The following is a 144,179-nucleotide window of genomic DNA, read 5'->3' on the forward strand; positions in this document are numbered from 1 at the left end:
CCTGAACAACTGGCAGGATGTATTAGGTTGAACCAAATGAAGTGGCCGATATTTGACTGTTCTTAACTTTGGAAAGGCAGTTCTTTATATTTCAACTTAATAGCTGCCATTCACTGACTGGGGAAAACTATGTGAGAAAGAGGTGGGGATGGCGTCAGAAGTTTAGTCTGGGACTTGAGGAGATGTCGAAGAGTACCAGTATGCATGTGTCTGGAGTCCACGGGCAAGGCTCCATCGGAAATGTGCACTGGGGTGTCAGGGCATGTGTGGCAATGTAAGCTGAGACTGGATGGGGTCGCCCAGGGATTAAATGTCGATAAAGAACAGGAACTGAGGGCTGAGTGTGGGGCCTCCCGCGTTTCCAGATCAGGGACATAAGGAAGCAGTAAAGGAATCACAGGAGGTACAGCTGACAGAACAAAGTCTCCACACGGGGCAGCTGGCCCGGGTGAGTGCTCCCTGCATGGAGGTGTCAGTAATTTCCAATCTTGCTCCCTCCTTGGGCCTTGGCATTAGGGTGCATGTGTTTGTGTGTATGGGGGGGGCATGATCATATTTTACATATGATTAGCACTTTATTTTTAAAATTTTTTTAATAATAATTTTTTATTATGTTAGTCACCATACAGTATATCCTTAGTTTTTGATGTAAAGTTCCATGATTCATTACTTGCATATAACACCCAGTGCGCCATGCAATATGTGCCCTCCTTAACACCCATCACCAGTCTATCCCAATCCCCCAGCCCCCTCCCCTCTGAAGCCCTCAGTTTGTTTCTCAGAGTCCATAGTCTCTCATGCTTCATTCCCCCTTCTGATTACCCCCCTTTCTTTATCCCTTTCTTCCCCTACCAATCTTCCTAGTTCTTATGTTCCATAGATGAGAGAAACCATATGATAATTGTCTTTCTCTGCTTGACTTATTTCGCTTAGCATTATCTCCTCCAGTCCCGCCCATGTTGCTGCAAATGTTGTGAAACCGTTCTTTTTGATGGCTGAGTAATATTCCATTGTATATATGGACCACATCTTCTTAATCCAGTAAGACTAGCACTTTAGAGGAGGCAACATCTCTTCTATTTGATCGAGAAAAGGGCAGTGCCAGTACTATCATCGCATTCTACAGGTGAGTAAACTGAAGCACAAAGGTTAGGTTACTTGCCCAAATGATATCAGTGACAGGCAGCAGACCTGGGACTGGAAGGGGTTGTCTGTCTCTTAAGTTCCATGCTCTCTCTGAGTCATGCCACTTTTGGGCGATTGCTATTTGTCCAGCGAGCCTGTTGCCACAGGTAGCAAGCCAAACAACATATGCAGGAGATGAAATCTTCTGTCCTTGCTGCCGTCTGTCCTGCATGTGCCTGAACTCCCCCTGACTGCTTCTGTGGGGACAAATTGTAACAGGGTTACATGGAAATGGCTTGAGATGACTTTCTCTTTCTTTCTTTCTTTCTTTCTTTCTTTCTTTCTTTCTTTCTTTCTTTCTTTCTTTCTTTCTTTCTTTCTTTCTTTCTTTCTTTTCTTTCCTTTCTTGTAATCTCCACGCCCAGTGTGGGGCTCAGACTCACCATCCTGAGGTCAAGAGACTTAGCCAGCCCGGAACACCTTAAGGTGATTCTTAAGCTTTTATTTCCATAGCAGCAAGGAAACTGCTGTTATTTGGCTTCTAGAGGGGTCTGGGCCTGTGATCCAGATGCCGAGAGTACCTGCTCAAAACGAACCCATTTCCCAGTAGAAATGGTCAAATGGAATCAAGAGGCTTCATTTGAAGAATCTTCAAATTTGGTGGGAACAGTGATAAATTCACTTTGGCTTCAGAGCTCTTGTGTTAACAGGTGCCTTCAGAGAAAGAGAGAGAGCTAGCTCAGTTTTTAGGCTGTTTGGGCAGTGGTCTTCCACTCACTCCATCAAATGATGGCTTTCCTCTTGCTCCCTCTCAGTGTCTTGCTCAAAGCATTATATTCTCTCCAAACTTGTTTGCTTGCCTTTGGGAAGCAGCTCCTGAGATCGGAGGCTCCATTGGTCCAGCTTGGCCCTGCCCTGGGAAGAGATAAACAGGCCCAAATACATTTCCCAGATTGCAACACGGGTGACTCAGGCAGGGTGGACAGCTGTTCCCTCAACGGCACCCTGGTTGTACCTGATAAGGAAAAACATGGTTCATTCCAGCGCATTGCCATGTGTGGGCACACATATAAACAGACACTCCCAGGCCCCAGTGTTGTCTTAGAGTAAATTATTGACATTCTGAATGGCTAAAACATTGGGTAAAAAAAGTGAGTGAAAAAAAAAAAAAAGGTGAGCCCAAACTTACATTGTTCGAGAGGAACTCCTGGTTTTGTAAGCCAACAAAATTAGTCAAACAAAGGCTGCCATTTGCCACCACTTTGGAGCCCCTTTTGAACCTACCTGGTCAAGGGCAGATTCAGGAGTCTCCCGAGGCTCTGGAAAGATGAGGAGAGGGGTTGCAATGGAGGAAAGGGGACAAAGTCAGAATAGAGGAAACGGATTTATAAAGGAGCAAATGGCAAAGCGCCCAGAGAAAAAAGGCGTGTCATAAAAACGTGAACATACTTTTTACCACAAAGAGAAAGAATTGACACTATGACATCTTAAAAAAAAAAAAAAACAAACCCACCTGAAGGTCTTTCTCCTTAAATGATAGAGAGTGCATACGGAGTGGGGCAAATGGGGGTTTGAGATTAATAATAATACTACCCCCAGTAATATATTGCATCTTATAATCAACACTTCATGTTACCTTTATGAAAAGCAATTTATAGTTTACAACGGGCTTTCGCATTCATCCTTTCCATTTATTCCATCAACCCACTCAAGTGGCAGGGCATTAGGGGCCCCATTTCACAGATGAGAACACTGAGGCTCTTGGAGGCTATCTGCAATTAGCTGAGGCAAAATTCAGGGCTGGTGAAGGGTAGGTTTGTCCTGAGTAACCCAGAGCTAAGATGCTTACTAGACAATAACACTTCTCTAAGTGATTGTTTTTCAGTGACTTCTCAGAGGGCTAAATCTGCATTGCATTTCTAGGTAGGGCAGCCCCACCTTGTCCAGTGTTGTCTGGAACACATTTCTCTAAACACCTCTCTAATTATTTTTGCTTAGTGCTTAGATCACAGCAGCGTCACATCTGTAAAAATTAAAACCCACCAGGGATAATTTCTAGATCCACCCCATGCCCTTTTTTCTCAAGAGTCCCATCCTTGACCTGTTCTTTCTGTTCTGGAAAAAACACCTTTAGGTCCTCTGAGCCAGCCACCTTGCTCTCAGGTGGGGAGGAAACATCCTTATTTGCACTGGATATTACGGAAGAACAGGATTCACCTGGAGGGGTCAGGCAGGTGTTTGGAAAGTGCTGATGCCTATTGGAATCTTCACATGGTGGTTCTCAAACTTTGGCCTGCATCAGAATCATCTGGGGAACTTGTTAAAGACATGGACGTCCAAGCCTCACCCCAGACCTTCTGAATCAAAATCTCCAGTGGCGGGGCTTGGACACCTGTGAGCTTAACAAGCTCCCCAGATAATTCTGAAGTACACAGAAGGTTGAGAATCACTGTCTTAGCACGAGAATGGGGGTTACTCAGGTGAAGGAGAGTGAGCAGCAGTGTTGGGAGAGGAGGTCGTAGCAACAGGAGTCTGGAAAGCCTAGAAGAGACAGGAACAATTTTCTGCTCCATCCTTATCTCCCTCTAACAAAGTGATCACATAAAAGGGGTTAGAAATCTCCTCAGGTCCTCCTTCTGACAGAATTGCTAAGTGCAGTGGGAAAGACCAATGTACCCCTTTTAGAAGCAGTTAAAATAGTCTTTTTTAGAAAGTGAGTAGAGGGTCGCCTGGGTGGCGCAGTCGTTAAACGTCTGCGTTTGGCTCAGGGTGTGATCCCACAGTCCTGGGATTGAGCCCCACATCAGGCTCCTCCACTGGGAGCCTGCTTCTTCCTCTCCCACTTCCCCTGCCTGTGTTCCCTCTCTTGCTGGCTGCCTCTCTCTCTGTCAAATAAATAATAAACAAAATCTTAAAAAAAAAAAAAAGAAAGTGGAGTAGAGGTTATCAGCACCTTGGGGTGGGAAGAGTGGAGAATGAATGAGGAATTATTGTCTAACGGGTATGGGGTTTCTGCCTGGGATGATGAAAAAGTTCTGGAAATGGAGAGTAGTGATGGCTGTACAACATTATGAATGTATTTCATACACTGAATTGTGCACTTAAAATGGTTGCAATAGCAAATTTTATTTTATGTGTATTAATCACTCACACAAATAACGAGACCTTTGGAGGGATGGAATGATAGGAGTAAAGAAGGTTCAATTTTAGTTGATTGCTGCCGCCCCAGGTATGTGTGTGTGTGTCTGTGTGTCTATGGGAGGTTATATAGGGGACCTGTCTCACAGCACATGGTCTGACAAAGTACAAGTGTATTCATAGGAACAAGGGAATAGATAAAAATTTTGGCAGCAAAAATGTGGTATAAACATCAGGAGTTGCCTAGATTACTCTTTCCTGCCCCCTTTTCCTGGTTGACTCCTGGGTCCCATACCACTTCTTATGGAGCGCTCTGCAGAGCAGGGACTCTCAAACTTCACTGAGCGGAAGAACCACCTGGGGACCTTGTTAAACTGCAAATTCTAATGCAGTAGTTCTGGGGTGAAGCTCTAGCCTGCATTTCTATCAAGGTCCCAGGTGATGCTGACAGTCTAGAGCCACAGACCATATGTGGCAGGCTGTGTAAATTTGAGGTCTTCGTTCACCATGATAGCCTCATGCCCGGCAGAGTGATTCACACACAGTAGGTGCTCGATAGATATTTATGGAATTAATGTCGGAGTATATAGCTTTGGGACAGGGGTGTGGAGGGCAGAACAATCTTTGTCCTTCGAACTACAGCATACTTGGGGTGTTTCTGCTTCTATCAGTCATTCACTTTGTGAAATTACCTCATACTCTGTGGGGTAAGGACGCTAGTACCAAATTATTTCTGGTCTTGCCAATTTGCTGCCTCAAGTCTAATCCTTGAACTAGTGGCCCTCTCTACATGGAGGGTAATGAACCCTGGTTTGCAAGCTCTGAGGAAGCCTTGCTGTAGTCCACAATCGCTGCAAACAGATTCTCTCCATTCAAGGAGGAGGCAAGGTGCAGGGAACCTGCTGGTGTGGGAATTTCCAGATTTTCGTGCCTATCCTAGTAATTGCCACCTCAAATCAAATAAACAGCATTTTTAACAGTGTATGTGAGAAGGAGGTTCATTACCCTAAAGCACACAAATGTAATAATATTGCCATTATTTACTATTATCGTTTATGATGATGATAACGACACTGGCAGTTGAGCGATTAAGTGTGTGGAGGAGTTGGGGGAGGGGGCACAGGGCTGTGAGGGCAAGAGAAAGAGGAACTACATCTCCCAGAACCACCCGGGAAAGTCCACGCCGCGGCGGCGGCGCCCCACCCCTTTCGCCAGCTGGGCCCGCCCCGCCGATGACGTCACAGAGGTGACGTCACGGCGCCCAGAGCGAGGCTGGGGTAGAGAGGCCGACTGAGCAGGAGTCGTCCGCTTGTCGTGGAGGCTGCTAGGGAGCCGGCGAGAGGGTGAGCGGGCGAGCAGACGAGCGAGCTAGAGCAGGCAGGAGGGAGCGACGCGCGGCGCAGAGTAGCGCCGGGACCAGGCCGCGGAGGAACCCACAGCCGGAGAGGGGCAGCCCGAGCCCGGCGCCGCGGGGTCCCCACCCCCACTCGGCCGGACAGTGCCCGGTGTTCCCCCGTGCGGGGGGCGGCGGCGGCGGCGGCTGACGGGACCGGACAGGACCGCGGGGGTGTTGCCACCTCCACCGAGGAGCCGGCGCGGCCGCGGGCTCTTCAGAGCCGGGGCCTGGGGCCCGTGATAGCCGGGCCGAGGAAAGGAGAGAGGCGGCGGCGCAGGCGACGGGGAGGCAGCGGCGACACCATGTCATCCCCCAGTCCGGGCAAGAGGCGGATGGACACGGACGTGGTCAAGCTGTATCCTTCGTGGAGGGGGGATTCGGGCTGTCGAGTGGGGGCGGTGTGGGGATGCCCAGGGCACCCCTGAAACCCAAGCAGGGGCCCTGGGGCACTCCAGGCCACTGTCCGAGGCTCCCTTCCTCTCCTCCCTCCCCCCAGTGCCTACGGCGGCTCCTTGGCACCTCCCAGGAGCCAAGAGCCTTTTCAGCTCCCCCTTTATCTGCAGCACCCCGAAATGTGCGTTGTTCCTCGCTCTTCTGCACCCCCATTGCCCGTGACTTCCCTTCACGACGTTTGGGTTCCCAAGACGGCCTTTTTTTTTTTTTTTTTTTTTTTTTTGCAGGACCATCCACCTCTCTTGACCGTCGTGCCCACCTCAGGGTCTCTCCTGTTTGCTCGTTCTGGATTTAGGGACTCATGATAGAAATTCCCGAGAGTGAAGCCTTTCTTCCTTTCTTGAGATGCCTCCATTCCTTCCACTCACTATGCTTCTTGAACTGGGGTAACTCAAGTGACCTCCTTTATCCCTAATTCCTTTCTATATTAGGAAGAGTAGTCTGCTCAGTGCCCCCTGTTGTAATAAAGAGCTCTGAGTGTTTTAAATCAGAGACCCTTGTTAAGCTTTCTGGTCCCTAAAAGAACCCCACCGTTTTTGTTTTCACTGACAAAGCCTGTCCCACCCATAGTTGGATGTGGTGAGGACCCCCAGCCCTCCAGCAAGCCACCCTCCATATTGTGGATGTGACAGCTGGGGGAGGGAGAGAAAGAGGATCTCTCCTTGACAAAATAGCCTCTCTACTAGCCACTTAAGCAAACTCCCTGTATGAGGATAAGGTTCTTGGGGAATAACTGCCCTGATTTTACCAAGTGACACCCTTTATTTCCACCCCCCTCCCCCAACTTTATGTACTCTGGAGGTAGCAGTGGGAAAGCTGTAACTGATAAAGGCCCTTCAGGCAGTGGTTTTGGTTGGAGTCCAGACTGATTATTTCATGACCAGCTAGCGAAATTCGCGAAGGTTCCTGTGACAAATCTAGAAGAATTTTTAGGGGTAATTTAGATGGTGGGTGGGGGGGAGAGGAAATGAGCCCAGTGTTCTGAACAACTAATCCCTGGGGAGAAGGGGAACCGGGGATGGGGAGTGGTGGTGTGTGAAACGCAGTTAAAAAGTCCTGTCTCCTGCTTCTCTTTCTCCCTCACCCCCATCCCCCCACCATTTCCCCCTGTTGCAGGGTTTTGTTTATATAACTCAAGTTGTTTGGCTAGATTCTTCAGGTGAATTCCTTCTTTCTTCCTTTTATTTGTTACTGTTTTTGACTGGATGTTTTTCTTCTTTTTAGAGCTTGATGATTATTGTTAAATACTCAGTTATGGAATTCTCCGAAGTTTTAAAAAAAGTAGTTTTTGTATTTGGTTTGGAAGTGGGGGATGGGAGGGAAGTTGCCTGGGCAAGAGATTTTTTTTTTTCATAATCTTTTCAGGAATAAGGTGTTTTTCTCGTCACTCAGGAAAACTTAGCTAGAAATTAGGAACAGTAGGTAGACTTCTAAGTTTTAGGGTTTTGAAGTTTACAGTTTTTGGGTGGGAGGGGGGATTACAGAGAGGAGCAAATAATAAAATATATGTTCCAAATATATGTCTAGGCACAAGTGAAATTGACTCTTTATGAGCTGTTTGTGGCTGTGACTGAGTTTTGTAAATGTGTGAATGATACCAGTAATGTTGGCTTTTCATAAGGTTTCAGGAAAACTTGTAACTATGGCTGTGTGTACATTTTACACAAAGCAGTTTCGGGTTTTATTTTTGTTTAGAAACTAGGAAATGACATGGTGGCAGAATCTGAGTTATTTTTATCCTGAATTGAGAGTTACTGTCACACCTAATGCAAATTTCTACCTAATGTTTAATTGGGATGGAGGTGGAGAGAGAATTCCAGCTGTTTTTGATCAATGTTAGAGTCTCAAATTTTATACATATATATTTTTAGAAGATTGGGGATAAAGGGTGAGGCCTAACTTGACCTGATGCCTTTTCCATATAGTGCCTTTTGTTCATTTAGTAGTTGTGGCATCTAGAATGATTACCGCATTTAGGAGTCGGGGTGTGGGGGGTGGAGAGGGAGAGGAAAACAGACAAAGAACAGCAGGGTGTCTTTCTCTTTTTTCTTCCCCTAAGTGGCTTATTTCATAGCTTATTTTTAGTAGAAGATGAAGAAAGGCAAAGATGCATTGGCCTTCTGTTCTTTCCCCACCTTCCTCCTTTCTGACAAAAGAAAGCAGAGGCGCTTTAAAATCATAGATCTCTGAGATAGGAGGACAACAGTCTCGGAACTTAAAAGCCAGAGGTTATCTTTGTTTCGTATTTATTTTCTGGTCTCACGTAGTTTGGAAGTTAAAATTTTTGTATTTCCTTTTGTGTGTGCATGTGTGTTGTGGGGATGAGAGATTTTGTGGCCCCTTTTCTCTGTTGAATTCATATTAGTAGGCCCAAATGGAGCCAATAATTTTCGAGCAAGGTATATTTAGCAAAAAATTGAAGGTAAAATTTTCCAACCCACTATTAAAATTAGTACAATTGTGTGAAAGGGCCGGGGGTTGAAAATGAAAGATGGTGGAGAGGAAGTAAAGAAGGTCTGAAGGAATGTACTTGCTTTTTGCCCCTCGGTGCCCCTTGATGATTTCTTTGGTTTGGAGGCCGATAGCTGGTTTCATTGCAATCTCCTGTTTCAGCCCATTTTGGGATGTCTCCTGAGTGTAATTATGCCACCACGATTTACAGCTTGGCAGGGAACCTATATAGTAGGAGAGTAGCGGTGTGGGGGTAGGGAGAGAAGGGGATGTGTAACTAATTGGCCACTGCTTTCCACCAGCTCGCTGTGTTCTTTCGGAGACAGTCCCTGGTTGTTGTTTGGAGTCGGTGATATTTCTTTTGTGACGGGTTGGTAGGAGGAGAGCTGACTCTCAAGTTATGCAGGGAGTGAGTGTTTTGCACCGATGCACTTAATAATCTGCTGGGCGATTATGTTCTGAAACTCTGACTCATTCATTGTTTCTGTTCTGATCCTTTGCTGAGGGTTGTGCAAACCTCTCCAGGAGCCTAGAGACTGATGTACTGACTTTTGGGCCCTGTAGGAATGTGTCCCAGTCAGAAAACTTAACAGTCAGCCCAAATCCTGTGGAACGGTCTTGAATAGTGTGGCCATTTGTTTGCAAAGTCAGGTAGATTGGTTATACTGTGCTGTTCCCAGCCTGGCAAGCTTTGAGGTTTCCATCTCTGATTATTTAGATTGTCTGAGAACTGGGACTCTGGTGACCTTAAAGCGTGATTTGCCCTAAAGGAATATCGGTTTAAATTCTCCCTGGTGGAGGAACAAACAGCTCAGATTACACGGGTTTCCTTGTTGGTGGGGGTTGCTCGTCTCACCCTGTTGCACAGCCTGGTGATCCTTTTATCTGTGAACCAGTGGCCCCTGCTGAAGGCTGGAGCTGCTTGTTTTGGAAAAGCATATGCAGGCAAAAGGCCTCAGGCATAGCTCCTCACAGCTCATTGGTTGCTCTGTTACTACCCGGAAAAGGAGGAGGGGCGGAGCTACAAAACAGCTGATGGAGTGTGTGACCAGAGTGTGTTTATATACAAAAGAAGTAGGGGCTGGGGAGGCCTTGTGAGAAGTGTTAACAGGTTCAATTGTATTTTCAGGGGGTAAAAAGAGGAAAACCTGACTTTTTAGAGTACAAGAAATAACTGTTCAAGGTTAAATCAGAGAAGTGAACCTGATAATGGGACTTGGCATATACTATATTTGTTATTGGTGAGATTTTGGAACTTACTTTATAATACTAAGTTTTCAGAGATTCCCATTTTCAGAGGGAGTTGCAGTAACTTAAAATGGGGTATGCTGCCACTTTAAATGTACTTATATGACTCACGCAGGGATTCAGAAGTATGGTAGAAATGTAAATTTTCCCGTCAAAAGCTTGAAGAGTGCTAGAAAGGGTCAGTGACTTTAAATTCATTAACAGCATTAGTGAAGTCTTACAGAATCCTGGGTGTCTGCTTTAGGGTTTCAGAAGCTTTCAATAACAAGTTCATCCCCCTAAAACATTTGAGCACCCTCTTTATGCCAGGCTTGGTGCTAGGTGCTAGGTGCTGGGGGTTTAGTAGTGAAAAATTTAAGTGTGGGTGGTCATGGTGCTTATGTAACCAGTTAAACAATTAAAAAAAAAATCAAAGTAGAAGCTGTTTATAGTAGGTCAACACTCTATGTAGCAGCTTTTTGAATAACTTGTATTTACTTTCAGAATTGACTTTTCAAGGAGTAGAAAGGTTAAAAAGTGAATTTTATGCGATGGGATGTATGGGGATCTGTATTCCTAGTATTTTAAAGATAGATGTTAAAAAATGGAAACAAAAACATTAAAATGCTTAGCTGTTTGTCTTTCACCTCAACTTTGGTATTTTGTTGTTAATCAGTAGTTATTCTATCCCTAAATCAGTAGTCTTTGTTACTCTTTAATTTGTGCTCAAAGTGTAGACAATTCTGTAATCTTTTAACTAGCTCCAGTGTCAGTTGAGAGAACCTGTGTTTTGCTTTTATTTCCTGTGGCCTCTGTTTTTGTGAGATGATGAGGTGGAAGGTGGGACAGTTTTATGGTCTTCAAGCTAGAAGTTAAAGCTTTGGCAACTCCCAGTGTTCTGAATTTGTCTTCTCTGCCTAGATTTTGGTGACAAATATAACACACTGGTACTTATTTTTGTTAAGCAGGAACCTACATGAGTAAGCATTCACAGCTTCAGAACATCAGAGTCCTGCAGTGCAGTTCTAGTAAATTACACACAAGCCTAAAAATTCAGCTTATAGGGGAAAAAATCTTTTGCAAATGTGACCCATAAAAGTCACTTAACCCTATTGGTGTGCATGTGTTAGAAAAACCTGGATTGGTTGGTTTCCCAGTGTTGTGCAATTTCCCTAGCACCTTGACCTGTTTTATATGTGTGTATACACGTGGATTTGTGTGTGTGTATGTGTATACACACAAGTATATATGAAACTTAGTATCTTGTTCACCCCCCCCTTTTTTTAAGATTTTATTTATTTGATAGAGAACCAGAGAGCACAAGCAGGGGGAGCAGGAGCAGATGAAGCAGGCTCCCCGCTGAGCAGGGAGCCAAGAGGGGGCTGATCCCAGGGCCCTAGGATCATGATCTGAGAGGAGGGCAGATGCCTAACCGACTGAGCCACCCAGGCACCCCTATCTTGTTCTCTCTTAGTAAATTTGATGATTCCAAGATCATTGAATTTTTATCCATTGCAGTTCAGATGCGTGAAAGTACTTATGGTATGATAGCTTCTTGACTGTAGACCCACAGTATATGTTTTAATAAAATACTTTAATGAAAATCCTTGATTGGATTATGCAGGTAGTAAGGTAATTGAGGAAAGTATCGGTTACAAAAGGTAAAGAAAACAGCCCCCCATAATCCTATCCTTTAAACAGTGGTTCTCAAACTTTAGTGTGATCTTAATTACTTGCAGGGTTTGGGTTGCTGGGGTACCAACTCTGGAGTTGTCTGATTCAGTGAGTTTAGGGAACTTGTATTTCTGACAGGTTCCCAGATGATATTGATAGTGTTGGTCCAGGGACTACAGTTTAAGAAGCACTGTCCTCAAATATTAACGTTATAATGTTTTTTCTTGTAAGTCTCCTACCCCCGTACATTATTTTCAACCTGTTGATCATACTATATGTGCACTGTTTTTGCTTACTGCTTCTTGCAGCTTATTTTCCTGATTAAAAGTATGAAACATAATGAAGAGGTCACGTAATATGTGATTCCATGCCCATGCCATTGATTTAATTCTTTGCCATTTTTCTGTGATAAGATTGAAATTAACATCTTGTGCATAAGGCTTTTCTTGTGTTTTTGGATTATTTCTGTTTTCTACTAGATCAAAGAGTAACCATTTGAATTAAAATATTTAATTAAAGATCGTGGGGCCCCACACTCCGTGTGCTCTCATTTTGTTCTGTTGTGTTTTAGTGTGATTTCAGCAGTGAAGCAATCAACCTGTCGTAGTGATGACAAATGGGTTCTGATCTCTTTGTTTCAAACTTTGTGTGCGTGAGATAATGGCGCTCTTCAAATTAAGGACACTTTTGTACTTCTCTAAGTGCCTACTGTGAGTTGATGGGTTAAATATATTACATTCGTGATTAGGTGTGACTGGCAAGAGCTATAGAATTAGTTTTGGTATCTGGAATTTTTTTTCCTTTTGTTTTTTACTGAGGTATAATTGACATAACTATATATATTGAAGGTGATAAATTAGATAAGTTTTGAGATAAATATCACCCATGAAGCCTATCAGCACAACCATTGATCTAATTTCTGTCTCTATAGATTATTTTGCATTTTCTAGAATTTTATATAAATGTAATTATACAGTATGTACTTTTATGTGAATTCTTTCATATTTTGAGGTTCATCGTGTTTTTCGTTTTTGCTTTTGTTTTTTTTTTTTTTTTACTACTGAGTAGTATGTCATTGTATAGCTATACCACAATTTGTTTATGCATTTACTTCTTTATGGGCGTTGGGTTATTTCTAGTTTGGAGCTATTACAAATGAAGCTGCTTGGATGGGTGTCGTCTTTTCTCTTGAGTAAATATATAGGAATGGAATAGCTGAATCATGGGGTAGATATAAGCTTAACTTTTTAACAGGTAGCCTGAATTTAATTTTGACTGATGATTGTATTTCACATAGACTTAAGTTGTGACATTAAACTATTGTTTCTGTTTTGTATTTTAAAGGAATCCCATTAAATAACATTCTAAAGTACTGATTTCTAATCTAAGTCTGTCCAAGCTAGTTTGGTAACTGTTTTTCCCTCTCCTCCATTCAAAATTAGTTAAATTTTCATTGTAAAATATTTTTGTTTTGCGGCCCTTTGACATGGTACTTCAGGAATTATGATCACAAATAACTTTTATTTTTGCATTTGTTAGTAACACTATCCTTTTCTGAAAAGATACACTTGTTGGTGATTCCCTTTTTTTTTTTTCATAAAATACTGATAATTTTTTTTTTACATTTGTTTTACTTAGCACCTCCAAGTGCATTTACGGCAGTTGACAAATACTGATGGAGGACTCTGTTGAGGTCTGAATATATCTTCAGTTTTCATATGGACTAAATTCAGGAACAATGGCGACTCTGCAGAACCGGAAACAGATTATATGTTTCCTTAATATGTTTTCCCAGAATTTTTTTAAAGTTAATTTTTAACAAAATAGGATTTTTTTGGTGTTTTTTTGTTTATTTGTTTTTTTACTTTCTGGCATTCTATGTAAGTTACTTGATAGATTGATAGACATTTGCCATATAAAAAAAAGACATTGCTTTGTAGTCGCTGGTATTGTTACGTTCTTACAAATGACAAGCATTTGAATTTATAGGTAGGTGTTTGCGTGCATGTTGCTTTAACAATTAACATATTAATGGCAGCTGGAACTTCTAACTTGGCTAACAAGAAAGAAGACAACCTCCTGGTTTATTATGCCTGTTTCAGTTTGCAGTCAGTGACAATTTATTTGGTGGGGAGACTTCGGGTTAAGTCGTCAGACACAAGGGTGGTGCTCAGAGCATGTTTATTAAGAGTTTGTTATTTTCAGATTGCCAAAATGTAATTAAAGTGCAATATAGAAACCTTCTGAAAACGCAGAAAAGTCAGTTTGTACTTTTGAGAGACTGTTGTTACATTAGCGATTCTCAGGGGTGGGGCTATGGTGGTTTAGAAGAACTGCTGTATTTTTATGTGCAGGTACCATCGTAGTTTCTTCTCTGTACCTCACCAGATGCTTGCAGAGGGTGTCTGGTTGTTTGCAGGCCGGTGCTTGTGCAGGCTACTATGCCTGGCAGAACCCAAATCCTTAAGAGCCGCGTGGTGGAAAGCCCCACAGGACAGCTATATGCGGACGAAGGATCCTTTTTGCCTTCCCCTGCTTTTTAGGCATCTAGGGTGTAAGGTAGGTTTGTAAGGGTGCTGCTGATCTTTTGACCTGGCCCCTGCAAAGAAGTCAGGGAGGAGTAGGAAACCCATGTGCAGGGGAGAGGCTTGGCTGGACTTTGCCATCCTCTGCAAGACAGACGTGGTTGGTGGGTCTGTCTCCGGGCCCACAACAGGTACCACTTGTAGGGACCATATTTTGGGATTTAGAATATTGCTTAGTTGATTGGGAATGGAATCTTACATCTTTTGTTCAACTTCTTGGTCTGTTTTAGACACTTTTAGGGAGGCATTATGTATAAAAGAGAGATTCCCTACCTGTGAAATTGTTATTAATGTTGTAAGTTATGAGTTTTCTTCTTTTTCCATGTATCATGTTTTTATCATGTACACTTTTCAAGGTTTCTTGGATTATAAAATCTTAGTTGAGGTAATATAAATAGAAGAGTAAATACAGCGTGTGCCTGGTTCGTGTTACCTCAGAAGCAATTGGGTTACTACTCAGCTTAGTGAAAATAAATTTAGTTGTTTTGTCCAAGTGGTGCCAGTATAACTTTGGTTATCTGGATATTGCTCTTTAATCAGTGGACTTGATGTTGTATAATTTCAGAAGGGGTGATTAATTAAAAAATTCATAAATTTGGTAAGCCTTTCCATGTGGTGACCTATAGAAAGTTGATTCAGTTAGAACTGTGTTCGTAAGAGATCACTGGATGTAATATAGTTGGTTATATTGTTTTGTGATCTTAAAGACTACTGAATGTTTAGTACCCCTTTGCTAATCTATTTATGTAAATCTGTATATAAATTAGTTAAGTCTCCTTGGCAGCACAGCCTGAAACTACATAACCCTTTTTGTTTCACTCCAAAGGAAGGAAATGATTTACTTTTTTCCCCATTAACAGTCACTTTTATATGGCTTTTATATATGGTCCCACAGCTGTGAATTAGTAAGTACTTGGTCAGACCGCTAAACTAAGGCTTTTATAATGAAATCATCCCATGATGTAGATCTTGGAGATTTGGGGGTTTTATTACACATTATATTCACATTCATATAGTCAAAGTACGTTAAAATGTAGAACATGATACATGTTTGATAACAGAAATGATTGATCTTGGCAACAGAATTTGACATTATTAACATCTCTTAATTTTACCAACTAATTCATTCAATTCGCTACAGCCACCGTCTTCATAATGAATGAAATGAAAAAAAAAAAAACTGTTTCTTGCCCCTTTATTCATTTGTATCCTTAGAGATTAGAAACAAAAACAAAAAACAAAATACTTTTAAGTCAGATTTGTTTTATGGGTAGAAGAAAGAGAGAAAGTAGACCTTTGAGTGTGTTCTTTAGTCTCATTGTCTGGATTGCTGCCCATTTCTCCTGGCAGTTAAGAAAGGCAGGTCTTGAATGCGGTCTTTGATGATCAAGTGACATATATTTGAGTATACCTGTATTGAATCATTTGTATACTGAGAACACTTACTTGCTTTTGTCCTGTCTTTCTATAAGCTCTTGGGTTAGAATAGTTAGGTACCAGATTCTATCTTTGAGTAATTAATGTGGCGTTTCCTTTGAAATTTAGCTGAGTTTTATAACCTATAAACCATGATACATCAGGAAAACTATTGGTGGCTCATCAAGACTGTCATTTCATTTCGTGTATTTCCATTTGTATATCTGTTTTCTTTTTCTGTTGGTGTTCCTAACTCACACTTTGATTAATTTCTAGAAATCAAGCAAAAGTTAAATACACTGGCAGCAAAGTACACAAATAAACCTTTGAGGAGAAGTTCTTTCCAGATCCTTTACGGTATCTTATGTTCAGTCTTAACCAGAAGTAGTAGTGAAGCCAGGTCCTTTTTTCTAGGAGTTTGGAAATCAGATACACTAGACTTAGTTCACTTTGTGTGGTTTGGCAATTATTTATCAAACTAGAACTTATGCTAAAAATACATAGTAGTTTACAACTTTGCTATGTGTCCTCTGAATATAAAAATAGGCTATGCCTTAGATTTGCCTTAACTCCGTTCAGTGAAGTCAGACACAATGGAACTTGACACCTGAATTTTGTGTTCTTATACTTTAAAGGTCCTGGTGTCTCCTTGCCTCTGAAGAATTTGGTGTTTCTCACCTGGTTTTATGTAATCTGGTCAGTGTTTCCGAGATTCAGAAACTGCTGACTCTGCCTTCTTTTAATAAGTCCTCAAGGTAGTAAGTCTGGAGGTCTTTATCATCCAGCATCCTCCTGTGTTCTTAAAGCAGGGTAAATGGGAACAGTCCCTTACTCCTGTGGGAACGTATTCCCAGGAGTAAGTTCTAGCCCCTTTGCCTCTTGTACTTCAAAGAGTGACTAATGAAATAACCGTGTTTACTTGGGCTTATTGCTTGTTTTGGGGGGTGACCTGGTACGTATGCACAAGCCTTTGAACTGGATTATCTTAATTGACAGAGATACATGTCTTATCTTTCCATTTGCTTAGTGGGTAATAGAATTAGAAATTCTGTTTTTTTATAGAATCGGAAATTAGCGTATGATTTGTATGCTTTTAAATTGGGGCTTATTACTCATTTGAATGAATTGGTAAAACATAAGGATTTTAGTCTGTTAATTCTGGCTGTTTTATTTCTTAAATGTCATTCCTGCGGTGTTTTGTCAGCTTTGATGAAGTTCTGATGACATTTTATTATTTAAAGTTAAATTTTAGTAGATATTACACTTACATAGATCTTAGCATGTTTTTCCTACTTGGAGAAAACCTGGAATGCAAATAATAGTATTACAAAGCAATAGTTGCTTTCTAAATTTAAGAGCTCTTTGAGTTGAGATTAATAATTGTATTATTTCTAGGCAAGATCCTTGGTGGTTTTGTTTTGTTTTAAGATTTTATTTATTTATTTGAGAGCCCACACAAGCAGGGAGAGGGGGAGAGGGAGAGGGAGAAGCAGACTCCCTGCTGAGCAGGAAGCCCAATGCCGGCACTCCATCCCAGGACCCTGGGATCATGACCTGAGCCAAAGGCAGATGCTTAACCGACTGAGCCATCCAGGCACTCTCCACTTTGTGGCTTTAAGTAGTAGCTTGAGAAATACTAATTCGTGGCTGTACTGCTTCAGATTAGGAGAGTAAACTCTGGTAACTTTGTTTTTATTATTGATACCAAAAATAGAAGCCAGAGTTGAAATTAGGAGTCTGTTTTTCATTCCTGACTTATAAAATCAGTTTTACTATTTAGTAGTCACAGTTGCTATATGAAAAATAGAATTAAAACAGTATAACCTAATGCCTTAGGTAATGCTATTTATAAGAGTGTAAGAGTCCTAGAGAATGAAAGATGACACTAAGTAGGTTTTAATATAAATGTTCTGGTGTCTCTTTATAATAATAGATGGCACTGCTTTTATATTTTTGAGGTTTCTGAATTGTATGTGACCTGTCAATAATTAAAAAAAAATAATATAAGCCCTGTAATGGTGCCTGACTTACAGAGTTTTTATCAGCATAGAATGACAGCATGCTGTTCCTTTCAAAACTTTGTATTTAATTACCTAAATCATACTTTGGTTTTTAAAAGGTAAATTTAGGGAATGGGAATACAGGTGAGTAAAAGGATACATCCAGAGCCAGAATAGGATCCCATCAGAGTTTAAAACAGTTCAGTAGTTAATATTTTACTTTTAATACTCTTTAGGTATTTTGAAGATATCTTTTGTAAAAAATTTATTTGCTAACATTTTTTTTTTTAAGTAATCTCTACATCCAACATGGGGGTCAAACTCATGACCCCAAGACTCATGCTGTATGGACTGAGCCAACCAGGCACCCCAGTTGCCAACATTTTTTTTTTAATTGTTTTTAAAGATTTTATTTATTCATTTGACAGAGATAGAGACAGCCAGCGAGAGAGGGAACACAAGCAGGGGGAGTGGGAGAGGAAGAAGCAGGCTCCCAGCGGAGTAGCCCAATGTGGGGCTGGATCCCGAGACCGGGATCACGCCCTGAGCCGAAGGCAGACGCTTAACGACTGCGCTACCCAGGCGCCCCCAACATTTTCATGGATATTTAAACTCTGGGTGTCTATAATGGATCAGTTTTGTTCCATGTTATAGTAATTTCAGTTATTAGTCTCAAGACAGCTAAGCATGTATAAAAACTTTGGATGCTTACTTTTTTATTTATCTTTAAATTTTTTTATTTCTTAAGCAGGCTTCACACCCAATGTGGGGCTTGAAGTCACGACCCTGAGATCAAGAGTTGCATGCTCTACCAGCTGAGCCAGCCAGGTACCCCTGGATGCTTAATTTTTTTTTAAGTTGGGATGAAAGAAAGCTTGGGAAGTAAGCAGCCTCATTTTCTGCTGTTTTGCTTTAATGTTTGATAGCTTTTTACTCTTCTTAGATAAGCTTTTAATCTTGGATTTACAGAAAAGTTGCAAAGATCCTACAGAGAGTTCCTGTACCTCACCCAGTTCTGATTACCCCTATGTTATTTTATGTTACAGAGACACACTGGTCAAAACTAAGAACCAACAGTGTGGTTGGTATGTTACCATAAACTAAACTTCAGGCTTTATTCAGATCTCACCAGTTTTTCCATGACTATTCTTTTCAGTTCCAGGATTGAATCCAGGATACCACATTACATGTAGTGGTCATGTCTCCTTGGTATTCTCTAGTCTGTGACAGTTGTTCAGTTCTTTCTTGTTTCATAGAACGTTGACAGTTCTGGAGTACTGGTCAGGTGTTCTTTGGAGTATTCCTCAATTTCAGTTTATCTGATTTTTTTCCACTCATGATTAGACTTTGTAATAGTAAAGGTATTAAGATTGGCCAAACTCATTATGAGGTTTTGGAAAGAATACCACAGGGGTGAAGTGCCCTTCTCATCGCAAACGGGCTGTGTGAGGGGCATACCTATGTGCTTAGGACATCACAGGCCTTAGTGGTGCTCGCCAGGTTTTTCCTGTAAAGTTACTATTCTTCCTTCAGTATTCTGTTCTTTGGAAGGTAGTCACTAAGTGTAGCTGACATTCAAGAAGCCCCGGGGGAATTAGGTTCTGCTCCTGGAAGGAGTTACTGTTTGACTTGTGTGTGTGTGTGCGAATGTTTTGGTTTTTTTGTTGTTGTGTTGTTCTTGACTCAAAAAAATTTTTTTCTATTTAAATTTCTTCTTGTGGCCTCTTCTCTCCCTTTCATTGTAGAGTTTGTTCTGTCAGTCTTCAGGTCCATTTCTAGGGGTTTTGAGGATGATTTGATAGTTACTAATTGTTTTGGTGGGCGGAGATGAACTTGTGGTCCTTCTACTCTGCCACCATCTTCCTGCTCCTTGTTTTTGACCCTTGATTGTAATATATTAGTGCATTAATCTAAGTTATTAGCTTTTGTTCAGAAGTTATATTTGACTTTGAATGAAGTATAAATTGGTACGGCCTTAGGGAAATGAAATGGGAAGTAAATATATGAGGATGTGGTCTGGGAGCTCACAGATTTGTAGGATTTGTTTATTTAGCAATTTGCAAGTGGCAAGTTGAACTTTCTACATTTGGCTGTTTTTAGGTCTATAATAACATTTATATGTGAAAATGAAGGTAAACTTAGAATGAGCTGCGAAGGTGTTAGTTAAAAGCTTCATAACTCAAGGAATTCTAAAATCTTAGCGTTTTAGGGTGGGGTACTGATAAAATGCTATTACATTCTGTGTGGCATCTGTTATTAACCAGTTATATAATCAACTCGTAAGAGAGAAGAATATATTCTCATCAGCTGCTAGTTTGAGCAGAGGATCATTATTTTGGCCCACAAAAGCATTTTATTCTATCTTAAAGGAATGCATTTTTTACCATTTTGATACCTTTTTCTTTTTAGCAGGTCTATTTGTAGTTTCACTGAAAATCTTGACATAAGTGTAGTTGTCAGTTTTAACCAGAAATTCAATTTTTTTTTTAAAAGATTTTTATTTATTTGACAGAGCACGGGAGCATGTGTGCACACGCAAGTGAGCACAAGCAGGGGGAATGGCAGGGAGAGGGAGCCCAGTGCGGGCTTGATCCCAGGACCCTGGGATTATGACCTGAGCTGAAGGCAGACGCTTAACCGACTGAGCCACCCAGGTGCCCCCAGAAATTCAGTTACTATGGGAAGATTAACTGTGTGGAACTTCACTTTTTCTTCAGAATTTTGTAAGCATTTGAAGCTTATTTTTTTAAAGGAGAAAACTCATTTTACTTTGACAACCCCAGTGTATTTTTATTTTGGCTGATGTTTTTGCCATTTTCTCCTTTCTCCCTAGGAATAACACTGATGATGAAAGTCCTAAAAGTATATACGATACATTGTTTTCTTTTTAAGATTTTGTTTGTTTTTAAGATTTTATTTATTTGTCAGAGAGCACAAGCATGAGGAGCGGCAGGCAGAGGGAGAAGCAGGCTCCCCGCTGAGTAAGGAGCCCCATGCAGTACTTGATCCCGGGACCCTGGGGTCATGGCCTGAGCCAAAGACAGACACTTAACTGACTGAGTCACCCAGGTGTCCCAGATTTTATTTATTTTAGAGAGAAAGAGCGAGTGTAAGTGGCCGGGGTGGGGGGGAGGGGAGCAGGTGGCAGTGATAGGGGGAGAGGGAGAGAGACTCTGAAGCAGACTGCACTGAATGCAGAGCTGGACACCGGGCTTATCTCACAACTGTGAGATCATGACCTGAGCCAAAACCAAGAGTCGGATGCTTAACTGACTGAGCCACCCAGGTGCCCCAGTACATTGTTTTCTTGAACAGAGTGTATTTATAGTTGAGGATATTAGGTAAGTGACCTCTGGAAAAATGTTGGCCAAACCCATTTGGTTTCTAGGCTAAGGTGTTAAGCTAAACTATCTCTCTTAGGAACTTCCTTGAAAATAGTGAGGAAGAAAGGTAGAAGTTGAATATTAATGGTAAATATCTTGCTAGTTATAAACATAGTAGTAATAAATAGTAATACAGTCTTTGAAATTGTAGAGGACAGTTTGGAATTTGTATACTAGTTCATGGGGACACCTGAGCTTTTGTGTGGTATATAGGTCAGAAGTGTTCATAACCAGCTATTTATTGGCTTAGTAACCCCAGTGGTGCACTTTTAGAGCTTTGGCCTTAATACTAACACCTGGAGGTCATGTAGACGCTGAGAGTCAGTAGTGCGGCACTTAGGGCCATCTTACTGGCTTGGTGACTCTGTGCCAGTTTTGAACTGGTTCTTTGCTCACTTTAAGTCCTTTGAAAGAAAAGAAACAAGGCTTAAGTTTTAAAGAGCAGTTTTAGGCTCATAGCAAAATTGAGGAGAATGTACAGAAAATGTCTCCTATCCTTCTGGCCCCACTCATGCACAGCCTCCTCCATTATTAGCATCCCCCACCAGAGTGGTGCATTTGTTACAACTGATGAATCTGCATTGACACATCATTATCACCCAAAGGCTGTAGTTTGCATTAGAGTTCATTCTTAGTGTTGTGTATCTGTGTGTCTGGACATATATATAATGACATACATCCATCATTATGGTATCCTACACAGTATTTTCACAGCTCTAAAAATTCTCTGTACTCCTCCTGTTCATTCCCCACTTCCCCAACCCCTGGCAACCAGTTATCTTTTTATTGCCTTCATAATTTTGCCTTTTCTAGAATGTCCTATAGTTGGAGTCATATAGGCTATAGCCTTTTCAGATTGGCTTCTTTCAGTTAGTAATATGGACTTAAGTTCTATTATGACATTGCGTGGCTTGATAGCTCATTTCTTTTTAGTGCCAAATAATGCTGGATTGTCTGGATGTACCACAGTTAGTTTGTCCATTCACCTTGGTGAGCTGTTTTTAGTGAACAGAGCTAATATTTTTCTAATGGTTCTTCATTTTTCCAGATTCACCTTTGTACTTAAAAAAAAAAAAAAATCTCTTAGTAACAAGTGGTTCCATTTTATACTGCTGGCCCATTCTATTCTTAGTTCTGCCTTTCTTGACCCCTAATACTTGCTCTATAATGTGCTGCTTCTCATTCTGGTATATTTCAGTTTATTCTTGTAGCATCTTTGCTTTGAAGTGTTATGGCCCACTTTTTATGGATTAAAAACCTGGCTGCACAGATTGGCTGAAAGTGCTGAGATCGTAGAGGAAGTCCTTTATGAGAGGAAGTCCTTTATGGGAGGAAGCTGAAGCCAATGAGAGTTTGTCATGCTTTTGTCCCTTTGGCACACATTTAACTTTGCATATGAAGTAGGTGCTCAGAAAACACCTGTTAAGTGAATTTTGATACATAATATACTATAGGTTTTTGCCAAGTCCTTAGGTCAGTTTTAGACCAAACTTGGCACCTGTATGGAAAATCAGAAACCTGTGACAGGTTTCTGTATACAGAAATTATGCTGGGGAGAGGCACATCCTCCTCAAATGAAGAGGACTGCAGTTCTTTTTCGTTCGTTCGTTCGTTCGTTCTTTTTTTTTTTTTTTTTTTTAACAATTTAATTTATTTATTTGACAGAGACAGAAAGAGAACACAAGAAGGGGGAGCGGGAGAAGCAGGCTCCCAGGGAGCCCAGTGCAGGGCTGACCCCAGGACCCTGGGATCATGACCTGAGCTGAAGGCAGACGCTTAACCAGCAGAGCCACCCAGGTGACCCAGGACCTCAGTTCTTTATGTGCAGATTCCATTTGCCATTTCACATACACTGCTCATTTTCCCACGTGTGATGTGAGCATTTGTGTTCTGAAATTGTCCTAAATGCTAATACTTTATCTTAATGTTTTATTTATTTGACAGAGAACACAAGGAGGGGGAGCAGTAGGCCGAGGGAGAGGGAGGAGCAGACTCCTCCCTGAGCAGGGGCTCAGTCCCAGGACCCTGAGATCATAACCTGAGCCCAAGGCAGACGCTTAACTGACTGAGCCACCCAGGCGCCCCACTTTAGTTTATTAATAGTCATTTTCAGATGAGTTCCCTTTTAAGATTCTTTGATTGCTGGTTTTATTTAAGATCAAAAAAGCTATTAGGATTGTGGATTGGGGAAAGAAACAGTTGGCACTTTTGGTACTTTGTGAAGTAGGATACCTTAGACTCACCAAGTCATATAGCTTATTAATATCTCTGTACTTCGTAAAGTGTCTCAAGTTATTCTTTACAAATTAATGGTTCTCAAGGTATATTTTACTAACTTAAGTTTTGATACAATCAATTTTTTTGTCTGCTCAAGACCTGACTGAGGAGTTTATTCTTTGTTTTTTGTTGTTGTTACCTTTCACCCATACTCTGAGGAAAGAGAAGATTTTAAGAAATGCTGTAATAGCTCACACCTTTTATAAAAATTATATGTGGCCTGTTTTTAGTTACTCAAAATAATGGGGAAAATATAATAGCAAGGTGTTTAAAATCTCATAGGGACAAAACTTGAAGTTCAGTGATATAGTTAAACTACGTACACATAAATACAGCTTTTTTCTTTGTGTCTGCATGGGCTGTTAGGAAAAGACTTTTACTCAGATTATTGGTAAATTCTTTAATAACTTGAATTCTCAACACTGATTCCGAAGTATTGCCTACAGACTCCTTGGGATCCTGGAGACACTTTCTGGGGGATTGTAAGATCAAAACTTGTTTTCAGGGCACCTGGGTGGCTCAGTCATTAAGTATCTGCCTTCGGCTCAGGTCATGATCCCTGGGTCCTGGGATTGAGCCCCGCATCGGGCTCCCTGCTCAGCAGGGAGTCTGCTCCTCCCTCTGCCTCTGCCTGCTGCTTTCCCTACTTGGGCTCTCTCTGTCAAATAAAATCTTAAAAAAAAAAAAAAAAAAGATTTAAAAAAACTTGTTTCATAGCTACCTTTTTTTTTTTTTTTTATCTTGCCTTTTTTTGCTGACATTCGCTCTGATGGTGCAAAACCAGTGGTGGATAAAACTGTTGATGCCATAGCCCACCAAAACAGTGGTCATAGTAGAAATACTCTCCCCCCCCCCCCACATACCTACAGTTAAAAAAGGGCAGCTTCATTTGAGCATGGCTTTGATGAGATGTAAAGATACTTATTAAATTTTGGCCTTCAATTATGTGTGATTCCAATATTCTAATATTCTGTGTGATGAAAGAGGAAACACCTTTCCTGCAAGTCGCAAGTATGGTGGAGTTTTCTAGAAGAAACAACACAGGTGATTTTGAGTTGCCAACTGAACTAGCTGTTTTTCTGTGGAATGCCGTTTGTACTTGAAAGGATGTAGTTGAAGCAATTGTAGTTGTTTAGAGTTGGATGTTTGGCAGACATTTTCTCCAAATAAAGCGAGGCCACCATTTCAAGGAAAACTGCTAGTATATAAAATGCTAGTATATAAAATGATACTTTACTTTACTTTAAAGTAAAAATTGGAATTTTGGGTAACTTGTTTTCTGCCACCACATGGTTGACAGTCGTCTAATACATTTTGATGGGATTAGTGGTGATATTAACTAACATGATCTTTCAATATTGTGTAATGAAATGTATCAGCATTAGGAAGATCCATATGAGTCTGTGAACCGGTATTTTCCAAATAGCCAGCACATGATAGAAAATCATGCTTGGATGGTGCCTGGGAGGCTCAGTCGGTTAAGCGTCTGCCTTTGGCTCAGGTCATGATCTCAGGGTCCTGGGATCCCTGAGATTGAGGCCCTTATTGGGCTCCCTGCTCGGTGGGGAGTCTACTTCTCCCTCTGCCCTTCCCCCTGCTTATGCTTTCTCCCTCCCCCACCTCTCAAATAAAATCTTAAAAAAAAAAAAAATCGTGCTTGGGTAAAAGACCCATTAAAAAAATGCAAGGTAGACTAGTGGACTTTAACAATATGAAAAATTCATTGGTACCATTCCAGATTCAACATTGCAGCTGGCCTTTAGGAAACTACCACTTGTCAAGTGTTGGTGTAATATCAATGGAGAATGTCCAGAATGATCTGAAAAGTCTATTAAACTACTCTTCTTTTTCTAACTGCATTCAAAACATAATGTACCAGATTTAATACAGAAGCGTATATGAGAATCCAGCCCATTTCTGTTAAGCCAGACATTAAAGAAATTTGCTAAATTTTTTTTTTGTTTTGGGAATTATTTTTCTTAAAAATGATATATGTTAACATGCATAAGATTTATTACTTTAAAATGAGCTGATGTTTTAAATTTCACAATGGTAAATGTCAGTAAAAGCTCTTTGGAGTCATCAGTTTTTAAGTGTAAAGGGTGCTAAGACCAGAAAGTTTGAGAACCACCACTTCAACAAATGTATGTTGGAAGAGAAGTTGTGTTGTACAAAGTCTAGGACGTGCTTTATTTGTACCTAATGCATAGTGTTGGCAAAATAGTAGATTTTTTTTTTCAAATTTTTATTTAAATTCTATTTAGTTGACATAGTGTGATACTGGTTTCAGGAGTAGAATTCGGTGATTCATCACTTAACATATAACACTCGGTGCTCATTACATCAAGTGCCCTCCTTAATACGCTTCCACCAGCTAGCCCATCCCCATCCCCTTCCTCCATCAACCCTCAGTTCCCTATGGTTAGGAGTAGATTTTTTTTTTTTTTTAAGATTTATTTATTTTAGAAAGTGTGTATGAGCAGGGGAAGGGGGGGAGAGAGAGAATCTCAAGCAGACTCCTTGCGGAGCGTGGAGCCCAACTTAGGGCTCAATCCTACTACTGTGAGATCATGACCTGAGCTAAAATCAAGATTTGAATACTTAACTGACTGAGCCACCCAGGTGCCCCAAGAGTAGATTCTTTAATATAAAGTATTTGAATCAGGTTGAATTGAATTATACAGTAAACAAGGTAAATACACATTTAGCCATGAAGGGAAATTGGTGTAATGTGAAGATGGGAAGTATTTTCATGTCAGTAAAGAGTGTTAGAGTTTATACTGTGTTTTATAGATTCTAACACCTTTTTTTCCATATCTCAACATCTTTCAAATTGAGATGTCTTAGAGTTGGTGGTGAATCAGGTTGTCAGCCTCTTTGTTTCTTGACGTTCTGAAATAATGTAGATATGATGAAATAAGGTGGCACTTTTTTGTGTGTGTGTGCATGTTTTTGTTTGAAGCTGAGGAGGAAACGTTGAATAGCAGTTTACTTTTTGGGCTACAGGATATGTTACATTAAATTTTATTTAATCAGGCCCTGAGTTGACTCTGGGCAGTTGACAATGGGTCCATTGTTAGATTATCCCATTCATAAAACATACATCTTCATTCTAAGAAAGAAGACTAGATTCTACTGCCAGAATTCAGGCTCTTAAAATAAAATGTAAAATGTGATGTAAAAATTTTATATACATAGGAAAAACTTTGTTTTCCTATGTAATCATATTGTTGGGAACATAATGGTGAGTATTGAGTTATTCTCATTTCTGTTGTAAAGCAGGCCATGGGAGGTTTTACCATGTAGCTCTTAGGAAATGAATAACAGTGGGATGCCTGGGTGACTCAGTTGGTTAAGCATCTGCCTTTGGCTCAGGTCATGATGTTAGGGTTCTGGGATCGAGTCCCTTGTCCCGTTCCCTGCTCAGTGGGGAGTCTGCTTCTCCCTGTCCCCCTGCCTATCCCCTTGCTTGTGCACACGCTTTCTCTCAAATAAATAAAATCTTTAAAAAAAATTGAAGAGTAGCAGAATTGAAAGACTTAAAAAATTTTCTTTTAACGATTTATTTTTGACAGCATATGCACACAAGCGGGGGAGGGGCAGAAGGAGAGGAAGAGAATCCTCAAGCAGACTCCCAACTGAGCATGGAGCCCAATGCAGGGCTCCATCCCATGACTCTGAGATAATGATCTGAGCTACTCAGGTGCCCCTAAAATTTTCTTTAATTGAAGAAATCAATATTTATTAATACTGCACTGAAGCTTGAAGAAGTTGTAAGTTTACTTTTGGTTATTGTTATTCTGAACTTGAGTACTGTTAATATTTATTCTGTGTGGTCTTATGAGGACCTGGGAGATACAGATGCTCATTTGTGTAACTTCAGAGCAATTTCTGTTCTCTTGAAGAGGTCTATTAAAAGATGAGTTATTGGGGGCGCCTGGGTGGCTCAGTCGTTAAGCGTCTGCCTTCAGCTCAGGGTGTGATCGTAGAGTCCTGGGATCGAGCCCCACATCAGGCTCTTCTGCTGGGAGTCTGCTTCTTCCTCTCCTACTCCCCCTGCCTGTGTTCCCTCTCTCGCTGGCTGTCTTTCTCTCTCTGTCAAATAAATAAAGTCTTAAAAAAAAAAAGAAGATACTGTATTCTGTTATTAACCTCCTGCCTCTATTTAATTCTGTATAAAAACAAAAAGGACCATAACATGGAGATATAAAGATGTTATACAAGTAAATAGCATAGGCACCCTTAATAATAAATTTAAAAAGAGGATAGGACCTTGGAAAAGTACGGAGTCAAGTCTGTGAGAGGAGGCTTCCTGGAGGAAGCTGACTGTCCTAGAGACAGGAGGTAAATAAGAGGGCACATGTGGGGATGTGAGGTGGCTGGTGGCTTAACTCGAGTAAAAGATCAGAGGTTGTAAATAAGTCACTGTAAGTATGTATGTGCTGAGCACATTATGTGACCAAGATTATGTGGGTTGCTGTAAAAGCGATAGGCTGAGCTTTTTTTGCCTTTTATGATCTAATAGACACTCTGGAACTAGTAGAACCACACCTGATACTTTGCTGGAGGTATGGTTTCTCATCTGTCAACTGAAGGAGGGTTCTTGATAAAGAATTTACCCATAGAAATTGAAATCTGATCATGGGTTGGCAGGGTTTTACTAATGGTGTTAATAGAAGAGAATGCAGGGGCTTGTGGCGCATTATATGAGAATGATTCACATTCTGAAACGCGTATACCTTTGTAGGCGTATACTGCATTGGAAAAGTGAGATATTTGGAATGACCATAGGCTTTAGTCATATAATGGATTTGCAGCTGCATTTGGTTTCTTCATCCAAAAAAATGAAGAAAATACCATATCATAGGATTGCTGGAAGGATGACACAAAGTCATATATGTGACTGCGTTTAGTACGTAGTTGCTTAGTGAATACCTGAGGAATTGTAGCTGGCTGTTATTAAAAGATCTGTAATAATGTAGCTGTAACGTGGAGTTCACAGATCAGCAGGTAAGGGCAAGATTGAGGTGGTCAAGGACCCAGGTTCCTTCTGTTTTCTCATACCCAGCCATCTTTACTGTCCTGTAGGAGTTGCTCCTGCTATCACATTAATGTTACATGCAGGAGGAGGAAGAAAGGGGTGATTAAGACAAACTAGCTAAGACTCCTCCCCCAACCCCCAACTTTTAAGGAATTTTTTGAGTGTCCCTCCCTACAAATGGCACTTACATTCTGGGCCAGAAATACCAGCTGACCAACCCTAACTGCAAGAGAGGCCAGGAAACGTCACTTTTTGACTGCCCTTAATAAAATTAGTTATATTAGTAAGGGGAGGGGCGGCTGGCTGACTCAATTGGAAGAGCATGCGCCTCTTGATCTCAGGGTCATGAGTTTGAGCCCCACGTTGGGTGCAGAAATTACTAAAAAAAATGAAAAGAGAATAGATACTGGGTTGGGTAACCAGCAGTGTTTGTCACAATTTTTTTTTTCTTTCATTTACATATTGGGGGGTATTATCATTCAGGCTTGGCTTCCCATGCTTTGAATTTTGGTTTATAAATTTTGTTTCTTGCTTTTATCCCATCTCTTCCAGATTCTGCTTTGCTGGAAGACTGGGTTTTCGTGATGACATATTTACTCTGAGGCATTGAGGGAGAAGACAAAGCATTAACTTGTCTCTTTTCACTTCTAGTTTATCTTCAGACTTTAACTCGGGACCTAATTTGGGAGGTTGGTAGAGGAGGGGCAGCATGTCAGTATGAAAGAAGACTGCCTGACAGACCATCCAGCGTTCTTGTCCTTGACTCTGCCACTCAGTGCTGCGAGACCTTGTGCCTTTCACTTCCTTCTTGGGTATCCCTTTCTTTATATATCGAATAAGGAATTGGCTTAAATGATCCTAAATCTTTGCAACTTGAATGCTGTGATTTTTATCTGCAGATACTTTGCATATACCTCTTATTGTGGGTGTATATATATGTAAATTGTGAAAGATCTTCAAAGCCATGCATATACCTGGAATTGCCTTCTAGGGAATAGAAAATTGAAAATAGCTTTATGACAAATTTTAAATCTTACTTTGGATCTTATTATCTTTGCAGATATGTATTGTAAAAATTAAGTTCTTCAACTTAGAACTTTCTTGGTTTGAATTTTTCCTAAGGCTTTTTAGAGGCCCTTGACATCTTTATTTCTGACTTCCTGAGATAAAATTTTGCTTCATGTTTAGAAATCTGTGTTAATGTTAAGTTTGAGTAGGAAAAGCCTCTGTCTTGGGCCAGTAACAGTTGTTGCACTTTCATTTCTAGAAATGGATCCCTGGAGGGGCACCTGGGTGGCTCAGTCGGTTAAGTGTCAGGTTTTGGGTCAGGTCATGATCTCAGGGTCCTGAGATCGAGCCCTGCGTTGGGCTCCGTGCTCAGCCCTTTCCTTCTTCCTCTGCCCCTCCCCCTACTCTCTCTGTCTCTGTCTCTCTCAAATAAAATCTTTTAAAAAAATTAAAAAAGTAAAAAAATGTAATTAAAAAGAATGAATCTCTGGAATTAGTTGAAGTATTATGAAAGTACAGTTATTAAAATACTGTTCAGTGTTAACTGATCACCAGCTCACCTCAGAATTCAAATGCTTTGTTTACCATGTTTAAGTCAGACTTTGACTATGAATAAATCGGTTGTTACCATTATTACAGATGGTGGAATTAAAGCAAGATGTTACAGTCCTTGTCTGGTAATGGGGAGCTGCCAAGTTAAGAATGCCTTCTGATTTTGTCCGGTGGGGTGAGTGTATCTGTTCCCTGTATGTTTTAGGAGAGGGGGACTTGCTGTTCACCCATGTTGTGTTTCAGTTTTGTTTTGCATGTAGAGTATGTCCTGAGAGGCAGTATGGTTTAATAAGTGGGACAAGGCCCTTGTTAGAATTCTCTGAAACAGCCCCCCCCGCCGGCTTAGTCGGTTGAGCATCTGACTCTTAATTTCAGCTCAGGTCATGATCTCAGGGTCCTGAGATTGAGCCCTGCGTGGGGCTCCCCACTCAGTGGGGAAGTCTGCTTCTTTCCTTCTCCCTCTTCCTCAGCCCCTGCCCCTGCTTTCCCTCTCTCTCAAAAAATAAATCCTTTAAAAAAAAAAAAAAAGGAATTCTCTGAAACAATGTAATTTCACACTAGTACATTTCTCTTTCATCTTTGTTCCCTGATCCCTGGTGTTATGAATGAACAGTAGATTTCAGATTGCTTCCATGTTTTGTTTAATTAATTTATTTTTAAGATTTTAAAAACTTTATTAGAGCAGAATGGGCAAGAGAGAGCAGGAGGGCAGGGAGGGGAGAAGTAGGCTCCCCGCTGAGCAGGGAGACTGATGTGGATGCGATCCCAGGACCTCCATATGTATTTGTATTTATATTTATATTTATTTTATTTTATTTTTAAAGTTTTAATTTGAAAGCACGAGTGAGAAAGAGAGAGCATGGTGGGGGAGGGGCAGAGGGAGAAACAGACTCCCTGCTGAGCAGGGAGCCCAACGGAGGGCTGGATCCCAGGACTCCAGGACCATGACCTGCACGGAAGGCACACCCTTAACCGATTGAGCCACCCAGGCACCCCAGTTACAGATCCTTTTACTGAAGTTCGGGTTATTAGTTGGAAATGCTATGATTGAGGACATTCGTATCAGTTTTATGATTTTCCTAAATTACTACATAACTTCTAATCACATAAAAAGAGTCTAAGCTTGTCCAAGCGACTTTAAGTTATGATTAATAATGCAGAACCAATTTTAGGTTGGTAGTAATATTTACTGGTTAAAATGTAGTGGTAGGCCTTTAACTTGGCCTTATTATAGATCTTTTTCTTTCAGCTGCCACATTTTTATGAGTAAAACTACAAAAGCAGAGAAAACTTCATTTTCTGGAAGTTGGTTGATGAGGGTAATTTGGATAGAATTGCATAATGTTGGCATTATTAAGTTTTTGTTCAACAGATATTGACTGGAAATTTTTCTTTATTAAGTTTACTATGAAAAATCTCAGATACATAAAAGTGGAAAGAGTAAAATAAATGAATACCTATCTTTCCACCATGTAGACTCAATAAATATTTTGCTATATTTGCTTTATCATACATATTTTTAGTTGAGCCTTTTCCAAGTAAGTTGCAAATATAATATTTCTGCCTAAATCCTTCAGCATACATCTTTGAAGAGTCCGGACTTCTTCTGTGTAAGCACAGTACCATTATCATACTTGAGGATATTAACAATAATTCTATTGGTTATTATGTAATTTTTCTGTAGAGGAAGTATTCAAGTGATGAGATTGTTAATTTATCCGTTTTCAGAGTAAGTAAAGCATATACTCTTCCTCTAAACAGTATTAGAAAGGCAAAGTTAGGCCGAAAAGATTGCTTTAACTCATGTTATCCTAGTGGGGAAAGTATTTTTTACACATTCTGGTAAATTATAAACTAAGCTTTTAGACCTTAAAAATAACTGTTACAGCTGCCCATTTTATTTGAAGATTTATTTATTAGAGCACGTGGCATCTGCTTGAGCAGGCATGCCTGAGGTGGGGTGAGGAGGGGCAGAGGGAGAGAGAGAATCTCAAGCAGATTCCCTGCTGAGCATTGAGCCTGGTAGTGGTGGGGGCTTGATCTCACAACCCTCAGATCATGACCTGAGCTGAAATCAAGAGTCAGATGCTTAACCACCTGGGCCACCCCAGTGCCCTAATAGCTTCCCCTTTAAAAACAAGAAAAAGGAAATTAGTAATTTATGTAGAATGTATTTGAAGTGGACCCATATTCATTGAGTTTTTTTTTTTTTTTAAAGCAAAGTGGAGGCTTGATTAGCTTTTGTTGTATATGTATAAATTTTACACAAACTGAAGGGTAGGGTACATTTAATAAAATTTCATTTGTGTGAAACTTTGGAGTAGATTCTTCGGTTTCACAGAGTTCAGCAGAAGAAACTCTTTTGATTTGAATCCACGTTAAAATCTTTTAGAAATAGATTACTCCATTTTTCTGCCATCAGAAAATGTGGACCCTCAGGATTAAAGACCAGAGACAGAGGTGCAGTCAGCCTAATAGAAAAATAATAGTACACATTGTACCAGTGACGTGAGATTGTGTACCTAGGGCTTAGCACAAGGTCTGACACTGAAATGTTAGCTCAAAAAAAAAAAAGACATGGAATACGTATTGATTTAGAACCATGGACACCAGGACATTTTCAAGATTGCGTTTTATTTTATTTATTTATTTTTGTTGTGTTCTAGTTCTTTGCTCATTTAAAAATATTTTTTAAATGATGAAATATTTTGAGCACCACAACAAATACGATGAGGAAATAAGGTGAGGATAATAGAAGAGACTCCATTATTCACTTTTGTCAGATCTTAACATTTTGCCATATCTGCTTCAGAAATTATATTTTTTAGAGAGAGAGAAGACCTGTAGTTACATTGAAGCCCCGTGTGTAGTCCTCTCTGATTCTACTCTCCTCCCTCTCTTCATGAAATGCAAGTAGCCACTTTCTGGAATTCTCTTTCTGGTTTTGTGGTTTTTTTTTTTTTTTTTTTTTACTTTCTTTATATATGTGTGCGTATCCATAAGTAACCGGTATCGTTGTTTTTCATGTTTAAATAAATGGTATCCTATGTTTTAGGTCAGTACTACTGAGATTTATCGATACTGATAGAAGTAGCTCTACTTCATTTATGCTCATTTATAAAAGTTACACACAATACCATATTTTACTTATTCATCTTGCTAATGTACATTTAGGTTACTTCCAGTTTTTTACCATTATATATAGTACTGTAAAGAACATTTATGAATGTCATTTTGAGCACAAATGTATTTCTGTAGAGCAGTGTTTTTCAGGCTTTTTGGTTCATTAGACACCATAAGAAATGTATTTTACATTGAGACCCAGCATGTACACACACACACACACACACACACACACACACACACACACACGTGTGTGTGTGTATATATATGCATAATGGAAACTATAGCTTTATAAAAATAACTTAATTAAAACAATATTTAGCTGAAAAAATTAGCCATAAAATGTGAGAGGTGCATCCTCGAGGTATGTATCTAGCCACTCATTTTTTAAAAAGTGCTAATTGGGACCCACTTTTAACAAATAAAGACCTAATGGGATGCCCTGATGCAGAATTGCTGGTCTTAATGGTGCACATCTTTGCTTTGCTTGAGATAAAAAAAAATTACTCTTCAAAGTGGTTATACCAAAAAGCTACGTTTCTTTGAGACCTCCTGTTTATTCGCATCCACACCAACGCTTACTTGTCTAGCTTTTTAATATTTGCTAATCTGATGGATGTGAAATGGTGTCCCAATGTTTCAGTCTGTTTTCTGATCAAATATTTTGAGTGCCTTTTCTCTGTTGGACCCTTGCAACGCATTAAAGATGCCACCAAGAAGAGCAAGACATGGCTCTTGTTCTCTAGGACAGAGAGGTGAACTTTGTCAGCTTGTGAGTGGCAGAGGGACACACAAGAGGGAGTGATGTGCAGCCCACTTGGAAACGTGGCTCTTGTGAGAGATGAAAGTTGACCTTGGTCCTGAAAGATGAGTAGGCATTTTCAACAGCACACAAAGTTGCAGGACATTCCAGGTGAAGAGGAAGGAACTAGGCAAAAGCATGGAGCTGTAAAACCACATCATTCAAAGAACTGTGTGTTACTGACTGTGCGTAGAGTCCCTGGATTGGCAAGGCCAGGGGAGAGGCAGAGGAGAGTCTGCGGACGTGTGGGCAGGCTGAGGGAATTTGGTTCTGCAGGCACTGAGTCACTGGTGAGGGTTTTAAGCAGGGTATTAACAGGAAAAAAATTTTTAAGTCTAGAAATGGATTTTGGTATTTTAAAGATTATGTTCAGTCAGGCTTTTGTTTTAATTTCAGTTTCAAATTCCTTAGTTTGGCTCTTATTTATTATTGTCCTTTTGAAACAAGTAGATAATAGAAATCGATATGTTTCTTTTGAGCTGGAGTTGATCATTTGCTTCCAAAGTAGAAATAACTGTAGCCTAGCACATGATGCGTTTGCTGTCATCTACACTCCTTGGTTTGAGGTGGGACAGTCTTCTTGGTTATTTTGTGTTTATCGTCAAATTGGCATAGTTGTGTGTAGGTTTGGTAATTTTAAGAATTTGTTTTTTTGGACATCATCTTTCATGAGGGTATTTTTGATCTTTGCGTCTCTTGCTGTACATCATAGCAAGTATGAATGTAATTGTAAGAAATTCCCGTAGAAAGGTTGATTGCCTCTTGTTTGTCAGCTGTGTGTGTGTATAAATGATGATATGAGCTGTCTCTTTGGGGTCCTTGCTGCTTTTGGCATTCCCAAGCTGCCAGTCCTTTTTTTCTTTTTTCAAGTAATCGCTGTGCCCAGTGTGGGGCTTGAACTCACGACCCTGAGATCAAGAGTTGCATGGTCTGTGGACTGAGCCAGCCAGGCATCCGTCTGCCAGTCCTTTTTAATAGGAGCATTTGTCTTGCTTTAAGGCATGAAAGTTGAGGCCTACCAGCACCTAATTTAAATAGAAGCAGTTTTTGATTCCAAGTTGGAGGTAATTGTAGGATTTTGAAACTCTCAGTGCCTTAAGAGAGTAAATGTTAATAAGTACAGCGCAGAACAGTAAATAGCTTTAGCTCTTGGTAATGAATCTCACACTTGGGTTTGTTCTAAGGAGAGATTCAAATGGCGTGTTTATTGAGATGCTGAGGCAACATTGAGTACTATACAGATTTGTTATTTATATTTTATTTTTTAAAAGATTTACTTAGCTCGAGAGAGAGAACGAGCGAGCATGAGTGGGGTGAGGGGCAGAGGCAGAGGGAGAGGAAGAAGCAGACTCCCTGCTCAGCAGGGCTCGGATGCAGGGCTCGATCCCAGGACTCCAAGATGAAGACCTGAGCTGAAGGCAGATGCCTAAATTACCTGAGCCACCGAGGCGCCCGATGTTATTTTTAATTTAGGAAAATCATATGCAAGTAGATTTTTAAAAAGAACTCTTCTAAACCTTACTGTTCAGAGTTGTAGTGTCTTTCCTAGTTACTTGATGCTTTAAAAATACCCACATCCCTCCCTGATAATCTCTAAAAGGCATTTTATTAGTTTAGGACTTAATCCAGGGAGAACACTTTTTGAGAGTCCATGACTGGGATTAAAAGAATTGGATTAAAAGTTTGTATTGCCCAATATTCCTGCCTGTGCCCTTTCCTCTCAGAACCCCCCTTCCCCCTGCCCCCACCATCGTGTTGGTTCTCTCAGCCTTGTCATCTCTTGTCACGCACCCAGCCCCCGACACACACAGTTCAGCAGGTGAGGAAGGAATTAGGGATATGAAGGATCTGTCCTCAGGGTAGGGGCTGAAACTGTTGTATTTACTTCCTGCCTTTAGCAAATGGAATACGTGTTAACACCTTGGCAGCCGAAGTGGGCTGGATCAGTTGGATACAAGGTGACTGTTCTAAAATAAACAAAATGAAACAGCATAAGCTTGAATTTGTGGGCACCGTGTGGGACTGAGCAAATGAGACTTCTGCAGGTGGTTTGGCCATTAGCTGTGAGCACGCTAGCAGTGTGCTAGGCAAGTGGACAGGATGTTCTCGGCGTGCACGGTATAACCTTGAAGACTTGCATCTATTTCCATTTCCCCAGGAATGAAAGCTAAAACAGAAAAGCTACGTTCCTTCCTCTTAGCTTTCAAAACAAAAGTAAGGCTTGAAAATCTGAACCTGGACTGTTGGATAGTGCTGGAGAGGATGGTTCTTGTCCTGAATTTGATTTTTGGTGGGGCTTGCTTGCTTTTTTTTAGGAAAAAGTTCTGTTAGAACTTGAGCATAAATGTATTTTAAAAAGTGAGAAGCACAGAACATTAATCACTTGTGATTCTGTAGCAAATGACTGAGAAATTTAAAATTGCTAACCTAAAGCTGAGGACGTTGATTTCTGTTAGGTAAAGCCAGTGCTGTATCAGAAGACTTCTCCTATTTTTCTTATATCCCCCTTTAACTGGATATGTTTAATGGCAGAGAACTTCTATGTTAAGCCCGCTATAGTGCCTGTTAAAAGTTTGTTTAGAGTCTTAGAGTCCTGGACTAAATAAATGTGATTATCTGCCTGTAAAAAAAAAAAAAAAAAAGAAAGAAAGAAAGAAAGAAAAAGATGAAGTCATTTGAAGGAAAAAACAGGTGCAGGAATACAGACTGAAAACATGCTTCTGAGAAAACCTTCTGTGAGTCAGAGGCTTTTATGAATTTCTTCTGTCATGACATTAATAATTGAATTTGATGTGAAAGGGACCTTTTAGCTGGATGGACTTAGGAGGCTGGCAAAGGATGAGGAATTTTTTATTACGGATTGTCTTTGCATTGCCTTTGATCTGTTTCTAAATCCAGAACTAATGATTGAAAGAAAACTCTGGAACTCAATATTTTTATGGTTTTGGAAGTGGGGGGGGTGAGGCTCAAAGGTGACTGTATGTTGGGGATTGGGGAGTTCTTTTGAAAGACAGGCAGACTGGGGTTTGGGCCTCTTAGCCTGTTGGCTTGGGTTGTGGCCACAGGTGCAGCCAGGCTGTTTTACAAAGAGTAAAGTTCTACTTCCCAGCAGATGCCTTTCCAGTGTTTCTTCCTGGTGCTCTGAAAACCATATGTGGGGAAAAATAGTGTTGTTCTGTTTGGAGGCTTATTAAGGGCGTTGCCTGCCTGAAAGCACCAGTAGCATTATTTAATATTTAAAGTTAGAGTTGAAGAAAACTTCCCACCATTGAACAAAATAGAGCCAAGCCACCGTTTTTTGTTTTTGTTTTTTTGAAATGTGTTTCTGCCACTTTAAAGCTTAAAGCTATAAAAGTTAATTTCATAGCCTCAGGGAAAGATGCTGCTTCCCCTAAAGATCAGTTCTAGGAGGGTTGGAGGTTGAGTTGTCATTCGGTCTAAAACTTAAACTGATAATAAGCCTCTTTGAGTGCTTCCTGTGTGTGCCAGGCACTGTGCTTTTTTAGCACTTCAGGGATCTTCTCAGTCCTCAAAATAACCCTGAGAGGGAGATTCTGTGGTCAGTGTTCCTGTTCTACAGATGAGAAACCCGAGGCTTAGGCCTCAGTCTCATGCCAAGTAAGTTGCAGGGCTGGGTGGTAAACCTGGGGTGTCTGACTCTCACCCACTGAAGTACACCACGGTACTGATAGCTCCCCAGACCGTGTGGAAAGGAGGGTGGTCTTGTTTCCCCAAGGGAGAGGGCTCCCAGAAGATAAGTTACTGTCATAGGCTGGTGTTGAAACCAGAATGCAAACCTGGGTCAGTTCGAAGTGAAAGCCTGTGTTCTTTCCACTGAGTGGGTGTATTGTATTACCTCTTAGAGTACATTACTGTAATATCTGATTTACTAAGATCCTTTTATTTCTGGTGCTGGCTGCTCTCAGTTTATAGCCAGGGTTGTCAGAAAGTTCATTTGTGAGGTCGTTTGGAAGCCAGAACACATTGTCTGCTGGCAGCAGGTGCTCGTACCTGGTCATGGTTCTGAGGCCAGAGCCCGCTGGGACACTTGATGTGCTTCCCCTTCTCACGCCGGTGATACCAAAACCAGTTCTGAGCCCTCCTCTGAGTTCTGAGTAACAAGTAACAGCCAATAAAGTATGGGGTTGAGGGTGAGCACAGAGCCTCTGAGGTCAGATTTGGTTTGACTGTGGCTGGACCAGCTGTCGGTTCTGCCATTCACTCTCTACTGGGTGATGGGAGATGAGGCTTTTAACTTTTCGAAGGCTCAGTTTCCTCATCTGTTAAATGTGTGGGTGCCCTCATTGTAGGGCTTAAATGAGACAAATGGGCATTAGGGGCTCAGCATAGTTATCTGGACATGGTAGGTGTTCAAGAAATGATGGCAGTGGTAGTGGAGATGGCAGTGATTTAATCTGCTTTATGGTCCAGCTCTTCTATTATCAAGTCTTTGTAGAGGTGAATGCTTACTGGGAATAGACTGTGGTACATAACATTCTGAATCGGATTTAAGGGATTTCCTTTATTTTGTAATCACATGTGAATCAGTAAATTGCCTTGTAATTTAAATACCGTAATTTAAATACTCCTCAAAGTATATGTTGTAAATTTTTATATACTTCAAAACCTTGACTTTAATTGGAACTACAGTTGGTTGTATCACACAACATTTTTTAAGGGTTGAACATAAATTTCCATGAATGACTTTGATGTTAACAGTCTTCATGAGCCTTCTAATTTCTTGCTGCATTTATTCATTTGTTTGTTTTTAAAAGATTTTATTTATTTATTTGAGAGAGCGCATGAGTGGAGGGAAGAGGCAGAGAGAGAGGGAGAAGCAGGCTCCCTGCTGAGCAGGGGGCCCGATGGGGGGCTCAATCCCAGGACCCTGGGATCATGACCTGAGCTGAAGGCAGATGCTCAACTGACTGAGCCACCCAGGCGCCCCTTGCTGCATTTAAATATTGTGTACTTTTTGTTTCTCAAGTGAAGAAACTGAGGTAGGAATTGGGGATGGGCTTTGCCCGAGGGTTATTGATTAAAGGAGGAGTGGGCCAAAAATATTATATAAAGGGCCAAATAGGCAATATTTTAGGCTTTGTGGGCCATTATGGTCTTTTTTGCAACTACTCAACTCAGCTGTTGGCAGCATAGAAGCAGCTATCAATAATACGTAAATGGATGGGCTTGGCATGGTATGATAAAACTTTATTTACAAAAACCCACAGTGCCATAGTTGATGGACCCATAGGTTAGAGAAACATTCTCCATTCTGTTTCACTGGAAAGCCTTGCCTTGCTCCCACATCTCTCTCTGTTCTTCATGTGGTTCACCCAGGACTGACCTCTGGGATCCTTATCTGAGACTCACATCCCTCCTGAGCGTTCTTCCTTTTCAGAGCCTCTGTGGAGGGACTACCACTCTTTGGTTTTTCTCCAAAGCCCATTTCCCTAAAGCCCTGGCTGTACCTTGTATCCCTGTCACAGTCTTGAATCAGTGTGCAAAACATCTGACTGCCCCATCTGTATGTCGATGTATAGATTTATTAAAGGTTGGTTTTCCCATGGTCTTCATCCTCAGTCTTCTTTTCAGGTAACATGCTTTACCATAAAATGATCAGATGTTTACACCTTCATTTGAGTTGTTTCCCAAACTCTAGATTGGTATAGCTTCCTGTCTTTCAAACTTCTCTCCAGAAATATCCCAACTGGCCCCTAAAACTTTAACATGTCTGTTATTGATTTCTGTATTCTGTCCTCCAAAGTCAGACTGTGTGTGTGTGTGTGTGTGTGTGTGTGTGTGTGTGTGTGTGTTCACCCAAGTGGGAAATCTGAATGATCCTTTAACTCCTCCTTCATCCTGTTTATTCTGCCTCCTTGAGATCTCTGCCCTCCCCCCTTCTCTCCACCCCAGCCCCACTGCTTTATTCAGGCCCTTGTGATCTCCCTGGACTGTTGCAGGACATCTCACAGCTTCAGGGCTCCCTGTGGCTCGTTTCTGTCTCCTTCTAGGCTACCTTTCACTTTGCTGCTAGATTGATCCTGTGTTTAGTACACCCGGTCTGGCCACTTCCTCCTTAAAACCCCTTAGTTGCTGCTCTTCAGTGCCTGTGGTTTAAAGCCCCACATGGGTATCGAAGGTCCTTTTCATAGAGAGGGAGGGGCAGCGCCTTCCTATGGTGAAGGTCCAAGATGCGGAGCTGCACCCACCCTGCGGGGGACCAGCCTTCTCAGAGGACAGTGGCTGACTGTTCTGCATGGCCCCCTTTCTTCTTCTGGTTAACTTGCCTTTATTCTTTAGTATTCACCTCAAGCTTTGCATTTTCCTCAGCGCCTTCCTGGAACTCCCACGCCCATCTCCATATCTGCCATAGGTGCTTTTCCTGTCTTGTGTGTGCTCCGATAGCATTCTTGGTTTCCCCCATGAGCAGTTACACTTTATAATCAGCTGTGTGTTTGTGGCTTTATCTCCCTCCCACCCCCGTTGTCAGGCTGCTCCTCGGAGGGTAGATCCTGTGTCTTATATACCTTTGTCCCCCCAGCTCTTAGAACTGTACATTGTACATCCGAGCTTGGACATTTTGAAGAATGGTAAATATTAGTAAAGAGTTAGGGCCACAGGTATATTTTTCTTCCCTTTTGGGGGGTTCTAATTTCTACTCTTCCAGGGGAATTAAAAGCCTAAGGAAAGCGGCAAAAGGAAAAGATCCTTGGGCCAGGGTCTGTGGTGCAAAAAATGCTCAGTGGACAGGCCTGGGGCTTGGAGCTGACCCTTGTATGCTCTTCATGGCCTGGCAGCGCCCTCCTTAAAGCTGCAGCTCTTCATTTGGAATGTTGGTTGGAACTCGTGGGGTGCTTCATCAAAGTGTACATGTCTGATGAATACCTCCCACCCTCCCCACACCCCCAGTTGTCTGTGGGGCAGGGGATGTTAATACCTTGGTGATTCTTAAATATTTCTTCCCACATTTCCAGTCACTTCTCCACGTGCCACCCCCCCCACCCGACATTTTCTTCCTGCTCCTTATATTTCATAGTTCTTCATGATCATTCTTATGTCATCTTATTTCCCTTCTTCTGAGAAGGGGCTTTTTAGATGAAATGAAATCCACATGATGAAAATGTTAGCATCTCTGAACCCTGAACGCAGCAGCGCCTGGGTGGCTCAGCCGGTTAGGCATCTGCCTTCGGTTCAGGTCATGATCTCAGGGTCCTGGGATCGAGCCTCACGTCAGGCTCCCTGCTCAGCGGGGAGCCTGCTTCTCTCTCTCTCTCTGCTGTTCTCTCTTGCTTGCTCGCTCTCAAATAAATAAATAAATAAATAAAATCTTTTAAAAAATGCATACCTATGCATTTTCTAGTAGAAACTTGGTATAGATGGGGATTAGTGTTCCAAAGTAAAATAGTGTACTTCAGATACAAGTGAGTTAAATTGGCTTTTATTCAGGAGGAATTAAGTAATGGACTTAGCTTTTGAAACAAAACTTAAGTCTGTTAAGGGCGGACTCAGGAAATCAGACTTGCTGCAGCGATCAGCGTACTGTACCTCTTGATGTACCCGCCTCCTAGACCCTGATTTCTTACCTTTGCAGATAGACGCCAAGAGCTCTAAAAGGCAGCCTTTCTTGGGAGGAACCCCAGGTTGGCCCCTGGAAAGTGGGATGGAAAATAGGAAGGAGGTACATGTTTGTATTTCTCTGCAGTTAAATCACAAAGGTTCAAACAGTTATTTGCTGTCATATTTAGAAGCATACTTGGCTGATTTTGAGATGGAGCCTGTGCAGATAGTTAGCTGGAGCCTCTAAAGAAGAAACCTCTTTATTCTTAAGTGATTGCTTAGTAATCTACATAACAAATGAGCCATTTTGCTTCAGAGATGTGAAATAGGCATCTATAAGTGAATAGTTTTTGAAACTAAAGTTGTTAAGACAAAAGTTCATCTTTTCACAGTAGGGTTTCTCTAGAAAATGCTCTGTACTCTATTGAAATGCAACTGGTTTAAACTAGGAAAGCATATTCCGATAATAGGCCCATGCAATTAGCCTTTCCTATAATGGTGTGAATGCTGGAATTTTTTGTGCATTATCATCATCAATTGGTGTTAGTCCCAGGGGAACCACATAATAGCTAGAAAACCTTGATTGAGAGATGCAAACAAAGGTTTCTGTCTTAATTCATAGGCGTGCTTTAGTTCCACAAACTAATAAAATGTTAGGCTCTTAAACCTAATACTTTTTTGGTAAGCATCTGAGGATAAAAGTAAGAAATGGTGCTTCAGAACTATGTCATTATTTCGAATTAGAAGAAAATGTTGAGATACTCTGAGTTTAGTGCCATATTCATACTAGACCTTGTGTAGAAATGACACAGTGGTGTGCTGGTGAATGTTGAACAACTGCCCTGGGGGAATAAAGCCTTGATTTGTAGCATTTGCTGATTTCTGAAGTGTAAATACTCTGCCGTGGCTGGTTTCAGAGTACAGATGTGATGTCCCTGAACTTGAAGTTGGGAAGAAATACAGAGAGTCAGCTGGCTTCAGCACGTTGCTGAATTAACCTCAACTATCAGCTGTTCAGAATTTTATAGCCTATATATTTTTTACAGCCTGTATTTTTAAATACTTAATCTTATCCCTGTCTTTACCTTTGTTCTTTGTTTTTTTTTTAAATTGGCCTTACTGATGTATGATTTATGTGCTATAAAATTCAGCAATGTCAAGTGTACAGTTTGATGAGTTTTGACATGTGTGTACCCCTACCACAATCATATTACCTCTTCTACACAGTTGTCAGATTAATCTTCCCAGTATCTTGCTTTTCCAAAATCTTCCACCACCCACCTGTGTGTAAAACCATCACTGGCTGTATGCTGTCCATAGGATAAAGTACAAAACTTTGTGGCCTGGCTCTCTGCAGTCTTCTTCTGCAGCCTGCTTCTCTGGCCTTACTGACTGTTGCCTGGCTGCATGAATCTCTGATTCCAGAAAGACTGATCAGCTGGTTCCTGCATCTGTGCCTTCGCTCATATCTCTATCCTGCTTGCAATACTCCTGTTACCTCACATTGCTTATCTTGACTGTCCTGCCTTTCTTTAAAAGTCTGGTTCCCACCCCACTTTCTTCTTACGCAATCCAGTCTTTAGTAATGACTCCCTCATTTGACCTATCTTACCACTATTTTTATTTACTTATTAAGACAGAGTGAGTGAACACATGAGCAGGGGGAATGGGCAGAAGCAGGCTTCCTGCTGAGCAAGACCCTGAGATCATGACCTGAGCCAAAGGCAGCTGCTTAACCAACTGAGCCACCCAGGCACCTGCATTTCCAACCACTATTTGGCACTTAACTTTGCAACTTGTATTGAAATCCCAGGTGTTTTCTGAAGTAGTTTGGTCTTCTCCAGCAAAACTGTCAACTATGATAGGTTAGGAAGTGTGGTACAGTTCACTTTTTAGCACTTGGCATTGCCATAAATAAATAAAATAGTTCTTGATGACAAAGTTTTCAACTCAGTGAGTCAACAAACCCAGTGACACTGTTCGGGAGAATAATACTGTGCCATATCCTGGACCTCGTAGAGCCTGAAGGTTTGGCTTGTTCTAGAGTGTAAGTGGGTAGTTACGTCTCTCAAAACCAATGTTAGTCATTAAAATACACATTGGAACTTTTATCTCCACCTTGGAAATTCATCCAAAGGTGGTTAGCATCATGGACTTTGAACTCTTGGCAAGGTTTTAACATTTTAAAGTAGGTCCCAAAAGAACAACGTTCTTTGTTCCTTTCAACAAGCTTTATTTAACTTTTTGAAGTACTGGTAAGTCAGGAGGGTGTATCTCATTGATTTCCTTCCTGTCCCAGGAAGCCATATTATGGTGTTCTGAAAGAACTTCTGTGTCTTTTTCAGTAACTTTAAGCAAATTGTTTTTGTTTTAAAACTTGTACTTTCTCTGTAAAAAAAAAAGTTGTAGATGTAATTGTTGAAACCTGATATTGAATTTCCACCTAACAAGTGTTTGAAAACAATTTTAGGTGCGTGTCTCTGTTTCACGGGCTACCCTGCAGATTCCTCTTCTCTGTCCTTTAATTCCTGGGTTTGCGCAGGTTCCCCAGTTGGTCTTCATCTCTTGTTAGTTGATGCACTGGGTGAATTTATCTATTGCCCTAATACAAGTGTCTCCAAAATTTAAAAATTCCTTATCTTTTGAGTTCCAGTCTTGGGTGGCCAAATGCCTACTGGACATCTCCACTGAGCTGTCCTTAGGAGACTGCAGATTTAACATATCCTAAATAGGGCATCTCTGTAAGTCTTTGTGTCCCTCTGATTGTTCTTGCTCTCTTGCTGAATGGTATTGCCATCCCCAGATAATTCCGTTCTAAAATATTAGAATTATCCTTGGCTTGGCCGTCTTCGTTCACCCTCTGTATCTGTCAGATACACCTCAGCTGTTTTTCTTAAATCCTAAACATTTTTCTTCTCTGTTTGAAATCAGGCTAACCTCTTCCTTTGTTGGGAGAGAGACTCCCCACCTCCAGGTATGTAATTGGTAAAATAAGGGCAGATCCACTTCCCTGGCCTCAGACTAACCAAGCTCATGAGTCTGAAAGGTAAAATTGGAAAGCCTGTGTTATTATTTACAGCGTGCACCAGTGGGCTGTCTCCTTACAGGCGGACATCGCTAGCAGCCCATACCATAACTAGAAGGTTATCTGAGAAGAAATCAGAACAAAACCAATGAGATGAATCAGATGTTTAATGGCTTGTCATAATCTGATGATGCCATCATCTTGTAATGGAGAGATCGCTTGTGACCAGAAAACTCCTGTTCGTGAGCAAAAGCTCCTACCCAGCTCAGTTTCTTGAGTGGCCCCTGCCAAACTTTTTCTCTGATTTTTCCCTCAGTTCTTGCAGGGCTGCACTTCCTGTTGGTACCTTTTTCTTTACATATATAAATATGTTCAGTTTGGCTCCTTTAGGTGGCTTGCACACTTTTCTTCTTGGTTATTATGTGCCGATATTGAGTTGAGCTTTGGGGGTCATCTTATTTCATGTGTTTGGAGCAAACTTCCTGTAGCTGCCATGTAAGAACAAAGGGTTAATCTCCCCTTAGGTTTAGCTGGCATCACTGCCTCCTGAAAATACCCTTTCCCTTCCCACTCTCCAAGATTAGGAGCACCTTTGTTAAGCCTCCTTCGCTCCCTCGGGGTAACTTTTTTTTTTTTTTTTTTTTTAAAGATCCTGTCCATTTATTAGAGCATGAGCAGGGGGAGAGGGACAAGCAGGCTCCCCGCTGAGGAGGACGCAGGGCTCATGACCTGAGTGGCAGGTAGACACCCAACGCGACTGCTTGTCATTTTCCCACTAGAACCTGAGCTGTATGAGGGCAGGTACTCTCTTATTTCCAGATCTCACTGTCTAGCATAGTGATCGGCACCCGTTCACATTATTAATTTATTTTTATTTTTCACATTATTCATGTAGCAGTCTTTGTTGAGCACTCATTATAATCCAGGCAAAGAACAAGTCAGATAAGGTTCCTGCCCTCTTGGGACTTGAATTTTGTTGGAGGTGAAGGAGGACGTAAACAGAATAGTACTTCTGGTAAGACCTACACAGAAACGGATGTAGGTAGAGAATAACTGGGGGTCGGTTGGGGCATGTACTTCAGGTGATCAGAAAGGTATCTGAGGAAGTGGCATTTGAGACACACCATAAAGGATAAGAGGAAGCCAGCTATCTGTAGAAACAGGGAAGTCAGGGCTAGCCAGAAGAAGTAGCCATTGCAAAGGCCCTGAGGAGGGTGAGAGCTTGTTGTGTTTCAGGAAATGAAAGAAGACCAGTGTGGCTGGAAAGGCAGAGAGGAAGAATGTGGTAGAAATGTGTCTTTGTAATAGTAATTTGTCTCCCTGGCTGATATGAGGGTTTAGAGTACAAAAGGCCTAGTACAAAAGGCTTGGAACAGTACTCAGCCGATTTGAGTGCTAAAAGGGATAGCTGTTAATATTTGTGACTAAACAGGGTAAATAGCAATTTAAAAAATTGGAAAGGGACTTCACCAGCATAGAAGTTGGGCAGAATGCCATTTTGGGAACAAGTTATAGGTTAATAGTCCCCTCGTTAGTAATTGCTAACATCACTATAATAAGGATCGGAGCAGGGGTGCCTGGGTGGCTCAGTCGGTGAAACATCCAACTCCTGATTTCGGTTTGGGTCATGATCTCAGGATTATGGGATTGAGCCCCACGTTGGGCTCCATGCTGGGTGTGGAACCTGCTTGAGGTTCTCTCTGTCCCTCTTCTTCTGCAACCCCCCCCTTAGAAAAATCTACGCATATTAAAAGTAAAAAGTCATCCATGTATATAACTCTTAAGATTTAAGATACGTAATTTCAGTTCTATATGTTAGTAACCAAGACAGACTAGAATGATAGATATACCCTGTTAAAGCTGCAGATACGGTTTTTGGAGTATTAATAATAGCAAATACTGAGTCTTTCCTTAATCTTGTATTTACTGTACTCCTTTTTTACATTGAAAAAAACAAAGGCACACACAGGTTTAAGTGACTGCCCACGACCGTATGGCAAGCAGATGATCAAGCTGAGATTCACATTAATGAGTCCACCCCTCTAACCATTAGAATTCTGAACTCATTTTCTTATAAAGTCTGTGTTCTTGGAAAAAAAGCCCTCTTTTGAAGTAGGGAAACTCTGAAAGCGGGTGAGTTTGTGAAACTGAGTGGCACAGAGGTGACTAGGCATTTGGACTTCTTGGTGTCCTGTCAGTCTCTAACATGTGACTCTGCAGTCCTGGGTTTTATCATCTAGGTAGTACGGATGTTGAATATTTTCTATTTAAAGTGATGTTAGTGGTTCCTTTTCAAGAGAGAAATTCTTAATTACTCCTGGGCATATTGCAGTCAGGGACCAGCCCCTTTCTGGCTTCCTTCTGCTGGCATATTCGTGAGTCCCCTTCCTTTGCCATCCAGCCAGTATATGCTTAGGGAGTGGAGTGCATGCTACCTGATCAAGCCAAAGATGAGAAAGGTAAATTTGTGAGGGAAAACACTCAAATACAAATACTCGCCTTGATGTGTTTAAACATGTTGAGACAGTTCTATCAGAGTTGAGGGACAGATTAATGACAGATGCATTGGTTTCTTGTTTGCTTAGTTTAAGGCAGTGATTATTTCCTTGGGGAAAAAATACTGAAAAGAAAAAACTTGGTCATATCTGTATGTCTCAGCAGTGACTAGTATTTACATAGTCATTAGGATTGTAATCTCTGAATATCAGTTTGACCAGCAGTGGTGTGTACCTGTGTTGCATGGATAGAGAGAGGGAATGGGGGGGGGGGGTAAGGTGAAAATCCTGATATTCCATGATGAGAAAGTCACTTGATGATATTTGTAACTAGAAAATCAAATAGTATATAAATATATAGATCCATGGAAGGTAAGTACCATTTTATATGTTTGAATTATTTCCTACGAGATCTCTTGTTTTTAGTACTCAAGAATAAACTACGGCTTTTAGTAAATTGGAGACTAACATTATTTCTTAAAAGGTTAAATATCTGTTAGGTGTTATGTGTAAATCTGAATAAATGTTGTGTGAGTATTCATTATTTTGTATGCTGTAATAGCAGAAGTAGTTTGGTATAAGGAACTATTTAAAATATCAGGTCTACCCAAGAAATAAGAAATTAACCTCACGTCCTCTTTGGGGCATAGATACAGAAGTTGCAAATACTTTACGTATTTAGAGAGGTAGGTAAAATACAGTTCCTGTCATTTAATTAAATGATGCCATGTCAGACTAAAGTCTTTCCTTTTTTTCACCGTTTTCTGCCCAGGTGCTGGAGTGAACCTATCTTTGAGGTTAAATGAGATTTAGAGATTTAGTTGGCTAGTCTTGTCTTTGAAGTAGCTGATAAAAGGTGCTTCATATCTTAGTGCGTTTTTGTCCATGAATCCTGAAGGGCCGTCTTCACATGCCGGTGCTGTGTTAGGGAGGCAAGAAGGAAGGTCAGTAGGGTGGATCCTGTTTCCTTGGGGGACCCAGCCAGGGCTGCAGTTGAATCGGTGAACAGCAATTTGAGGTACAGATGGCAGTTGCAGGAGTCTTTAAAGATGAACTTTGTTTCTCTGTAAAAGCTTTAATACCGGTATTGGTGAGGGTGTGAGGAACACAGATGTGGTGGTGGTTAGAAAGTAACTGGATGCAATCTTTTTGAAGGATGTTTATCAGAATTAGGTATATATCCCTTTGACCCAGAAGTTCCACTTCTGGAAATTGCAAACAGAAACTTGAAAAAGTATAGCAGCTGGCCTGTACTGGAGTGTTCGTTGTGACATTGCATAGCGAAGAAACTGACGATGAACTACCGTGTCACTAATGGCTGCTTAAGCTACAGTTCTTTGATACTGTGCAAGCTTTAAAAGGGGGAGGCGCTTAGATCTGTATGTCCAGATCAAGATGTCCTCCATGGGTTCCTTGGAGAAAGGTGTCTGCAGAACGCTTTACACTTGTGTGTCTGTGATGATGGGACTGTGTGCATGTATAAACATTTCTTTATAAAATTAACTGGTAATATCTGGGCAGTGAGACGAGAGGGTTAGGGGATGGGAAGGCCGCTTTAGGCCCCACTCACATTCTAAAAGATGGCTTAGGAAAAAGCCTAAAACTCTGTGCTTCACTGGCCGAGGTTATTTAGTCGTATTGAAAGGTGTTCTCAGAACAGCCCTCGGCCCTGTGGTAGTGACAGCAGCCCGCCGTTCTTTCACTTAGTGGCATCTGAACCTGTCAGTCCTGTTTGACCCCGTGGTACAAACAGGAGAGAAGGAAACCTAATAGTTTTGTCACCTTTTCGATGCCACATTTTCTTACTATATATACACCCGCTGTTGTGTGTGTCTAGGTTTGTTTTCTCTTGTTTTGCCAAAAAAAAATTTTTTTCCACATTAATTATTCAGGAAGCACTCCTTGTGAGAAACCTGATTTTTAATTTCCTTCCCATACCTCATAACAATACAGCCTTTATTTCTTACTGTTTTTTAAATCTCAGACTTTAAATTACTCAGCTAGCTTCCCTATCATTATTTATCACTTGCCTACTTCTTAGTTGTACCTGACAACCTGTTTCTTACTGCATGTTAATCATTTCTACGGGTCTTAAGTGACTGCTCGCATGGCGAGAAAGTGTCCCCTCGGCGCTGTCACCTGTTACTTGTATGATGCTTAAAACAGCTCCAGCCACGCTCGCTGTATCACATTGCATACCTAGTGTGCAGTCCCCCTTTTCACCTCCCATCTCTTGGCTTTCCAGGGTTTTCTGCTTATCTAATCATTTTGGGGTTATTTTCTTATGGTAGGGTGTTTTCTTTAAAAGCACCTCCCCCCCCATTTTAACATTTCACTTCTTTTGCTTATTTTCACTGTGGACTTTTTTGAAAAAAAGCAACATTCCAGTTTCTGTTGAAAGTTGTCATCCAAGTTCCTTCATCCTAATTACTCATGAAGATGTTAAAAATAGCTTATAATAGCTACTTGAACATACCAAAAAGCGTGTTTGCCTACTAACTACCCTTTCATAAAGTTTTTAGCAGAATTTCAATCAAGAAGACACTGCTATTTTCCATATGACATTAGATTACATTTTAATCCCTCCTCTTTTTTTTTTTTTTAACATTGTGTAGGCCTTTATTAAACTTCCAACACAGGACACCTGGGTGCCTCAGTCGGTTAAGCATCTGACTTTGGCTCAGGTCATAATCCCAGGGTCCTGGGATCAAGTCCCTCACTGGACTCCTTGCTCAGCAGAGAGCCTGCTTCTCCCTCTCCCTCTGCTGCTCTCCCTGCTTGTGCTCGCTCTCTCTCTGTCAAATAAATAAGATCTTTAAAAAATAAAAAATAAACTTCCAACACATAATTGCTGCTACCTCTTCCAGATGAGTAATAGAAACGAGGCTCAGTTGAATACAGACATATTCATGAGTTTTGGAATGCAGCGTTCTCTGCATTGGTGGACCGTGCTTTAACTCTGCATTCGATCCCCTGTATTCGTCTGTAGTTCTGCTTTATTCAGTATAAATCATGACAGTGATCTCGAACCTGTTACTTAGTCCTTTGCACATGTATTGCTTTAAAAAGCCTGAGTCTGTGCTACTCTCTTCTCTTGTTTAATTTTTATGAAATCGAGGTTAAGGTGTTAATATTTGGCATCTGCTATGCCTAATGAACGTGGAGTAGTAAAGGGAACAGCAGGTGTTGGTCCTTCGTGTTCTGGAAAAAACTAGGGAATGAAGAGGTACTTGTGACCAGAACTTTAGAGCAGTGATTTGTAAGGGCAAACTGATGGTTTGTATGTGCATGTGTGTTCTCTTTCCCCTTTCCTCTGGGTTTACAGGCATTTATATTGAATTTTAAAGAACTTGCTTTAAGAGATTCTTGAGATTATTGAAGTTATAAAATTACTCTGGGTAATTCTTAGTGTCTAGAGACACAAACTCATAATTAGACAGTATGGAGAAGGAAAGGAAAAAGAGTCATGGCCTGGGTTGTAGACCTGGATCTCTCCATAAGTAGCTCCATGACTTTGAGATTGTTGACTATTTTATAAAAAGAAACAGATAACCACATATCTAAGATCTCCTCTTGTTCACATTTTCTGTGATCCATTGTTTTTCACTTTACTGTAACCTCTATCTGTAGAATGGGTACCACTGCTTGTATTTATTAATTTTTACACAACACTTCGCAGTTGTAATACAATTTATGTCACTTGGAGAGTGGCAAAGAAAATATTTCCTTTAAAAATGTTACTGCTGGGCTGCCTGGCGGGCTCAGTCAGCAGAGCCTGGGACTCCCGATCTCAGGGTAATGAGTTCAAGCCCCATGTTGGGCGTAGAGCTTACTTTAAAAAAAAAAAAAAAGTCACTGCTTACTGTAAATGATTCACATATGCCTTGATTAGAATGTCTGTGGGTAGGGATTATTGAACACGTCACTTAACTGTTTTCATTGAGTGACATTGCAATCTACATGTCAGGTGTTACGGTGAAAACTGGTCTGTATTTAAAACAAAGGAAGTAAAGTCTTCAAAGATTATTAGAGAAGAGAAGAACATTGAAAGCATGGATACCAAATACATGATATAGATATTCCATAAGGCCATATTAAATTTTGCTTACTGAGAAGCTGTTTCATGATGCACTTTGTCCTGGAACTGTGGATGGCACAGTGAAGAAGCAGACAGCCCAGAAGGGGAGATAGGATGTATTTCAAATAGATGTTTCCATTAGGATTTTGCGGAGGGCCACTGGACTATTTGCATGTTTCTGTATCATTTATGGGGAAATCATATGTTGCCTTTGACTTCAAAGTTCTCAAGTTCAGGTGCTGTTGTCATCCTTAAGGTTGTGATTCATTTGTTTTTCTTCTCTAGCCTACTGTGATTAGGTAGTCTGCCTCTGGAATGACAGGGTTCTTTCTGTTTACTTCTCTGACATGTGGCCAGTGGTGTCATCTACCTCCATACTGAGAACAGGAAAACTGGAAGTTGTAATTAGGTAGCAGTATCTTTTAATGTGTCCTACGTCTAAAAATTGCCCCCCGCCAAAAAAAAAATTTTTTTAGAGAGTGGGAGAGGGGCAGAGGGCAAGGAACAGACAAAATTTTAGGAGCGCTCCACATTCAGCACAGAGCCCAGTGTGGGACTCGATCTTACGACCCTGAGATCATGACTTGAGCTGAAGTCAAGAGTCGGACTCTTAACCTACTGAACCACCCACGTGGGGCCCGCCGGCAAATTTTTTTGAACAATTTTTCTAGATCATTCGTTTAGATTTTCGTTGTGAGCTTGGTGTCTCTGGGGTGTCTTATGTCTTGAGAATCTTTTAAGTATTTTCTTCTCTGCAGTTCAAAGCTGTATTCTAAATCTGTAGGTTTTAAACTGGATGTTTGACTAGTTCTTGACAGTGAGTGTCACCTTCCATAGAAGCAGAGTGGAGTTGGATATATACAATCTTCTGATGAAAAAAAAGAAGACATGATAGATATTGGAAATAAAATAAAAGTAAATAATTGATTTTTATTATGAAATTTTTCAGCTCTACACAAAATTAAAGATAAGTTTAATAAAACTCTGTCAGTTAAAATTTTTCAATTATCAGGACTTTGCCACACATCTCTTTTTTTCCTCTCTGAACTATGGTAAGGCAAATCTCAGATGTTGTTGTTTAACAACTACATAAATCAGTTGGCCCCTCTTAAAAATAAGGACATTTATATACATAGCCGTAATGTCATTATGCTTAAGATTATAAGCAGGTCTTTTGGTAGATGATTTGTTTTTAACATAGTGTTTTTTAACCTTTGAATCAAGCTATAACAAATGAAATCATGAAAAGCTTTTTATTTTTTGTTTTTATTTTTTAAAAGATTTTATTTGTTCGACAGAGTGACAGCAAGAGAGAGAACACAGGCAGGGGGAATGGGAGAGGGAGAAGCAGGCTCCCTGCTGAGCAGGCAGCCTGATGTAGGGCTTGATTCCGGGACCCCAGGATCATGACCTGAGCCAAAGGCAGACGCTTAACTAACTGAGCCACCCAGGCACCCCTTAAGATTTTATTTTTAAGTATTTTTCTACACCCAATTAGGGGCTCAAACTTAACCCTGAGATCAAGAGTCACATGCTCTACTGACTAAGCCAGCAGCCACCCCTAAAATTAAGCTTTTGATTAACCTTTCATGAGTTAAGGAAGACTAATATCCTGTATAATTAATATACTGTTAACATATGTACATGGATTTGTACATTTTTAATGAAAAGTAAACAAAACACCCAGTTGCCATAAAATAGCAAAGCAGTGAAGCTTATTGAAGAGCTATTTATATTTAATTGATAACCTTCTAAATATTTAGAGGTGCTTAACTGGAATATTTAGAAAATATTACATTTTCTGGTTTGACTATATTTTTGGTCTCAAAATGGCATCATTTTTCAGTATTTCCCTTCACTTTTCTCTCACTAGTGTTTCTGCAACTGGGTCATCTCTGACTACTGGACTTTCTAAGTGCTTTATAAAACATTTTGTTGGTTGTGGAGTGGGGCTTAGATTTCCTATATATCTTTCTGATATACTTCCTTTTTCTAAAATCTATTGGAAAAATTATTTGCTGTGACTTACGACTCTTAATTTTTCTTTTGAATTTTTTACTTTATTATTTGGGAATCTGGTAACAGAATACATCTGAGAAGAGCTAAGTTATGAAGATTTTTGCCTTTAAAAAAAAATAAAATTTACTTAGATATTGCCAGTACTTACTTTTATTTCTGACATGGAAGGTTTAAATGAAACGTAACACTTGAGGGGGAAAAAAAAATGTCTTCTAGGTCTAGTGTGATTTATAACCTGTTGGGTGGTAATGAACATGGTTGCTGATTAACATTATTCTTCCCTGTTTAACTAAATTTTTTGACTATGTAAAACTTTAAAAATACATGCTACCTAAGAAAATGATAATACATGCTACCTTTTATCCCTTAGATAATGAGTCTAAGTGTTCAGTATATCATAGGAAGTTGTCAAGTTTTTTGCTTTACAGACTTCTGGACAAAATTATTTTGAAAAGACCTTTTTAAATAAGTGATACTTCCATCACTCAGGTTTTTGGCAGCTACAGCCAACTAATTTAGTTGTAAACCTGCAAACAGCTTAAAAAAATATTTTATTTATTGGAGAATGTCTTTTTTAGAATGTATTTATTCTTTTTCTTAATTAAATTTCATGAGCTTTGGTTATGTGATTTTTATAACCCATCACAGATACCATTTTATAGTTAAAGATTTATTTATTTATATGAGAAAGAGCAGGGGGAGGGGCAGAGGGAGAGAATCCCTATGCAGACTCCCCACTGAGTGTGGAGTCCCATGTGGGGCTCGTCCCCATGACCCATGAGATATGACCTGAGCTGAAACCAAGAGTTGGATGCTTAACCAGCTGAGCCACCCAGGTGCCCCCACAAATAATATTTTAAAGGATGGTAGCCCAGTGACAGCTCTCAAATCTGGCTAAAAAAAACAAAAAACAAACAAACCCCAACAACTTGGGGGAGGGGGAGCGCCAGGCTGGCTCAGTCGAAGGAGCATGGGACTCTTGATCTTGGGGTCATGAGTTTGAGCCCCATGTTATGTAGAGATTATTTTAAAAAAGTAATAGTAAACTTAAAAATCACCACCAACAACTAGGAAAAGAACCTTCCAGTGCCTTCAGCATACAGTATGGGAAGTTTCTATTTCAGAAAATTAGTGTATGCCTTGTTAGTTCCTCATGGCGTCATTGTATTTTGTGGTTCCATACAGTAACTCATGATTCATAATAATATCAAGAAAGGTTTTTTTGGGGGGGCTGGGTCTCAAGAATGTAGAAGAAAACTTAATTTTTTAGATATTAAAAAAATTGTTGCTTAAGTAAATTTTAGTCCTGTGGAAGCTAATTTAGTCAGCTTTGTATATTTTTTACATTAAAAAACAAATTTAATTCCTGTTGTGTCAGATGCTAGGCCAGATACTTTTCTTTGTAGGTGTTTCATCTTCAGTGTCCATGTGAATGAGGTGGTAATCCCTCCTCGGTCCCCTCCCCCCTCCTTTTTAGAGATTGGGAAACAAGCTGAGAGTTAAGTGATTTACAAGGTGACTCCTTTTAAATCACCAGTTTTCCAGCTGCTTATAGTATATCACCACTTGGTTTATCCATGTATACTTTAAATGTTTTTGTGTTCAAAACCTAACTTGGCATCTTCCATAAAAAAACTTGTTCCATCTGTCCAGTGTCCCACTTCGCTGTCAATAGTATCACCTTCCCTGTCTGACGAGGCTGAAACTGTCCTTAGATCTCAGACTGGCAGTTTCAGGCCGTGTCTGTCTCACAACTTCATTCATGTGCTCATTTAACGTGGTATTAATTGAGTGCCTACTATGTTCCAGGTACTCTTCTAGGCTCCAGGAATGCAGCAGTGAACAAACCCAATAAGCCTTGCCCTTATAAAGCTTGTATTGTAGTAGTACGAGACAGTGATAAAGTGGAAAGCATAGTATATTAGTTGGAGACAATGTAGCAGTGTGTGATTGTAAGTGGGATGGCCCCAGAAGGCTTCGCTGAGAGACATTGGAGCACATGTGCTCTGTTTGCGTTTAGGAATTAGGATATTGGCTTAGAAATCTAGTTTTTTAGTTTCTTGTGAAAATGAGGTATTCTAGCAACACTGGAGCTTTCTACTAGCTGTGCTATATCTAGTCAGTTGCAAAGCCTGTGAAGTCTCTCTAATCTCTCCCATCATTCCCATGGCTGTTACCGTAGTTGAGGCCTTGAACGTTTTGTTTTCGTTTCATTTTGTTTCTTTCGTTTCATTTCTTTTTCCTTTTTCTTTCTTTTCTTTTTTCTCTTCTTTTTTTTCTCTTTTCTCTTTTCAAGATTTTATTCGTTTATTTGTCAGCAAGAGAACGCAGAGCAGCAGGTTAGAGGGAGAAGCAGGCTCCCTGCTGAGCAGGGAGGCTCACACCGGTCTCCATCCCAGGACCCAGGGATCATGACCTGAGCCAAAGGCGTACCCTTCACTGACTGAGCCACCCAGGCGTTCTTTGGCCTTGAACGTTTCATTCTGCCATTTTGCTTTAAGTGTGTAATCACACCTTCACCTGGTCCTATACACCATGGCTCAGTTATCTTGTGTAAAGCACAGTTGTGTATCCTGTGCCTAGAAATAATCAACTGGCTCTCTGTTCACCAGATAAAATCCATGCTTTGGGGCGGTTTGTAATCTGGTCTTGACCTCCTTTCTAACACTCGTGTGGTCTGCTCATCAATGTAAAATTGTAGTCCTCATTTTGTAGACATACCTTGTGCTTTTCTGGTTTTGTTTTAAATGTCTCTCCCACCTCTACACATCCAAATCCCATGCTGTTCCTTTTTTTTTTTTTTTTTTTAAGATTTTATTTATTTACTTGACAGAGAGACAGCCGGTGAGAGAGGGAACACAAGCAGGGGGAGTGGGAGAGGAAGAAGCAGGCTCCCAGCAGAGGAGCCTGATGTGGGGCTCGATCCCAGAACCCTGGGATCACGCCTTGAGCCAAAGGCAGATGCTTAACGACTGAGCCACCCAGGGCCCCCCCCCTTTTTTAAAGATTTTATTTATGTATTTGAGAGAGAGGGAGAAGCAGACTCCCCGCTGAGCAGGGAGCCCGATATGGGGCTTGATCCCAGGACCCTGGGATCATGACCTGAGCCGAAGGCGGATGTTTAACTGACTGAGCCACCCCACGCCGTTCCCATGCTGTTCTTAAGGCCTGTGTAAATCCATCTCTCTCTATACACAAACTGAAAGAGCTATTCCTACTCCAAACCCTAGTAGCAAACTGTTTTTGCATTTGCTCTTTAATGTACAATCTCATGTTCCCCTGCTAAACTAGAAGCTTCTTGGAGCAGGCTCATTTAAAAGTTGTTTGCCTTACGGCTCTTGTGTGGGGGAGGTTTGTAGAATAGTTAGTAAACCAGCTTTTAATAGAAATAAATACTGTGATCTTTTGTGGATTTAATAGATGCTACCACTGTATTCTCCGTAGCTCAGCTTAATAGATTTCTATCACTTCATGTGGAAAGCTTTAAAATATTTTGTGGCGTGATATAGGGAATAAAATTGCTTGAGTTTAGGGGATATGACACCTGTATATTGTTCTGTTGATTGCTCTTGACATTGTATTATTTCCTCCCAGATTGAGATAAATGATAAAAATATGCTTTTATATTTTATTTCATCACTGGTGGAAGGCTTTTTTCTTCCCTCTTACTGCCTTGCATCCTTTTCCCCATGCTTATTTTTCTTGATAGCTTTTATTTCTGCTGTTTTCATTATTTGTCTTTTGTGTAAAAATCTTCCCCTCTCCTAATAATAAAGAATACAAACCTTTCAAAACTTTTTTTTTAAATTTAAACTGTCATCTCACCCAGGAGCCTCTGTTATTGTACATGACCATTTTTCTGTACAGATGTACTTTTGTTTAAATTATAATTATTGGGGCACCTGGCTGGCTCAGTTGGTAGAGTGTGCAACTCTTGATCTTGGGGTGGTGAGTTCGAGTCCCGTGTTGGGTGGTTGAAAATAAAATCTTAAAAAAAAAAAATATATATATATATATATATATATATATATATATATATATATATATGCATATGTAATTATTATTTTGCCCAGAGGGTATTTGTCATAGATATGCAAAAGCCATGCTTATCTTCCTTCCCGGCGGTTGGATTTTTCTTAGCTATCCTTTTGAATGCACTTAAATTTGATTCATTTAGAATGTCACTTGTTGATTTGCTATCTTGGCAGAGTATTCTTCTCTTTCAGTAAAGTCTTTGTTCTCTTACATATTGAATCACTTGCTATAGTTTTTCTTCCTCAGACTTAAGTATTGGACCTCAGGAAAAAAAATAAATGTTGGGTCGTTTCATAGGCTTTTATTTATTTTTTTAAAGATTTTATTCATTTATTAGAGAGAGAGCGTGAGTTGGGGGATAGAGGCAGAGGGAGAAGCAGAGGGGTGCCTGGGTGGCTCAGTCAGTTAAGTGTCTGCCTTGGCTCAGGTTGTGGAGTCCGCGGCAGGCTCCCTGCTCAGCAGGAAGTCTGCTTCTCCCTCTACCCTCTGCCCCTACCCCTGCTCATTCTCACTCTCTCTCTCTCAAATAAATAAATAAAGTCTTAAAAAACAAACAAACAAACAGAGCTGTGGGGTTCCTGGGTGTCTCAGTCGGTTGGGTGTCCAACTCTTGGTTTCGGCCCAGGTCATGATTTCGTGGGTTGTGGGGTCGAGCCTTGCGTGGGACTCCGCACTCAGTGGAGAGTCTGTTTGGATTCTCTCCCTCTGCCCCTCCCCACGTGCGCACGCTCTCTTTCTCTCTAAATCTATAAAAAAGAGCTATAGCAGCTTACTTCTTCTATACTGTAATGCTTGTTAAATGCTAAAAGTTCCAGTAACTGACTACATTCTTTTTTTTTTTTTTTTAGAACTTTTCTTATGGAAAATTTCAAGCATAAAAGAACAATGTGTTGACCCCCCCCAGGCACCCATCATTCAGATTTAGTAATTCCCACCTCAAGGCTTATACCATTTCTTCTGTACCTCTCTCCTAACTCCGCCCACACTGGTTTATTTTGAGGCAAATCCTAGACATCATATAGTTTAATAAGTAAATATTTCAATGTATGTCTCTAAAGGAGAAGGATTCCTTATAAACGTAACCCCAAAAGTATTGTTTTTGTGATATTTTGCACATTAATGCTTTTATAGACATGCCACGTTTTTATCCAGAATACTAGGTAGTAAGTAAAGGTTGGCAAGTTTCTTCAACTTCTGTAGTATGATTCATCTCAAGGCGAGTTGAAAACAGGCTGGTCTGAACATACATAGAGAAAGCCGCACGAATTGCCTCTACCTTCTGCACAGAAGCGCATTTTTCACCCCCAGTCCCTTACTTCCATGGACACAGCTCAGGGAGGCCACCTCATTTATTTTATAAGCTCATTATCAGTAAACTTAGGAAACAATGCTGATTCCTAGGTCTTTGACCTGTTAACGTCAATCCTGTGGCACAGGCTTTTAGCTCTTGGCTCCCTTTCTGGAAAATTCCAGAACTATATAAAAATCATTTCTAAAATCCCGATAGACACGTTTTGCCAAGAATGTCAGTTATCTCTTGATAGTTTGGCATTAACCTTTAAATATTAGATTGTGTAATCATAATGCCATTCAGGGAAAAAAAGGTGGTGGGTGGCTGGCATTTTACAAGTGAAACGAACTTGGGTTCCCGGGAATGTTAATCATTATTCTGCTGAAAATGCCGATAGTCCTTAATAGTGAAATGCTAAGTAAGTAAAAAGCAGTATTTTGCAAATAACTTAGATCATAGGTGAGTAAAATTTGTTTTAATGGGTTTATTTAACATCTGTTTACCAGAACAGTATCTGAAGGATATTTTCTGTGTTCAAGCTTTGAAACTGAGAAAGTAATGGAGAAACCTTCTAGTGAGTTCCCGCCAGTCTGCTAGCCTGACCAGCACGTCTCAGAAATAGATCATTATTTTTGTCATTGTAACCTGCCTTCTCATTTGCCTTCCTTGCCCTTGACTTGCAGCAGAGGGGAGAAAGAAACTCGTGGCCTCTACCATAAATACACATGGTAACAGCAGTCAAGTAATTTTATATTTTTTGTGGGCAAGTCATTCATTGGTGGTGATGAAATGGCTTATTTTTGGGGCGCCTGGGTGGCACAGCGGTTAAGCGTCTGCCTTCGGCTCAGGGCGTGATCCCGGCGTTATGGGATCGAGCCCCACGTCAGTCTCCTCCACTATGAGCCTGCTTCTTCCTCTCCCACTCCCCCTGCCTGTGTTCCCCCTCTCGCTGGCTGTCTCTATCCTGTCGAATAAATAAATAAAATTAAAAAAAAAAAAAAGAAATGGCTTATTTTTAATGCAGTGTTTTTCTTTCAACTAAACATACATCCTTTTTTTCCATCTGATTTAGTCGTCTGTACCATTTTGAGGCAGCATAAATTTAGTGTGGCTTCTTCGTCTTACCAACTTGGTAGGAGTTTTAAAGGTTTCATTCAGTTTACTTTTTAGCTTTTCATATGAAATGGACTATAGGAACTCTCTAATGTACAGGATAATGTGTAATTAAAGACAACCCAGGATATCTGACAGGAGAGTTGTACCAAGGATGGTGGGAAAGGGGAGGTTTGGAGCATTGACTTCTAATCTCATTTTAGCATGACTGCTGGGAAAGGAGAATTTTCTCTGGAAAGTGGGTGAAAGCATGGACTAACTCTCAGATCACAAAATGGAAGAAACCCAGGTTTACTGCGTCCATATAAAGAATAGAAATATCTTCAGTTTTCTGGAGGAGACATCCATGTGGATAACTCATAATTTTAAATGATTAACGAAGAGTAATTGCTGTCCGTCCATGCTGTTCATAGCAGATTAGTTCTGACTGATGGGGAGGGCTGCTTCTACAGAATTGTTAGATTATAAAGTTAGTTTATGACTTCTTTTGTTAAACTCTTTGAATCCTCTACCTTACTCTATCCTTTCATTATCCTTGTGAGTTTATTTGGTTTTGTTTAATGACTGGGATGTTTTTACCTGTATTACCTTATTCAGTTGCCTACTTCTGGGTATCTCAAGGTGAGCAGAAACTACATTGGAGCTCTGGGTGTGGAGAGGGCACCAGTAAACACTAGTGGACACAGTGGTGGCCTATTGTATAAGATAGCTTATAACCTATTTAATCCGTTCCTTTTGATAAATAAGTACTTAATTTCCATTTTTAAATTTCACATATTCCAGTAAACATACTTGGCACGTTTCAGATACACTTTATCTTTTTAGTAAACTTTTGCATATATATGAAATATATATGCATATATATATTTATAGCATATATATGAAAAGTCCACAAATCTTTGTAGCTCAGTGATAAATGGACCAATAAATGTTTAAACAGCACCCTAGAGGTCCCCCTCAAACCACTTCTCAGTGATCACAGGCCCCACTAGGGTAACTACTATCCTAATTTCTAACACCATGGATTCATTTAGCCTGTTTGAAATGTGTATAGATGGAATCATACCATGTGTGCTCTTTGGTATCTGGTTTCTTTCACTATAGTATCTGGGCGACTCATACACTTAAATGTCACAATTCATTTTTTATTGCTCTGCAATATTCTGTTGGGTGTGACAACCATAATTTATCCTTTTTATTGTTGATGAGCCTCTGGTTTGTAACCTGAATTTGGGATATTATAAATAGTGCTATGAGCATTCTTAAACCTGTGTTTCGGTGATGATAGCTATGCCTGTGTAGTGGGAGGAGTGCTCTTGGGCATAGCGTGTGCATATGTGTAGCTTTCCACACCAGCAGTTTTCCAAAGTGGTGAAACTGTATCACACTCCCACCAGCAGTGTCTGGTTATTTTAAAAAAAATAACTTCATAAGAGTGAAATTTGAATAAAAGAATACATTTATTTTGAGTTTTGGAACACAGTGCTAAATTTATCCCCAGGAATACGAATTTATACTCCACTGAACACTAGGTTTTCATCAGCTCTTTCATCTTTATCAATTTATAGTGAAAAATGTCTTATTTTTAAACTAATGAGTTGAACTTTTTTTTAGCTTAATTTTGCTCATTCAGTTTTCTTGGTTGTTCTGGTCTTTCCTTTGTCAAGGTGTTTCTAATTTTTCTTTTTCTTTTTCTTTTTTGTTTTCCAAGGGGGGGAGGAGCAGAGCAGGGAGAGAAAGGGGAGAGAGAGATTCAATTTTATCTTTTACAGTATAAAAGTTTTAAATGTGTGTGTGTGCTTGTATCTGCTAATCTTTTCCTCTCTGGTTTCTGGCTTTGGTGTCACTCTTAGGAAAGACTTTTCACCCCAAGATTATTTTTTAAATTCTGTTTTATTCAAGGGCTTTACTGTTTATGTTTAATTTTGTTTATTGTAACTAGATTTAACTTCTAACTCAAGGTGCTTTGTTTTCTGTTTTAAAACAGATTTTTAACCTGTTGTACTTTATTACATTAGAGTTAGCTTTGCAGTATTTTGCTGGGTGTCAGGGTGACCAGTCAAGAAGAATTCAGTACACCAGAGCATGCACGTGTGTGTCATTTGACCGAGTGAGAAATGAAGCCCATTTTCCAGTGTGGATACTATTTGAGTCATTTCAGTGTGTGTGCTGTTAAAACAGTTTTCATTTAGAAGAGAATGAGATCAAATTAGCATAGACTAAATTGTCTTACTAAATATCTCTAGTGAAAATTGTTCAAGGCTTTTGAGCAAGAACTTTGCCAAAAATACACCTAGCCCCTCTGTTCTGTGGCCTGTAGGACAGAGTATAAGAGAGCCAAATACGGGGGCGCCTGGGTGGCTCAGTCGTTAAGCATCTGCCTTTGGCTCAGGGCATGATCCTGGCGTTCTGGGATCGAGCCCCGCATCAGGCTCCTCCGCTGGGAGCCTGCCTCTTCCTCTCCCACTCCCCCTGCTTGTGTTCCCTCTCTCGCTGGCTGTCACTCTGTCAAATAAATAAATAAAATCTTTAAAAAAAAAAAAAGAGCCAAATACGTAATTTCGTATCTTTAAAAATACTGTTTTTCTCTATGTAAGAGAACATTTTAAAATTTCTTTGGCTTCTTTGTCTTTGGTATAATAGTACTTGTAATTAAAATGTGATTCGCACTGCTGATGGAGAAAGGTGAGACCAGTTTATTGTTTGGGGTTTTCTTGTTGTTTTAATTTCATTGTGATATTCGAGGGCCCCTTTATCATATCTGGTTGTTTGGGGATTTCTTGTTTAATTTCATTGTGAAGATTTGAGGGCCCCCCAAAGCCCAACACCTAAAATTCCCGAGTTATTATTTGTTTAGACCACAAAGAAGAAATATAAAACAGGTACGTATTAGACCAGTAGCCCTCTTCTCTACTGATATGGGTTGATTTGGTTTTTACAGTTGAATCTTAGTACTTAAAATAGTCTCAGGGACAGATAAGTTTCTGAGGAAGAGAACACATAAGTGTTACTCCTGGGATTAGAGCCCCAGAACACGCCAGAAACTAGAGGCCAATCTAAAGCAGGGGAGAGAGGTTTGGAAAGGAGGGAAAGAGTAGGTGAAAATAAATACTACATTTTGCTTCTCTTTTGCATTTAACAGTACCTGTAGCAAGGTGGTATTACTAATTATTTGATTATTCTCTAAGCCAGGGGGAAAACAAGTGGGGACTTTGCTTAAGTAAATCCATAATTTTGGATGTGTAGCATTTTTAGTTTAGGAGAATCAGTATTTTGCTAAGTTTTTGAGTTTGAATAAAGGGAATAATGGAGTTTATGTTAAAGGTTCACTAGGGCTAGTAGATTGGGGAGGAGAGACTACAGAGGGGAAAAAACTTAAAACTAAGTGCCTATTTTTGATTTACATTGATTTACAAAATGCGGTTTACATGTTTTACATACTTAACCCATTTAATCCTCACAGAAATCCTATGAAGTGATGTTTCCTGATTGACAAAGATAACAAAGGCTTGGGGAGTGAGCTTACATTGTGTTGTGTAGGCTCACAAACCCAATACGTGGCCGTCCCGGGCTCAGTCTCTGAATCTAAAGCTCATTCACATTCTTTTCGTAGGAGTGTATATTGCCTTCTAAATGACCAGAATGACTATGTATACTCTATATTTTATCAGTTTCATATCAAATGTTGGTAACACTTCACATAGCATACCTTGGGGATGTCATCTTTAGTTTTTCCAGGTAATACAAAGCCTGTGTACTTTCCTTTACCTTCCACCTTAGCATTGAGAGTAAGCATGAGGTTACGATCCTGGGAGGACTCAATGAATTTGTAGTGAAGTTTTATGGACCACAAGGAAGTAAGTACACGTATTCATATGTGTTCTTCTTTTTCAGTTTCTTTTTTTTCTCTACTCCTTAATAGGTAATGAGAATATCAATGGAGGTATGTGTAGTATTTGAAAGGTCAATTTAACAGAACTCTAGAATCAGTAAGGCAATCTTGCTCTTACCATAATTACTTTATATGCTTTTCTCTTTTATCTCTGTGTGACAGTATTAAACACAAATTGTGAGTACGGTTTTTTTGGTTTTTGTTTTATTAATGAGTGGCCACATAGATGGTTTTGGGGAAATGTTTCTTGTTTTTCCCTGTTTTTTTGTTTTTGATGGGGGTCAGCAGGGCAGATTGAAATAGGCTGTTACTTATCAAGTAATTGAGTAGTGTTTAATACTTAAAAAATCAGGTAAACATAGGGGAGAAATGAATCTTTGCTTATTTTCTAACTCTACATCTTTTAAAGGAAAATATTTTAATCTGAATATAGAATACCTACTGATTATGAGGTCCCTGACTCCTGAAGGAATTAATTTGCAAGGTTTTCAAAAGATAGTAGGATTTAATTGTTTCACTTACACAGTAGGATTTGTTTCACTTACACTCGGGTTTATTTTGTAATTTGGAGACACGATTCTGATGTTTAACATTTTTACTTTTATTTCAGCACCATATGAAGGCGGAGTATGGAAAGTTAGAGTGGATCTTCCCGATAAATACCCTTTCAAATCTCCATCTATAGGTATGTAACTACTCAGTTTCTCTCATTAGAGAGTTTTGAAAGCAAAGAGAAAAGAAAAAAAAAAAAAAGTCCTACATTTTGTGGGAGATAATTCCAGAAATGGTTACTTAACCAAAGCCTAAAAAAGGAAAAATTCATTTAATTAATCAGTGAGTTTTTGTGGGACTTCACTGTGTGATAGATGATTAAATATACCCTTTGCATGATTGTAATGCTTAAAACTAGATTTTTCTGTCAGGGTCAGATTAAACAATCTTAAGGCCCACCGTCTATTCAGGTTAAGCAGTAAAATAATAAACAAATCTTAAATCTCATTTTAATTGCTAGATTGTTGGAATTAATGTTACATAGTGTTTATTCTAATCCTGTCATTTAGAAATCCTGTCTAGATTTCCTCTGCTTTTGTTCACTTCAACTATGGTTGCCTAGCAGTGAAATCACCCTTCTCTGCTCTCTCTACTCCTCATCTTTTTAACCACCTGAACAGCTGAAGAAAGTAGAATAGGAGCCTTGTATAAAGAGGGATTTTTTTTTTCTCCTTCATCTTCTCTCTGCCCTAACTGGTGATGTTGTTAACGCATCACCCCCATTAAGGCACTCAGTGAAAGTTCAGGTGTTTTAGCATGGGATCCTGTAGAGGTGTATCTCATTGAAGGTTGATACCTTTTTAAAGGTTTTGAGATTGTGGAGTGGTAGTAACGCAGCTAACTTAAGCCAGCTTTTACAATTTTCACTCTAAAGATGAGTTTGAAATATTACAAAACATTGACCAATTTTAAGAAAGAAGAAAAAAATAAAATTGGAAAATATTATTCATTCTCAGACATCCCACTGACCCTCATGTTCAGAATTGCCCGGGTTCATACATCTTGCTCCTGCTCTGAGCTTGTCTTTGGAACAAATGCCAGGTCTCTTGGAGTTTAGACACCACACACTCCTACTCACCCTCCAACAAGAAGGTTTTTTGTTTTTTTGTTTTGTTTTTTAAAGAGGAGGACCGAAGACATCCTCCGCTTTGTATTTTGATTCTAGGCCTCCACTTCTGTCTAAGATAAGTAATGTGGAAAAGGTAGGATCATTGTAGACTAATTTTCAATCAAATGCAGCAGATTCTCCTACACTACCTAGCTACCCTACTGCTTTCAAGCTTTGCACTATAAAAATAATACAGAGCACCTATAATTCCTTCTTACACCAGGACCTCTTAGAGTTCATTTTAAGAATAAATTGGTGATTTCCTTTTGAAGTCCCTCGGATGCTTTTTCTAAAGCTCAGGAATGGAGAAGATACTTTATGAGTGATTGAATAGGAAATTTCCCCCTTGCTGCAAGGGTCTCTGAGTTGTAGGGTTATCAGATGGTAAAATAGGAAGGGAGCTGTGAGATAATCCCCAAGTATATCTGACTTAATACCTAGAGAGTTAGGACAGCAGTCCTTCTCAGTTCATTCCAGGGTGATAATATATGGTGCTGCTCAGCTGGGGGGGGGGGGGGGCTTTTCTGTCATATTGTGGTCACCTGTCCCCCCCATTGATCCATTCTTTCTATACAGGCATTTGAACTTTTGTGTAGTTGAGCGGTGTGATCTTTAAATCTTTACAAATGGAATGTATAAACCATACAAATTCGTTGAAATATATTTTGTATATGTCCATTTTCTTAAAGACTAAAAATTGGCATGCTGAATCTAGTTTTGAGCCCTAAATTCCTAGTCAGAAAACAATATAGCTGTTTAACAGTGAATTGTATAGAAAAGCAGTTGACATGTCCTGTAAAAATGCAGTTATTTCTCAAGCCTTATCTTAACATATTTTTCCAGATAATGTAATTACTTCATCATAACTTTAAAAGTAAACATGTCTAAACTTCAGGCATTGTTTACTTACTCACTAATGACACAACAGGTGCCTATGGACTTTCTTAAATTAATGATGTAATATGAAATTGCTTGGGACAAATGACTAGGCTGGTTTAACTTCTTCATAATTTTTCTTTTGCCTTTCTGTGTGCTTTCAGAACTTAGTAGTACCTACAGATGTGTACCATCTTCTCTTAGGGAAGTAGACCTAGTTGAAATATTTGTACAAGCTGTGCTTGTTTCCTCCAAAGGAACATTGCATAAGAGAGTTATAATCAGTTGTGGGGGGTGACCCATTTTCAGATCATCAACAATGTAATTACTGTTGAATTTACTTTAAACATTTTGAGGCATAGTGGCTCATTTAGAATAGGCAAGGTTTCCTTTTTGAGTTGTATAGGTAGTTGTAGAATTATATAGAAGGGCAAGGAGATGAGTGAGATAAACCCAACCTTAAGATTCTTTTTAAATTCTGACTCTGTAGTATCTAGGCATACCCTTCTTCTTGAGCCAAATTTTGAGCTCTTAAATATTAAGATGTTCAAATTTAGAGTAAGCTTCCTTACTGCTTAGATCTTGGAATGTTAATATGTTTGTGTGTGTGTGTGTGTGTATATATGTTTGAGCTTTACTTATTTATTGTATAAATGCTCCACATTCTTAGTAGGAATATAAAAAGGTCCAGGTGACCAAAAAAAAAAAAAAAATTAAAAAATTAAAAATGTCTGATAATCCTGTCCCTCAGTGGATATCATCATTCACATTCTGGTGTATATACTTTAAAACAATTTTCTATGCCTATTTCAGTATATATTCAGTGTTATTTGACATGCTCATCTCTTGGGGTATCCTCTAAATTTTAGAGAGTTTTCAGTAGTTACATGATTGCCTGAGTTATAACTAAAAATATCCTTAAAACAATTTATATCATTATACAAGTTCCCCCCCCCCAAATAGCAATAAAGCTATCTCAAATTATCTTTGGGAAGGGAAGGAATATAAACAAGTGATTTACAGAAGGAATATAAAGAGGTTATGAACTTCCTAAACGCCATCATTATTTCGAACATCTTAAGCTGATCTTCTGGAATGTTATATTCTCTTTGAGTATCATTAGTGATAATGTTTATGAAATCATTTTGGTGCTTTGAAGCTAGATGCAAGTTTTTGAAATGGCTAAAGGTCATTTAATTTCACAGAAAAAGATGAATGGAGGGGCGCCTGGGTGGCACAGTGGTTAGGCACCTGCCTTCCGCTCAGGGCGTGGTCCCGGCGTTATGGGATCAAGCCCCACATCAGGCTCCTCCGCTATGAGCCTGCTTCTTCCTCTCCCACTCCCCCTGCTTGTGTTCCCTCTCTCGCTGGCTGTCTCTATCTCTGTCGAATAAATAAATAAAATCTTTAAAAAAAAAAAAAAAGATGAATGGAAAAATTGAGTGACATCAGTTGGAGTATAAAATGATATAGGATTATGAAATTGGCTTAGGGGCACCTGGGTGGCTCAGTCGTTAAGTGTCTGCCTTCAGCTCAGGGCGGGATCCCGGGATCCTGGGATCGAGCCCCGCATCGGGCTCCTCCGCTGGGAGCCTGCTTCTTCCTTTCCCACTCCCCCTGCTTGTGTTCCCTCTTTCACTGGCTGTCTCTATCACTGTCAAATAAATAAATAAAAGCTTTAAAAAAAATTGGCTTAAGTTTAAGGATTATGATTTTGTGAACTGGCCCTAACAGCACTTTCGAAGAGAAATTATAAAACTCCTCTAATCAATTGTAACATCATTGAAATATTTTCATCGCTTTCCAGAGAGACTGCTTTGAAATAAATCATATTTGAATCTTTAAGTTCTGTTTTATTAGAAAGTTCAGACTTGTATATTTTTCATTCAGAAACATTCCTAGAATGCTGGTAGTGCTGGTGTCACCACTGTGTTGTTAGGAGAGAGTGCTTGATCAGTGGACTGGTTATCAGGAAAGAGTGCTTCTGGCCCTGGTTTTCCTTGACCAAGAGAATGATACTCATGTGAACCGTTGTTTCCTTTTCTAGAAAATGTGATATTAGAATTAAGCAAACTCTGCATGTTTGATATTGACCAAGGATAGACGGCATTCTTCCTAGTAATTAGGGAGGTCACATAAGGCTGTCTCACTAGTTAGGAGAGAAGACCAATATAAATAAAATACTGCATGGGCTTTAGTGACAACATTTCATGGCTTTTTAGGAGAGGCGTGAGTTAGTGCCTCAGCTGGGGAAGAGAGTGTTTGGAAGGAGGTAGGCTTTTACAAGAAAGATTTTGTTTCACGTGTTGAGAGTATAGTTTTTAGAAAGCTTCAGAGATGTGAAGATTCTCATAAGAACTTTAGAAATAATACTCTTTCAAAACCCCAAGTAATCCCCAGTCCATGAAGATTTTGTTTTATGCAGAGAAGTTGCTGTAGGGACTGCCGTATGCCCTACTTCTCCAGATTGTTGCCAGCATGTGCTCATCTATTAAGAGAACGCTTTTACCAGAAAACACAGACTTGCAGTTGCTGTGGGGCTGAAATAAAGATGAGTGATTCCATGTGCGAAGAGGGTAAAATAGAGCAGTTTTGAATAAAAATTTAAAAGCAACCAATAAGCATAGGATACAGAATGGGTTTATGTCTGTTCCGAAGAATGCATACTTTAAAGAGTGGGAGGTAATAGGACTTGTCAAATTGGCAGGTATGATGTAGCCGACTTAGCAGTATATGTTGATTGATGAAGATTTTGTATCCTTTTAGTGATTTTACTTAAATTATCGTAAGATTCAGAGATGGGCACTAAAATTAATGAGTATGCAAATTGCAGTGTTATTCTTAAAACTTCTGTTTTTAAAACTTTGAAACAACCTAAGTGACCCAGTAGATAATAGAGTAGTTAAATTATGGTATATCTTAATGGGCAAAATGCCTTACAGTCATGACTCATGTTTTAACCCCATCTTTAAAGGAACACACAGGGACTCCTGGGTGGCTCAGTCAGATGAGCCTCTGCCTTCAGCTCAGGTCATGATCCTGGGGTCTGGGGGTCCAGCCCCGCATTGGGCTCCTTGCTCAGTGGGAGCCTGCTTCTCCCTCTGCCTGCTGCTCCCCCTGCTTGTGCGCGTGCTCTTGCTCTCTCTCTCTCTCTCTCTGACAGATGAATAAATAAAAATCTTTAAAAAAATAAATAAGGGAACACACAGGAAAATGGTAACCTTCTATAGTGTAACTTGTAATTTTTTCCATGAAATTCCAAGTATGAATGCCAAAATACTGATACAGGTATCCATGGCTGTTAGGGGGATTAAAAACATTTTTCTGTAGTTTCTAAATACTCTACGATAATTTCCTTTATATTATAGAAGGATATATTTTTAAACATGGCAAATGCATAACTTTTGAATGTCCTGTCTATCTCTTTGTCTGGGTCTACACTTTTCCTGTCCTTTGTTCTAGAAAGCCATTAAGCTTATCCTTGGCCAGAATTCTCACCTGGTAGTTTGCTAAAGGCCTGCTGGCCCTCGTGTTTCCCACCAGTCTCCTTTCGTTTTTCCTTCAGTTTTAATGATGTGTGTGTGTAAGGGTACAGGCTGTTCTCTTTCCGTTGTTTTTCTGCTTGCGATTCAGTTTATTCCATCTTGGGCACTACCTTTACATCCTTACACATAACTGTTCTTCACTCCTTTTCTTTCTTCCCCTCCTGTCCCTTCTCTTGGGTTGCTGCCTCAAGCAGTTCTTACCTACTTCGCTTTTCAGTCTGACTCTTCCACTTGTGTTCCCCCTTGCTCCATTTTTTCTCTTCATATGAACCGGAAAAAGGTCCTTGTTCATAGCTAATAAATAATACTAATACTTTTGATAAACCTAAGCCTAGGGGGAAGAACTATGTCTTCTAATAAAATATAGAAATAAAATACTAGATTTAAGGCTCTCAGCCTCTGAAGGTCTTGAAAATACCTTGAAGTCCTCCTTCAGGATCGATAGTAGTCCTCGTCATACCATAAGGCCTTTACTTAAACACTAGCATTCAAGAGAAAATTAAGAAGTTGTCATTTTATCTTATTTTTTAAATGATTGCTGGGTAGTATATTAATAGAACTGCGTTTGACTAATTTCAGAACTAGAGAGTATTTTAGAATCTTTTGTAAATAACCTTAACCTTCCCTCAGTGTGGGAACTCTGTCACCATTTATACTTATTTTTTTCATTTATACTTCTTTAAAAAACTATGTTGTAAGATCCAGCTAACAAGTCTAGAAACTAGAAACTAACTTTTGAAATATTGCCTTTGTACACCCCCACATCAACAGTGAGGAGGACTCTGTTCCAGGAGCAGACTGCACGCATCGTTGTGTGTCTGGATTGAAATTTGATGATACCAGAGCAGAGTAAGAGCAATGGTTGGTTGAGAACAAGATTCTGGAGGGACTGCTTAATAGTTTGCTTAATGTTGATAAAATGGCCAGGGAAAAAACCATGCTCATTCTGCAGTGGAATTTGATGGCAAGGGCATATAGCAAGAGCTAGCCAAACCATATGAGTAGATGGAGACAAAATGGAAAGGTCGTAAGCAATAACAATAGCTGGATACTATACTGAGTTCTACCAGTGGCTTTTGTGGTTAGGTCAGCTATCCTCTAAATAAAATGGTCTAGATCTTCTTGTTTCAAGGAAACTAGATTAGATAACCTGTCAGAGTACCTTCTAAGTCTCCCAGTCTGCCATAGGTTCTTAATTAGAAGATACTCTGATAATCAGTGCACCTTATTATTTTTATTTGTGCCAGCAATTAAAGAAAGTGATTTAACCTTTTTCATTGTCAGAATAGCAGACACTTCTAGCATTATAAATTTTTAATTCACTATGGCCAGAAATTACCTCACAGTATTTTTGGAATGGAATTTTATGGTATGACTGAACTATGGAGTTGAGAATGTTTACCATTTTACTTTGTCTTCCTAGACGGAAACATTGTACAATTCCCTCCTCAGGTGTGTTGTCAGGGGTGGACCAGGATTTGGAGTAGAGTATGTCATTTGAAAGGTTTGGCGTTAGTCATTTAACAGAGGCCTGTTTGGACCATTATATTTCCACAAATAGAATGAGTTCTTAGACTGAGGAAGCAAAATTCCATTCGGATCACCTCTATACTTCTCTACTTTCATGACCTTGGTTTTGAATTTAGTTTCTGTCTCAGTTATATAATTGCTACTTTGTAGTGATCTGTGTCTTTTGAATTCCAGTAGAGAGAAACAAGGTTCTAGGAGGAAAGTTTTGTAAAAGTTTTGTTTTGTTTTAGATAATGCTATGAGAATGTAAGCACTGTTAAGCGCTCTCTTTTTACTGCTGTTCTGAAAATGACATTTTTCAGGATAGGTTTTTTTTTTTTTTTTTTTAAGAGTATGTCTGGCAGCTGCAGCAGAACCTACTTTCTCAGAATAGGGATACATTTTACACCACTTCTTCTAATCAGCTCCACAAATGTATTAGAAACCAGCTGTGTGCAGGGCATTATTCTAGGTGCTAGAGATACAGAGGCGAACAGCGTGCTCTCTTGACCCTTATATTCTTTGAGGAAAAAGATAAAGCAAAAATTGTAAATGTCTGATAACTTTGTAGAGAATTGATGTGATGAAATTGACATTATAGCTACCTTAGATTAGGTGTTCTGGAAGGCTTCTCTGACAAAGTAAATTTAAGCTTGAGGTTTAAATGAAAAGGGGACAATAAGCCAGCCCTGATCCTCCCAAGATCAGGGAGGAGAGCATTCCAAGCAGAAATTGTGAAGACAGAGGCCCTGAGGCAGATAGGAGCTTAGCGTGCGCAAGGAAGGAGGAAGGATGACTGAACAGTGAAATAGGAGAGAGGGTCCAAGTGGCAGGCAGGGTGAGGTCTTGTACGGCTTTGTAGGCCAGGTTAAAGGCTTGAGTTTTATTTTTCATGCAATGGAAAAATCATTGAAAGGTGTTAAGCAGGTTTTAATGATGACTCTCTTATTGTGGGAGAAAAGTAGAAATACTGGTGGTTTGGATCAGGGTGCCAACATTGAGAAACTCTGGTGTCTATAATACATTGCCTTGAAGAAGTTTGGCTGTATGAAGGAAAGCACACAAATGGGGGAAGATAAGAGGAAGGTTTTGTTCTTTACTTCGGAAAGGGGAGATTCTGAAGGATGTTGATGTGCTTGTCGTAGGGAGTTGTCTAGAAAAGAGGGAAATGATGGGGATGAGGAGGAGGATTGAAGGCACAGTGCGTTTGAGATGTTAGAAGGGACGAGATCAGAACACACATGGAGGACTTGTGTTTGAGGAGACTTTAAACATTTGGGTGAACTGTCGAGGCAGGAAAAATGAGCATGTGTCCTGGGAGGATTTTGATGGGAAAAATGAGGAATCCTGCCCATTGGCTCCCATTTTCTCAAAGAAAATGGGCAGGGCTTTTAAGTCAAATGAGAAGTGGAGGAGCAAAGGGAATGGGAGATTTGCAGAATTACGGTAAAATGCCCAAGTCATTGGAGAATGGGGAACAGGTCACTAATGACAGGAGAAAGGAAAATTACCAGTGATGTTGAATCCACAGAAGGTTATCGAGCATACTTTTTTGAAGTTGGATACGTACACTTATGTCTCTCCTCCCTGCCAGCCCAGGAGATATAAGCTCCATAAGGGCAGTCCCTGGGTCTGTTCTACTAACATTCTTTATCCCCACCTCAGGGTCTGATACACTGCCTGCTCTGTATTGAGGTGAGGGCGTGAACAAGTGAATGAATGTTTGGTGGCACCTTCAAGTCCAAGTACAGCGAATGTGAATGATGGGTTTCCTGCAGTTGCAGATGGGTGTTTCGGAGGGGAGAGGGCACGGGATTTGCAGAGGGTTGTTACAAGTGATGATGGCGATGGCTCTTAAATCTTAAACTAAGCCAGAAGAGGGGTGAAGATAGGAGGCCTGGTGGGTGGGAAGAAAAGGGAGGGTCAGTGGATTCGCATTCATAGGAGACTGTGGTGGGTGGGAGGTGTCTGTGATTTTGGAGCTGAAGCTGTTTGTAAGATGACAAAGTTCAAGGTAGTCCTTGCGGTGTGAATGAGGTGCGAAGGAGGAAAGGTCACTGAGGAGAAGCTTCAGGGACTGAGAGGACAGGGTGTCAGGAGTGTGGTCTGTATGGGTGATAGATAATGTCTCTAAAAATGACAGCAGACAGTCTTGGGGGTCAGGTGCTGACTTTCTCAGTGTTGGAAGAAGCTAGTGGTCAGATTGGCCCCATTAATGAAAAACCCCTGTTAGCAGTCTGTAATATCTAAATTCATTCACCCTCATCTTGCTATTAGCCAGAGTAAAAATAGTAGTGTGCTTTCCCTCCCCCAGGGCACCTCTGGAAGGAGAGCCTTGCCTCCATACAGGCTTGCTTCTGTCAGAAGATTTGTCCATTTCCTTCTCGAAGCTGGCTTATGTCAGTTTTAATTCTGCCTTTGGCGATTCATTATTATATAATCTTTCCATTTGCTATATAAAAATTCCACCTAACTTGCTCTTTAGATTAGTTCCTACTTTAATTATAGTAGGTGACCTCTGGCTTTTGAGCTGGTTATTAATTTTGACATCTTTTTGGCATTAACTCCATTCCTCCTTTTTTGGATTGTTATCATAATGAAAACATGTATTCTTGGCTTCCTCTTTCTTTAGTTAAACTGTGATTCTTCTAAAAACAAATAAGAGTGATGTCTTAGTTCCCTTTGAAAAGCTTGTTCACCACAATTTAAGATGTGTTTCATATTTCTGGTGTTGTGAAAACCATATTGCTAGAGGGAATGTCAGCGATTATATCACCCAGTTGCCGCATTTTAAGGATAGTAAAAATGAGGCTCAGGAAGGTGGAGATAAATCACTAACTAGTTGCAGAGTCTACCTTACGGTTTCCAGTCTAGTGTGTCCCCCCCCCCCCCCCCGCCAATCCCAAATGCAATTAGAATGGTCTTTTTAGTATTAAGTGATAGAGTAACTGTATTTGCTATTTCCAGTTTGACGGGGTTGTAGGAAGCCTAATATCCAGTAATCAACACAGCCTCTTGTGCTCTGGACAGTTGCTAACGGATTCAGAGAGGAGTAGGTAGGGGCAGATATTTCATTCTTAGGGCGAGGAAAGCGAGATGAAGTCACTTGCCTGAGCTTGTGAAGCTCATAGTAACGTTGAGGGCTAACTGCGGGCCGGCTGCCGGCCCAGTGCTGTGCATAGATTCATTTACTCTTCATAACAGCCCTGTGATGCGTAGATACCAATATTTAACCTAGCTTATGAAGAAAGAAGCAAAGGCAGAGAGATTCAGTAACTCTTAACTTGCCTGAGGCTCACAGAGTGGAACTTAGGCAGTCTGACCGGAGCCTGATTTTTTTTTTTTAAGACTTTATTTTATTTATTTGACAGAGACAGGCAGTGAGAGAGGGGACATAAGCAGGGGGAGTGGGAGAGGAAGAAGCAGGCTCCCAGCGGAGGAGCCCGATGTGGGGCTCGATCCCATAACGCTGGGATCACGCCCTGAGCCGAAGGCAGACGCTTAACGACTGAGCCACCCAGGCGCCCCTGGAGCCTGATCTTTTAACCACAATTTTGTTTACCAGGAGTGGCCACATGTGTTCTAGACTTTACTGCCTCTGACCATGAGAATAAATACTGCCTGATTGAGACTGTGGTTATAAGAATGGCCAGGAGAGTGAAAGATAAATTGTGGAGAAAGGAAAGAGATTATCATCTTCCAGAAATGAAACTACAGGAGAATAGATTGAAGGCTGCAGGTTTTGGTAATCTGCTAGGTTGGTAGCAGGGTTAGGCTGTTGAAGGATAACACTTCACCTTTTCTTAGTTATAAATGAACTTTTCTTATCCATCCAGCCCATTCCTCAGATTCCATATTATCAGAGAGAAAGGAAGAAACAGAAAAGAGGACCCCTTGTTGAGTTTAGATCTCCTGAGCACACACAGGATCAGTTCAGAAGTTCCCATGACACAGGGCATTGAGAGTGAGCTCCTTGCTTGGTTCCTCACCCAAGAAGAGACCGGCCCAGGTCCATCTCTCCTGAGTAGGAAAGGCTCAGCTCTCTGAAGAGACTTCTGCCTGGGTACGGGCTGCCACGGGCTGGGCCTGGCTGTCTGAGGTAAGACGAACATCTCTCTTGAGTGTGAAAATCTGCTCATGCGCAGAGCTGCCAGGATGGCTGTCGCTGGTGAAGCTAGCGGCAGCCCCTCCGCCTTTCTAGAAGAAACATCCCAACCCCGGTCCCCTCCTGCATGCTAGGAATGGATAGTCAAGTTATTACCCTTAAAAGAAACGTGTAGTCTGAGATACTACTGTTAGGGGTGATAAGATTCAATCTTCAATAAATATATTTTGAACAATTATATCTACTTTAAAAAGAATGAATCCGTTTGCTTCTGAATAGTCTACTTCATGTGGGCCTCTGTCGTGAAGACGGAATATCAGAGTAATTGAATGTATTCACTTACTGTGTTCTCACAGGAATTCGTAACTTAGATTCATAACTTATAATTAAGTTGCATCAACCACAGCTGCCTCAGCCATCTGCAGTCCAGGCTCATTTTATCCCTGGGACAGAGCTACCATTTTTGCCTTTGGTGCTTTTCACCTACTTAACCTTAGGGTGGATTTACCTTACCTTTCATGAGTCACTTTTTTGGCTTCTCATTTCTCAAGATTATTCTGAAGGAAATTTCTGTATTGATAACTGGCCCTAGGTATTTCATTCTGTCCACAAGTTTGATCACTAAAAGTACCCTCACAAGTAAAACAGAGGTGATGAATTTTTGCCACTTTTATTTGCATATTGGCCGCCATTTCAGAAGTTATTCGAAAGTGTGTACAATTTGGTACAGGTCCCCTCCTGGGATTAGACACAGAAACAGGCTGAAATAAAACCAGTTTTCGGCATGCCTCGGCATGATGTTATTTACTTTCTCTGCCTATTAGCCTATGGGTCAAAAGATGTGTTATTCTAGAACAGTTGAATATTGGAGTGTAACAAGCAAAAAGCATGGCATAATTTTCTATTTTAATCTGTTCTTTTATTTTTAAGATATGTAGGGGGTTTTTTTTGTTTGTTTTGTTTTTTTACCTCAACTAAGCATGATTTGGATTCCTCCTCCAGAGTTATAAATCACCTGATACCCTTCTGCCGAAAGATAGAGGACAGAGGTAGTGAGCTTTTCAGCTAAACCTTTGTTCCTAATGTCCACCCTTTTACAAGTGCTTGAGTCATGCCAGAGAATCACTGTCTAAAAGATTTGAAGGAGTTCTGAATTTTATCTGGTCAAATCACTGAAATATATATATGATTAGAAAATATCTGGTAGTGAATAAAATCTTAAATCATGTAGATTAAAAATGACTTGCTGCTTCTACTTATCGTGTTTTCATAAAAGCAGTTTTCAAAATATGTTTTCTTAAAATATCTTCAAAATAGTTCCTGGTTGAATGGAAACAAGTGTTGGGAAAATTCTCTTGTTGCAGACGTATTCATTAGTGTGGTGATAGCATTGCCAAAAGGAAGGAAAACATGCCAGGGCAAACACGCTCAGTCCTGAGAATGTTCCTTCCCTGAATTCCTAGCCTGTTCTTTCTCCGTCTCCTCCCCTCCTCGTCCAGAAGTGCCATTGTTGACATCATTATCCAGAATGTAAGTGGCTTTGCCAGAAACACTCCCCATAGTTTGTCCAAGAGCAAATGTAAAGGAGATATACTCCTTTCTGTTGATTTGCTTTGGGTATTTTTCTAACAGTTGAAAAAGCCTGATACAGGAAAAGATCATTGTAGTCTGGAGATTGTTTTTTGGATAGAATGGGTCTGGCTGAATTTGTTCCTCAAAGGCAAGGTCATAAACTCTGTTTCTGCCTACTTTGGAATAGTCCGTGGATTTTGTGTCTCTTTGTGGTATTTTAGCATGTTTTTAGCTTTGTATTATATGCTCCAGAGTATTTCTGTACCTAAAAATGTGCCTTGCAGAATTTCCTTTATGGACTTAACTATTAGACGTTTCCCCTCAAGTCCTCTGTTGTCAGAGCTCTGGCCATCGTTACTAAATCCTAGGTTGTTAGAGCTGATAGTCCCTTTATTAACAGAATAAGAGTGGAGATTTTGGAGATCATGCAGTCTGGCTATTTCATGTAAAGACACAGGCCCACAGAAGTGAAGCAATCTAGCCAAGGCCTGCAGTTAATAGCAGGGCTGGGACCAGAACTCGAGTCCCTGTTAATACTTTTCTCTTCCAGTCTGATTTTGCCCTCTGTCTCAGAGCTCAGATGATGTTTTATACTTACTTAGCAGGGGCACTGGGGACTGGGCTCCAACCCATTTATTACTAAGAGAGTGTTTACTAAGTCCTTTTCGGCGCTCCCTATTATGGACTCTTGGATTCAACCAAGCCAAAATCTTGACTTAATTGAAAACAGTGTGGAAACTATATTGATTCCAAATGTAATCTGCAGGCCTTGTACCAGGAGGGAGGCACCTTAATCTTTCAGAGACCGTTTTGGTAAACATTTAAAGCTCTTCTGACCCTGGCTGTTTTCTTGAGTTACACCTTGCAGGTTCCCTGTGACTTCAGATTGTTAAAGCTTCGTTCTTACTATAGGAGAGACAGACCACTCCATTTTGCTCAAGACCTTCGTTCTGTCCCCAGCACTGAGGTGCTGTGACCTGATTGAGCTTTTCCCTTATTCACCTTTTTTTTTTTTTTTTTAAGATTTTATTTATTTATTTGACAGAGAGACAGCCAGTGAGAGAGGGAACACAAGCATGGGGAGTGGGAGAGGAAGAAGCAGGCTCCCAGTGGAGCAGCCTGATGCGGGGCTCGATCCCAGAACACCGGGATCACGCCCTGAGCCAAAGGCAGACACTTAATGACTGAGCCACCCAGGCGCCCCTCACCTTTTTTTTTTTTTTTTAAGGGATTTAAGGCTTTTATTAAAAACAGAAATCTTAAAGAAGGATTGTGTATATCACTGCTCTAGCTAAGTCTCTGGCTTCCCACCCCAGAATGATTTAAAATCATATCCTTGAAAGGGCCCACAAATGCTCATCACCTCTGTGACCTCACTTCTAGGCTTCTCCCTGTTTGCTGTGCTTCAGCCTCACCATTCTCTCTGCTGATCTTCAAACACATCGGGCAAACAAACTCCTGATGCATTCTGCGTTGGCTGTTCATGTTGTATAGACACTCTTCCCCTAGATACTGAATGATTCCTCCCTTACCTCCTTCGAATTGACACCTCCATAAAGCCCTCCCTGACCATCCCATTTAAAACTGCAGCCCCCACCCCAGCATTCCTATCCCACGTCCCTTTTGCTGTGTTTTTCTCCATAACACCTGGCACCTTCGAGCATAGCACTTCTGTTTTTAAAGAGCGCTCCAGGTGCTGCTTAACCTGTAGCATTGGGGACCTCTGCCATAGATGTTGCTTCACTTGATGTTACTCATGAGACATCTAGCTAGCAGAAGCAGGATTTAAGCATCAAGAACAAATTTTAAGTTCTTAATTGTGTCCTCAAGCCAAAATACTTTTCACATAATAGAATGAGTCTCTTGAATTAAACCATCTAGTGGCGAAACATTAATGTTTCCCACTCATCAGGAAGTTTCTTGGCAGTTGTGATAGCAGTGTATTTCTATATGTAACTGACCTTGAAGATGACATGCCTTATAACCTGAAGATCTTTTGTTTTTGTTTTTGGGTTTTTTTTTTAGTATTGAATTTGTAATACTTAAAACAAGAGTATGTAAGATTTGAGATCAAATCAAAAAGTTGATTTTCCTTAAAATGGTTCAGCATTAAATAACCTATGTATAATTAGGTCTGCTTTAGAATGTTTGCCACAGTTTATAATTTTTTAACTTGAAAGGGTTTTTTTTTTTCAACTGTTAAAATTACACAATGTAGGAATTTTGGAAAGTCAGGAGAGTAACATTAATGCGGAGTCTCTCAAAGTTGACTAGTGTTGACACTTGGTTGTCTCCTTCTAGCTTTTTCACATTGCTGTGATCCCACTTCTTTTATGGGATTAGGGAGCGGGGTGGTGATACGATTTGAAAAGTATAATGGAGAAAATATTCCCACCGTGAAGAATTAAGTACTGTTCACAGTTGTATATGTTTGCTTCTAGTGTCCTATCTATGAGCACACTTAAAGAAGAAAAAAAAAAAAAAACAGAGCAAAGAATATACAAGCACGTTACCTCTTTTTCAAAGGAATATAGTGTTATAGATAGATTCATCTGTAATCACCATTTCCATTCTGTTCCCCATTCCCACCTTGACCCTGTACCCTCACTGAAATAATTACTTGGGTGAGTTTGGTATATGTTGGTCCAGTACAGTTTTCTATAGTTACTACCATAGAGAGAGGTAGTGTTGCTTTGTTCAGTTTATCTAAATGGTATCATGCTATAAATATCATTCTGCAACTGTTTTTTTCTCCCCTCAGCTATGGGTCTATCCAAGTTGATACTGACCTAGTTCATTACCTTGGCTGTATAGGACTCCCAATATATGGATGTAGTACAGTTTCTCCAGTCCCTTTGATAGGATTGCATTTGGTTCTTGGCTTTTGTAAATAATGCTGGAACATATATCCTCCTGGTTCTTCCTGGATACATTTAGTAGTGTTTTTCTAAGGTCATATAGAATTGTTATCCTCCTAACATTGAGACGTGAACATTAGTATTGGCTTAGTTGAATCTCTTCAATAAACACATATTTCTTAAATCTAGACTTGGAAGCATCTATTTTCCTTAATGAAAAATTAATATGAAGTAGTAATTGGACACAAGGCAATTCTTTTTTGCATCAGAGTAATTTAAACATCGCATGGGCTCTCTTGATAGCAACCGAGAAAGCATGAAGCTATTTCTTTTTTTTTTTTTTTTTAAGATTTTATTTATTTATTTGACAGAGATAGAGACAGCCAGCGAGAGAGGGAACACAAGCAGGGGGAGTGGGAGAGGAAGAAGCAGGCTCATAGCGGAGGAGCCTGATGTGGGGCTCGATCCCATAACGCCGGGATCACACCCTGAGCCGAAGGCAGACGCTTAACCGCTGTGCCACCCAGGCGCCCCTACATGAAGCTATTTCAACACTAAAGATTAAGAAAGAAAAATTAGAAGCGTAGTTAGTATTGGAGTGACTAGACAAACGAAGACCGGAATACCTAGGGTTTTGTATTCTTACATCTGTTTCCTAAGTCGAGAGAAGTTTCTTAGATTTTCCAAGGTGACCGATGTTGAAACTCGTCCTTGAGGTTCAGATGCCACTTCTCTGCATCTTTCCTGGCAGCGTCCTCTTCCCCTTATCATGCCTCACCTGTGTCAGTTCTTTGTACGCGCTGCACTTCCTGCCTTGTATCCTGTCCCGCTGCCACACCGACCTCCTGGAGGACAGTGTACAGGGCCTGACAAAAAGCTGTTGACCAAACATATTTTGAATGAAGGAAAGAGAAATGTGAGGTGGGGGTGGGGGGTGAGAGAGGGTAGGATCGGGAGGGACATAGTGATGGTCACTTTAGTAGGGAGCTTCAATTTATTGAAATGTGAAACGGAATAAGGAAGTCTTGAAATGAGAGAAGGATGATAAAATGACAGCTTCGACAGTGGACCTCTGCTTTAGCGTATTGTCATTTGCATATATACAAACTGATTAAATCACTGATTCTAATTAGAGAAAAATTAGTTTCTCCTTTGAATTTAAATGTCAATATATTTGTTAAAGTCTAGGGATGCCTGGCTGGCAAAGTCAGTATAGCATGTGATTCTTGATCTCAGGGTTGTGAGTTTGAGCCCCGCGTTAGGTGTGGAGATTACTTAAAAATAAAATCTTAAAAAAAAATTAATTATATGTGTGTGTGTGTGTGTGTGTGTGTGTGTGTGTGTGTATATATAAATTCATTAATTTGTTAAAGTCTCTACTTGTTTTTCTAGGAATAAATCAAGAAATTTGAATCCCTGACAAATATAGCCATCTGACAGATTTTTTTTAAACTCCTTGCCTCATTTCTTGGTTGCCCCAATTTTAATCAAAACTGGGTTTCCTGGAATGAGTAGACTAAAGTTAAAGGAAATATTTTGGTCACTGTTCTTATGAAATCCTTTGTGGTTTGGAAGCGGTGCTCCTTTAGTGTTTCAACAGCTTCATTCATGTTCCGCACACAGTGTAGCAGTATGATACCCGTAACCGAGCTTCAGAAGGAGAAGTTCAAATGCAGAACCTCTAAATTTAGAGATTGAACAATAAAACCTTTGGGAGGGAAGTCAGAGTAGCCTTCTTAACTTTCTGGTTAAAGTAATTGGCACTAGTTATAACCTATTTAGTACTACAAATTTCCTTGGCAAGTTACCTTCATAGCTCAGAAAACAGTTTCCCTTAGTGATTATTTTGTATGTAAGAAGCTGCACTGCTGTCAAAGTCTGCTCATTTTTTAATAGAACTCTGATGTGTTTTAAGTAATTGACACTGTCAGGAGAGTATATAGTCTTATCAGTAACCAAACATTGAAGATTAAAAGCAATGAGTTATGGGTATCATCACCTTTTTCCAATACTGAAATTGTTTCCAGTACTAAAATACTTAAAAACGAATTGTTCTCTGGACACTTTTTTGCTGCTAATTAACATCTCTTTTTACAGGATTCATGAATAAAATTTTCCATCCCAACATTGATGAAGCGTAAGTAACTATTTAAAAATGTTTAAATCTTAGCAGCAGCTGCTCTTGTTAGCGTTCCTCTCTCTCTCTCTATTATTAAAAAAGCACCTCAGTTATCTTTTTGGATTTTATCAACAGGGAGGACTGTATGGTCACTTAAACTGTGGAGTCCCAGGGTTATGATATTCTAAACCACTTCGTGGATATCCTGCTGTTGGGCTGCTTAGGTTTTCCATTGCCATGCGTGGGCCCTTCATTCCCTCTGATACCTGGCTAGCATTCGTAATATTCCACAGCTCCGTTCTCTTTGTGTGGACACAACTCAGAGATCAGTTGTTTGTATACAGATTTACTATTTTCAGCCCTTGAAGTATTTCTTAGTTTTGGGGAGTAAAGCAAACACAAATGGCTGTAGTTTCATCAGTTAATGAATCTTACCCTTTCTTTCCTTCTAATATTTTATTAGTGATACTTTAAAATGTGCCTCCTGTTGTATGCTTTGGATGCTGTTTGCAATATATGAATTTTTGTTCTGCAGTTTTTCCTTGTCACGGCACTAAATTCTGTTACACACACATACACATGAGCTTTTCTGAACTCTGTGTGAGTGGGTTGTACACACACATCATCCCCATTGTCCTTTTATACTTTGTGTGTCAGTCATCCTAACAACAAGGATGTTTGTTACGTAACCACGGCATCGTCGTCAGGTTCAGGAATTGAATATCAGTATGGTACTTTTTAATCTACTGCCGCATTCCAGCAATGTACCTTTTTGGCACTTTTTTTCCTCCCCTCAGTGAGGGATCCAGCCCAGGACCATGTGTTGCATTTACTTGTCATGTTTCTTTAGTCTGGTATAGTTCCTCAGCTTTTTTTAAGTTGACATTTTTAAAAGAATATAGATAAGTTATTTTAAAGACCGTCCCTCAGTTTGGGGCTGTCTGGTGTTTCCTCCTCATTAGATCCAGAGGATGCACTTCGGGCCAGAAAACCACAAAGTGTGACTGTGTCCTCGGGGTCCAGGGGAGGCAAACAGGTTTGTCTGCCTCCCCCCTCCCCCCCCGCCAAGTCGTCAGTGTGAATTCTCAGCACCTGGTGAAGGTGTTGTCTGGTTTCTCCATGGTATAGTTGCGGGTTTTTCCTTTCAGTCTCTGAGGAAACATTAAGACTTTATATATATTCTGCTCCTCATCATACTTTCCCTAATTGGGATTCATTTTCTTTTTTTCTTCCTAACTTCCTTCCTTCCTTCCTTCCTTCCTTCCTTCCTTCCTTCCTTCCTTCCCTCTTTCCTTTTCTTTCTTTCTTTCTTTCTTTCTTTCTTTCTTTCTTTCTTTCTTTCTTTCTTTCTCTTTTTTTTTGATCTATTAAAGGTACTTTTCTTGATAAATAAAAGTAGTTGCGAGATACATGCGACTAGCTTTCTAATATTTTAAAAAATGCCATTCTTTCCATCTGTTTCAGGTCAGGAACTGTGTGTCTAGATGTAATTAATCAAACTTGGACAGCTCTCTATGGTGAGTTTGGCCATGGAATATTTTTTAGAGATGTTGAGACACTGCCTAAAAAATGTTGTTTGGCTTTTCTTCCCTGGATGTTTTGTTGGGAATGGGAAGGGATTATGAGGGCCTGGATGGGAAAGTTCGATCAGTGAAAAAAATGTTTTCTCTCAAGTACAGACTTTGATTTAGCAGTGGAAGTTTAAAATAATCTTGTGAGATTCTGGACTTAAGGTATAGTGGTGTACATATGACCTGCAAATACACATGTAAGCATTGTATGTGTGTATGTAGCTTGCTGTGTACCTGTTTACTTCTAATACCTTCGAATTTTGGAAAAGGGAATGTCCCTCTGAAGTGAGTTGGTATATTAAGAGGTTTGGAGAGTCCTGTTTTGAAGCCCAAAACCTCGTTATGAAGCAAAGAATAATTTAGCCTGGCCTCGGTGCTGAAATCAACATCTCTTCTCTTACAGTGAATCACAGTACATCACAATACAACGCTCAGTATCTCAGAGAGATGTGAGGAGTATCAGGCCTTCGCTCCCTGAGCTTGTAACTTGGTTGGGGAGCTAAAAATATTTTGAAACATACTTAATTAGGGATACATCAGACCGATCTGTATTGCCCCACATGTCCAAGTTCAGGTGTCCCAGCCTCTCTGCTCTCATGCCCCCACCCCATGAGGCTTCCCCGGGTGCTCCAGAGGCAAGCAATCCCCGCATGCTCCTACATTTTATATCCTTTTTTGTGCCGCACTTTTACTTGGTACCTATATGTGTTGTTTATGCCTACCTTTTTAATTTTTTTTTAAAGATTTTATTTATTTATTTGACAGAGATAGAGACATCCAGTGAGAGAGGGAACACAAGCAGGGGGAGTGGGAGAGGAAGAAGCAGGCTCCTAGGGGAGGAGCCTGATGTGGGGCTCGATCCCAGAACGCCAGGATCACGCCCTGAGCCAAAGGCAGACGCTTAACTGCTGTGCCACCCAGGCGCCCCGATGCCTACCTTTTTGTGCCACTGGATGATTTCCTGCCATAGGTGCTTGTCTGATTGGTCTCTATGTCCCAGCACTTCATTACACAGCGCCTGGTACCCATGTGTGGTGAGAATGGGCGGTGCACATGGTAAACAGCTGCGGAGAGGTCCAAGAAGATCCCTTTAGGCAGGGCTTAACCAGGGCTGACCTTTCTTATTGAACAACTCTGACACATCTTACTCCAGCACAGTCTGCAAGCTGCCTTGCCGGGCGTGCCTGTACTAGGTGCCTGCGACCATTCGCCGGCGGAATGCCGGTCACCGGCAGTGCACGGGTAATCCTTTTGTTTTGTTTTGTTTTGTTTTCTCCTGATTCTCCCATTCAAAAATTATTTCCTCTGCCTGGAGTTATCTTCCCTGGTCTTTGTATGGCTGGGCACCTTCTTTCCTCACCTCAGACATCCTCAGAGAAGCCTCCTTTCCTAGATACTCCATGTAAAACAACATTCCTCCATAGCATAGCACCCTGTTTTAAAAACCTATCTTTAAAACCAGCATTTATTGTTTATCTTGTCTTATTAGATTGTAAGCTCCACAAGAGCAGGGACTCTGTGTGTGTGTGTGTGTGTGTACACGTACACAGGTATACAAGTGCCTAAAACAGTGCATGATGTACAATAAGGGTTCAGATATTTGTTGAGTGAATGACTGACTTAATCATGCCTAATAGTGTTAAGCATGAGAATTTTAGGGATATGATTGCTTATAAGGAAGTGAGGCAACAAGAAAGAACATATACCCTGAGGTTGGTTAAATGGATTCCTTTTAAGATTTTTTTTTGGTAAAAATGTCTCATGGCAGGCTGCCTGGAATAGCTGATGTAATGATGTATTTTCTTAAACTGCATTCGCATTTTAGAAATGTACATAACAAAATGCTGCGAGCTCGTTCCAATTACAGTAAAGTAAATTGGACTTCAACTAATTCTTTTACTGCTGACCAGAAAAGCTTTGTGGAAGAGATTTGCTGATTCTCAAGTACTTCACATCTCAGAACAGATTTTTAAAAATAACAGCTTATTGAATTATAATTCATATACATGAAATTCACCCATTTAAAGCATGTAATTTGATAGTTTTTAAGCAAATTTCAGTTAAGTACAACCATCACCACATTTTCATCATAGAAGATTTTCTTCACCTAAAAAAAAAAAAAATCCCTTAGCTATCACCTCCTCACCCCCAACCCTGGGCAATGACTGATCTACTTTTTGTCTCTCTAGATTTGCCTATCCTGGAATTTTTAATAATGGAATATATAATATGTGGTCTGTTGTGACTTTTTTTTTTTCCAGTTCACGTCATGTTTCCAAGATTCATCGTGTTGCAGCGTGAATCAGTACTTCATACCTCGTATGGCCAGATAATATTGCGTTTTACAGCTGTCACATTTTTATCCATTTGTCAGATGATGGACAATTGGGTTGTTTCTACCTTTTGGCTGTTTTGAGTAGTTTCTATGTGGACATACATTTTCATTTCTCTTGGGTGTCTACCTAGGGGTAGAATTGCTGGGTGACGTGGTAACCCCGTGGTCAACCATTTGAGGAACTGACAGACTTTTCCAGAGTGGTTGTACCATTTTACTTTCCTACCAGGGGGTTTATGAGGTTCAGGACAGACTTGAAAGCAGAAGCCCAACATGACTTAAGATTTCATCGCATCTATAGAATGTTAGTAAAGCATTGCTTTGTAAGGCACTTAGTAACAAGGATTAAATCACATTGGTCAAAGTGAACTTTTACTTCCCTATTACATGTGTATGAGTCATGTTCAGGTGTTCCATAATACATAAACAAGGACAACACTAACATTGTAGGTAAGTGCAAGAACCCAAGAAGGAGTATTATTAGAGTGTAGTCAAAAATACACTCATGGGGCACCTGGGTGGCTTAGTCAGTTAAGTGGCTGACTCTTGATCTCAGGGTCCGTGAGTTCAAGCCCCATATTGGGCTCCACGCTGAGCATGGAGCCTACTTAAAATATACTCAGTGTGGGGAACTGTTCTGACATTTTGCTCAAACCCAGACTACTACTCAAGAAAATTCATTTTTTTCATGGAAAGTTTTAGAGCAGGTAATTATAATTGATATAAAAGTGCTAGAGGTGGTTGGTGCAGATGACCTTGAAGTTTCTTTTAGACTTCCCTGATCCTGAGATCAAAACTGAATTTTTATTGCAAACTGCTAAAGCCTTTGGCATTGAAGGCTAATCTATAATTGGTGAATTTGGAGGCATACAGTTTCCTGCTGTGATTCTTGAGAGAATATTAGTTCAGGGGACAAAAAACCCAATTTAATATAAAACAACAAATAGGAAAAAGTTGGCATTTTAACACAAATACTCAAAACCAAAAGGCTTAACCTGGCAACCAGAACTTGTTTCAACACCTCTACTATATAATATAGTAAGGAGCAGGGAGTTACTTGTGAAATTTCCTGCAATTAACTTTGCCCCAAGGCATGTACTGTGCAATGGATACACGGAGTTTCAGTATAGCAGCAATTCCCAGTTGAAACTTCAGATTTATACTTAAACCATAACCTGCTATTAATCAGTGTTCCTGTTTGTAGCAGCTTTAGTCCTCTAGTCCCCCTGACTCATTGCTTCTATTCACATTTTGTTTTCTTTTGCCAAGTGTCCATGTAGTTTGTTCATTCAGAAACTTAGAATTGGTATGATTGTAGTGTAATCACTCAGTAATTTTCAATTTTATATTATTTAACCTTGCGAGAGAGCTAATTATAGTGGGTAATAGGGTTAATTTTGTAAAGATGCTTGTCGTCATACGAAATTGAGTATGAAGTTACTATTGTTACCCTTGTGACATTTAAGGGAAAGTAGCAGATGCCATCACAAAATTGATTTATTTTCATTTCCTGTATGGTAGCATCTTTTTCTTTCTTTACTTTCTCTTTTCTTTCTTTCTTTTCTTTGCTTTCTTTTTTTCTTTTCTTTTCTTTTCTTTTCTTTTCTTTTCTTTTCTTTTCTTTTCTTTTCTTTTCTTTTCTTTTCTTTTCTTTTCTTTTCTTTTCTTTCCTCCCTTCCTCCTCTTCCAGACAGCAATGATAAAAGCTCTGGAAAACACAAAATGCAGCCAAAGGGATCTGGATTTTAGTTTCAGAAACAACTGTAATTTTAAAGATTGATGGGAGGAAAGTTCATGAAGCCACAGGTAGCTTTTTAAGCATCCCTACTATTTTCCAGTTTTCCTTTTTACTTCCAAATACATTTTACCCATAGTTGGCTTTTTTACCTACACTCCTGGAAGCTGGTACTTCCCCTGCCGTATGGCTTTAATTTCTCTCCCACCCTTCTGGGCTGTGCATCCTTGACTCCTGTAAATTGTGTTTCTCTCCAATTTAATTTTACTCATTTTTCAACTGACTTGGTAGATTACTTATTTTGTGGATTAAGTCGTGCACAAGTAAGGTCAAAAACAATTTTCTTATAAAATGGGCAGTTTACAGTTTTATTCTTTCTCACCTTTAGGGTTGCTAGCCAATGGACTGGATACTCCTCTTACTTTGCTGGTGAGAAAAATCAACATTTGGGAAATTACTTCCCCTAGAGTCATCTGGGGAGTCAATCACAGACAAATGAAGTTGACTACAACAAAAGGAATGCCGCAGGGACTTTGAGATTAAAATTAGACAAGAGAAACAAAGCTTCTTTTACTAGGCATTTAGAAAATTTAAACCATGGATTTATTTAATAGTACTATACTGTGCGCCTAATGAATTTAAGTGTTCTCATGGTGGAAATATTTACACCATCCCTCTCTTCAGTCAGGTAGCATGTGAATCTTTCCACACAATTAAAATTCTGGCTGAGGGTAACTGTGTCTTAAAATAATGCTTTATGTTCCACTAGTGTTTGCTAACTATGTTTCTAGCCACTTCAGTGTAGTTACACAGACAAGAGATACATGAATCTGTCTGCATGGATGATTGATTGGCCAGCAACTACCGTCTGAGAACGGGCTGGAGAACTCAGTATTGATCGGGGCATGTTGGAATCATAAACATCATCCTGCCTTTGGAGCAGCTGGATGTCATTATGAGCCTCCCAGACAGAGTCCAGGTGGAGCCGTTTCTCTTCAGCACTGTGGGGGGGAAATGTCAGCTGTAGGAAATAAAGATAACATGCTGAGTTTGGGATTTGATGGCTTCCGCAGTACTTAGCTAGCTCCATGGCCCACCTCCTCTGTCAGTCTGCTCGGAGATACTCAGATGTGGTGTTGGTATGTGGCCCAAGAGTTTAATTAGCTCTACGCAGAAAAACAGGGTCGTCTTAGGTTAAACAACTTAACGGAAACTCATTAAAAACACCACATTCACGTTCACTGGTGGTCAGCATTAGGATCGTGGAGCGCTCCGGGCTGTGTGGATGGTGGGACGTGAGCCAGGCTGTGGCCTTGAAAGACAGCCACAGCTGTGTTCTGCCTTCTTTGGGGCTGTAGTTTCAGGGCTCAGTCGTGAGGGTGTGGGTTTGTTTTCATTTGCTTGTGATCACTGTGTAGAGGTAAAGTCTTGGCCATGTGTGGCCACTTATCTTGTAATTGCATGACTATCTTTTTTTCTGATGTTAAAGACAAACTAAATTATTGTCTAGTAATTAAAAACTTTAATAATGAGTTTTAGTATGACTGTAAGAGTACCAGCTAGCTCATTGTACATTAACTGCCCTTATTTCTGGAAAGTTAATAACAAATCCTATCACTGTGTTTCAGCTGGCAGTCTTTTGAGGTAAGCAGGGTCAAACCAGGTCTGAATGAAGATGAACAGCCTCTCAAGAGCACCTGAGTGAGGCAGGGGGCGTGAGATCGACAAGGCAACAAGGGAAATGGCTTTGGGGAACAGGAGCGTGTTTTCTTCATTCTCATCTCTGTGCAGCATTCATTTTGCTCTGCAGACCTCTACAGGTTAAGGACTTCAGGGGAGGGAGCTGCAGTGCATGGGAGAGGATTTTCTAAGTCTGGCAGAGTGCTTTAAAATGTTCCATGTTCTGTAACTACACACCTCTGGTTGGTGGCCTGGTGATCTGGCACTTAGCGGAATGGATCTGGTATTCCTCCAGTTTTAGTGCCCTATGTCTTTGACCGTGCCCTTTCCAACATATAACAAAAATGCCTGTGTTTAGCTTGGAATACTTAAAAATCGTAATGCTACCCCTAGTGAGATTAAGTCTATCAGTCATATTGCAAAAATGCTTTGAGTGTTTACTAATTCTTATTAATTCCTACTAATTGCACTCTTTTTTTTTTTTTGAAAGGTATGAGGAGGGAGGTGTGTTTTGTTTTTTGCTTGCATGACCCTCTTCATAAAATCTTATTCTGTCTTTAAAAGATCCCCATGGGGGGTGCTTGGGTGTCTCAGTTGATTAAGCATTTGACTCAGGTCTTGGTCTCAGGGTTGTGAGTTCAAGCCCCATGTTGGGCTCCATGCTGGGCATGGAGCCTACTTAAAAAAATAAAAGATCCCCATGGACCAAGCTGAGAACTTTTATAAATCTGATGAATTCAGACCTCATACATTTTATCCACACAGAAACACAGAAGACCCTCTCAGTTAAGTAATTGGATACATTCTTGAGTTTATCCTCCAGCAGATTGGAGGCTTGATACATTATTCTATTAGCAGCATGTCAGCCTTCGGTAGACTAAATATGGCGTGGCAAACCTTGTGGCCACTGCTTCTGTGCCACAGTACCGCAGGAAGTCTTTGTGGTGGTCTGCTTCTGCTCACCACGTATGTGCCCTCAAAGCAGCTATAGGATTAGGCTTTCTCGTTGAAGTTGGGTTCAAGTTAGTTATTTTAGAGAATGTTATTTTTAATTTCAAAGCCATTTCTTCTTGCAAGTCCGCCTGCGTGTCTGAGGGCATTCCTCTTGACCAGCTTTTTTGAAGTTTTCCTCAAGATGCCTGCCACCTTTCAGGGCCCCTGCTTACCAGGTCCTTCACCCAGAACAACTGCTTGGTCATACGAAATGCTATTCTTCAGGTTGAAGAAATACAGGTTTCTGACGACTCCTCGTTTGTGAGGGTAGAATTTCACTTTTTTTTAGTGTTCACAGACTGAAAACAGGAGAAATTTAAAAATCCATTGTTCATATTCCAACTTATTAGGAGCTAGTGAAAGAGCAGAAAAGTAAACATCTGTTAGTTAACCGAAATTATTAAATAACTGAAAGAAATCTGAAAATTTTATTTGCTATTTCAGTCTTGTAAGAATTTGATTACACATATATTCATATGTATTTTTTATACATCTAACAGATACCTCCTCCCCCTCCCAAAAAGAAAAAAAAAGTTGAATGAATGAAATGAAATTTTATGATTGGTTTTGTCTTGAATACATATTGTAAATTTATGACTTTCTTGGCATTTTGTGGTGGACTAATTACAATTGCTTATAAGATGAGCAAAAGTCAATTAGTGGGGTTTTGAAAGGTCAGCTGCTGATTTTTCTCTAATAAATCAAGGATATGAATAACATGGTTGAAATTCTTAAGTGATCTCAACTAAGTTTTTAGCCAGTAGCTTCAACCATAATGGCCGAAAGTCCACAGACAGAGATCTGTGTAAGTTCTAGAGAATCATTAGTTCTAGACCACTAGAATCAACAATTCATGATTTTTATCCATCTTTTTTTACCTCTTTAATTATGAGTAGGACTTTTATTTTCTTCCTCTCGGCCCTGCTCCCTGTTGATTATGGAACAGATCAATAACCTTGAATTGTGGCTGGTGTAGTGAATCTCAGCTTGAGAAGCCCAGGGGGTCTTCCGTTAGAGGGGAAGGGACCCGTGAACTCTTAAGTTTGTTTGGATAGCATGCTTCTGGAATATGAAGAGTTTTGAAGGAAAACAAGAGGAACTTGCTCTTGATGGGAAATGACCTGACTGATTGTTTTAAGGAAGCTTTCTCTTACTACAGAGGCAAGAGTATGGAACCTGGAAGGCCAGGCCCTGAGCTGAGGTGGAATGGTACATTAGCCTTGGTGTAGTTACATGCCAGGGAAAACAGAAGAGGAGCGAGAGGCATTTTGTTAGTTAGGACAAGCAGTGAGTCTGGAAAACCAACTGAGTACATAGAATAAAGGAGAAAGCCTAAGCAAAGTCCTTCTAGAGGGTTTGGAGCCTAGGGACAGGGGCGTTGGAGTCTACCTTAGGTATTAGGAGAAAAGATTCGGTTTTCAGGGAAATAATTTTAGGTGTGTCGAATTCAGTAAGACTAGAAATAAAAAGGACCAATTAGAAAGATTTGGGAATTATCAGCGTAGATTTGCTTCTTTAAAATTGTAAGATGATGAGCTTCCCAGAGGAAGAGTATATGAAGCTCTTCCATTACGAACACCACAGAATTCACACTGCTGTGCAAGTGAATGATGTCTTGCTGAGCACGTTTTTCTGTATGTTATTTGTTTGGCTTTAAAAGGAAGGGACCCAGGGCATTGGGCATCCGGGGGAGTGGGAGAGGTGGCCTTTGAGGAGAGGGGGAGTGGCTTTGATGACTCGGCCCCTCGCCATGACTATACCATGTGATGGTGGTGGCCTCTGAGTTACAGCATCTGGGGTGTTAAATCTGAAAAAACAGATGAATATTATTCAAGTTAAAGTCTCTGGGGTGACTGCCTGCCTGGTAATTACAGCTCCTGGTGGGGCAGGCCACGTCAAGCTCTGGGCATCCATAGAGCTGTAACCTGAAGGTAGCAGCATGCTTTACCAAAATTCCCACTTTAACGTTCACAGGAAATAGAGGAAGAAGAAATAACTTAATGGTCAGTGGTTTATGAACAGCCAAGAATAAAACATGATCTGTGATTCATCCCCTCCTGTGTTTTTTCCTTTAAGCCACGTCCCATCTTTTTGTGAGTCACCTGGAGTAGGGTGGCTTTACTTTAAGAATTGGTGCATTTTTTTTTCAGTGTGACTCATTTTAATTAACATGTATTCTTTGAGGAATACAGGTAGCTGAAATTTCTACTCTAAGAAGGTGGCATATTTTTTTTTTAATATGTGACTCTAGTCCTTTGATGCCTTATGAAACCTATTTTATAGTCCTTTTTAGTAATGTGTTAATTCTTCTTTGTAAGGAACTGCAGTATTAGACTTCTCTTTTTTGCAGATGAAGAAATTGAGGTGCAGAGAGGAAGAGACCTGCCCAAGGTCAAAGAGCAAGTCAGTGGAAGGCCTGAGATTAGACTTGTGGTCTTCTACACTTCAGTCTAATGGAATTTGCTCTGCCCGATGTCTACACTGTGTTAGGTGATCTCTTTCGCTGCCTCTTATGCTCTGAAGCAGCCCGTTAATGGCCCTTGAAAATGGATCCACTTTCTCCCCCCTTGAGTTTAGAATACCTCCCCCTGGAGGAAGTGCGGGAAGGGGCGCTGCAGGCTCGGGTGGCTCCACACTGTCCAGAACAGCTTAGTTGAGAGGCCTGAACATTTTCAGAGAACCCGCAGGCAAATAGCCCTCTTTGTGTTTGTTCTGGGGGTGGGGGGGCGTAGGGCAGATAGCATGTTCTGACTGTGCAGTTCTGCACACACATGGATGCCGGTCTGTCCTAAGCCAGAGTCCGGGGGGTAGGTCATGAGGCCTCGGCATGCAGGTGTTGAAAAAACTCAACAGGTAATTCTGATGGGCAGAGAGGATCCAGACTCACTAGGAACCATTGCCCTGAACTGAAGGGGGTAAATGGTGCTGCTTTTGATGAGAGATGAGTATGATTTGAGTGTTTTTAAAAATTAAATATGAATATAAATTATTAGTTTAAGTGCCTAAACTGAGGAATGAATGTTGTAATATTGTTAATATTAATACTGTAAGATCAGGCTGAAGAATCAGTCTTAATGGACTACATTTTTGTAAGTGCTGATTTAGTCCAAAGCAAAAGTAAGAGCTCATCATAAACCATACTTCTCAGGGATCTTTGGACTTCCTTTAAAAATTAAGGCAGCCAGTAATGGAATGAGCTGACGGTGATCGCAGGATTGGGTTGTTCTGCATGTCTGGGTCTCTCCCTTTCAAAAAGTGGAGGAGTGCTAAAAAGACTTTTGAACTGAAGAGATGTTGATGTTTTATTACTATTGTTAACAATTCTAGGGGAAAAAAATACTCATTTTATAATGGATTTTTCCAAAGGGGAGTATCTTTATTTCACTTTTGGTTTACAGTTTAGGTTTCTTCTTCTTTCTTTCTTCTTTCTTCTTCTTCCTCTTCCTCCTCCTCCTCCTTCTCCTCCTTTTTTTTTAAGATTTTTATTTATTTATTTGAGAGAGAGAGTGTGTGAGCATGAGCAGAGGAAGGGGCAGAGGAAGAGGGAGAAGCAGACTCCCTGTTGAACAGGGATCCCAGCATGGGGCTCAGTCCCAGGACCCTGAGATCATGACCTGAGCCAAAGGCAGATGTTTAACTGAATGAGACACCCAGGCGCCCCAGTTTAGGTTTCTTCTCTCAACATTTATCTTGAAAGAAGATTTTTATCTGCAACTTTTGAGAGATGTTTCCTTGGAGAGGACCCTCTCAGTGGCATTCTGTTAGCCACTTTCAGGGCTGCGTTAAGTGGCCATAGCAGGGCACCTGGCTGGCTTAGTCAAACGTTTGACTTCGGCTCAGGTCGTGATCTCACGGTCCTGGGATCGAGCCCCACATTGGGCTCCCTGTTCAGAGTGGAGTCTGCCTCTGTGTCTGCCCCTAGCCCCACTCATGCTGTCTCTCTCTCTTTCAAATAAATAAATAAAATCTAAAAATATAAAATAAAATGGCCATAGCCATGACATCCTGGTCTTCAGATGCTGCCCTCTTCACCCAGAACTGGGCTGTGTACTTTTCTTTTTCTGCTCTTCTGTTTTACAGGTGTGACTCAGCACATCCGTAAAATGGATTGGAAGTGTGTTAATGCAGGAAGACAGACGTAGGAAGGTAGAACAAATAATCGAGGGTTCTTTCACTTGTTGGGAACAAGTACCTAGGCAGAGCCACTTACTGGTAGCTTGAAAAACTTAAAAGTAGTGGGGAAAGGATATAAAAATCCCTTCTTGGAACACAGGAAACACCTAGTTACAAAACATGTCATCTGCCATATTTCTCAAGTCCTAAAGCACTTCTGAACACTACTTAAAATAAAACTTACACTTTGTCGTGTGTGTGTTTTAAAGGTTTTTGTTGCTGTTCGATAGGAATATTCAGCTGCTAATGTTTTTGAGTAGCACCTGGAATGCTGATGCGACAGGAGAACACCCAGGTTACCATGTGTGGGTATCTGTGAACAGCCATGGGCTACTTTTCTGTGGTTTAGCGACTTGAAAGCAAGCACAAGGCCTCTGTGAAGTGTCAGACAGTTCAGCCACAGAAATCCCTTAACATTCTCTGCTTACAGATCATTCTGCTGGCCTTGAACTTGTGAGAAAGGAAGACTTGGCGGGGGAGCGGGGGTGGGGGGTGGCCATCTCTGAGGATATGCAATTTTAATGCCAAGATGTGGGTAGCTTGTGCCTTCATGAAAGTTTAGACAGTGCTCATTTCATCTGTTGACAGAGGCAGCATGGTGGATAACCCCAAGATTGAAACCCAGCTCCGTGGGCAAGTCCCCTAACCTCCCTGTGCCTCAGTTTCCCCCATATGCAGAATAGAGCTAGTAATGGTACCTAGCTCATTGGCTGTAGTGAAACTGAGTGTGCATGCAAAGTGCTTACAGGGGACCGGCTTGTAGTGAGGGCTTTGTAAGTGCACACTGTGGCTGCTACCATGCCTGTTACTATTATTAGTATTAATGTAACTCTTGTTAACTCTTCTTTGCTCGCGGATCATGTTGAGTTTGTAAAACTTCCACACCCGTGTTTTTCTTCTTCTGAATTTATTTACCTTGATTTTTTTTAGACTTATGTTTTATTTAAATATTTCAAACGTATGCAAAAGTAGAAAGGACATATTCATAGGAAAATGCTATTTTTAAAGGTAAAAAAAAAGCCAAGTGTCACTTGGTGTGTGAAAAGAAGTCACAAGCATATTGCCTTGAGATAGCTTTTAGATGTTCTTATTATGCACATGTACTGTACATAGTTATAATTCTAGAGAACATGCCATTTTATGGGCTTTATCCCCCAGCATTAGAGCATAAGTGTTTTCCTCTATTCTTCAGACTTTGAGTGGTTTTCGGTGGTTTTGTACCATGAATGATTACTGGTTTGTTGCATATGTTGCTTCCTTTTTTAAAAAAATTGTAAGTAAAACGGCAGTGAAAACTTACTACAGGTGATTGGGGTTATCTTGGAAGATTATTTTTGTTTTGCTTTTTTGATTAGGAATCTCTGCATTTATTTCCTGGTACATGGGAATCTTACTATAACATGGTTCTTTGGGAAGTTAGCCTTATGAAGGTGGAAATAGCTCCGGTCCATGTAATTATACCAAGTCTCCGTTACTTGGGGCTCAAGGTAAACTTGTTCTGCTTCAGTACCTGGTGCGTGGGAATAGGACTATGCCAGCTGTCCTGTGACTGTCCGTGACATTACCGTCTAGACCTGAGCTCTCCAATATGGGATCTACTAGCCATGTGTCCTTATTTAAATTAATTAATTAGAATTAAATAAATCAGAATTAAATTTTTAAAAATTTCAGTTCCTCAGTCACACCAGCCATAGTGCGTCTACAGCCACATGTGGCCAGCAGCTACCCTATTGGACAGTGCAGATACACAACATTGTCGTCATGCAGAAAGTTCTGTTAAATGTGCAGCTCGTTCTCCAGCTGCTCACCCCAACCATTAAGGAAGCCTTACACTGACAAGGAAGAGCTGATTGTTACTCGTGGTGTTTTCTAAAGCGGAGGATAACAAACGTTGGCTGCCTGCTTTTGTACATGAAGTTTTATGGGAACGCAGCCAAACCCGTTTGTTTACCTATTATCTGTGAGTGCTTCTGTGCCACAGTGGCACAGCTAAGTGTCCAAACGTAGCCCACAAGGTCTAAAGTATTTATTCTGGCCCTTTATGAAAAAGTTTGTCAACCCCTTTTATCTAGACCAGGATTTCTCAACCTCAGCACTGTGGAATTTTGGCCCGGAGAATGACTTGCGGTGAAGGGCGGTCTGGTACTGTAGGGTGTTCAGCAGCACCCCTGCCTCAGTCCACAAGGGCTAGTAGCACCACCTATCCCCCTCCCCCATCCAGGTGTGACAACCACAAGTTTCTCCAGACACCACAAGATGTCTGCTGGGGAGCAAAATCACCCTGGCTGAGAAGCACTGATTTGAAGTGATGTGGCTTGACCAAACATTCCTTTCTAATACTGCATAAGAGTGCTCACTCCAGAGGGAAAAAATACATTAAAAGAGCAGAATAAATGAAAGAGTAGTTTTTATGCTGATATGCTTCAGCATTCCCTCCAGAACCAGAAATCTTTCTATAAAACTTGATAGAGTAACCGAAGTAGGGTAGAGAGCTGGAGGCACTGATTCCACAGTTGACTGCGGAGAAGCAAATAGCATGGAAGTTACCGCATCTCTGAACTGATGGGAGCGTGTCGTTTATTTTACAGGTCTGCGAGGCCTGTTTCCTTTATAAAACACTACGTGACTGCAAAGTTCGTGTTGACTTTGCTGTGTGTGTAAATGTTATCTCTGTATACCCGGCACCTTGTGCTGCGTCTGGCAAGAAGGGAGTTAATAAATGTTTATCAGAATGATTGTTAATAAAATTCAGTAAATTTGTACTTCTCTGTCTTATGATTACCTGTTATTTTAAGTGGCCTGTGTAGGTTCCTACCTTCATTAGCCAGAAGAATTAGAAAACTGATTATATTTACCTTCAATAAAGGTGATGAGAATTGAGTAAAATATCAAGGCCTATAAAATTGTGTTCTTTTGACATCTGGTGCTTGAATACTTTTCAGAGTGGGGATTTTCAAAGCTGTAGAAAAGGGTGATATTAAGAGAAATCTCATTTTATAAGAATGTAGAGTGCTACAGAGTTTTGCGGCATGCATTTTAATTAAACAATGTATGTACTATTTCTGAATTCTTGGTTTAGAACATGGAGTGAATTAGAATTGGGACACTTGCCTTTGAAAGCACATATCAGGTATACCCTTATCTGGTTCTTCGAAGAAAATTAAATTTTAAATTTTAAAGTTGTGCTGAAAAGAATATGCAATAGAGATCGCATGTAATGGAGCACGCTTTGATGGAAAACTTCCGTGTGGTTGATTATTTTGGAAGATAAGCAGTTTTGACTACTGAATTCAAGTGAATTTTAGGTGAACTTGTTTTTTTCCATGCATGACATATTTCTGTTTGTTTTTTCAGATCTTACCAATATATTTGAGTCCTTCCTGCCCCAGTTGTTGGCCTATCCCAACCCCATAGATCCTCTCAATGGTGACGCTGCGGCCATGTACCTCCACCGACCGGAAGAATACAAGCAGAAGATTAAAGGTAAGAAGGCAAATAGTTTAGGGGCACCTGGGTGGTTGAGTCATTAAGCGTCTGCCTTGGGCCCAGGGCGTGATCCCAGAGTCCTGGGATCGAGTCCCACATCAGGCTCCTCCGCTGGGAGCCTGCTTCTTCCTCTCCCACTCCCCCTGCTTGTGTTCCCTCTCTCGCTGGCTGCCTCTCTCTGTGTCAAATAAATAAAATCTTTAAAAAAAAAAAAACAACAGTTTAACCTGGAGACAGAAGAACTTACGTGTATTGGGCTTTGATCATTAAAAGCCCTTCTGAGTTAATAATAATTTTTCTCAGGCCTTAAAAGAGACCGTGGTCTGTGGGCTGGAGCAGAACTCACCAGCCCCTGTAGTTCCAAGGACTCATCCACACCTTGGGAAGACTGAAGGTCCCAGCAAGGAAGACGAGAAGGAGTGAGAAAGAGCACAGGAGAGATGGAAAGTGGGGGGCACCTGCTGGGTGGTGGTGGATGTGACTGTGCCGGAAATCCCCGGGAACCCCTGTCCAAAAGAACCTTAGCCTACATTTGCTTCCTCTTGTCTTGTAAAATCAGAAAATTGGGACTCGAGAATGAAGCATTAAGTGAAAGGCATAATCTCCTGTTAGTTTATATACAGTATCGTCCTGGCCCGTCAGGGAAGCAGTTAACTTTGGAAGTTGGGAAATGCCAAATTTATCCATATACTTTTTTTATACCTTTTTTACACTTTACCTGTTGGATTAAGAATATCCAACTGGCTTCTTTTCTTGGTCCCATACTGATTTTCATTTACTTTGGAAAGTTTACATCTGGGCACATTTCTTGTCTGCTGCAGATAACTGGCCCCAGGGCCGTTTTCTAGTAAAACTTGAAATGTGCTGTGCTAGGTAGAAATGTGCTCGTGGTGGTAGGGCTAGTTTGCTCATCCTTTACAATTGAGAACCCTCCTTTTTCATTCTGAAACAGTTTACCTGCTAGTGGGACATAAAGTTCATTAAATGAACTTGTGGTTTCGAAAGAACTTCTGTAACTTATCGGTTTACTGGTGTTCATTTTACCTCTCTGTGTGCTTGAGAACCTTCATAGTGAAAAGTCTAAAGTTCCACCAGAAGGGAAAGGAATTCAAAGTCCATGAAAGTAGGCCTGCTCTCCTTAGCAAATGGCAGGCATTGGTATTTACCTAATTGTTAGCATGACTTGTCCATCTGTATAGCAGTTCAGAGTGTCAACTTCTGCCAGTCGTACGACCCTTCTGAGGTCCGTTTGCAAGAGATGGCAGTAAAAATAATTTACAAGAGCCTGGAATATACAGGTCTTCACTCTTAACGGGGAAGGTATGAGACAAGCGCACCTGAGGCTTTCCTTTGGTTTTCTCATTCTTCTCTGATCTCTGTAGGGTACTTGTTGGTACTTTTGTTGAGATAAAATAGAAATAAATCTACTCCAATTAATTTACTTAGGTCTCAGTAATATTAATTTTTGCAAATTAATATCTAATTTATGTAGCAGAATATCTGTATAGCCAAACAAACATGCATTTCAAGGGGGAAAAAAGCAGTCCGTTTCAACCAGATAAAACTCTGTTATGAGACGGTATTAAAATTGTGACACAGGAATCACTTAACAGTGTCTGCAACCCACAGATATCTTGGTGCGGAGCGTATTTCTATAGTTCTTACATTCATTATGCCTCAGCAATTTAGCAGTATTCCTGTTTTAGTACATATCTGCTATAATACCAGTTACAAAGGAATCCAATCTACATTTTTATTTTAGAATGGCAAGCTCTAGCTTAGGGAATTTGAGCTTTCTGAAATGTCAGTGTTGGCTATCATTTTGTCTTCCTGAGTAATGCGGAAATCAGGGCTGTAAGAACTATCCTGATGGCTTATACGCACTACCTCCCCCACCCCCACCCCCCGCCCCAGCCCCCAGCCTGGAGGCTTGTTCTCCCAGTTCTCCCCTGCCTCCCAGCGCCCAGCCTGTCAGAGGCAGCCCCATTTCAGAAAACTTTGTCTGCTCCTGTGGGCTTCTTTAGGAGTCCTGCTCTCTATCTCCTGTCATTTTCAAACTTCCCACTTCTTGCCCTCAACCCCTGCTAGTTTGTTTCCCCCCCCTCTACTGATAATGTGTGACCCCATTTCTTCCTAATCATGTGCACCCTGCTCCAGACCCATTTGCCTCACTGCTTTGCAGCTTTTGTATTTTGCCCCTTCCCTTCCTGAAAACCTTTCTCATTCCATCCCCAGTCCTGGTCATTCTCTTCAGAGTGTCAGTCATTCAGCCCTCCCTCCCCCCCGCGACTTGGGAGCTGATTCACCCCCCACCATTGTAGATAGTTCCCTCCAGGTAGGTGATTTCCAAAAACGTGTGTAGGTGGGCCCTCTCTGCCCGGCTGTTACCAGACATTTCTATGCCTAGCCTCACAGGTCAGTGCGTATAACCTTTCCTACCGTGCATTTTAGTCAGCATTCCTATTTAGTTGGTGTTCTTTGTCATGTAGATGTGAGCTGCCTACAGGCCACACCAGTGGAGCTGTCTAAAGATAGGTCACTTTCCGTCGCTTTCCTGCTTAAGGAGCGGGATCTTAGCCTGCTGTTGACGGCTCGCTCTCACTGTGCGTGATCTCAATCTGTGCCTTCACTCCTGAGCGTCGCAGTATGTGACCATCACCTTGGACGAGTTTCAGATACCCAGCTATATTCCCTTCCTTAGGGAAAGCTTCAGCCCTACGAAAAAACCCAGAGAATAACTTAACCATATAGTCACCATCCAACTACAGCAGGACCTATACATTTTGCCTTCTTTGCTTCAGATACAAATGTTGTTCTCGGCCTTGGTTTTGACATCTTGGCCACGTCCTTCTCCCCTGTGTTGTTGGTTTTGTTTTTTTAATTAGATTTTTTATTTATTTGAGGGAAAGAGCACAAGCAGGGGGAGCAGCAGGCAGAGGGAGGGGGAGCAGCAGGCAGAGGGAGAGGGAGAAGCAGTCTCCGCGCTGAGCAAGGACCTGGATGTGGGACTCCATCCCAGGACCCTGGGATCGTGACCTGAGTCGAAGGCAGACGCTTAACCGACTGAGCCACCCAGGCACCCCCTCCCCTGTGCTTTTGGCGAGGCTGAGCCTTTCGCCTGGAATGGTGTGTCCTATGCTGCAGCTGAGAGTTCCTTCAAGGGTCAGCGCAGATGTGCCTGCCTTCCTGGCTCTAAGAGGCCAGAGGCCCTTCCTCCATGCTTCCCTCCAATGTCAGTCGTCAGCCAACTGCTTTTATCTGCATCTGTGTCTCCTGCTCATCAGCGACCTTGCTCTTCATTTTTCTGTCTTCTGAAAGGCCTTGTCCTGTAAGCTAAGCACTAAAAACGTATTTATTTCCTCAAATATACTAAAGAGGACTAATAGTATCACCTTACAGTGTCGGAGAGAAATGTCAAAGTGCAGCCACTTCTTTCTACAAATCCAGCAAAGTAACTGACCCATTAGAGGGTAAAAATAACATTTCTGAGACTAATAAACATTTCTGTCTCTCTACAAGGTAAATTTAGGTAAGTTCTTACCTAATCAGGAGCTTTTGGAATCTCATCTCCGCATAAAACTTCATTACGAATTTGTAGGGTTCTAAGTCAGAAGTCTGCAAACTTCTGTGAAGGGCTGGATTTGGCCACATGTAGTCTCTGTCACATATTCATTCTCTTCCCCCCCTCCCTTTTTTTTTAAACAACCCTTTAGGGGTGCCTGGGTGGTTCAGGTCGTGATCCCAGGGTCCTGAGATTGGGTCCCTCATCGGGCTCCCTGCTCAGCGGGGAGTCTGCTTCTTCTCCCTCTGCCCCTCCCCCATTCGTACTCCTCTCTCTCAAGTAAAATAAATAAAATCTTTTTAAATAAATAAATAAACAAACAACTCTTTAAATATATCAAAAATACTCTTCGCTAGGCCCCTGTGTTACATGATTCAAAGTCAGCAGGCTCATTTGGCCGTTTTCCTTCTCTTACTCTCATACTCAGTCCCTATGAGTCCGAAGGAGGAAAAACGAAGCCTAAGGCCGTGAGGACATGTTTCTGTCCTGCTGGCACGCTGAATAGGGTTCTGTCTTGCCTCTTCATATTGTGTGTGGGCTGTTTACTGAAACACAGTACGCACTTAGAGTTTTTAGAACAAGTTTGTTTGTTCAGCAGTTCTTACAGTTTTCTTTCAGCCAACAGATTCAGCCTAGGCTGTAGCTGCATAAATCTTCAGGTAAATAATAGATGATAAAGTCGCTCACGCTCCCTGTGTCTCCACATAGCAGCTCATTCCCGAGCAGACTGAGAGACTGTTTTCACCAGCTGCTTCAAAAACCTGACAGGCAGGATCTGTTTGGACTAAAATCTATTCCTAAAATAATAGATTTGGGCTGACTGTAATTATATAACTGCAAGTCTAAAAATGATGGGGGATTTCCTTATAAATTACTATGGAATCCTAACTAGTCTTGCTCTACCTGGGAGGTGACTAGTTTTATTATCATAGTGATGATAAGAAAGTAGGGGGTTCACACATCCCCAGTCCTGCAAGTTTGGAGGAGCGCAGCCATATGGATAAGCCAACGAGGCAAGAGTGAGGGCAGCCTGGCGGCTGAACTGGAGGCCGGTTCACACCACACGCCGTCCTGGACGTCTGCCGGCTTTCCCGTGCCTCGCAGCCAAGGTGCAGGGCGGTCGGCTGCCTCGTACACGTGTGTCTGGGAGGTGTTCATCCACTTGGGAGGCGACGGCCGCAGGGAGTTCGGGGCTGCAGGTGCAGTGTGTGGTCTGTTCCCTGCAAATCAGATGTGCTGCTTCGCCTCTCTTAGTCCAAAGACGTCTCCCGTGGGATTTCCCCCTAGCTTTAGTGACCATACCCAGGCAGGTAAGGAAGGCTCGAACTTCCCTGGGACTTGGCCAGCTTTGGGGTCCCTGAAGCACATGCCTGCCTGCTCACTGGCCCTGTGTTTTCTTCATCCCCCCCCCACCCCATGCAGAGTACATCCAGAAATACGCAACGGAGGAGGCACTGAAAGAGCAGGAAGAGGGCACCGGTGACAGCTCGTCGGAGAGTTCTATGTCTGACTTTTCGGAAGACGAGGCCCAGGATATGGAGTTGTAGTAGAAAAAGCACCTGCTTTTCAGAAAGACTATTATTTCCTAACCATGAGAAGCAGACTATAATATTCATATTTAAACAAAGCAATTTTTTTTATTACTAAACAAGGTTTTTATGGATAATAGCATTGATATATATATATTATATATCACCCTTTAGATCTTGATTTCTTGGTCATTTCTCAACCTGAGGTGCATAGCATATTCGCACATTCCATTTTGGTAGCAATATGCGGTCCGAGTGCATGCGTTCATAAGTCCATGTGGCCAAGTCAGCCTGCGCGCTGCTGAACTGTCAAAAGAAATAGCCGCTCTGATAGTTAGACGTGAGTAAAAATAACAGGAAAAAGTTGCTTCTTTTATTGGTGGTTCCAAAGAAACAAACCAAACCAAGCAGCTCTTGGACGTGAAGGTAGAATAGTGCTTTTTCAGGTTGGGCGGGAGGGACGGGGGAGGCCCAGGCCTGCTGTGGGCGCGTAGAGCCGGCCCGTCAGCGCCTGACCGCTCCTTCCTGAGTCCCAGGTGGCCCCGTTTCTGCGGAGTTAGAGGATAAGACAGGGAGCTAATTGGAGTATTGAAACGTGAAACAATTTTCGACTCTGGATTTTAAGTACATTTTCACATGTAGATCTTGGCCGTCTCACTACCAGGCCCTGCAGCCACAAGTGTTTTGCTTTGGAGAACCTTTTGGCAGTGTGTTCTGAACCTGATTCTTTTTCTTGGGGTAGAGCTTGTGATCCATACCTTTTTGGGGGGACGGGACAGGAGGAGGAAAGTGACTGGGAAGGTGTTTCATGTCATCTAGCATGTGCAGTGTCACATCCTCATCCTGTCGGCCGCTTTGAGACCGCTGCCCCGGACTAGGAGCTTTACATTTAAGGGTGGTTGCGGGTGTTTTTGTTTGGGTTGGAGCTTTTTTTTTTCCCCCTTCCTTCCTTTCTTTCTTTTTTTTTTTTTTTTTTTAAATGGTGTGTGTGTGTGAATTGTGCTTAGACAGGTTGCAGATTTAATCTTCGCCTACCCAAGAGACGGCCTTCTCCTGGGATAGCCGCTCCGTGGACCATTAGACTCGGCAAGAAGACCCTTTCTGGTGGCTGTGACTCCCGGGTGCTCTCATTCATGTTTTTGGTTTTGTTTTCCCTTCTCCTGCTCTTGGCAGCAGCCTTGGTCATCATCTGCTTGTGGGGGTGGGAAATGGGTATTTTAGACCCAACACATATTCTAAATTTAAAATGAGTAATAATTGGAACAAATAAAGGTCCTTGTACCCAAAGTGACTCTACACGGGAAAAACAAACCACTTTTTTCAGAGTGTGACTGAATAGGAGGAAAGAGTTCGGAAACAGGCTGCAGGAGAACAGGTTTTGAAGGAAGAACATATTCCCTCCTGTATGTGTTAAGAGGAAATCAGACAGTTTGAAATGCCTGCTAATCAGATGTGTGCTCAGCTCGCTGTGTGTCCAGGTTGCCAGCAGGCTTGCTTCCAAATAGGAGTGCTGCCTGCTGAATCCGGAGAACTTGAGACAGCAAGTCTGTATCCCTTTTTTGCCACAACCAATAGGACAATAGCAGAATTAGCCAATTCTAAAACCTTCTAAAGACAATTTTTGAATGTCCCACCGGGATAATTGCATTTTTCTTTCTGACGTGTGTTTTTTAGTTGAGACGTGCTATCTATTCCACAAGATTGGAGTCCATGAGGTTGGAAGATATCCTATCTTTTTTTATTCCAAAAGCACAATCAATCTTTTCTTTGAAAATCTATATAAAGTACAACTTGCTTTTAGCATGATTATTTTCCTAAATAAAAGACAAAGAATTTACTTATTTTATGTTAATTACGGGCATGAAGCAAAAGGTTTTCTTTAAAAAAAAAAAAAATTTAAAGTGCAGTTATGTAGGGCTGTGGTTAGTTAACCGTACTGAGTTATCTATCTAGCATTTGTGGCTTGTTGGAGGGGTAGTGTTAACTATTTAACATGGAATGGTGTGCTTTAACTTTTCTAGCGCGTTGTCTTCTCAGTACTTTGGGGGAGGGAGGGTCTCTGCTGGCACTGTCTAACCTGCTTACCTGCCGAATTAGCAGTTTGCTTGTGCTATAACCGTTTAAATTGTAGGTGCGACTTAGGGTAGGCTTTAAAGTGCTGGGTGGTGATTTGAGTTCAAACAATAAAAAATTGTATTTTTTCAATATTGTATAAACAATAGTGTTCTAATTACCTTTCAAAAAAAATAATGTCCAAATAATAATTGCTTTTAATCTTGTCAAAAACAAGACAGAACAAAACTAGGAGAGCCAGCTTTAGGGGAATGTATGTGAGCCCCAGCTCTGCTCCCCGACTAAATACCTTTTTCTCAAAAAAGACATAGCTCACCGCAGATTGAACGCTCTGGCACTGGGAGTCTCGTGGTGCGGAATTTCCAGATGAAGACGTGTCGGGGGAGGTTGCAAGGGTTAAGAAGCACATCTGAGTCTGGCTGCGGCGTGCGTGCGTGTGTGTCCGTCCATCCAAGTCTGTCTGATGAAGGTGTAATGGGGCTTCCCTATTAGCACAGGAAGCTCCTGGAATTGCTACCCAAAACACACTGCACCCTCTCAGTCTGTGCAAATCTATCCTTTCTCGGCACTAACCTCGGTCCCATGCATGCTTTTGGCTCTGTCGGGGGCTTTTCCTCTCCTCTGAGAAATTGGTTTTTGATGAGTTGAACAGAATCCTTTTTATCCTAACTTTTTGTCCCTCCCTGTACCCGGGAGAGGTAGGTAGGAGAAGGAGACTATGCTTCTAGGTACAGAGGGAACTGGAAGAAAGCCCGGCTGTGAATCAGAGGTCTCTGGCCCCCCGTGATAGATGATACAGGAAGGCTAGAAGAGGGGGTGTGACGGCACCAAACGCTTTTTCAGGTTTCCCGTCGTAACACTCAGAAAAGCATCCAGAGCCCCTCAGAAGGGCTGAATATTATTGTTTTAAAAGGTGGTGGTAGTAGGTCAGAGTGGCTTCTGGCAGTTTCCCTCCCTTTCTTAGTGTACCCATCTTTTTGAAGTCTTACCTAATGGTTGACCAGCGCAGGCCATCCTTTGCCCCTGTTCAAATGACCGAGCTCAAGCTCTCCCCAAAACCGACAAGTGAGGTGGCCGCAGCCGCAGCACAGAGCCCGCTGCTCTCCGGCAGCCCCAGCACCGGGGCCTGGCGGGTTGCATTTCGTGGTTGCCAAGCTAGACGCTGGCATTTTGCTCTTTCGTCCTCGATCTTCTCGCCCTCCTTGAGGTTACCGTGCGGTTCGAACCAGCATTTTATACTAGTAAGGTAGTTCTCAGAAGTTGCCATGTCTCTCCCGCCCCTAACGTTCTTCCATTCAGAAGCTGTTCCCATTGCCAATGGCTGATCGAAGCTCCTGAGGAGTGTCTCCCTTCGAAGGACTTTTTTTTCTCCTCAGAATGCTCCCTGAAGCCGTGGTTGGCCTTGGCCTGACACTTGCTTTTCTTTAGGCCTCCTGTTATGGCTGAGAATCATGAAAGACAGATCCTCTGCTGGCCGTCACGGGTGAAGTTTCTAGACACCAAGTTTCTGGGAACGGGTGTTTGATTTTACATGGCGCATGGCCCTCCTGCGTTCTAGGGACACAATCAGAAAGTGAAAGCCATTAACAAGAGTTAGCGAGAGTTCCATTTACTTCTACCAACTTCCTAACTGGGTTCACGGCCTTCTTGACTAAAATCATTTCTGATGGGCGCAAAGACCTGCGTTTTCTTTGGACTTCTGAATCCATGTTCGTATTTTCTCTGGCCACTGATCACCTTGGCAGTTGCATCAAGGATTGGGGCGGAGGGCCCTGGGGGAGGGGGAGCTAACCGTCGTGGTCGGGCGGGCAGGGTCTCCACCCACCAGAGGAAGGGCCAGGACTCTCACTTCAGCAAATACTCGTCTTGGCTGTGGGCTTGGGAAGAAATGGCCATTATTTACTGATTGTATTTGGTACATATTGTGTGATACTTGAAGAGAGAAAAGGGACTTACCAGCCCTTAATTGAAACCTAAGCTTTTTATCGCTTCTTTTTTCCTTGCCCTAGCTCCTCCCTCCCGCCTTTTTCCTTGCATTGTGCTGGTCTAGCGGGCACTTCTGTCAACAGGACAAATGCCTCCTCTGACTATAACCTCTTAATAGTTGTGTATAATGAAAACTGTAAACTTTTTTAAATAAAATGTGTATATACCTTGGCAAATGGCTGGACCTTGATCAATAAGATGATAGCCTCGATAATCACTTAGCCCTTTCTTAAAAAACAAAAAATAACCAGACACCCTCCTTGTTCACCCGACTCCTCTCAGCAGCAGGTGTTAGCTTGTTTCTGTTTTTGACCGAGAAGCTCTTACAGAGGGAGTGTCCCCTTTAGTCAGTAGTAACTAAGAGGCCCCACCTCCGGAGTCCTGTCTCTGTACCTGGAATGGGAGGTGACGGCTTTATAGATAAGGCTGGCTGTGAGGCTTCTTTACAACCTTCAAGGCCTTCATATGGGTCAGCAGGTATGGCTTCCATGGTGCAGGTCAGCCCAAATCTTCTAGACCCTGTCGGCTAATACTGAGCAAAGGATACCCACGTGGCCCGGAGTCCACAGGCGGTGCAGTTTGCCCCAAAGCAGGTGCCCTGCTGCGCCAACCTCAAACCCCAAGGGGGAACGGCAGGTTTTGCATCAGAAGGGTACTACTGGGTTGATTGGCTCAGCATTTCGATTCCTTTCTAAAGCATGTGCCCCGATGGCCACCAGATGGCGATGTTGCCTCATCTTCTGGAAAATCCTACTTGGGTTCGATTTTGTTAGAAGGCTCTTAAGACAAAGGGCAGACTCGGTCACATGCTTTCATTCCCCCAAACTCTCTTCCACTGTTTTCTTCTTCCCTTTCTCAAACTTCTTTTATTCCTCACTGCATCCTAATGTGTTCTCCGGTGGGCCCAGCTTTGTATCTATGAAGGAGGGGGGAGAGGCCCCCTAGGAGTGGCGCTCTGCCACGAGTGAGCACCGGAAGCTCTCCTGGGGCAGGTGAGCCCTCGGCTTCCCTGGCTGCCTCCCGTGCTCAGAAGCAAACATTCGCAGATTCTTTGCAGGTGGAGCTCGCTGAGTGCTCAGCCTGGGCTAGGGCCTCAGCCAGCGCGCTCAGTTCCCCTCCCATCTCTTCGTTAGCTGTGCGGCCTCGGGTTCATTTTTTAAATGAGGTCCCTTAACTGGTAGGTTCTGACTCTGACACCCTGTGACTCGGAACAATACCTACCCTATCGCGGGATATAGTATCGTGAGCGGATATCCCAGCAACCTATGAAACCAAAGTTTCAAGATCAGACATTAGAGTTTGGGGACCCAAACAGCTTCGGGACTTAAAGCATCCATTTTCCAGGTGAAAGGAGAACTCAGAGACGCATGGGTCATAGGAGTCTCTCCTCCCGATCTCACGCGAGGGAGCTGCTTTTAAAACTCCCATGAGGAATCTCGGGGCACTCGTTGGGGCTTGGGTCCCCCCTTCCTCCCCAGTAATCTCACCCAGTGGTGAGATTGCCTCCGCCTCGGTCCAGCTGCTTCCGAGGTGGCAGGGGCTTTCCACAGCCTGCCTAAGACAGGAGGTACCCCTTTCCTGGGAAGGGGGACCCAGGATTTCTGAGGCATATTGTCCTGGAAAAGACTTGACCCCAGAACTTTCATCACCTTCAATCTCTTGCCATCCCTGAAGCCTGCTGTCCATCCCAGGGGATGAGCACCTGTGACACTAGACCCTGGTGTTCCCTGCTCCCCGCCTGGACCAGGGCAGGAGGGGACTTACAGCTCCCACAAACCCTGGCTCTGCAGAGGCCCTGGAGCCGCCTGGTAGACTGAGCAGCCTTGTTTACGAGGAGCCCAGAGGCTTCTCAGAGACCCAGATCCCCCAGTGAACCCAGGACGGTCCACCTTGGGTCAACCCCGCTCCCGTGCCTCATGCTGTAGGGTTTGTGCACCCAGAGCTGCTTGGAACTGAAGAGTCACCCTGACAAGGGATTTAACACTAGGTTCAAAATACAGGGATAGTTCCCTTCTTGCCCTGTGTGTAGGGTGTGAGTGAACGTGTGGATGTCTGTAATGTTTTCTTTTTTTCAAGGCTGGACACTTCTGTGGAACTGGGTTCCTCAGAACCCTTTGGGCCTCCGACTTGGCTCCTAGGACCTGGTGTCAAGCAGTCAGGGGTGGCGGGGACAGACTTGGGCTCCCTCCTGGCTGCCCCGTCATTGATGATTAACCAGGAGAGGTGCTGCTGCAGAGCCGAGGGGTGTGACCTTCAAGTCTCTCTCAGCTTCACTTCCCGTGACCCCTACCAGCTAAGAGCAGAACAAGCAGCTCCCCTGAAGAAGCTTCGGCCTAGACTCTGTTCTCTTCGGTTGTATAAACAGGGAATCAGGGGTCTGCTCCAGTCCACGAATACGCACTTAAAATGTGTGCAACAAAGCTTTTAAAGATGCACCTCTATTAAATATTTCAGAAAAAAATATGTACTGGTAACAAATCATTCCAAACACACGTGGGAGTCTTCCATAAAGCCTTCCTCTGGAGACAATTCAGAAATACTGGTGACAGCCGGGGCTGAAGAGGGCTCTCCATTGTGATCCTCACACTGGCCCTGAGAGCCCGTCGGCAAGGAAACCTGGACTTGGCCCCATTTCACGTTAACTGCTTTGTGAGGCCCCAAGAGACGAGCACGGAGCTGGCGAGTGGCACAACCAATGCTGGCCAGGTCTTCAGGCCATAGGGGAGTGTTCTTTCCATGAGTTCACACGGTGCCAAGCCTTGTGCCCATCTCCCACACCCGTGGCGACTGGGCACCGGTGTCTGGGTTAGTCTCATCCTGCCATCTGGGGGCCCTAGGAGAGGCCTCTGGGTTGACCCTATGACTTCTGTCAAGGGATCACTCTCATGGGCTCAGTCCCCGAGGGTCAGGTCTTTGCCCACACACAGCCCCATGTTCACTGATAACCAACCACGTCACCAACCCCTGGGGCCTGCGGTGGAGTCAGAATATAATAAAACTCAGATTTAGCCCAACCCACTGCCTAGAGCAAACAGAGAAATAGAATGCCATCTACACAATTTACACAACTTTCTAGTAGCTATGTGCTTTTAAAAACAAAGTAAAATTAATGTTTTTTTACCTCAACATAGTCCCAATATTTCAGTGTATAATTACTATTTAAAAATGAATATTTAGCATTCTATTTTTGTACTAACTCTGAAGTCCAGTATGTATCGTCCCCAGCACATCTCAATTTGGACACTACATTTTCAATGTTTAAAGGGGCACGTCGTCCTACCAAGACAAAGCTGTGTTACAGAAAATTTTGCACTGCAAAAATGTAATGACAAGTAAATTTAATGACTATTAAATAAGACGAAAAATTCGGTTCCTCGGTTGCCACCCTTCAAGTGCTCAGCGGCCACAGGTGGTCGTGGCTACGACTGGACAGCGCATTCCCCGAGGCCTCCAGGTACACCGGCAGGAATTGCTTGGAGAAGCAGATAAATCACCAGAGCGACAGTTACTGGGAATGGGGACAGAGCCCAGAAGCCGCCACTCGGCAGAGGCTGTTCCGGGCCCGCGCGGGCTTGGAGGGGCGGGCAGCGGACCCAGGGCGTCGGGCGCACCGCGACTGTCGGGGTGGGGGGCGGACCCCGCCGCGCGCGCAGCCCGGAGCCCGCCAGCCCTCCGCCCCCAGCCGCTGGCATTCCGCGGCTCCCGGCCGTCGTCTGCGGAAACGGAAGTGGCCCACCCGCGAGCCGGAGGGGCTCGTCCCCGAGCGGGCCGGGCGAGAGGGGCGCGGAGAGGCGGGCGCGGAGAGGCGCGGCCCACCCCGCGCCATCTTGCGCCGCGGAGCGGTCCGGTGCTGCCCGGCCTCGGACACCAGGGGGCGCCCGGGCCTCGCGCGGCGGCCCCCGCGCTCCCGGGCCCGCCCCGCCCCTCGACCGCGGAGCCCGTGGAGCCAGGCGGGGCTGAGCCCGAGGAGCCGGGCGGGGCTGCACCCGAGGGCCCGGGGCGTCCCTCCCGCCGGAGACCCCTCCGCCCCGCCGGCGGGGCCCGGCAGCTGCCGGAAGGAAAACAGCGAGGCCGCCGAACTCCGAGCCGGGGGAAGCGGCCTCGCCCGCAGTCACCCGGCCTTGACCCTCCGCGCCCGTCTCTCGAGGAGCCGGGGCCTCTCGGCCTGACTTGCTCCCTCGGCCGGGCTCCCGGTGGCCAGCGACAGCTGTGGCTGCTTAAGCAAGCAGGGGGCTGGTTGGAAGGTCAGGGCTGGGCCCCAGAATTCCGGGGAGGCTGTACAAGATTTGGGAAACGAGAGGAGCTGAGGGACTCCGGAGACCCGGCATCGGGAGCAACCCGGCTAGAGCAAGGCCGCCCTGCAGGCATCTCACCATCCCTTCCCCTCTGCATCCCGTGCGCTAGACGGGAAAGCCCCAGCGGGAGCCACGACCCCCTACAGGGGCTGGGAAACCAGCGACGAGGGCGGTAGAGCTCTTGCATGTGGTCACGCAGGGGGAAGAGCCCCCAGGGCGGAAAGGGGGTTCAGCACAGAGGTGCCAGAGCCCACGCGCTCACTACCTGTGCGCCAGCCACTCTACCGAGCCCACCGCACAGTCCCGGGCAGGGCGGAGGCAGCTCATCCCGCCTCCCCCGCCCTCCCAACCCGCCTTTCAGGCAAGGAGCACTACATGTCACGAAAGCATCACAAACCACAGGGAGGGGCTTCCTGTTAAGAGAGGGCTCGACCAGGGCCCGGCTGGATGGGAAGGAATTGGATCAAGGCAGAAGGGAGCAGGGCACCCCAGGGAGGGCAGTGGCCGGGGGTGCGGCCGAGCGGGGAGGAGGGGACGGAGGAGCTCTGAGAGGAAGAAAGCGAAGGGTGGCCAGGAGGTCCTGATGGGAAGAGAGGTTGAATGGTGGCTTGGGGCCATGTCTGTCATCAGAGGCATGAAGCACGGTTGGGAGGAGAGAGAGAACTGGACGGGGACCCGACGTTCTCCATAAGCAAGAGAGCTGGGCAGGGAGGGACAATGGGACAGGCTGCAGTGGCGGCCTGGGGACAGCAAGAGGGATGAGGGCAAGGGCAGAAAGGGTAAAACAGCTGGGGGGGGGCAGTTCTGAGACTGATGGAAGCCTGTAGCTTCGGATCTTGAGTGGCTCTCTCTTGCTCCTCCCTGCAGTCTTGGATCCCTCTCTCTAGGGGAAGCCAGCTGATAGGTTTTGAGCTGCTCTAGGGGGAGACCCGCATGGCTGGGAATTGAAGCCCGAAACCAGTGGCTCCTCCAGACCCAGTCAAGCCAGCAGTGACTGCAGCTCAGGCCTCAGAAATCCCAGATCCCTGACCCTCAGAAACGGAAACCGATAATCAATTGTATTAAGCTTCTGAGTTTGGGGTGTAATTAGTTACACAGATGTAGAGATCTAATAGTCTATGATTTTGTGGGACCACTCTATCACTCCTGGACTGCCTATCACTAGACTTACATTAGAAAAATAATCTCTCTCATGTTCAAGCCACTGCTTTAAAATTTTTGTTTTGGGGGCACCTGGGTGGCTTAGCCAGTTAGGCATCTGACTCTTGATTTCGGTTCAGGTCATGATCTTGGGTTGTGAGATCGAGCCCCACATTGGACTCTGCGCTCAGCGGGGAGTCTGCTTGAGGTTCTTTCTCTCCCTCTGCCCCCCACGTGTGTGGATGCGCGCACGCTCTCTCTCAAAATAATAAATATTTTATTTTTTATTTATTAGAAGGAACCTGATCTTAAGTAATTCAATAATAAAGGCTGGAAATAACAGTGGGGTGGGAAATTCAGTGCCTACTCTCTGCCATCCTAGCCTGAGCTTCCACTTGCAAGGTCACCTCATGGTCTAACATAGCTGCTAGAGCTCCGGAAATCATACCCCAAGTTCTAGGCAGCAGGAAGAAGGAAGGAGGGAAAAATAAAGGGTCCTCGTCTCCCAGATGGCAGCTCCTTTCAGGAGTCTTCTTGGATGCCTCCTCTACACTTCCACCTCCTTGGCCAGACTGAGACACATGGCCACACATTGGTTAGAGAAGTGGGGAAATGCAATGTACTGAATGTGTGGCCCCCTTGAATAAAATTGGGGTTCTACTAATGCAATATGTGGATCTTCTGTTTTTTAGAAAGTGTTGGAACAAGTCAGCTCTTAAAAAATTAGGAGACAATTGGAGAAATTTGAACAATGAATGGCTATATGATGATACTAAGTAATTATCATGAAGTTATCGCTTTTTATGGGTGAGAAAGGGATTGTTTTATATCGTGTGTGTGTGTGTGTGTGTGTGTGTGTGTTCAAAGAGTACCCTTAGATACTGAATTTATGGATGAAATTTCATGAAGTCTGGACTTGTTTCAAAATAATCCAAGGGGGAAAAAAATAATCCAAGGGTGGTAGGAGTGGTGATCAATGAAACTAGGTTAGCATTGTGTTAATTGCTGAAGCCCAGTGGTGGGTACATGGGAGTTCATTATACCATTTTCCCTTCTTTTGAATAGGTTATAAAACTTTCATCAAAGTCCTGCTATTAAGTAAAAGCATTGAGATTTATATGTTAAAAATTGGGGTTCTGAAACACTGGAGTTCTATTATTAAGGAATAGTGGAGGTTGGCTTTGGGGATGCCCAGAGCAGTCTCTGCCAGTCGCTAGCGGCTGAGCTCAGTTCCTAACGGACAGAGATTGTCCGAACATTCCATGATCTGATATCCTCCAACAGGCCTGGGCCCTGTCCTGCTGGCCATGGTACCAGCTGGATTCCTCATTTGCCTGGCACTTACTGGATCCTGCTGTATGTCCAGGTTGGCCCAGGTCCCAAGCAGTGTGTGGTTTATTTGAGCAGACAGTGTGAATTCAAGGACACCCACACTCCACGCAGTCAGGCCAAGACAGGAGACGAGCAAGTGGCAGATTGTTCAGGTGTGAAGAAAGGTGAGGCCACGGTGCGCAGGAAGGCAGCATGCAGGAGGCAAGGGTGAACAGGGCCTGGACTTGACCTGATAAGGAGACGAGGCTCCTCTGTCGGGCGAGGGGAGCAGCATTGGGCAGTTGTACTGAGATGCTGAGTGTCTGGGGCGGGGGCGGGATTCTACAGCTCTGTGCCTGTTCTTGGCCCCGGGCCAAGGAATTCATTCTTCAGGATAAAAAGGCCAGCCATGGAGTCTCCCCACGGAAAACAACAATGATAACAGCGGCAACAACAGCTGATGTTTTAGGGTTCTGGGCCTCAAGCTGCGGGCTTCATTTACAGCAAGGCGTGAGGCCAAAGTGATTCCCTGCAGGGCACACCTGTTACTGGTGCCTGCCCAGCATCTGTTCCTTCTTCTGGGATCAGCCCTGCCTTGCTGCTTGGGGGACCTGTCCCTCCTCGCTCACTCTCCTCCATGTGGGTTTTGGAGGCTAACTCCCTCTTCCCCGTCCCTGCAATGTGGGCCCCCTTGACCCTGCCTCCCTACCAAAACCCCTACAATGACAGTAAAGGGTCACGGAGGGGGCAGGAGCCATAACCACCAGAACAAAGGGAAGGAAGAGTAGACAACAACAAACAAGAACACAAAAGCATTGCTGGGGACTGAGAAAGAGGCACAGTAACCAATATGATAGATTAAAAGCAAAACAAAACTCTTCACATCAAAACCCTATCCCTAAGCCAGAAGGGAGGGAAATGAAAAAGCAACCCAATTTCCACCACACAACCCTACACCCCTCCATGGCTGGTGGCCCCAGGTTCCTTTGATCCTGGGGGTGATTGAAGGCTGTAAAAGGAGGAGGGGTTGAAAGTTTAGAAAGTGTTGGACACCAAGATCTCGTCCCCAGTTCTGTTCTGACCCATGCCTCTGGCCCTTTCGACTGGACAGATTAGAGGATTTTGCTAAGGGAAAAAGGAAGCCGGGGACTCCAAGCACAGCTCGGGGAAAACCAGGGTATAAGTGAAATTAACAATCATAGAGAAAATCACCCACAGCAAAAGTTAGTTCTTTGAAAAGATCAACAAACTTGACACAATTTTAGCTAGAGGAGTCAAATTACTAAAATCAGGAATGAAAGAGGGGCATTACTATTGACTTGAGGTAAATAAAAATGATGCAAAGGGAATACTGTGAACACAAATTAGATAATTGGATGAAGTGGAGAAATTCCTGAAAAGACACAGACCACGGACCCAGGAAGAAATACAAAATCTGAATAGACCCGTAACAAAGTGCTTCAATTGGTAATTTTAAAACCACCCACAGAGTAAAGCTCAGGTCCAACCAGCTTCACTGGCGAATTCTATGAAACATTGAAAGAGAAATTAATACCGATTTTTAAAATTCTTACCAAAAAATAGTAAAGAAGGGAACACCTCTCAACTCATTTGATGAAGCCAATATTATCATGATACCAAAACCAGACAGATATCACAAGAAAAGGACACCTTATACAATTTTACATGTCAATTATAACCCAATAAAACATTTTTTTTTTACAAAAGTGAAAGGAATGGGGCGCCCAGGTGGCTCAGTTGGTTAAGCGTCTGCCTTCAGCTCAGGTCATGATCCCAAGGGTCCTGAGATCGAGCCCTCCTCCGGCTCCCTGCTCAGTGGGGAGTCTGCTTCTCCCTCTCCCTCTGCCACTCCCCCTGCTTGGGCTTGCTCTCTCCCTCTCTCTTTCTTTCTCCCTGTCAAATAAAAAAAAAAAAATCTTAAAAAAAAAAAACTTCCTTAAAAAAAAAAGTGAAAGGAATACTCACTGAATGAGAGGATTATTTGCAAATCATCTGTCCAATAGGGGTTTAGTACCCAGAATATATAAAGAACTATTATAGCTCAACAATAAAAAGACAAATAACCCAGGGGTGGCTGGCTGGCTCAGTCAGTAGGGCATGCAACTCTTGATCTCAGGGTCCTGAGTTCGAGCCACACGTTGGGTGTGGAGATTACTTAAAAAAAAAAAAAGATCTTAAAACCAAACCAAAACAAAAACACAAATAAACCAATTTTAAAATACGCAAAGACTTGAATAGACATTTCTCCAAAAAAGACATGCAAATGACCAATAAACACATGAAAATAGGCTCCACATCATGAGTCATTAGAGAAATGCAAATCAAAACCATAAGGAGATACCACTTCTCGTTACTAGAACGAGATCGGCCGGAGGGGCTCTAATAGAAAAGGTGGGCAATAAGCAGTGTTGGCCAGCATGTGGAGAAGGCGGAGCCCTCCTACACTGGCTGCTGGGAAAGTAAAACACATAGAGTTACCGTATGTTCCAGCAAGTCCACACCTAGGTGTATACCCAGGAGAACTGAAAACACGTAAACACGTGTTCACATAAAAACCTGCAAGGAATGTTCACAGCAGCATTATTTATAATAGCCCATAAGCAGAAAGAACTCAAATGTCCATCAGGTAAGGAAAGGAAGAACAAAATGTGATATATATTATATATAGTATATATATAATATATGTCCCACATATATCACAAGATATCTATATCTATATCTATATCTATATCTATATCTATATCTATATCTATATCTATATATCCATGCAATGAAATGTTATTCAGACCTGAAAAAAATGAACTACGGACATGCTATAATATGGATGCAGCTTGCAAACACTGTGCTGAGTGAAAGAAGCCAGACACAGAAGGCCACAGATTGGAGTGAAATGTCCGGAATAGGCAAATTCATAGAGATTTTGGTAGATTGGTGGTTGTGGGGGCTGGGTTGAGGGGGCAGTGGGAAAGGACTACCAATGGGTAACAGGTGTTTTTTTGGGGGGGGAGGAGTGATGAAAATGTTCCAAAACTAGATACTCGTCATGATTGCATGACTTTGTGAATATACTAAAAATCACTGAATTGTTTGCTTTAAAAGGCTGAATTTATAGGATGGGAATTATATCTCAAAAAAAGTTGTTGTAAAATGTAAGTGGACATAGCTCTCTTGATGGGATGAATGAGCTGTTTTTTTGCTATTATTTCTTATAGCTATGGTGTTAGGACAGAATTCAGGAATAATTTTAATCCTGTTTTTCATCTTTAAAGATGTAAGCACCAAGAGACATAAATAAGGAGACGGGACTGGAAAGCACTTTGATATAGCAATTTTGATCAATTCTTTGAATTCTTTCTGAATTCTAGGCAAAATTGTAATCTATGATCACAAATTATTTTTAACGTTTTACCTGCTGACAAACCTATTCAGTTCTCTAGTTTGCTGGAAGTCACCTGAGTTACAAAACAATTTTTTTTTAAAGATTTTATTTATTTATTCGACAGAGATAGAGACAGCCAGCGAGAGAGGGAACACAAGCAGGGGGAGCGGGAGAGGAAGAAGCAGGCTCCCAGCGGAGGAGCCTGATGTGGGGCTCGATCCCACAACGCCGGGATCACGCCCTGAGCTGAAGGCAGACGCTTAACCGCTGTGCCACCCAGGCGCCCCACAAAACAATTTTTTGAACTCAATTGCTAAAGTTATTTTGTTTATCAATTATGGCAAGTATACTAAGAAAACTTTGCCAAGACTTAGCGAATAAGTTATCAAATAGATCAAAGACTTAGCAAATATGTCACTTGTAACTATTACTTTTTTCACTTTTAGGAACTTGCTTAACTGATCATATTCAGAAGGTTTGGGAAAGTGAAAAAGTTTTAATGATTTTATTAACATGATTTTTAATAAAATGCCTTTATCTGTCACACTACACATATGTATATGTACATATATGTAAATATATACACACACATGTGTGTGTAACACACACACGCACACACGCATAATTTTTTTGTCAAAACCTTGAAATAGACTTGACTATTCAATTCATAGAAAGTATTTACTATATAGCCTGATTCAGTCCTCAAATCAATCAACCAAATGAGACTTATTTCTGTCTTAAAAAGTCAGATGTCACTTTCCAATTCAAATCAAGGCTTTAATATGCATTTGGGGAGGGGTGCCTGGGTCACTCAGTCAGTTAAGCGTCTGACTCTTGGTTTCGGCTCAGGTCATGATCTCGGGGTTGTGAGATGGAGCCCCGAGTCCGGGCTCACCCCCAGCAGGGAGTCTGCTTCTCTCTCTCTCCCCTGCCCCCCGCCCCCGCTGCTCACACTCTCTCTCTCTCAAAATAAATAAATGAATCCTTAAAAAAATATATGCATTTGGGGAAATAAACATTGGGAAATAAATTATGAAATACATCTTCCAAAATAGATGATAAAGGCAGATACAATTAAAATCATAAAAAAGCGTCTGCCTTGGGGACGCCTGGGTGGCTCTGTCAGTTAGGCGTCTGCCTTCAGCTCAGGTCATGATCCCAGGGTCCTGGGTTTGAGCCCAAGTTTGCCTCCATCCTGGGCAGGGAGTCTGCTTCTCTCCCTCTCCCCCTGCTTGTACTCTGTCTCTCTCAAATAAATAAATAAAATCTTTTTTAAAAAATCATGTAAAACTAATATAATTACCAGCAATTGTGCTCCTTGCTATTTACCCAAAGGAGCTGAAAATTTAGGTCCACAAAAAACCCCGCACACTGAGGTTTCTAGCATTTTATTTGTCATTGCCCAATCTTGGAAGCGACCAAGATGCCCTTCAGGAGGCAAATGGATAAACACATTGTGGGACATCCCGGCCACAGAATATTATTCAGCCCTGAAAAGAAGGGAGCTATCAAGCCATAAAAAGACATGGTGGAAACTTCAAGGCACTATCGCTAAGCGAAAGGAGCCAAAGGGAAAGTTTCTTTTTTTTTTTTTTTAAAGATTTTATTTATTTATTCAACAGAGATAGAGACAGCCAGCGAGAGAGGGAACACAAGCAGGGGGAGTGGGAGAGGAAGAAGCAGGCTCATAGCGGAGGAGCCTGATGTGGGGCTCGATCCCACAACGCCGGGATCACACCCTGAGCCGAAGGCAAACGCTTAACCGCTGTGCCACCCAGGCGCCCCAAAGGGAAAGTTTCTATCCTGATGATTCCAACTCTATGACCCTCTGGAAAAGGCAAAACACTGAAGACAGTAAAGAGATCAGGGGTTGCCCGAGGCTGGCCGGGGCGGTGGAGGGAAGGGATGAGCAGATGGTACTCAGGGTTTTTAGGGCAGTGAAAACACTGTGTATGGTGCTGTAATGATGAATACCTGGTCAAATACGGAGTTTCACCGACAGTGAACCCTGATGTAAACTGTGGGTTTGGGGGATACTGACAAGGCAATGAAGGTTCAACCATGGGAACCACTGCCTTGCATGGGGCAGGGGCGCCTGGGAGGCTCAGTGGGTTAAACGTCTGACTCTTGACTGGGGTTATAGGTAAGGAGGGAGGCTGTGCACGCGGGGGGCAGGGGACATGTGGCAATATCTGCACCAACCCCTCAGTTTGGCTGGGAAGCTAAAACTGCTCTGAAAAATAGTCATAATTAAATAGTCATAATTTTTAAAAATTAATTTAAAAATTTAAGGTAAATCCTTTGGTCCTTCCTACTTTTCCCTATTCAGTTTCCTTTCCCAGAGACGAGCCATTGTTTGTACCCGCATGAGCCCCCCCCCAGAGCCGGCTCCTGTGTGTAGAAGCATAAAGTAGAAGATTCTTTATATACAAATGGAAACAAATTGTACACACTGCTCTGCGTCTGGCTTTGGTTTTTGTAGGAATAATTCCGCATCAGTATATAGCGAGCCGCATTGTTCTTTTGAAGAGCTGTGTAATATTCCCTTGCATTGAGCTATATTTAACCAATTATTTGTTGCATCAAAGTTCTACAGGTTCTAGTTGGTTCTTTTTATTGTCTACTATGTCTACGTATGTATACAGAACACCTGATAAATGCATAATAATTTTAAAAAAAGGATACATATCTTAGTGGGAAAGAGAGACCCAGGACGGGATAATTGACTTTGCAGAGAGGGCCGTGGTGGAGACGCAGGCAGGGCAGGGTGGGCCCCCGGTGCTCAGAGAAGGCTCCTCGGGGGAGGGAGGCCTGGGCCGAGTCTCCTGAGCTGAGCCACAGCTGGGGGGGTGGAGGGCGTGTGTGCGGGGGCGGCCTCTCAGGCTGAGGAAGAGGCCCGGGTGAAAGCAGAGAGGTTGGAACAGCGTGAGGGGAACCACACAGCGTGTTGGTGTGAGGGGCAGGAGGGGCCACGGACTCGATCCTGAGACACGGTGACCACGAGTGGGCCTGAAGCCTGGGACGGTATGTCATGGGCAGAGCAAACGGGGGCTATTGGGCAAGCAGGCAAGCCAGGGGCTGTCCCATCCTCTGGGAGAGGGTGTGTTGGCTTGGACCAGGCCAGAGGCCAGGCAGACGGAGTCTGAGTCTACATACCGGGTGGAATTGGAAAGACTTGGTGACGGAGGCCATCTGGGGCTGGCTCTGGCAGGGGCACAGTGGTAGGGAAAGCAGGGGTTGGGGGCGCAGGTTTGAGCCTGACGAGGGGGGCCTGTGAGACCCTCTGGGGTGTGGAGAAGCCTTGGGGGTCCTGGGGAGTCTGCTTGACCACCCAGGTGGAGCTCTCGGGGGCCAGCAGTTGGAGTCAGGAGGCCCAGCTCTGCTGAATTATTCAGCCACTGCCTCTCAGCTGGGACCGCATTAGCAGGGCCTTAGCGGCTGCTGGGGACACTGGCAGCTCTGCCCGGGGACAAGGGGCAGGGGAGCCCTGAGCCTCCAGAGTCCTCCCTCACTTGCCTCTGAGCTGGCCAGGTGGCGGCACGCGCTCCCTGCCATCCTCCCTCCTGCCCACTCCCAGGAGGCCTGAAGCCTGGCGCACCGGCTCTGCTTGGTGGGGCCTGGCACCCTGCGAGGGCTGAGGAGAATGAAGTTCCAGAGGCAGCTTGTGTCCTCACCCCGGTCTGGGGTCTCCTCTTGTCCCCCTGGAAACCAGTTCCCTCACAGGCCCAGGGTGGTGGTGCTGGGGAGCCCAGGGCAAGGTGAGCCGTGGGGGCAGGCCAGCCAGGTGTGCCGGAGCCTCTGGTCCTGACCCCTGGGGCCCAGAGTTGGGCAATCCGTGGAAACTCTAGACCCTGGTGAAGGCCTCAGCCAGGGAAGACCACTCTGGTCATCCAGGCCCTGAGACCCCATCTCGGCTCCCACCCTGGCCTATATCCATCGTGAGCCCAGAAATCAGTCTCCACAGGTGTCAGGAGCTCTGTTCAGAGCAATCTTGGGGCACACTAGGGGTCACAGTGGGGGGAGCTGGAAGGGGGCTGAGCTATCTTCCTTCCTGAGGGTCATGGTTTCTTTGAGGTCCCATGGCTGGTCACCTGCAGAGCCTGACCTGGGTCCCCTTCCCTTTAGTACCACACTTGCCCAGTGTCCTCGAGCTACTCAAACTCCAACTTGCCCCACCTGAGATGTGTTCCCTGCCTGAAGTCTCCCTTCCCACACAGGCCTATCCATCCTGCTGCTGATGGCCTAATTCCTGGAGGAATTAGGAATTAGGAATCCCTGGCTTTTTGCTGGGGTGTGATGTGTGTTCGGTAACAACGCCTTCTCTCTCACGGCAGAGGGGGGGGAGCGGGAATTACAAGTCTCCTGGGAGAGGCATTTTGGGGCAGCCAGGAACTTCCCATTCAGGGGCAGCTGCTGGCGACAGGTCCCAGGTCCCAGGACAGAGCCTGAGTTCCTCAGGGACATCCCAGAGCTGCAGCGGGAGTGGAGGGACTCAGGTGGGGAGCCAGGGGGGAGGCAGGGCCTGAGCCTCTGCCCTTGGAAATGGAGGAGCTGCTGGCAGCCCATAGTCCCAGGGTGAGACGAGCTGCCCATGGCCTGCTCCCTCCCTCTCCCTGAGCCTGAGAACAGTTGTGGTGTGAGCAATGCTCCCTGCCCCCTCCCCCCACCTGCCGCCTGTCCTGTTCTCCTCGAATCTTACAGTCATCCAGGCCTACTTGGTCCAGGACATGTGCTCAGGAGCCTGCAGGGCTGGGCCACTGCTGTTCTTGGGGTCTAGCCTGCCAGGGTCTAACTGTGGCCCTGCCGTGTCCCCCACCAGGAGGCTGCAGCCCGCATTAGGGCAGAGGCCAAGTCCCAGGGCCCCAGAATGCCAGGCCCAGAGGCAGCCTCAGAACAGACCTGCTCACTCCAGATCAGGAAACAGGCCCAGCCCAAGAAGGCCTTGTCCCCGAGCAAGCTGGTCCTTAGAGGCTGCCCGGGTCATTTCTTAACACTTCCAAGTTGGGGAATCCTCTGAAAGAAGAGGCAATGTGAACAATGAAGAACTCTTGGGATGTTGGAAGGGAAAGAACTTGTTTGCATTTCTCTCGGATTTGATGCAGAGACTAAGGGCCAGGAAAAGAGGAGGCGTCCCACAGGGCGGAGTCTAGAGGGCAGGGGCCCCCAGGCTCGGGTTACTTCCCCCACTCTGGAAACAGGGCTCAGGGCCAGCAGGATCGGTGGCCATTACTAATGCATGTGCTGGCTGTGGCCATGTCAGCCTCCCCAGCTGGGTCCCAGTGGGGCAGGGGGGGCGGGGGGAGGGCACCGGGGCCTGCCTTCACCCCGGCCTGTCCCCAGCGACAGCGCTGCCCTCAGCCACAGCCCTGGGGAAATGCCAAGACTGGCCTGAGCGGACCACCAGCCCCCAGCATCTGAGAGCTCAGAGCAGAGCAGGGGTCAGGCGGAATCATGGTCTAGGGCTTTCTCGCGCTGCCATACCCTGCCCCTCAGAGCCTCTGCGCCCAGCTGCCTGCCCCAGCACCGATTTCTCAGATTTGAATTTCATGTTTGCAAGGGAAACGACCCGTGCTCCTGCCAGGGCCTCCGCCCTGAACCATCTCCTGGCTCTTCCAGAGGAGTCCCTCTGGGGCCAGGGGCAGGATGCTCCCTGGCTCCTGAGCACATGGCTTTCTGGCTGGGCCTGTATCCCCACCTGGATCCTGACGCCTTGGGTGCCATTGGTAGTCTCTCTCTCTATTTATACCCTGCCCTGTTGCAGAAAGGATCTCGGGCATTCCAGCACCTAGTAACCCCTGTCGGTCCTGTGAGATGCAGAGGGAGGATTACTGTGCTGTCAACAGAACTCACCCAAGGTCACACACCAACCTCCTTATCTCCAGTCCAGGGTTCTTTCCACCGACTCCTATACTCTCCATGAATAATTTGTACCGGCCTGGCAGGGCAGTCACTGACCACATCCCTCTTCTCACTTTTCTGGAACATCAATGCCAGCTTCTCTGCTCTCCCTCGGGCAGCCCTCCTGTCCGCTCTGGCAAGCCAGAGGACCCGTATGTTCAAAATTCTTGGTCAGTTCTTTCCCCTCCTGGAGGGAAGGCAGCCAAAGAATGTCTCTGTCCTTGTCAGGTGGGCATCTCATTGCCCCATGCTGCCTGTGTCATCCTGACCAGAGTCACACTCATAAATTCATCCATTCGGTTCTGGTCCAAAGGTAAACATGAGGCACGCGCGTCACACACACACTCATTCACATTGCAAGAGCCCCAATGATAAAACACCTTTAATTCATAGTTTGACATTTGCGATAGCGACGGTAAGAGGAAACGTACCTTTGCACCCTATATGCAAAAAAAGGGTAAGTAAATAGCATGATTGAGAAGAGAAACCTTAATTTATATCCTACAAAAGTCGTATTCAAGGTTGCCTTCAGAGCTTACGGCAGGGAGACGCGACGAGAGACGGTTGCCTCCCCCTCAGCTGAACTCTGGGTCCCGAGACGCCTCTGAGGGAACCATGTGGGTATAGTTGGAGCCCTTGTGACCTGCCTCCATTTACGCTAAAGGAAATCGTATCTCCGAGAACAGAGGCTCTGCTCTGATCCTTTGTCTCCTTGCAATATGGAGAGCCCCAAAGTGCAATTGTCCCCAAACGGCCTCACACGCTCTTGGCCTCCCTGAGGTTCAGTCTGGGGTTCAAGGTCTGGCTCAAGCAACAGTCCTTGGTGCAGTTGGTCACTGACAGGCTGGCGGCCAGGATTTTCTGAAATCCAGGGCATGTTCTGAAAGGAGCATCTGGTGGCTTATAGAGAGCAGGGCTGTGGGCACTCAGCCTCTAAAATACCAGACTCGATCGCTTCCAGGTGCTTCGGAGATACACCTGACAACTATTTGAAATAGCAAAACATTAGAAGCAACCAAATGGCCACTGAATAAACTGCAATATATTTACATCATGCCATCCTCTGCAGCTGTTAAAAAAAATCAAAGAAATGAAGAATTTCTCTACCTCCTTCTACGGAATGACCTTCCAGATGCATTAAATACAATTTAAAACAGAAAATTTTAAGGTGGAGCTCTTTCTCTTCCTCTTCTTTCTTTTCCCTTCCCCTTCCAGAACAGCCCATGAAGTGGGCTGAGCAAGGTAGGTGTGCAGGCGGCAGCGAGCTGGGAGCCTAAGCCCGGTAAGGAGGGCGCTGGGGGTGGGGGGCTGACCTGGGGTGTTGGAGCCGGAGCGGGATGAGATGGACATCGCCAAGGGAGGCCCATCTACCATGGACTATCAGAGGCCAGAAACAGTAGGAGGGCGCTCACGGGGGAGGGTGGACGAGAATGGGATGTCGGAGCCCAATAGAGGGGAGAGAGCTTCTGCTCCAATGAGGCAGCCCTTGGGGGAGGGGGGGCTGCCATGTGAGATTAGCTGTGTACAGGGATTCATCAAATAAGTCAATATTTTAAGAATGACAGGAGCTGGGCGAAGGAGGTACACATATGTAAAGAGGGAAAACGAGAATAAACTCTGTGAGTTGGAAAGCTTGTGGTCTTTTGTCAGGTATACAGAAATACAGAAATAAATGTGGTTTGGGGTGCCTGGGTGGCTCAGTCGGTTAAGCAGCCAACTCTTTTTTTTTCCCCCAAAGATTTTATTTATTTGTTTGACAGAGAGAGAGAGCACAAGCAGGGGGAGTGGCAGGCAGAGGGAAAAAGCAGGCTCCCTGCTGAGCAAGGAGGTTCTCGTGGGGCTCAGTCCCGGGACCCTGGAATCATGACCTGAGCTGAAGGCAGACGCCCAACCGACTGAGCCACCCAGGCACCCCAAGCACCTGGCTCTTGATTTCAGCTCAGGTCATGATCTCAGGGTTGTGAGTTCAAGCCCTGTGTTGGACTCCAGGCTGGGGGTGGAGCCTACTTAATAATAATAATAATAAAATTAAAAATAAAATTTAAAAAATGTAGTTCTACATATGTTCGTGTTTCATCTATAGATTTGTGCCTGTCATGTCCCGTCGCACTGAGGCCGGGCTGTGCAGGGGATGATGACAGCCAGGTCCGCAGCGGGTCACTGTCACATGTCCCGTGTGACATCTGGCCATTCTTACAGAGCCTTCAGACAGCGTGGCAGGAGTTTCTGGTGGCATGCTGACAATTGCACTGAGGGTCCCAACCTTCAGGACAAGTGACGTGGCTTTGAATGATATAAAATAACGCTGCTGGAATGACATATGAGGGCACTAGAGGCTTGACAAGCCCCTTCAGGGTTTCCCGTAGAACCTCATTTGGGACGGGCTGACTACCGTGGCCCCCCACGGGAACATGTTTCCCCAGAGCCAGGGAGGCAGCCCGGAGCAGCCACATCTCTCCAGCAGAAATCCTCTGGAATCTTTGGTAGAAAATGCATCCTTCCCGCTGGACGCAGTGACTTGCCTGAGAAAGAAGTGTCTGGGTGGTGACGTTTTTACAAATCCTCAATGTCGCAGGGCTCACTGCAAAGGGTGGAGTGTAAAGGGAGAGGCATCCATGGTTTTTGCCGAGAGACCCGAGGGCGACCTGCGCGAGGCTGCGGTCCCCGACAGTCAGGGGGGCTGGGGGAGATCTCAGCTGACTGAGCGCAGGGCAAGGAGGCCTCCCAGATGAGGGTGAGGTGTCCCCTTCAGGGAGAGGGGGACAACGGGAGGAGGAGCAGCTTATGGCTTTTTTAACATGTTGGGTTTAGGGTGCCCGTGGGACAGGCAGGTGAAGGTGTTCATGAGGCCTCGGGGAGCAGGGATCTGAACCTCGGGGTGCAGGTCTGCCTGGAACGACAGTGACCATCCACAGTTTATGGTGCTAGTGGATGTAGGGGCTGGAGTGACACCTCAAAACACCAACTGTATTCGTTTCCTGAGGCTCCTGTAAACAAGTGACCAGAAGTGGACAGTTTAAAACAATTCGCTCAGGGGTGCCTGGGGGGCTCAGTCGGTTAAGCGTCGGACTCTTGGTTTCAGCTCCGGTCCTGCTCTCGGGGTCGTGGGATCGAGCCCCAGGTCAGGCTCCACACGCAGGGTGGAGTCAGCTTGAGCTTCTCTCTCTCCCTCTGCCCCCGTCCTTCCCCCCTGTTCATGTGCACTCTCTCTCAAATAAATAAATAAATCTTAAAAAGATATGTGAAACAATTCTCTCAGTTGTGGGGCCGGAAGTCCAAAATCAGGCCGTGGGCCGGGTGCTCGCTCCTGAGATTCGGAGAGACACGGTTGCATGCTTCTGTCCTCGCTCGCGGTGGCTGCCGGCCAGACTTGGTCCTCCTTGTCTTGTACAAAGTCACTCCAATCCCTGCCTCCCCTGTCACACTGTGTCCTCCTCCGCCGGGCCTGTCTCCTCTGTGTGTCTCTTGTAAGGACACTTGTCACTGGATTTAGGACCCACCCGGATAATCCAGGATGATCTTCTTGTCTCAAAATCCTTCACTTGATTGCGTCTGCAAAGACCCTTTTTCCAAATAAGGTAACATTCACAGGTTCTGGGGATCAGGACATGCACATATCTTTGGGGGGGCCACCATTCAACCCACTTCTCTGGCCTTTGAGAAGAAACAGGCAAGAACCCCAAGAAGAGGAGGCAGGCACCCCGTGGGGCCGGGCCGCTGATGCCAAGGGGCTGTAGACAGACCCGCTCAGGAGGAGAGAAGGCAGGAGCAGATATTTCTACTTTGGTTGTTACTTCTACTCCTTGGGTTTCCTTCCTCTGTGATTCAACAAAGTCTGTTCTGAAAGTTCTAGTCGGTCTTGGCTGTGCTGCGGAAAACATGGTTCTTGGGCCAGAGTCACAGAGGGGGTTCAGCCCACCTGGGGCCCAGGCAGAGTCAGCAGCCAACCAAGTGAGAGGCCGGGGGAAGGGGGAAGTCGGGAGCACAGTCATTGCAGTGGGGCAGGGGGTGCCGCCCTCCCAGAAGCCTCCTCCCAGGCCGGGGTTCTGTTCCGTCAAGGAGGGTGCTGTCCTCCTTATACCAGGCTTCCAGCCTGGGCCGCCTCTGGAAGCTGGTGGTGCTGACACAGACATAAAGAGGGCAGAAGGGAGATGGCAGTGGGGCAGGGCTGGGGCAGGGGGGGAGCAGGGCAGAGAGTCAGAGTCCAGACCCTGCGAGTTCTGTGTGCCCCCTTTGCCTTCTAGACCCAGAGCCCCCTGAAGGCTGGGAGCAGCCCCTCCTCCAGCCCCCGCATCCCTGGGGGCTCACTGGGTGCCGCTGAAAGACCGGGGCCAGGGCGCCTGGCTGCCTCGGTCAGTAGAACACGCGACTCTTCATCTCAGGGTCGTGAGTTCAAGTGCCAGGCTGGGCGTGGAGCCTACTTAGAATCAGGGAAGAAAAAAAAAAGAACTGGTCCAAGGTGGTGCTGAGGGATGAGGGGATGCCCCGGGCTGGACTGGGCCAAGCCAAGGCTCTCGCTCTCTCTGCCGGAGGAGGCAGGCAGGGCAGGAGCTGATACCGGAGAACCCGGACAGAGCAGGCACAGCACCTTCCAGAACGGCCCCCAGAATCACAGCTCCCTAATAAAAGGAGGGGCTAAGAGTGCCCACCTTGAGGGCAATGGTGTGGGGAGGAAAGAGGGCTGTTGGCGCGAAGCTTTTAGCGCCGACATAGGAAGGGTCACCAGTGGTGGTAAGCACACAAGCACCAGAAGTTGGGAGGAGACTGATGGGGTCGGCAAGGAAAGTCTAGCACCCTCTGGCCTGGGGTGATAGGAGCAAGGGTTTGGGGGAAGGCACCGGGAGGTATTGGGGTGATGATCCGTCTCCTGAGGTCTCCCCACCTACGGAAGTGTGAGTTGGGCAAAGCAGCCCCTTGAAGAAGGACTGTCTTAGTGAAAATCACTACTCACGTCGAGGGGGGCATCACGCAGACCACCTTCCTTCGCTAGGAAGGCCCCCTTGTTCGATTCTGATTCCCCAGGCCTGAGAGAGTTTTCCCGAAGAACCCAGGCAGGAGATGCCACACCCGTCCTCATGTTCAAGATGCCCATCTTCAGGAAGTTCTGCTTGGTACCTCTCCTAAAGCTCTCATGCTGGAGGCCTGGCAGATGGCCCGGTGTTGGGCTGAAAGACACAGGCAGAGGGTCTTTTGGTAAAAAAACAAAAAAAACCCCAAAACACATCGGGATTGAAGGTCCCTGTCCAGCTCCATGGTGACGACCACAAGCCCTTGATTTTGGGGGACAGGCAGCAGGGGAGGGACCCAGCTGCCACCTGGAGAAAATAGGGCCAGTCTTAGAGCTCCATTCTCAGCCTCTGTCAACTTCAAAAGCAATTTCCTTTATTGCTGGCGCCATCGGCTGGAACCCTGGATGAGCAAATTAATGCTGGAAGCAGGTGGGCAGTTAATACCCGCGGACGGCTTTGTGTTCTCTCAGCGGTAAACAGAGATAACCTGAACCTAAACAGTTAGCTCCGGGCTGCTGCCACCACCGGCCCCCCAGCGCCTCTCATTCAGCAGGTGACATGGGGATGTGCCTGCTGGTTCCAAACATCCCAGCGCCTTGCCTTGACTCCGCTGAGATGCAGGGTGTCCCACACTGATCACCGGACTCCAGGATGCCCCCAGGGCAGCTCCACCGGGGACCTCCTCCCTGCTGTTCTCCCAGCCCCTCCCCTGCGCCCAGCTCTCACCGCCCCTGCACAGGAGGTCCTGTAGTATTGCAGTTACTGCGAGGAGCTTGTGACACTGAGGCCTGCAGGCCAGGCTGCAGGGCGGAGACATGGGGTGCCCCAGCTCTGCCCCCCCCCACTCCCCATGCACTGGCTGGGGCTGCTCCTGCTTCCTGCTGGGCCCCGACTGGCTGTGTGCTGGCTGTGGGAGGCCTTTGTGCAGGCTCCTGCGGCTGCTCACTGCCTCCCCCTGCACCACCCCCAGCTCCCCTGCCCTCTCCCAGACCCCTCCCCTCGGCCCTGAGGCCAGGACACTGCATCACTCAGTAGGCCCTTCCAGGGATGGACAGTGCAGAGCCCCTCCTAGGGTGCCCTGCAGCGTCCGAGGCTGACCACACGGAGGTCCTACAGCAGGCCCACTGGAAGTCAGAGGACCAGTTACTATGCTTTTGAACCCCTACTGTGTGTACACTGATGCCTCACATACCCGGGCTGGTGTCACTGTCCCAGCAACAGCCCGGCAAGGTGCGCACTACTATCCCCTGGTACCTCGGGAAGGGAGACAGGGATGTAGGGAGAACTGGGGTGAGCTCCCAGGCCCGGAGGGGGTCGCCTGCACTTCCTCCCTTTTGCTCCATTAGCCTCTTAAACTAGTGTCATCCCCCAGGCATAGGTCAGGAAGTCGGGGGCCTTGCAGGAGGCCAGCCGGCTTGGACGTGGGCTAGTTTGAACAGGAGCAGCCCGAGCCCTGAGCCGGGCTTGCCCTCGTCACCATAGTGTCACGCTGCCTGGCCCTCGGACCCACGGCCAGTCATGGAAGAGCCACGTTGTGTCCAGCCTGGGACACGTGGACACGGACCCTGTATGCTCAGTTCTGGAAGGCCTCCTTCCACCAAGCCCTGGGTGCTTCCTCCGCCCGCCCCCACAGCCAGCATCTTCTGTGGCCATCAGGAGCAGTGCCCGGGGGTTTCTAGCCAGCTCCTCCCCTCCTGCTTTCTCTGCTCCTGTCCATCCTCCACCTTCCGCCACGGCAGCTGCTCTCTTCATGCCAAGGCCCTTCGCTGCTGTCAGAATCGCATGGAAAGTTCTCAACCTCCAAGACCCACCATGGCTTTATTTCCCTCCCACCTAGACACGTAGGGCTCCCACAAAAACAGGCCTCGGGCCCCAGACCCAGACCCCTGGAAGGAGGGGCCTCTTCCAGCCTCGGGAGAGTGAGTGCTCAGGGCCCCAGGTGCTGTAGGAGGGAGAAAGCACTTTCAGCTGGAAGTCAGGGAAGGCTTCCAGGAGGAGGCAGCTTTTTAAGGTGCATCCTGAAGGATGGGGGAGCAGGGGGTGGGTCAGGAGGCATTTGGGGCAGTTGAGTTAGCATGGACAAAGCTGAAGCAGGAAGGCTGGGTCTCGGGGCTGCTGCCCAGGAGGGGAGTCAGTCAGTCAGTCGGTCAGAACAGCCCCTCAGAGCACAGGAATGGGCACTGACAATCCCTAAAACCTTCAGGAGAGGCCTGGAAGCCCTGGAATGGCAGATGAGAAGTACAGGGCCATTTGAAGGACTGCAGTGCTGACACTTTCCTGCAGGTGGGGGTTTCAAAACACCTGGAGAGTGTCGGCACCTGGAGTCTAGTTCCATCACTGAGTGTTATGAACCTGGTGTTACCTTGGCCAAGTCACTCCTGACACCCAGTCCTGGTGTCCTCATCTGTAAATGGAGTGAGGGAAGGGTGCAAATCAAATCCACAGTCATTTTTCCTAAGTTTTTCTTAGCATTAGAGCCTGGAAGCTTTTCCTTCAAGGAGATCATTCTTGGAAGTCTAAGGACTATGGGTAAAAACGGAGCCATGCAAATAGATGGAGGGAGGCCTTCCCCTCTTGTGAGACTGACCGTCACTGGGCTTGGAATCTGTCTTGACAGTGACTCCTAGGTCCTGACCCCACCCCACGATAATCCGCTGACACCCACTGTCCATCCCCTGCCTTCTTCTTGCAGCCCCTCCTTGGCTGTCGCTGGCCTGGGGAGAGGGACAAATCCCCTGGAAAAGAAGGAGGAGCTAGCCCAGATGGTGGCCGCACAATCCTGAATCCCCAGCATCAATACCGAATTGTCTGAATTTCTATGCTCCCAGGATCCCTGCGCCCCGAGCAAAGAGGAGGATGGTCCTGGGGACCAAAGACAGGGAACAAGTCCCTCAGCCCTGCCCCTTGTCATAGGATCTGGGGTGCTGTTGTGGGAGTGGAGGGATGATGGGGGGTCCGCGGATTGCTGTCCAGATTGCCGAGGGCCCGGGGCCAGCACCTACTGCATACAACACCTGCTCATTGGAACTTATGACAGGGCACGTGTGCCTGCGTGTGGCTTCTGTGACATGAACCAATAATGTTTTCAATTTGGGGTGCCTGGCTGGCTCAGTCAGCGGAGCACAGGAGCCTCGATCTCGGGGTCATGATCCCACATTGGGAGTACAGTTAACTTAAAAAATAATCACAATAGGGGCGCCTGGGTGGCTCCGTGGGTTAAGCATCTGCCTTTAGCAGATCTCAGGGTAGTGATCTCAGGGTAGTGATCTCAGGGTCTCAGGTTCGAGCCCCATGTCGGGCTCCCTGCTCAGCGGGGAGTCTGCTTCTCCCTCTCTCTGCTCGTGCTCTCTGTCTCTCTCAAATAAATAAAATCTTTAAAAAAATAATAATCATAATAAATAAAAATACTTTGGGGCGCCTGGGTGGCACAGCGGTTAAGCGTCTGCCTTCGGCTCAGGGCGTGATCCCGGCGTTCTGGGATCGAGCCCCACGTCAGGCTCCTCCACTATGAGCCTGCTTCTTCCTCTCCCACTCCCCCTGCTTGTGTTCCCTCTCTCGCTGGCTGTCTCTATCTCTGTCGAATAAATAAATAAAATCTTAAAAAAAAATAAAAAAATAAAAAAAATAAAAATACTCTAAAAATGAATGTTTTAAATTTGTATCCTCTTTGACCTGGAGATACCACTTCTCAAAATATATCCTGAAAAAAAATTATATTTGTATTATAGCCGGAAATTGGAAATTACCCAAATGTCCTTAAGAAGGGCTTGACAAATTAAGGAATAACGCTAGGATGAAATATTGCCGTTACTAATTATCATAGGATATGATATTCCCAAATGAGAAAAGATAATTCAGTGAGAAAAGATACAAAACAGTATCTACAAAATGCTCTTATTTTTTATTAAAACAAAATGCAGATGGGAAAAAAGACTGGAAAAGCCTACAGTGGGTGGTGGTCCGTGGCTTTTGGGGGGTTTGTGTTGTTCTGCTTGGTCTTCTCTCTCTGCAGGCTCGGGATTATTTCTGTGATGAGGGGAGCACCAAACATTAGTTTGAAAAGAAAATTAGAGAAAAAGAAAAAATAAAAATCCAAAGCACCCAAATAAATTTTGCCGGATGGCACCCAGGGCGCACAGACAAGAGTAGGCCTGGCACCTCCATGGCTGCCGTCCCCTCCCCTCTTTCCAGGGCTTCTCTGTCACTCAGGTCTCCATCGCCTGGGCTCCTGTCCCTAAGGCAGATCAAGCCCAGAAGAGAGACGCCTCCTTGGGCCTGCACAGCAAGGCTTGCCGTGGCTGAGAGGAAAATCCTCTTCTGTTCCCACACTCGGTGCTTCTAGTAGTTGGAGGGGGTCTGCGGGACCCTCTGAGGTTGTATGGCCATCCTGTCTGCCAAGGGCTTCCCCCCTGTAGCTAATTATCAGGTAATAAGATACCGGAGGTGACTCCTGACCTGTAAAGACGGAGAAGCAGCATGTGTTACGGTCTCCCATCTCCCCTCACTGTGCTCAAAGCTCTACATAGATTATTGACCTTAACCCTGGTGTTCCTACGAGGCAGATGAGGAAACTGAGGCTCACAGAGGTCAGGTAGCTTGTATAAGGTCACGCTAGCCCGGGAGAGCCAGCAGGTGCTCCTAGCGGCAGGTGGGGCCCGGCTCCTGACGGCCCAGGCTTGTTTCCTCCTGGCCAGGCCTCAGCTCCTTTCCTGGGGCATGAAGGCTGTGGAAGGGAGGTCCCTTCGTGCTGAGGCTCAGCTGGGCCACAGGTCTGGGGAGGCCCTCTGCTCTGAGGCCCAGCCAGCCCTGCCACACGTGGGTGGAGGCTGGGAGCCCAGCCGTGGACAGGCCGTTCCTGCTGCCTTCCTTTCCCCGGTACAGAGGGACAGTGTTTACCCCTAATAAAGGCCATGTCCCAACTGCCCTTCGGGTGGGCCCCAACCCATTCCCAGGTGAAGGGTCTCCCGAGAGGCCGGGGTGGGAAGGGCTGTGGCCTGGAGCCCCAGGCTTGTGTTCCTCACATCATGGGGAACAGGGAGGGCCTAATCCCCCACTCTCCCCTCACCCTCAGGGGTCTCGCCTTCAGGGCTGCGCAGGCTGGTCCCAGGGGTGGGTCTCAGTCCTCAGCACCAGGCATTCTTAGTCCTGCTGACCGGTGTCACCCGTAGGGCAGCAGGATATAGGGATGGAGGCCGAGGAGGGACCGTCCCAGACAGCCAAGGGCAGGAGCACAAGAGTCAAGCAGATGGAGACAAGAATGAGAGCTGGGAACAGCGGCAGCAAGAGTGGGTCACAGAGACTCATGGTGAGCACAGAAGGACAGCCCCCGGGGTCCAGCAGCTTGTCAGACATGTGGTCAGCAGGCGGCAGGGGGTGAGGTGCTGTAAAAATACTTTTTCTGTATCGGTATGTCCTGTGCAGTATCGGGGGACACACGTGTACTATAAGATGATCCCTTGTTACCTAAAATTCCACTCTGAGTGGCGTCCTTTGTTTTCATGTGGCGACCCTCGCCCCAGGGCTGAGGCCACTCAGAAGCCATCCCTCTTCACACCGCCAGGAACGGGCTCCTCCAGGTCTGGTGGTCCGGTGGCTTGTTCGCATCTCACCAGTCTAGCCTCTGGCCAAGACAGGCTACTGTCCCTTGCAGGGCGCCTAGCATTTTCTACTTAGCAAAGTTCCCTCCCCTCCTTTGTCTCATTTGAGGCTTGCAGCTCCCAACGGGAAGGAGCCGCCAGCATTGCCCCTGTTTTTACAGATGCAGAATCTGAGGCCGGTGTAAGATACTAGCCCAAAGTCCTACACAGAGAGGGTAGAGCTCCAACCAGAAAGGAAACTGTCTTGGCTGGAGGCAGAATGAGGCCAACGTGCCCCTAATTCTTCAGCCAGTCTGGGCGGGGATCGAGAGATCTTACCTAGCTTGGGCAGACCCGAACTCAAGTCCATGGGCACGCTTGTATTTGCATATAGCCCCCTCCCCCACCCCAGTCTTGGTAGATGCCAGTTCAGATTAAAAGGGCCTCTGGAAACTGGAAACATAGCACAGCCCAGGTCTGAAGCAGCCCCACCCTGGGGCTGAGTCTTGCCCCGTCCCGGCCTTTGCAAAGGTGTGGGCTGACTTGAGTAGATTCCTTCTCGTGCTCCGCTATACCTCAGTTTCCCCACCTGTGAAGTGGGTGGAACTATGCTGTCATGTCAGGCTCCTAGCAGCCCAGAGCGATGCCCTGTTTGATTACAAAGTGGATTAAAAGTCTTGTGTACTTGATACAAGTAACTCTATCCTGTACATGGATGGTTTCATTGAAAAGCGGCCTCAGGTGGCTTTTCGCCAGCCTCCCTGGCCCTCTCCTCCAGCCCCCACGGAATCGTTGTGGAGGAAAGAGAGAAAGATGATAGGCTCCTCCTGGCACCCTGAAGTTTCACTGTTGCTGTTCACTCTTGCTGAGGGCTCCCAGGAAGACCCGGTGGGGGCTGGCCGCCTGGGCTGGGTCCCCCAGTTCATGCCCCATTCCTTCCAGACCAGAAATTGGTCTCTGCTGAAAAACGGCATAGCAGCCCCCACAATGGGCTCCCGACCAGAGAGCCGTGGTTCCTGCAGAGTGCGTGGAGCTGCTCAGGGGCCCAACCACCTGGCTTCAGCACCCCACTCCAAACCAGACTCACACCAGGGGGCACCTTTGCTGGAACCTGCGTTTCTTGCAAGAGAGTCCCATGCGGCACAAAGCTCAGATCTGTCCTCTGGCCACGACCTGGGCCCCTCAGTTGTCCTGGACATTCAGGGGAAGGGAAAGTGTGAGCCGCTGCCAGGGAAGCCACCACACCCCAAAGTCCACCTTAGCCTGTCTCTTGTGATGCGAGTAGTAAGGGCTCCCTGGGCCCCTGAGTTCGGCCCCTGATAAGCGCCTAGTCTGCCTGCTGCAGTAGCCAGGGGTCCTCTGTGGGGCTTTTGCTGGCTTTTTTTTTCTGTGAACCGCTCTTACGTAGACGGTCTTTCATCGTCTGCTCCTTCCGGAAGCAGGCCTCAAATAAACAAGCCCATAAATGAAATGTGTCTCGGTGGTTTTCAGGAAGTTGGACATTAATGGAGTAGTAGCATTACCGTCCCCACAGTGCCCAGCAGTTTCCCCGCCCAGGAGGGGCGGCAGGGAACTCGGGCCTCCGGCGGCCTCAGCTCCCCGAAGCCACAGGCTGCAAGCGGCTGCCGAGTGTGCCCGAGGCCTGAGCAGCCGGAAACGTCTGGGCCTGACCTGTTTCATTTCAAAATGGACAGAAAGTCTCCGGGACTTTATTCTCTGGCACAGAATGAGGATCTCTGAGCGGGTGGCTGACGCTGGATTTAGAGACATTGCTCTAGGGGACAGTTTGAAACTCCGTTTAGTGACTGGCGTCTTACCTCCCTTCACTGGCATGTTCGGCCGGGGTGGGGAGGGGGCCAGGGCCTGTCTACAGCTCAGGATCTCAGGCTGCCCCTGCCCAGTGGAGGCCAAAGGGCCCATCCGGGGACGTTAGCACTCGCTCTCCTCACATACAACAGACACAAGTCAGTCAGTAAACCTTCCCAGTAAACCTAGGAAGCCTCGGTGTTCTCATCCGTACACGTGGGCGTGATGACCACAGTCTCACACAGTTGTGGTGAGGAGTGTAAAACACCCACTCAATAAATGTAATCTCCGTCCGCCTGGGCTTTTAAATTAGTTACAGTCCAGGAAAAGAACCTGTGTTCATTAACAAACGCCAGTCATCTATTGAACAAACTTTAAAAAGTGCCTACTATGTGCCAGAGGGACTGTTCCCGTCAGAGCTCTTGGACAACCAGAGGTGGGGCCCGAGCCTGCAGGTGGAGAACACACCCAGGGACATAAGGCATTTGTGTCTGGATTTTCATGATGAAAACAGAAGGTGCAGCAAACGTGAGCAGAGTCTTCAGGAGAATGTCCTGGTTTTCTAATCTTGTGACTGAGGGCAACCAGAAGCAAGGTGTCCAGGGGTCTTCAGGCAAAGTCAAAGCCACTATGGTAAGAAAACTTCTTTTTTTCTTTTTCAACACTTTTTTTTTTAACCTAATGTGGGGCTTGAACTCATGAGCCAGCCAGCCACCCCAAGAAAATCGTGCTTTATTTTTTTAAATTAAAAAAAAATTGTTTAAAGTTGTCTGTACACCCCACATGGGGCTTGAACTCACAACATTGAAATCAAGACTCGCATGCTCCACTGACTGAGAAAACAGTTCTTTAGAGGCCACTGAACTCGAACTAGCTGGGACTGGCCAAGGCCAAGGGCGGGTCACCTGGGTAAGCTCCTCCTGTGCCCCCCCATAGAATTAAGCAGGATAGAGGGGACTCCTTGGATTCCAACACAAGTTGAGGGCAGATGAGCCTCGCAGGGACAAATAGTGAAGCCAGAGAACCAAGAAACCAGGGTTCAAGTCTGGGCTCAGCCACTCATGGGCTTGAACAAGTCGCTCAGTCCCCAGAGCCTCCGTTTCCCTAGCTAGTGGAGTTGGGTTGTTCTGAGAACCCCAGGAGGTGCAGTATGGGAGAGGTTTCTGTAAGCTGCAAAGGGGCATGATCACAGCTGGGAGTGAGCAGCCTGGGTCTGAGCCTTCGGCCTCCAGGTGCCCTCTGACTGAACCTGGAAAGTGCGCACTTCCATCCAGCCTCAGATCTTCCGACACCACTGAAAGTGTTGCAGGAAAAACTCTGTGAAGTGTGATCGATCGCTTGGCCTCACGCATGGCTGCTTGCTTTCTGAGCCCATCCTTGGCCCCGGGTGCCCCAGGTTTGTGCGGTGGCTGCCAGGTGCCGAGAGCCCTTCACTGTGGCCCTTCGCTGCACGACATGGCCCCATAACACTCCAGAGCCGGGACCTTTTCCCAGCCCCTCAAAACTTATCCATCCAGGCGCGCCTGGCTGGCTCAGCCAGCAGAGCACGTGACTCTTGATCTGAGGGTCGTGTGTTCAAACCCCACGTTGGGTGTGCAGCTGACCTTAAAAACAAAACAAAACAAAACAAAACCCAAAACTTACACAGCCAGGCTCACAAGCACATGAAAAGATGTGCGGCATCGCACGTCACCAAGGCAATGCCAATTAAACCCACAGGCACGCAGAGCTACGCGCCCTGTGCAGAGTGCTAAAATTAAAAAGACTGGCTCTCAAGTGTTGGCAGGGATGTGGGGCAACCGGATCTCTCATTTCCCGCACTAGACAAGGGAAATGAACATCAGTAGCAGCATGTCGAAAGCTTCACATTGCGCCGGTGGGAGTATTTATACCTCAGACACCAGCAAATGCTGCAAATCGGGGCTCTCTCCCACCCCAGAGAGCTGGTTGTTCAACGTGGACTAGCACGAACTCTGATGGAAATACGTTCACAAACAGACACGTATACAAACGTCCCTAGTAACTTTGTTCACGGGAGCCGAAAACTGCCAACAACTCAAATGCCAATCAACCGGGGGATGGGGCGGGGTCGATACACGGTGACGCGTTCATACAGTGAAATACGACTCAGCAGTAAAAAGGAGTGACCCATGAATACACAGAACTCGGATGAATTTCAAGGCATCATGCTGCGTGAAAGCAGCCGGGTTCAGAAGGTTACATACTACATAGTTGCATTGAAATGAAATGCTACCGAAGACAAAACTATAGTGATAGACAGCAGATCAGTAGTTCCAGGGGCGGGAGGCGAGGTAGGGGGTAGGGTGGCGGTGGGGGGGGGAAAGGAGACTGACCTGGAAGGGGCGTGAGGGAAAGTTTAGGGGTGGTGGAAATGTTCTATATCCTGATTGCGGTGATGGTTACATGGGTGTATATACTCGTCAAAGCTCATCTAATTGTAGGCTAAAATCGATTAATTGTACTGTATGTAAATTATATCTCAACACAATTGTCCAAGCAAAACAAAAGCAAAGACATATCCATTCCTCATTGCACTCCTTTGGGTCTTTGCTAACACGTATGGGATCCTGTGGACAGGCCGGTTGCACCCCAGTACCAGACTTAGCGAAAACACCTCCACCTAATGATTGACGGCAGAATAGGCGAATGGGGAAGCGACTAGGAAGCAGGGGGTGGTACTTCAGGTTACGCCTCTTCCAGGGAGGTGGGGCCCGCTGGGGTCAGGGTGCCTGTGGTGGGCAGAAGCTTCTGTCCCATTCAGGTCTGTCTTTTCCACCTGCCCTCCACTTCAAGAAGTTGGTCACCTATGGATGCTGATTGACAAAAAACGTCTTTTTCCCTGAAGGCTGGTGGGACTAGGAGGACTGGGGTCACGGAAGCTTAGAGGAAAGAGGTTGGGAGGGGGATGGGGGCAGGGAGGGATCAAGACCAGGTCATCATTCACCGCGGGTGCTTGGAGGATTAGCATATGGCAGATAACAAGCAGCTGTTCTCTGTCGGTTCCAGATGGATTCAGAGAAAAACAGCCTTCGCTGGTAGCAAGAAAGATTTAGGTGGGACATAACGATGAACTTCCTGAGAGTGCTGGTGAGAAAGTGGATGCGTGTGCATACCCGTGTAGGTGCCTGTGTGTGTGAGTGTGCAAATGTTGTAAAGTCAGAGCCGGGCAAGAGGCCACTTGGTATGCACACTTCCTCTCTCTGGAGCACTTCAGGAATTGGAAAGACATACCCCACTCTGAAATGAGCCTGGTCCCTCTGGGCTGAGGACAGAGAGATGGACTCAGGCCCTTTCTCTAGGTACCTTGGAGGGCAATTAGCTGGCTGGTCCATCAGTAAGACCCCCAAACCAGAAGTGTGTGGAGCCAGATGGGTACTTACTTCCATGGCCTGACCCCCTCCCAGACGGCCCTGTGCACTCTCCTCCCATTAGGGCAGAAGAGACCATCCATCACCGCAGGGATGGTGATGTCACAGCTTCAGGCCTCCGAGTGCACAGGAAGACTGTCCCAACCCCTCCGAGGTGCTAAATCATTCATGGAGCAGAGAGCATGGGTGGCAGGAGATTTACTGCCGAGGAATCACTTTAGGGACTGTGGAAATCAATTCTTTAAAGACACCCCATCAGCTGGCAGGTGGCCTCAGGCTGAGGCTTGGGCATATGATGGGGACCTAGGGAAGTGGGACCTGGTGGGGGTTGCTCCCCAACTCCAAAACAGAGGGCAGGAGGGGACCCAAGACCTGCATCTGAGGGTAGGTCTGAAGAGAAGGCAGATTCCCAGCACCCAGGGAGGGGGGCCCCTGATAGCCAGCTGCCATCCATTCCTCCTGTGACCCTTGGGGGTTTCGGAGCCCGTACCCACAGGGGTTCTGCAGGTCAATGAGAGAATGAGGAACCCTGTTGGGATATGTCTGCTGAGTCTATGGGCTCTGCAATCTTGGACCACCCCATCCCAGCCAGTCTTTGCTGGAAGGGGAGTTTCAGGACCGCTTTGGTTTCTTGGAAGTGGAAGTTGGAGCATTACCCAGCATTCACACTTTTGTCTCAAAAAGAATGTGAGCTCCTCAAAGGGCCAGTCTGTTTTATGATCCAGAATTCCAGAACTTGGTGACTTGGCTGAGGCACTGGAGTACGATGTGCTAATTTAACCAGCGGGAGCCTGGGACGTCAGAAGCACTGTGGGACTTGTGCTGCCCTGCACCACGCAGCACACAGTGGGGCTCTTCTCGTCCAATCCAGCCCAGCTACCTGCCTCCATTTGAATGGCTACAGCACACTTCTGTGCGTCTTGATCAAGAAAAATGAAGGGATGAAGGAAGAAAGGGAAGGTATGTCCAGATCACCTTTCGAAAAGCAGACACAGCTCTTAGGGTTCCTTCTAGTTCTCTCACTTTACAGATGAGGAGACTATAATCTAGAGCTGGAACTGACGTGTCCAAAGCCCATGTCCATGAGATGGGGAAAGGAGGGGAGGAAAGGCGCCCAGAAGTCACGCTGAGCAGTTTCTGCCTCCCTGGAGATGGCCTCGGTCATCATGGAGGAGCAAAGTCGAGCAGGCAGCCGTGACTGTGATGGAAAGAAAGGTCTGGGATGGTTCCAGCCCCTCTTCTTCTTTTTTTTTTTTTTTTTAAAGATTTTATTTATTTATTCGACAGAGATAGAGACAGCCAGCGAGAGAGGGAACACAAGCAGGGGGAGTGGGAGGGGAAGAAGCAGGCTCCTAGCGGAGGAGCCTGATGTGGGGCTCGATCCCAGAACGCCGGAATCACAACCTGAGCTGAAGGCAGACGCTTAACCGCTGTGCCACCCAGGCGCCCCATCCAGCCCCTCTTCTGCTGCTACCCTGCTCCTATGCAAAACGGCTCTCCCTCTCTGTGTGCTGCAGGGCGGGGGGCGGGGATCCTTCGGGACCCTGGTGGGACTACATTCTGTACCCTTGCTCATTTATTCACTCGAACACATATTTGTGGAGCACCTTCGGAGAGAGTCAGGCATGGGGATACAGCAGTGAACAGGACAGACGTAGCCCTTGCTGTCCCAGAGCTTGCATTTCGTGTTACCAGGACAGTGCTAAAAGCCTGGGAAGGTAATCCCCCCCACCCCCATCCAGCTCATCCCTGTCCAGCTCTACAGGGTGCTCCTAGCACCTCCAAGTCCTTGACAGAGGCCAAAGGCTGCTTCTTAAGAGGGACCCCACCCCCTTCGGGGCGGGGCTACCAGTTGCCGCGGCAAGCTGCGGGCCCACGGCTTCCGCCAGCCTCTCCCTCAGCGGCCATCCGTCTCAGGAGAGCCCGTAGGGGCAGGTTCTCGGTGGAGCTTTGCAAAGAGCGGACTCCAGGAGTTATCGGAGAGCTTCAGGAATTCCTGATGGGCCCAGTCCCCCCAGCCTCCACCCAAACTGCTTGTTTTCCACCTGCCTTTGCCCCTCCTCTCTTCCACATTTGCCAGCTCTCCAGCCCTCCCCCTCCAGCATCTCCTGGCAAGAGGGTCTGTCAGCTTGCAGCCTGAGAACCCAGGGAACCTTCCTTCTAGGCATCCCAGCATTTGCTTGGCACCCACTCCTCAGGTTTGTCCTGGGAGAATCTCCAAGTTCCTGAGCGCCCCCCTCCTGACCCACTAGGCTAGAGACCGGGCCCTGGGGGGACTGGGTCAATTCTGAGACCCAGACCTCCTCAGGGCTCTCCCCCCCCGGGGGGGGGGTCCCTCAGCATTTCTTTCTTAATCGCCAGCTCCAGTTTTCCCTATCCAGTGGGGTGGAAAAAACTCGGGCTCGGGTCCAGAGAACTGAACCCTCTGGTCCTGGCTCCGGCTGGAATTCAGGTCCTAGTTGGGCCCCTGATCCCTCCTGTGAAAGACGCGGGGTTGGTTCCGACAATCCCGGGAGCCCTGGGAGGGTCGGGGCAGACGGGAGGCAGACCAGACCCCGAGGCAGACAAGCAAGAGGAGACGCTGGCGAAGACGCGGAGGCTGAGCGGAACCCGAGCCTGGGCCGGCGGGGTGCACGGCATGGAGAAGGCATTGGCAGGGCACAGTGGGGTGCGCGCGGGGAGACGCTGCCAGCTAGGAGCGAGGGAGGAAGGGACGCGACGCCCCTGAACGGAACGTATCACCCATTCTATAGCCGCCTGCGCGCAGGCAAAAGACCGTGCCACGCCCGCGCAGGGGCCGCACAGCCTCGTGCAAGAAAGGCGGACAACTTGACCCCCTTGAACGTGGGTGGTGCCTGCAGGACTAAAAAGAACTGCCCGCTGGAGAAACGCTTTGTTGTTTACAAAGCGCTTGCAAAAACATTTCGTTATTCGATGCCCCAAACAGTCCTCTAACTTGGGTAAGCTCCCAATTTTCTGATGAAGAAATTAAGGCTCAGTGAAGTCAGGGAGGCACCCAGCAAATACGCGTTGGGTGATTAAAAATGCGGATTATTCTAATTTGATACAATTAAATCCTAACTCTCTGACGCATCCCAAAACAAAGCGTTTGCCTAGTGTGGGGGCTGAATTATTCAGCTAAATTCTGCTTTGGACAAGGGAAATGAAACGTGGACCGTGGCCAAAATCATATTTGGTCACCGACCTCTGGATAACCTGCTGAAGATTTCGAGATGCCTCCCCAACCAACCGCAGACACAATGTCTCCTTAGAACCTCTGGGCTTCCAGCTCTGGAGTCCTGGAGCCCTGAAGCCACCCCCAGGCCTGGGGACTGGGACCCGGGCTCCACACCCGTGGGTGCCTCGCAGGCCGGCGCTTCTGGGTGCAATGATGCCGGAAGGTGGGGGTTGCAGCGCCGGGCCTTTGGGTGGGGTGGGAATGCTAGGTTTCTAGCCCTGGAGGGCCCCTGGCTGAGCTCTGGTCGACAGGGGTTCTTTCCAGGGGACTTGCGCCCATTTTCTGCCTCTATTCTCTGGAAGAAAGTGCCGCGGGTCTTCTCCATTCTCCTGCAGAGGGGGAAACAGAGGCTGAACTCAAATCCCACGCCTGCGCACCCACCCACTGCTCAGTCCCATATCCCCGGCAGGCAGCCGCCTTCTCTGCTGACGCCTGTCAAGGACCTCTGGGGTGGCTCTCAAGTCTCAGCTCTGGCCAAACTCAGCCAGAGTGTCACCTGGTGGGGGAAGGTAGGAGACAAAATGTTAAGAACGCACGGGCCATGCACGCTTGCTTCCCTCTCTGGTGGCCCTGGCACACGACCCGCATCGACCAGGAACAGAGAGCCCCGGGGACCCCTACCCCAAGTCCCCACCCAGCCCTTCCCACCACTGCTCACGGTCTCCAGCTTAGCCTCTGGCTCACCCTCTCTGATTCAATTCCTCCAGGCTTCAGCATCCCGAATCACATTTCTAAAAAAGCAATTTCTATTCTTTTTTAAATTGAAAATTTAATACAATCATATGGTAAACAAACACATACATTTCAAACAGTCCAGAAAGACAGTAAAAAGAAAGTCTCCCGCCCCTTGGCCCCCAATTCTCTCACACGGAAGTCACCCCTATTTGTGTCTTGGGTGTCTGGTGGAGCAAACCTGACACCTAGACACCCCCGTACTCCTCATTTATATTTTTACACGAACGGAAGCCCACGTGTCCTTTGCGCTTTTCACCTAATGTTTCCCAGGATATATTAGGACCATATATATTTTCCTTACTCGTTTTAAGAGCTGGAGTAGATTCCTATGACAGGATCGCCTTTCATTTGTCTGTCTCTGTGTTTTACTCGTTCTTTCCCTATCAACCCCTGCACTGGCTGCCCCCCGAAGCCGGGAGCTGAATCTCTGGGTTTCCAGGCCCTTCGAAAATGGCATAGAGATCTCAAACACACCGTTTTTTGGAAAATGGGGGATTCTATGGGTTTCAAGCACCCCTGCAAGTGTCCACCGATGCACATTTAGATTCTAGAACAAAGCCCGGAGGGCTGGGGCCTGGGCCAAGATAGAAAGACAGTACTTCAGCTTCCCTAGTGGACCCTAGCCGCCAGCAAAGGGCCCTGGTGGGGCGTAGGGTAGTGATAATGGCAACATCTCAAGGGGCAGCACTGGGAACCTGAGATCCGGTGGCAGGCGAACACCTGGAAGGCATCGGGCTTGCGGGGGGTACACGGTTCGCAGCAGTGATGATGCGGGATCTGTAGTTTGCCAGAGAACTACGGTCATGAAGTACACCCGTGCTCACACATGCATTTTCCTTATCCTCCTGAGAGGTGAGTCATTATACCCATTTTGCAAATGGGGAAACTGAGGCTCTGAGAGGCAAAATGAATCGCTGGAGATCTGGCTCCTGGTAAGTGGAGCGCAGAGGGCCGGAACCTGTGGCCGGTCTCTGCGGAATGCTAGTTACGCGTGTCGTGGACCTAGAGCCCAGGTCAGCGCGGGGTCCCGACCAATCGGAGCGAGGCCAAAGGCAGAACCGCTGCCGCGGGGCGGGTCTAGGTGGGGGAGGGAGGCTGCAGCCCAGACATCCTGCCCGGTGGAGGGACAGGGAGGGGAGACCGGAGGTTGATGACCTCTTCGGTGGGCATCTTCAGCACAATGGTGACTGCCAAGGAGAGGACGAGCTTAGGGAAGCAGGATGAGACAGGGAGTGGGAAAGAACTAAATTGGCCAGAAAGACAAGCCAAAACACCAGCAGCGAGAAAGAAAGGCTGTGCTGTGCCCAGGGACGGAGCGAGGGCGCGTCTTCCAGGTTGGAGTAGCCCAGGTTTAGGGGTCCTTCCTAAATCTGACACAAGGGTCGTGGAACCCAAACCTGCGCTTCGCGGGTAGTGTGGGATATTGGTGGAGAGGCGGCAAAGGTCTCTCTAGAGGGAGGAGGATGCCGCCGCCGCCGGGCAGACTGGCGGCCCACCTGCTGAGGGAGGGCACTGGGTGCGCAGGACAGAGCAGCAAAGTGAGGACCTGAGGTCGTCCGGAGCCACCTCCTCCCCCGCCTGCGCCCCGAGATGAAAGGGATACAGGGTATCGGGTCCCGGGGGTCCGCCCCCTCACTGTCCGGGTCTGCTCCGGTTACCGGCCTGTCCTGCTCCCTAAAATATGTATGAGGCCCTTGAGGGTGCAGTTTCGCACCCCCTCCCGGAGTGGGGTTGGGAGCCTTGGGGTGCACGAGGAGCCACGGGGCGGGGGGGGGGAGAACGCAACGTTGGCTCCTGAGGCCGGGGCCGTCTCAACTTTCAGCAGCGCATTTTTAAAAAGGTGGAAACTGGATCCGTCT

At 44.1% G+C, this 144,179-nt stretch overlaps 1 protein-coding gene across 1 annotated transcript; it reads left to right on the forward strand.

The window, feature by feature from the left end:
- The first annotated feature begins 5,513 nt into the window (after positions 1-5,513).
- On the forward strand, positions 5,514-106,699 carry UBE2H (ubiquitin conjugating enzyme E2 H). The gene is made up of 7 exons (XM_045792650.2): positions 5,514-6,014; positions 63,045-63,121; positions 63,767-63,841; positions 81,379-81,418; positions 82,865-82,917; positions 97,242-97,370; positions 102,358-106,699. The coding sequence occupies exons 1-7, from the start codon at positions 5,962-5,964 to the stop codon at positions 102,480-102,482; spliced, it is 552 nt and encodes a 183-aa protein (XP_045648606.1). The 5' UTR covers positions 5,514-5,961; the 3' UTR covers positions 102,483-106,699.
- Positions 106,700-144,179: the final 37,480 nt, after the last annotated feature.

Source organism: Ursus americanus, chromosome 3 (genome assembly GCF_024610735.1).
Source record: "Ursus americanus isolate L20-20 chromosome 3, mUrsAme1.1.p, whole genome shotgun sequence".
In the NCBI taxonomy this organism is placed as follows: domain Eukaryota; kingdom Metazoa; phylum Chordata; class Mammalia; order Carnivora; family Ursidae; genus Ursus; species Ursus americanus.

Coding starts and splice junctions, on each gene's coding strand:
- UBE2H (XM_045792650.2), top strand. CDS start 5,962: ATGTCATCCCCCAGTCCGGGCAAGAGGCGGATGGACACGGACGTGGTC. Junction 6,015..63,044: donor GACACGGACGTGGTCAAGCT/GTATCCTTCGTG, acceptor CTTCCACCTTAG/CATTGAGAGTAAGCATGAGG. Junction 63,842..81,378: donor TTTCAAATCTCCATCTATAG/GTATGTAACTAC, acceptor CTCTTTTTACAG/GATTCATGAATAAAATTTTC.